The following is a 131,640-nucleotide window of genomic DNA, read 5'->3' as shown; positions in this document are numbered from 1 at the left end:
ATATATATATATATATATATATATATATATATATATATATTTATTTATTTATTTATTTATTTTTTGTGTGTGGGTGAGTATGTGTATGTGCGTGTGTGTGTGCGTGCGTGCGTGTGTGTATTCATCAGTTCACCTAAAGCCCATTAAAAAAAATCCCATACTAATAATATAATATAATAATAAATTGCCAAATGCAGAAACATCAAAGAAAGTTATCACGATATAGTGGCTCTCGCTAACAGACAGAATTAAGTAACCAGAATTAGGTTAAAAAATTCTATATACGTAGACCATGTTTCTATAAATTTTGATATTTGTTTTTTATTTGAGGCAGATATTTTTTCCATTAAAATGTGATTTATGAGGAGGTTAGACCATTGGTCGATATTCAGAGTTTGTTTATTTTTCCAGTTAACAAGAATTGTTTTTTTAGCGATAGTAAGGGCTACAAGTGTAGATTGAAATTGTTTATGTGGTAAGTCAGTTGTTGTTAGGTCACCTAGCAAACACAAGTTTGGAGATAAAGGTATACTACAGTCCAAAATAGCGGAAAGTTTTTCTAAGAGTTTAGTCCAGAAATACATAACCGGAGTACATAACCATAAAGCATGAACATAAGTGTCTGTAGTGTTTTCTAAACATTGGAGACAAATGTCGGAGTCTGAGAGTCCCATTTTCTTCATCATATATTGAGTAATGTATGTTCTATGAATAATTTTATATTTAAGCATTTTGACTGATCTTTCAAGGTCCACAGAAAATTTTGTGTTTGGACTATGGAATCACACATACTACCAAATGAAAGATTGGACTCTCATCTTTCATCAGAAAAAAAGGTTTGTTTCTACCTTATTCCGTCTTTCAGTAATCAGCAATAGAAAATTGTTAGTTTCACCCAAATGCTCTGTTTTGAAACAAAATACGGAGAAATCAAGCTTTTTGTGAAGCGATATTATTTCATGCACTCTAGTGAATTTGACACCTTTTTTTCCACTAATGATGCCACAAACACCTAAACAGTGCTTTACTTCTGTAAAACACTACCACCAACAATGAAAAAGTGTTTTTTGATAGCAAAATACATTTATTTACATTCAACAGTGTAACAACTTGACAAAACAATTTGGCAAACTATTTACAAATGTGTGCAAACGTGGTACTATTTACAATTGTGTGGATGTTTCAAATAGAGTTTTTTCTTTTTGTAACACTCCCCTGCATGCAAGGGGACGCAGCAGGATTTGCACAACAAATTAGTTTCACTGCGATTGCCCCTTCGCATGCAGATGCTACACTTTCTTGCCGGACTTTTTTTCCAGGGAATAGCAAGTATATACTGCAGTGTGTGTTTGGCCATGTTGCCATCAAGTCTATTCTCAGGATCATGATACGGTGACGTTACGGTGGTGTTACGTCTGGCTTCCTCATGTCCTTCAGTTCCTATACCAGGTGGTAAGAGATGTTCTGATTAAATCTTATCCGCTCTGTTCATGGTGGCATCGTAGTCCATAACCAGTGTCTTCTCCGTGATCAGACTGTACCCACTCTTCCGATGAATATGCATTGGACTCGGGGTACTCTTCGTCATCCGATTGAACGTCCGTGCAGAAGTGCTCGGTTGTGCTCCGCGTTTTCCGGCGTTAGCATCGCTAGCCGGTGAGGCTGTATGACGTGATCATAGCCGCCGCGTCAACGCTTCCAACTTCGGCGTCAACCTCGGAGTCACCATCATCATCATCGTCGTCATCAATGTGCTCTTTAGCATTGGTTGATGCTTTTCGTCTTTGAAAAAAATGCTCAAGCGTGAGCTGCTTGCAACCGGTCGCCATTTTCGCTTCCTCAGTCATTCTCCCCTCAACACTCTAGCTCCGCCTCATGTCTTCTACTGACGCCTACCCAATCTTGTCTAAAGAGAGTCATCGCTGCCATCTAGTGCCCAAAAATAGGCATTATACTAACTAGATCTGCTTGATACTTTCAGCCAAGGCTTTCCTCCACCCGTTTCCAAAAAAAAAAAACAAAAAAAACCATAGTGAACGTCTTTTAACGTCTTTGGCGGTCCACCGTAGGATTTTATTAAACGTTATTTAACGTTTTTGGCAGTCAAAGAGTTAATGGGTCTACCGGTTACAGTTTGGAAATCGTTTCGCTACCATTCTTTTAATGCAACATGAACTGTCATTTGTGCATACGCCGAATCTGTGTAAATATTTACTGACTGGTTTTCTGCCAATCTGAGAGCTGCTGTCAATGCCAACATTTCAGCTCTTTGTGCTGACTGAGATTTTTCTCTGAAATGTTTATCTGCTTGTGTCGGAGAAGGGTTGAAGAGAGTCTTCTGCATAGATTTAGTCATAACTGTTTTAATTTACTTATTTCCTCAGTAGAACTTTTATCTGTGGATGTGTTTTTGTAAGTGCTGTCGCAATTTCTGCTCGTGTCGTCAGGTGTATTGAATGCTGTAAAAGTCTTATCTACTTCCGGCTGTCGTCATGTGTATTGAATGCTGTAAAAGTCTTAACTCATGGCTGGGGGCTGTTTCCTGGGGGTTTGGGGGCTTTGTGATACTTCCTTTCAAGATAGTATAAGAATGCTGTGAGTCCGCTGTAACTACACACTTGCGAGAAGCTGCAGCTGTGTTCTGTAAACTCGCTTGTGTCCGGAATATTCTGTAGAAATAAAAGCTTCAAAGTGACTGTTCATCGATCTCCAGCCTGCATTCGGATAACCAACATTCTCACTACCCGAAAGAAAACAAACGCACGGAAGGAAAAATATTATTTTCTTCAACAAATGCAAAAGAAAGCATTAGCCAGGTCAATGCAAGTGAAATGAGTGTGGGTTGATGTAATTTGGGACAATGCCGAGTGAGGGTTCGGGACAGACAAAGTAGGAGTTAAGACGGAAGGATTAATCGCTCGCAGGTCATGGACCATGCGAAACTTTCCAGTATCTTTCTTCTCAACAGGTTAAATAGGCGTGTTATATTCAGAGCCGGGAATTTCACACAATACTCCTGCTTTAAGCAAACCGTCAATTGTTTCCAAAAAAGCCAATCATCCCAGCCTCTTTTACAGAGTATTGGGGAACATATATTTGTCCTGGTTTCATCTGAAACAAAACAGGTGAGACGTTACAGAGACCAACATCATTTGGATCCATGGACCACAGCGATGTGGAAAAGAAATCAAGAAGGTAACCAGCAAAATCGCTGTCGGTTGTTTCACATCCATGGTGCCTATCCAGAAGCTGGTGCTCCAAAACGGAAGTGGGTAAAAATGTGTTAGAGTCTAACGCATTTTTACCCACTCTAACAGTGGGTAAAACTCTAACTAACTCTAACTCTAACAGTTAGACTAAATCCAATAAGCATCAAGTGATGGGAAATAGAGCAATTAAGAGTGAAATATTTTTTTCCAATCAGTGGCCTTTGTGGATGCCAGGACAAACGGACCGAGATCCTTCGCTGCGTGCTGAGGCGAGACCATCAAGGAGACATGTGGGAGTTGTTCAGGTCTCAGGGACACCGAAAAGGCGACACCTGGTTTGCCTGCAAACAAATAACCCATGTTCAATTCCCACATGTTGTTTTCAATTTCCTAAAATGCCTCGCTAGAGATCTCATCCCCTGATCTGTCATAGTACAGAGTGCAATGCATACAATCAGTTACCATATCATAAGATCTGCGGTTATGAACTCAAGGTGACCAGAGAGCTCAGCTTTGAGCCAACCACTGGAGTCAATATTTACTCTTGCCCAGTAGATGTTGGCAGTGGCGCATGGCACAGGGCGTTGTTCAACAAGTGGGAACCGGGAGGTGGCACTGGAGGCAGAGGAGGCAGAGGAGGCAGAGCAGCAGTAGGTGTTATCATCCGGAAATTCTAGAATAAGTCCATCAGGTCTGCATTTGATGATACGGCATGTGGCGATGAGGAAATCTCTGCCCAAAAGATTGACTGGACAGTTAGGTGCAAACACAAAAGAATGGAAGAGTCTGTGAAAAACATTGAACAGTCACTGAGCATGTGGATTCAGGGCACCACCATTGTGGATCCTGTTGTTTTGGCACCGGCTGCGGTTGCTCTCTCTCGATTGTGGCCATGTGCAGTTTGTTGGCCTCTGCCTCTCCAACCAGACGCTTGAGGTCGCTGTCTGCAATCGCGGGCCCAATGACCAGGCCATCCACAATTGAAGCACATGTTACGGCTACCAGGGGGCGCACCTTGACCCATGAATGAACCTGCTTGATACATCATGCACTCGGAATCGACAGAGGGAGATCACAGCAAGAGTTTTTCTTCCTGCTTTTTCAAATTTTGCAACTGCAACATAGCAAGTTGTGTTTATGTACTTTTGTGTTTGTCTACCTTAGACTCTTTAGCATGTCTCCTCAAATGATGTTTAAGATGTGACAACTACCGGTCAACCTCAACATCGGGAAGATCCGGATTGGCCTCCATGGCCTGTGCCACAGACTTGGGAAAGCCCTTCAAAATGGCTGTTCGGATCACTTGTGAATGCAAGGTGGAGGCCGTAGGGGCGTGTCCTGTTTTCAGAGTATAATCAGTGAGGGCCCGATCAACAAAAGCCGCGACCTCCTCATCTGCTTTGAGAGCGAACACCAGATTTGAAATAACACACTCAGGGAGGGGAAACCAAGGTCTAAGACGACAAGGTTATGTAATTTTCTCGTGTAAGAGCCTAATTATCAGGGAGAGAAAAATAAAAAATAAAAAATTAAAAAAATTAAAAAACTACATTTTACATTAAAATATTCAACTATAAAAGCGGACATAATTGTGTAAAAAGAACACGGATATCACCTGCTATTAACATTTGCTCTCTGCACTGCTTGAAGCCAATTGGCACCACCAGATTGCATAGGCGGAAGTTTCTGCATCAAAACACACTCACATCAGCGGGAGAGAAAGGATTGTAAAACAGTGTTATCAGTGGACGGGTCAACTTTAGCTAACATGGGTGCCTGCAAGATTTGGGAATGAGTCACAGGCCGATGAGGAGGAAAAGCTGCACCTTTGGAAGATTCTTCGGGGTCTTTTAGGACTTCTGGTTCGGTCCAGGGTGGGCACCTGAAAGATTCTAGACATGACACTTTAATTCTGCTACTTAATTCTATAACTGAGCAATGTACAACCTGTTTTTCACTTCCTCATTCGAAGGGCCTGTAGCTGCGTGTTCCGCAGCGCCTCAATTCTTGCTCTCGACTCATTTCCACAACTTTCTTATCATTCTCTCTCATCCTCCCTTTTGTAGACAACCTGTTAGTTTAGTTTTTCTTTTTTTCACTTCTAATTTCAGAGCCGCCGCTGCTCCAACACAAGTTTTTTTTTCCACTTCTCTCATTAATGTCACCAAACACGCAGTTGAAGAAGGAAACCATCTATTCCTGCAACACTTCTCAGCCACTCCCTTTTTTTAAACTGTTCTCTCTCACTCCCCCCGTTCTCTCTATCACTCCCCGCACAGTCACATGCATTCCTGTATCATTCTCGATCACACACTCATTCAGAATGGTTTGGTATTTGCCGCAAATTGAACCATTCACTTTCCCTATCAAATTCTCCCTTCATTTTGTTTTATTTATTTATTTACTTATTTATTTACTTATTTATTATTATTATTTATTATTATTATTTATTATTTTATTTTTGTTACTTCATTGACGTATTTTGTGGTACCACAGTTTCACATAGGCCTTCTCTTTTTCCTTATTCAAAGACACTTGCTTGTTCCCAAACAAAAGTGTCTGAGCCTTAATTTCTCAGAAGTGGTCGAACTATTCCTCTTATTTCAAAAATGCTTGACTAGGACCAAACAAAAGCACTCGAATCTTAATTTATCAAAACCACTCGAACTTTATATTCTCTTATTCCTCTTATTTCTTATGCGCTTATTTATTCGTAACGTTACACCATATACAAGGACTTCAGTTTCTAGGATTCTAAAATAGAACGAAACCCCCTTGTATATTTAATGTCTTAGTAAAATCAAAAAACAAGGATTTCTTGTTTCTAGGGTTCCGTAATGGAACAAAACAACTTTGTGTTTTAGATTTACTCATATCTGTTCACTTAGATCTCATATACAATTTGGTCACAAATTAAATGACATGAAAACAGGTCTCAGAGTAGTCAATAAACAGAAAATCAACTAGGAGGATAAATGTCCTCTTACCTTTTAATTACTTTGGCGCCAGATGTTCTGTCTGTTGATTAACACCTCAGCCCGAAATCACGTTGGGGTCACCAATTGTTGTGGAGTAGATATTTTCCTACACGATAACATTCAAGGACACTATTCAGACACAAAACAAAAGCCCATTTGAGGAAGAGAGGAGGTTTTTCAGTCATGACTGCACCTGGCAGAAATTGCGATAACACTCACAAAGATCTGCAGAACAAAGCTCTACTGAGGAAATAAGGAAATTAAAACAGTTATGACTAAATCTGGGCAGAAGACTCATAGGGACGAGGGGGGTACTGTGTGGGCTCCAGTAGTTTCGGGAGAGGAGCGACAATACATAATTTACATTCACATAAAAAAATGTAATAAACAAAATTGTTTTAGTAGCTATTCAAACGGCTTGTATTTACGTGTAATAATTTTAAGCAATTACATCATTACCAGAGCTCAAGCCATTAAAATTACGGCTCTGGGTGATCAAATTAGTAGTTTTAAAATTCTGATAGACATAATGTTGAAGCAAGGAGCGACTCCTCCCAGTCAACAAAGACATGTGGCTCACATTTAGCATAAGTCCGACACAGGTGGCATTCAGTTGGCACTGGCATAAGGCATGTAGACCGAACATGGCCCAGGGGCACTGGCTTGACTCTGGCAAACCAGATGTTGGCCAGTTGTTGAGTGACAAATCTGGCCCAGAAATCAATTTACAAAAATTTTCCCTACACAGCCTGATTTTGCATCACAAATAAAAGAAGAATTTTATCACATCATCACACACACACATCAATATGTTTTTGGTCAAACAGTCAAAGTTTATGTGTAAATTCAGCGAATGAACTTTCATGAACATCCCAGAGAGAAGTTCTTCGAAGGTGAACATGCTTTAGCCATTTATTTGTAGCGATTCAAGAGTAAGTATTTTATTTCCCTATGTTTTACTTTTGACATTTTATGGCTTTATATTGACACAGCTACTGACTTGACAGACACTGGTGTGTGTGGTTGTCCAGATTTTCCCTATATTAGTTATTAGTTTTAATGCCATCTTATTTAGTTAGGTGCACTCACTGGTCGATCAGATTTAATCTTATTTTGTCTGACCAGTTTTGTTTCAACCTCAAACGCATAAACATTAAATATAACACTTCTCAAATCTGCAAATGGTAATTTGCAGATGATGTGGTGCTGTTGGCTTCTTCAAGCCATGATCTCCAGCTCTCACTGGAGCGGTTCGCGGCCGAGTGTGAAGCGATTGGGATGAAGATTAGCACCTCCAAATCCGAGACCATGGTCCTCAGTCGGAAAAGGTTGGAGTGCCCTCTCCGGGTCGAGGGATGAGATCCTACCCCAAGTGGAGGAGTTCAAGTATCTTGGGGTCTTGTTCACAAGCGAGGGTAGGTTAGAGCAGGAGATCGACAGGCGGATCGGTGCAGCGTCTGCAGTGATGCGGACGCTGTATCGGTCCGTTGTGGTGAAGAAGGAGCTGAGCCGAGAGGCAAAGCTCTCGATTTACTGGTCGATCTACGTTCCTGCCCTCACCTATGGTCATGAGCTGTGGGTCGTGACCGAAAGAACAAGTTCCCGGATACAAGCGGCCGAAATGAGTTTCCTCCGCAGGGTAGCCGGGCTCTCCCTTAGAGATAGGGTGAGAAGCTCGGTCATCTGGGAGAGACTCAGTGTCGAGCCGCTACTCCTCCGCGTTGAGAGGAACCAGTTGAGGTGGCTCGGGCATCTGGTTCGGATGCCTCCTGGACGCCTCCCTGGGGAGGTGTTCCGGGCATGTCCCACCGGCGGGAGGCCCCGCGGACGACCCAGGACACGCTGGAGAGACGATGTCTCTTGGCTGGCCTGGGAACGCCTTGGGATCCCGTCGGAGGAGCTGGCTGAAGTGGCTGGGGAGAATGAAGTATAGGCTTCCCTGCTAAAGCTGCTGCCCCTGCGACCTGACCCCGGATAAGCCGTAGAAGATGGATGAATGGACTTCTCAAATCAAAACAACTATGAACAGTTTCATATGAAAAAGATAATTGTTTACATTTAATGGAAATCTGATTATAAGGTAAATGTTTTAGTGGGCAATATTGTATTTTATTGAACAGATTATGCTCAAATAATAGGTACCAAATTATCACTAGTACCAAATATTATATTGTTCTGGAATAATATTAAACTTGCACTGTAAAATGTGCAGAGCTTAATTTAAATTATGTCATTTTTATAGTGTTGTGTAGCAATTTATACTCAGTATATTATGTAAAAAAAAATTGATTTCTCAAGTTATGTTATATCTATTATATATCTCATACAATTTGAATTTCATCTAGTTGATTTATGATTTTCATGATGTCTACTTTTTAAGGTACAGAATTCCTATTTAAACATGTTATTTGATCGTTGTTTCACAGCTTCACCAACGGGTGGCGGGCCATTTTACTAGCCAGACTGACACACACACGCACACGGCGTAGAAGAAGAAGAATCTCAAATTGCAGAGAGCCATGTAATGAGCGGGAATCTAAACGTGTCGGCGTTCTGTGTTTCAGGTAGGTAAAAGTTGTACTAAAATAAAAACAACGGAATGTCAAGGTGTATCACCATGTCCATTGTCAATTAGGTCGCTAAGCATATGTTGTATTTAGAGGTGGTTTGAGTGAAGAAATTAATCCTAAACATTTAAGCTAAATTGCTAATCCTAACGGCCTATTAGCAATGAGAGGTAATGCAAGCTTGTGTGCTATGTTGCTAATATGCTAGTAAGCTAACGTACTACACTGAAACGAGACAGGAGTGTTTACATGAAGAATGGATGTTATTTCAGTTGTTTTTAACAGGCTGTTTTAACAGTTGAGGATAGAACATTGAATAGCATATTTCTTAGGTTTAGTTTTTAAGTTAAGTAAATTAAGTGCAATTGTATAGAAATTAATAAGGTTTATTTGTAACTTGTTCTTCTCATTGTAACTCCTTTCATCAGGAAACCAAGCATAGAAGTGTCATGCTGCAGGATATTTATTTGGTAAGGCAAATAGAAGAGCATTTTTAACGAGTCAAATGGTGTACGGGTGGTGCCAGCGTCTTCTAAACCAAATGGCTAATTTACTACTTATTCAAACTTAAAAGGCACGGTGTACCTTGTCCAGAGCTTGGTGTACACTCCTTGGTAAGGAAACAGTCAGGTGAACAAACATCCACAAAGTATTAATTTCTAAGAATCCGAAGAGAGCTAAGGTGAACTACCTTCCGCAACATCCAAATATTAAAACAACTAGTTAGAGAGAATATAACTCGGCACAGGTTTAACGGGGAAGGAGAAGATGCAGATGTCTTACCCATAAAGAGGAAGGTGGCAAAGCGCTAATTTTAAGGTAATGTTGGTATGTTTTCAAAGCTCATAATATGAGATAACATATTAACTCTTTGACTGCCAGACGTTTTCAGAAAAGGGATGCCGTCAGTGCCAGACGATTTAAGCATTTTGACTGATCTTTCAAGGTTGTTATACATTATTAACATTTTTAATTCTTTATTTCATATATTAACCATGTTGAAAAAGAGGATAAATAATTTGCCTCTTTCAAGGTCCACAGAAAATTTTGTGTTTGGACTATGGAAACACACATACTACCAAATGAAAGATTGGACTCTCATCTTTCATCCCCCAAAAAAGTTTGTTTCGACCTTATTCCGTTTTTCAGTAATCAACAATAGAAAATGGTTAGTTTCACCCAAATGCTCTGTTTTGAAACAAAAAATGGAGAAATCAAGCTTTTTGTGAAACGATATTATTTCATGCACTCTAGTGAATTTGAGACCTTTTCTTTCCCATGAATGATGCCACAAACACCTAAACAGTGCTTTGCTTCTGTAAAACACTACCACCAACAATGAAAAAGTGTTTTTTGATAGCAAAATACGTTTATTTACATTCAACAGTGTAACAATTTGGCAAAACAATTTCGCAAACTATTTACAAATGTGTGCAACCGTGGTACTATTTACAATTGTGTGGATGTTTCAAATACAGTTTTTCTTTTTGTTACACTCCCCTGCGTGCAAGGAGACTCAGCAGGATTTGCACAACAGATTAGTTTCACTGCGATTGCAGACGCTATACTTTTTTGCTAGCAAGTATATATATATATATCTGGCTTCCTCATGTCCTTCAGTTCCTATACCGGGTGGTTGATCCATCTTATCCGCTCCATTCATGGTGGCATCGTAGTCCATAACCAATGTCTTCTCCGTGATCAGACTGTACCCACTCATATGCATTGGACACTCTTCATCGTCCGATTGAACGTCCGCCTGAGCGTGCTCGGTTGTGCTCCGCGTTTTCCGGCATTAGCATCGCTAGCCGGTGAGGCTGTATGACGTGATCATAGCTGCCGCGTCAATGCTTCCAACTTCGGTGTCAACCTTGGAGTCACCATCATCATCATCATCGTCATCAATGTGCTCTTTAGCATTGGTCGAAGCTTTTCGTCTTTGAAAAAAATGCTCAAGCGTGAGCTGCTTGCAACCGGTCGCCATTATGGCTTCCTCAGCCATTGTCCCCTCAACACTCTAGCTCCGCCTCACGTCTTCTACTGACGCCTACCCAATCTTGTCAAAGAGAGTCATTGCTGCCATCTAGGGGCCAAAAATAGGCATTATACTAACTAGATGTGCTTGATACTTTCAGCACAGCTGGCCGTGGCTTTCCTCCACCCATTTCCCACCAAAAAAAAACCAAACTTGGTGAACGTCTTTTAACGTTTTTGGTGCTCCTCCGTAGGTTTTTACTAAACGTCATTTAACGTAAAAGAGTTAATTAATAGAATATCAATTGTAATCAGGTTTCAGGCTGTGAATGTTTTTCCAAAATGTTCTGTCTACAAAATCCATTAAGAAGACGAGGAGAGGAAGACAAGTAAATGATTCTGGGCACTGTACTACTTGTAGCGATAATTGATGTCTTTTGGACGAATTAGTTATTTGATCAGCGCTTGAGGAAGTCGTAATTCCTTCAATCGGGGCACCACGTTCTGTTTACTTTCAGTTTGGAGAAACACAACGAATAAAATCCAAATTCTCATTTATTTATTCATAATCTGAAGTCGCCACATTCAATGTTCGTGGTTCTTTGTATTAGTAAAATAATTACTAATCCACTCGGACACAAGCACGATTGAGACTGAAATAGATTTTCTTTTTCTTTTTTTTAACATGCATTTATTCACTACGGTTACACATACAGACTCAAAATACTGCCTACCTAACTATCATACGGTGGAAAGAAAAGGGATAAGAATAAAACTAATAGAAAAAAGAAAGGAACAATTAAATGAGGTTGAAACATTTGAAATGGAAGTTGCACCAGCGATATGTCAAATTGGCTATGAGACGTGCAGCTTACTGGAGTGAGTTGGATCGAGCGGCGGAGGGGAGATCGGTGGAAATTGGAAGAATTGGTGAAAGTAGAGATTTTGGCTCCCCCCAAAAAACAAGGCAAAAAGAAAAATATAAAAATTGTTCCACAGTCGGACGAGGGGTGACACAGCTCGACTCAGCCGCGGTCGGGACTTCAGCCGGAGTTGTCCTCTTGGCGCGCGAGAAGATCCACGTATCAGCTGGCCAAAGTCAAGTTCTTCCAATCAAAACATGTTATCGTTACACATATCGACTAATAATGCGTTATGAGATCATTTCGTTTTTTACGGAGTAACTAAGAACTCACTTGAGGTTGAAATACATATATTCTTTTCCAAACAAAAAAAACATATATGGTGTGAAATATTTAGTTGTTCAGCGTAAGTTCACTTGTATGTGATGAATTTCTTAGGGGAAATGTTGCTTTGTTGGTCATAGGTGTTCCATGTGAGGGCAGTTCCGATTGTTCCCACTTGAAGGCGCTGTGGTCACATGTAACTTTCAAGAACGCTGGAATGTGACTGCCCTGGATTTAAACGGACCGTTTGGTTCATTGTTATTTATGACTTCACAAACAACCTCGACAGGGGAGGAGATTGAGATTTCCACTAAAATACTTTGGTGCTATAAACTCATGGTTCTGGCTGGTGAAAAGCAAACATTCACATCCTGGTGATATGGCCGGTGGTTGACTTCAAAAGTGTGGAATGCCTTTTGGCCGTCTCTGGCGGAGGTGAAAAAGGGGGAGAACTGAGACCTCTCTCCCCCACCCAAGGTTGACCTTGCGCATATTTCCAAGAGTGAAATGTTTTAGGGAAGGGGGAAAAAAATTTAAGGAGTACTTACAAGAAACAACAGAAGAAAAAAAAGTACTGCTGGCAGGAACTAGTAGACAACGGTAAAAGTACGAGAGTAACAAAATGCTGAGGCAATGGCAAGCAGCAAGGTTTGATGTTGCGGGAACCCGGGCGGTAGGTAATTGAGAAGTTGAAGCGGGTCAGGAACAGGGCCCAACGTCTTTGACGAGGATTCAGTCTTCGGGCTGCTCGGATATAGGCCAGGTTCTTGTGGTCAGTAAACACCACGAAAGGCTCAGCTGTACCCTCCAGCCAGCCTCCACTCCTGAAGTGCCAGAACAATGGCAAGCAGCTCCCCATTACCAACATATAGTTACGTTCCACAGGAATGAGGCAACGCGAGAAGAAGGCACAGGAATGAACCTTCTGGTCGACTGAGGTGCTCTGTGACAGAACTGCCCCCGCTCCTGAATCCGAGGCATCCACTTCTACAATAAAAGGTAGAGTTGGATTAGCATGAGAAAGAAGGGGTGCGTTGGTAAACAGACATTTTAATTCAAATTTTAACAAACGCAGATTCTGCTTCTGGGGTCCAACTGAAAGGTCTCTTCACTGATGTGAGCCTTGTCAAAGGTTCTGACTTACAACTATAATTGCAGATGAATCGCCTAGAGAAATTGGCGAACCCCAGGAACCTTTGCAAGTGCTTCCTTAATGTAGGGGACGACCGCCATTCGACCACAGCCTGGATTTTGGCTGGATCAGCTCTCTAACTGGCCCTTCTCCACAATGAACCCCAGAAACCGAACAGAAGGCAAGTGGAATTCACATTTCTCAGCCTTTACGTACAACCGGTTTTCAAGTAGCCGTTATAACACCAGCCAAACATGCTGCTGCTGTTCCTCGAGGGATCTGGAAAATATAAGAATATCATCCGAATAGACGAAGCAGAACTTGCCAATCATATCATGGAGAACATCGTTTATCAAATTCTAAAAAAACGCAGGTTTATTAGTAAGTCCGAAGGGCATTACCAGATATTCAAAATGCCCCATGGGAGTGTTGAATGCCGTCTTCCACTCATCTCCTTCTCTAATCCTTACCAAATGATAAGCATTGCACACGTCTAGTTTGGTAAAAATGGAGGCAGAATGTAGAGAAGTAAATGCAGAGTCTACAAGTGGCAAAGGATACTTAGTCTGTACAATTATGTCATTAAGCCCTCTGTAGTCTATGCAGGGACAGAGCGTTTTATCTTTCTTGTCTACAAAAAAGAATCCGGCTCCCACTGGAGAGGTTGATGGCCGAATAAATCCAGATGCCAGTGACGACGAAATATATTCCTTTAGGGCCTCTTGTTCAGGTTTTGACACCTGATAAAGTCTAGCGTTAGGCAATGGTGCATTGGGTACTGAAGGTAATTAAAATGATTACTATATTAAGTGTAATCTTTGCGTGTTCAAAATAATTGCATTGAGATCTCTGAAAAAGTTTTCTTTGCAAAGATTAATTTACGAGCTCTTAAAGACACAGGAGAAATGCTTACATTCAAAGGTGATGTTAAGCCTCGAGTGTGTCAAATATGAAAACACCCACTCTTTTTATCCATGAAGAAGCTTCCTCTCCCACTCACAGGCTGGACAAAGGGTTAGTATTTAAAATAAGCAGATATGTGATATACCGACATGTTTACTCCAGCTCTCCTACCAGCCCGGATATATGATGTAGACAGGTAATGATCTTGGACCTTCAGTTTTTACGACATAATGAGTAATGGCATGAGAACTTGCCTCCCTTTAAGACACACATTTTTATCTCCATGAGAACTTCTACATTCTTTCTTATCTTCATGAGAACTGGAAGGGAGTAAAAGTTCCAATATATTTCACAACAACATTATCACAGTTGATCTTTTTTAACTACACAGTTTATATGGCATCTATATACTTATAAGTAAATTCATAAACAGTAAAAATATAAATTGAAAATGTTAAATGTCTTCAGTCCCTCCATTGAACTAATATAAGTTCAAAACCAGACGTTTAATCCCTTATCAATCAGTCTCGAGAGAAAGTCCAGCGCGGATCTTGATCGTCGAAAAATTAAGCAATGTTTATGTGTGGAGTTCAGAAATAAGAACAGCAGGAGAAAGAGAGAGAGAAAGAGAGAGAGTGAGAGGGGGTAGTTTAGCAGTCATATGGCATTAAAGAACAATTTGATTCATTAAGAAATTTTCAGTGAAAGGGGCATATCATATGAAAAATAACCGTGCCATAGCTATATTCAATAAAATGTGTCACGACGCAATAGCAGATGTGTTTGTGCAGTGAAGTCATCTCCTGGTAAAGGTCCCCCCCATGGAACAGTGCCTCGGAAAGCACTTAGCATCCTCCTGGAACAGACAGCCGGGGCATCTGGGTCAGCGGCTTAGTCATCCCCCTCGGTCGGGGTCAATTGATGTGATTGATGAGCCTGGGACCACATGTGGATCACATATGGTGGACGTGGCCCCCACTGTTATGAGCAGCAAACCAGATCGACCAGTCCTTCACCAATCTGTATGCAAAATAATTTCCATTTAGTCACTTATAACATACATAGTCTTCATTGTTTATTTTGAAAAGAGCACCTGGTAATTTTTGTTAGCAAATGTTAATTGTTTAAGTTCTGTAGGTCCTGGAACGTGCTGTTGGACATGGAAAAAGTTCTTTTTGTTGTGGCATTCAAACAGAATCCGTTTAATGACATTTGCACATCCAATGACACAATAATGAAAGTCTTGTAGCCAATTGAAACTTTATGAGGCCAATTGTTTAATATTTCTATTTTTCTTTAATGTCCTTGAGATCAGAGATAATATACTAGATCAAATATGTTTTAATCTCAATGCCTTTTCTATATCTTATGAAGTTTTGTTTTTTCAAATGGGTTCGTCTGATCCAATATTCTTAGGAAACCCTTATGATAGTAGATAATGATTACTGTTGTAGATTTAGCATAAATGTGCTTTTTTTTTCCATACATCAAATTTCTGTATTTTTGACGCTGTTTTTTATTATAGCAGTGTAAATCATTTAAAAACAACATCATCTTAACCCAGAGCGCTCACGTCCGGCCGGGGCCATGAACAGTCTGAGAAGAGATTTATATATTTACTTATACCTTTAATAAACACTGCAGTCCTGCAGTTCATTTTTACAACTTGTCTAATAAAATAATGTCAACCATGTGTCTCAATGTTCCTTCCACACCTAAATGGCAAATTCCATGGGCTCTAGAAATTATACTTTTCAATTGTTTCTGAAATTGAATATACTTACCTTATTTTCACCATGAGTTGTCTTTGCCAGCACTTACTTTCCTCCCATGGTCAAAATCCGATCACCTCAATTCTCTACCTGTGAATTCATTCACTCACATACTGTAGAAGTATCACATTCAGACTAACTTATAGTCCTACATTTATTTAATTCAACATGAACTGTTTATGTGCATACTTTCTTTGTGACACACACAGACAGACCAGTAACTGACATACTCATCTGATAAAGATCAACTTTGATCATTTCAGACCTGAATGTGAAAACTGCAGCCGCTTACAAATTGCGGCTTCAAAAAGGGAAAAAACAGACACCTTGTGTCCTGTTGATAATAAAAACCAAATTTGGGCAATTTGGCCAACACCAAAACTACAGGAGCAGATCCTGCTTAGCTTGCATCAATAATTCATAAAAACAAAAGCCCTTGAGGCGCAAATTTGAATCCTGTCCAGGCAACACAGAGTGAGGAAAAAATAAAACAAAAAAAGAAACAAACCATAAAGTAAGATAAAATATCAGAATACCTACTTCAAATAAACCAAAAAGTAATCTTAAAATGCTAATTATCCTCACCTCTTCTACAGAGTAGTGGGGCTTGTAAAACACAGCAGGCAACTTTCCAGATCATGACCCAATTAAAAATCACAGTGCTGCGACCTTAATCAAAAATTAAAAATTTTAACCAGCAAATTCGCCGTAAGTGTTCCACATCTGAGTCCAAATTCACAAGCCAAAGTTATAAAAGAGAAATGGGCAAAAAATTAGAAGACCAAATTCAACAAGCATCAAATAACGGAAAATATAATAATAAAGATTGAAATAAATTTTATCCTACCCTTATTCACATAAGCCGTTCTCAATTTCCGAAACTGCGTTGCTATAGATCACATCTCCTTTTCCGACACAGTACACAGTGCAAATGTACCCAAACAGACCAAAATATGACTCAAGGAGCTGATCTCAGATGCCTCGAGAACTTTGAGTCAACAACCGGAGTTCATATTCCTTCCTGTCCAGCAGATGGCAGCAGCTATGCAGGGCAAAGTTCAAAGCAGGCCTTAGCTGTCACTGGAGACCCCTGGCAGTTTCATCAGGACGGCTGTGATGAGAGTTCGAGATGTCTGCTCAAAGAGTTGATGGACATTTTGCTTAGATAATTCATAAGAGTCATTGAACAGTCATATGGCGAGCGGATATAGTGTACCATCCTTATCGCAGTCTGTTTGGCCACTTCCCCTCCCGAAAGTGGCCTTCTGTGCACCAAGCAGAGTAGGAGAACGCTTGTCCATATTCCCAACAGCCAAGTTATTCCAGCACGTTGATTGAGTCGCCCAAGAACAACACGTCTCGTCAAAGATTGAACCCGCCTGAAACATTTATACACTCGGAACAGACAGAGGGAGATGAGATCATAGCAAGAGAATACTATCTGCTTGTTGTAATTAAAAAAAATAATAATAATTTTCTCAAAAAATATATTTTGTAGTTTTATTTAAATGTGTTCACTACACTATAGCAAGTAGTAATACAATATTTACGCATATGTCTACCATAGACTTCTTCTTCATTACATGTTACCTCAAATTATGCTTAAAATGTGACAGCTCACAGTCAGCGCCCTCATGGGGAAGTTCTCTCAGAACTGGCAAGCAAAAATGGCCGACTTCGAATTCTGAAATTGGACTCAGACAGAACAAAGGTTTAATCATTTTCACACCTACAAATGAGTCATGAGAGTTGCAGGGGGAAAAAATCAAAAATGAAAAGTCTTTTTCAATTAAAATTTGGTTTTATTACTCATTCAACTATATTAAAATTTGGTTTTATTACTCATTCAACTATAAAAAAATGTGGTTTTATTACTCATTCAACTATAAAAAACAGACCTGAATTTAAAAATAATATGGAGAGTGACCTGTAGTTAACATCTAGACCTCTATATTCTTCCGCTTATCAGGAATTCCACTGGCACCAACAGATTCAGTTAACTCCCAAGCCACCAGGATAGCCCCCACCTTTCTTATCTAGGTCTCATCCTTCCTCAACAATTGTCTCAACTTTTCAAACTTTTACTGGCACATACGCACACACACACATACCAACTAGGAAAAACTCCCATTATAATCACACAATTGACCCTAGTCATTTTATAACAAAAAACATTCCCTCCAAATCACACAATATATCTCACACAGTCTTGTCTCACGAACTGGGCCCAGCAGTCACTATTTCATTAGAAGCACTGTCTAAAAGTCCGTCTGACACGCTGAAGTCACATGACCCAGAAACATTCTCCACTGCACAAGTTAGCTTTGCCAATTTCCTATGTATATCTTCAATTTGATAGCTATTAGCAACAACAGATGCTTCTCCGGTCATTTCATGGTCCCGCTTGTCGGAACAATTCGTCACGTTCGGCCCTCAAAGCACGATTTTGTTCAATCAATTCATCCAAGCGACCTTTTCAAAACGCTCCAGAATAGTACGCCATCTAGAACGAATAGTTCAATCAAACACACCACATATTTCAACGGTGAGAACCAACCACTATCACAATTAGTGAGCATTCATTCATTTAAAAGAGTTTTCAACTTACGTCGGCGCCGTGGTGGAAATGCGTCCAGCATCATGAACGTTACAGCCTTCACTGTTCGCTTAGCGACAAATTCTGACTATGGACCGGAAGTGTATGCAAATCAAACAATCCTTAGTTACGGTCAAAATTTTTCGTCCATAATATGTATTTATTAGTCGTTTTAATATTTATAAAGTCAGTGACGTCTCACTTATGATACTACAATACAACAGATCAAAACTATTCTCATTAATCCCCCCCCAAAAAAATTATTATATTTTTTTCTTCAGAAAAAGAAAAAGAAAAAGAAAAAGAAAAAGAAAAAATGAAACAGAAATTAAATATCGTTTGCGCGACTTAATAAATATATCCAGGATCTTCACGGGCGGCTTAATTCAACACAGCCTCTCTACCGAGGAATTATATCACACGGGCGGCTTAATTCACAGCTCTCACACCGTGGAATTATATCAACACGGGCGTCTTATTACACAGCTCTCACTCCGTGGAATTATATCAACACGGGCGGCTTATTTCAACAACAAAAAATAAAAACAGCCTTTCCACCGCGGAATTAAATCATATGCCGTTTTGAACGGCGGAGCGCTCCAACTTGACGTCACTTCCGTATACAACGGGCATCACTTTCTATGCACAGTTCAATGTCGTAGTAATTTTCAAAATCGAGGACTTTCGCATCCCTCCGTAACAAATACGACTTTAAATCCACTAACTTGTTCACACAGATCTCAAATACAATTTGGTACAGACGTAATGCGACTGTATTGATTCTAAACAAACAGAATTTCCCTACGTGGATAATTGTCCACTCACCTTGTTAACATTGGCCTTAGAAATTCAGTGCCCAGGATACAGCTGTCGCAGAAAATGTCCCAATTTGTCGCCGTACGGGGTCACCATTAGAAGGTAATTAAAATGATTACTATATTAAGTGTAATCTTTGCGTGTTCAAAATAATTGCATTGAGATCTCTGAAAAAGTTTTCTTTGCAAAGATTTATTTAAGAGCTCTTAAAGACACAGGAGAAATGCTTACATTCAAAGGTGATGTTTAGCCTCGAGTGTGTCGAATATGAAAACACCCACTCTTTTTATCCATGAAGAAGCTTCCTCTCCCACTCACAGGCTGGACAAAGGGTTAGTAATTAAAATAAGCAGATATGTGATATACCAACATGTTTACTCCAGCTCTCCTACCAGCCCGGATATATGATGTAGACAGGTAATGATCTTGGACCTTCAGTTTTTACGACATAATGAGTAATGGCATGAGAACTTGCCTCCCTTTAAGACACACATTTTTATCTCCATGAGAACTTCTACATTCTTTCTTATCTTCATGAGAACTGGAAGGGAGTAAAAGTTCCAATATATTTCACAACAACATTAGCACAGTTGATCTTTTTTAACTACACAGTTTATATGGCATCTATATACTTATAAGTAAATTCATAAACAGTAAAAATATAAATTGAAAATGTTAAATGTCTTCAGTACCTGCTCAATCATATGGGCGATGTGGTGGAAGAGATTGGGCCTAGTCCTTACTAAACACAAATTTAAAGTCATGATATTCAGTGAGCACAGAAGACAAATCTATTGAAGACAATTCTTTCTTTTGTGAAATAAAACCAGTGGCATGCAAGCAATTACAATGACAGAACAAGCTCCAACTGACTATTTCGGGTATCTGCCAATTTATGTTTGGATTGTGAATCTTAAAACCAGGTTAGCCCCAGTACTACAGGTGCGGATTGCAGAGGCATAACAAAAAAAAGTCTAGACTCATGATGGATACCGGACAAAACTAACCCCAACAATTCGGTCTCGTGTGTAACCACAAAAAGCCCATTCCCGTTGAGATCGTGCACCTCTTTAGCCTTGTCTAATTTGATGAGACTGCCCCCGAGTCTCTCAATGTCCGAGAAGTCCACAAAACAGTCATCTGCACCAGAGTCAATCAATGCTGTAACCTCCATGCTGTTGCTGTTACTGGAAATAATTCCCAGTAGTTGAAGTATTTTACTAGAAGTATAGCCCTTTGTTCCTGTAGGAGCAGCATCTGCCTCGAGATACTCAGTCTGTAGACAGACGTTGGGAGGTGGATGGGTGCAGAGAATGGGCCTTTGAACCACTTTCATGAATGGAAACCAAATCCTGATGATCGTTCCTGGGGCCCTGGGATGGTCTTGCAGAACAAGTGGAAACCCGATGACCAGGTTGCCCGCAGTACAGACAGAGATGAGCCCTCATGCACCAGCTGCGTTCCCTTGAGCTCAGCAGTCCTCCCCCTAGTAGCATGATATCCACAGCAGGTGGCACTGCCATCGCTCCTGCTGGCTGGTTCTGGAACTCCATGTCACGTTCACGTCTCCTTTCACAAAGTCGATTATCAAGTCTGATAGCCAAGCTAATCAAGTCTTCCACATTAGTAGTCTCGTCTCGTACAGCCAGTTCATCTTTAATCACGGGGCTTAACCCTCTGCAAAAAATACCCCAGAGGGCTGTGTCTTCAAAACCACTCTCTGCTGCTAAAATGCGAAAAGTAATAGCGTACTCAGCAAGTGAAAGTGTGTCTTGTGAAATATCCAACAGGCAATTGCCTGCCTCTCTGCCTTTAATAGGGTGGTCGAACACTCTTTTAAATTCTTCGACAAAAGGTAGAAAAGGCAGAACGAACCTCCGAACGGCCCATGCAGCTGCCTCGTCAGTAAGCAAGCTCATAATAAATGCAAATCGCGAGCGATCAGTTGCGTAAATCTGTGGCTGTTGGTCAAACACTAATAAACATTGATGGAGGAATTGACCACATGAACCAAGTTCCCTTGTATATCATGACGGATGAGGAATGGATGGTTCGCCTAGAAAAGCTACCGGCTTGCAAGCATAAGGGTGAGCGCAAACCTTATCTAAGCGTGAGCAGAGGTTGTTAGTCCACACGTTAATGGCTGGCATGATCTCCCGGAGGGAGCGATCATGTAGATTAACAAGCTCTTGTTGGCTTGACAAAACCTGTAACACTTGAGCTGAGTTTGCTGAATCCATGTTATGGCTAAGTTATTCTGTTAGGTCAGTGTTTTTCAACCTTTTTTGGGCCAAGGAACACTATTTTCTTCGAAAAAATCTCAAGGCACACCATCAGCTGACAATGTTAAAAATTAAAACTCTGTTGCCTATATTAACAATATAAAGCCATTCTTGTCAAAGTTACCTCAATATGAATCAAATAAACAAAAAGAAAAAAGTGTTTTGTCATCTTTTTTATGTTTACTCACTCAGTGTGAAACCTGGGCCTGTTTGGATGAACACAGAGAAGATATTCTGGCAGGAATCGACGAGAGGCACACACGAAGCTCTTCCTCAACAGCTCTCAGTCTCTCTCTGTTCTTTGTTTTTATGGCAGTCAGACTTGAAAAGCTCACCTCGCACAGATATGTCGTGGAAAATGGGAGCAATGTCAAAATAGCTTTGTTTGCCAGAATGGGGTATTCCTTGGCAGTAGCCAACCAAAAACTGTCCAAAGGCAGATCAGCAAAGCTTAGCTTTAAACCACGATTTTGTCTCAGTTCAGTTAGTTGCTCATGCTCCTGTAAAGTCATGTCCTTTCCAACTGATACTGAACTGTATGGGTCCCTGACCCAGTCAAGGCTTTCAGTTGAGGTTGAAGAGAAATAAAATGACATCTTTTCCTCAAGCATTTTCAAATGTTTAACTATTATCTCACACGATGCAGCAGTGTTAAAATCTTGCAGTTTCTTGGTAAGTGGGAACATGTCGAGGTTGCCACGTTCCACATATTGTTGCCAGAGGTGCAACTTTGAACGAAATCCATTTATTTTATCTTTACTTGTAAGGAAGTTTTCATTTCGACCTTGCATTCGTGTGTTCAGATCATTCAGATGATGAAAAATATCTGCCAGGTATGCCAGCTTTGCACACCACTCATCACTTGCAAGCAGCTTTGCGTAATCGGACTTCTCATTTGTCAGAAACAATTTAAGTTCCTCTCGCAGTTCGTACACCCTGGCGAGCACCTTGCCGCGCGACAACCATCGAACCTCCGTATGAAACAGCAACGCTTTATGCGTCGCTCCCATTTCTTCACACAAAACTGCAAATATGCGACTTTTCACAGGTCGTGACTTAACAAAGTTCACCATGCGCACAGCATCATCCAACACAGGAACTAGGTCGGCTGGTAAAGTCTTGGCTACGAGGGCCTCGCGGTGTAAAAAACAGTGCGTAACAATCACATCTGGGTTCCTCTGCTTCACTCGGCTTACAAAGCCTTTGATGCGCCCGACCATGGCCGCAGCTCCATCAGTGCAGACACTTGTGCAGTCTTCCCACTTAAGTCTTCCTTTTTCAAGGTATTCTGATGTGACGCGAAAAATTTCCTCTCCTGACGTTTTTTCTGGCAATACCTTGCAAAAAAGGAAGTTTTCTCTGATCGCGTCTCCATCCACAAAACGCACATTGGCCAATAGTTGAGCATGTCCACTAATATCAGTAGACTCATCCAGTTGCAATGCAAATTTCTCACTGATCCGGATCTTTTCCAAAACCACACTTTCAATGTCTGCAGACATGTCATCAATACGTCTGGAAATTGTGTTATCTGAGAGAGGAACTTTGGCTATTTCCTTAGCCGCTTCAGGTCCGAGCATCTCATTCACAATAGCTTTGCAGGCTGGCAGTATCAATGTCTCTGCCACAGTGTGGGATTTTTTTGACTTAGCAACCAGTTCAGCGACGTGGTAGCTAGCTTTCAGGGCTTTCTCGTTTACCTTTGTGGTTTTCCTCATAAAAGTTGTCTGTTTCTCCATGTGTTCACGCAGACGAACAAAATAGCCCACATCCTTGTTTTGGAGAGAAGGGTGTTTCGTTTGGAGATGGCGTTTAAGCTTACTTGGCACCATAGCACTGTTTGATAGCCTTTCACCACACACCAGGCACAACGGTATCGGTTTCGTCTCATCCCCGGTAAAGGTAAATCCAAGTGAAAGATAGCTTTCGTTGTACTGTCGCGCGCTAGAGGCCTTGGTCGAGCTCGCCGTCTTTGCTGTCTTTTGACCACCACTCATACAAGGGCCTTCATCTGGGTCCGAATTCTGTCCAGGGTCCGGTTCGGAGTTAGCATTTTTCCTTTTCAAAAACTTTTGCATCACTGTCACCGTTTTGTTTTGCTAGGCACCTGCCGCCATCCATGCATCACTAATCCTTGTTTCAAAGTAGAGGGCAATCAACAACTAGCGACGTGCTGCCACCTACAGGCGAAGATTTATGATTACTGCCACTCTTCCACCACACTGCTCTCACAGCCGACAACAACACGTTATTGGCAGATAATAATTAATTTGTTTCTAAAAAATGTTTTTAGACCAATTAAGTGAAATTGGATAATTTCCCATGGCACACCTGACTATATCTCACGGAACACTAGTGTGCCGCGGCACAGTGGTTGAAAAACACTGTGTTAGGTGGTGCAAAAGCGCAGGTGAAAGATTCAAATGCAACTCAAATGGTGGGCAAGGTTTACAGTCTTTACTGAACAAAAGGAGCTTGACGCATAACTGAACACGTGGGCGGAGTACCACGGGAGGAAGATAGGCTATTAACTAATGTAACGAATATTGCTAGTCACCCTCAATTTTTTTGTGTTGTGTCCTCCTTTCCACAAACATTCCACTCTTGGAAATATGCGCGAGGTCAACCTGGGGTTGGGGTTGAGGGATAGCAACTACCCCCCTCTTTTTTTAACCCTCGCCAGAGACGGCTTCCACACTTTTGAAGTCAACCATCACCCATGTCACCAGGATGTTAATGTTTTCTTTTCACCCACCAGAACCACGGGTTTATGGTACCAAAGTGTTTTATCGGGAGCTCCATCCTCTCCCCTGTTGAGTTGGTGGATTAACATCACAGATAAACCCCAAACCAGATGAACCCAGGTCATCACATTCCAGCGTTCTTAAAAGTTATGTCTAACCACAGCGCCTTCAAGTGGGGACGATCGGAACTGCCCTCACATGGAACACCTATGACACAAAAAGCAATCTTACACATTTCATCTAAAAAAAAATTTTTCATCACATACAAGTGAACTTGCGCACAACTGAATTTCACACCATGTATGTTTTGTTTGTGTTTGGAAAAGAATGTCATATGCGTTTCAACCTCAAGAGAGTTCTTAGTTACTCCGCAAAGAACGAAATTACCTCGTGCCACAGTATTAGTCGATATGTGTAACGATAACATGTTTTGCTTGGAAGAACTTGGCTTGCCAGCCTAACCAAATTTTAATTATTAGTTATTAATTCTTTAAATCATTTGGAGTTTAAAAAGTCTTGGAGTTGAGTTGAGTCAAAGAGGGAGGGCTTGGTCCTCCCTTCTTGAACACGCCCCACAACTTTAAAACGGCCGGCGCGGGCTTTGTTCGCTCTCTCGTCTTCTGCTGCTGTTTCTGTTTATCTTCCACCTTTTTCCCTCTGTCTGGCCCCGAACTGACAAAAGGACTTCCCGGTGCCGTGCCACGTTCTCAACCACGTGGCACCTTAGTTCCCTGAACGACCAAGTGTCTCGGGCTTGGGGATCGCAGCGCCGCCGCCGTGCAACGAAGTCGGCATGCGCCCGCACTGTCAGACGGACACATCCTGTTTTTTTTTTCATTTTTCATATTTTCTTTTTTTGTGTGTTCATCCCACCTCGGCAACACAGTCGCAGACAAACTTTTCCGTGACCCCGTTGGGACCCAGTAATCACAGTTGAACGGACACACGCAAGTCCAGTGCGTCACTCTGCACCTGCTCTCAGTGTCCCATCGCAGCGAGAGCTGGTTTAACGGCTGATCTCCCTCAGGACGCAGACACGCAGCGGATCTCGGCCTCAGGAGCGGGTTTGGCCAGCTGATATGAGGATCTTCCCGCGCGCCGAGAGGACAACTCTGGCTGAAGTTCCGACCGCACCTGAGTCGAGCTGTGTCGCCCTCGTCCGACTTCGGAACAATTTTTTTTTTATAATTTTCATTTTTGCCTTGTTTTTTTGGAGAAGTTTTTTCTTCTTTCTTCAACCGATCTTCCCTCCGTCCGCTCGATTCAACTGACTCCTATAAGTTGCACGTTTCATAACCAATTTGACATATCGCTGGTGCAACTTCCATTTCAAACATCTCACGGATTTGGCAAGTCAAACCTTTCCTTTCTACCTCGTTAAATTGTTATTTTCTTATTTTTACTTTTATTTTTTTCCTTTCCACCATATGATAGTTTGGTAGACAGTATTGTAAATCTGTATGTGTAACCGTAGTGAATAAATGCATGTTTTAAAAAAAATCAGGTTCAGTCTCAATCGTGCTTGTGTCCGAGTGGATTAGTAATTATTTTAGTGATACAAAGAACCACAAACTTTGAATGTGGCGACTTCAGATTATGAATAAATAAACGAGAATTTGGATTTTATTTGTTGTGTTTCTCCAAACTGAAAGTAAACAGAACGTGGTGCCCCTATAGGCGATTGGGGAAATTACGACTTCCTCAAGCGCTGATCAAATTACTAATTCGTCCAAAAGACAACATCAATTATCGCTACACTAAGATTAAGAATGAAAACAAAAAGACCTACACAATGTACGTACAAATCAACAACCAGAACAATCAGAACTTACAAGAAACAACAGAAGACAAAAAGTACTGCAGGCAGGAACTAGGAGATAACCGGTAAAAGCACAAGAGTAACAAAATGCTGAGGCAATGGCAAGCAGCAAGAACAATAACTTGGCAAACTTCCTCTCGTGAGTCATGTGGCTAAATAGCCTGCTGATTAGGATTGCTGCAGGCAATCCTGCTGAGACACAGGAACTCCGCCCACCGACACTCCAGGAAAACAAAAAAAAAAAGAAGACAGGAAAGAAATGACCAGCAGAGGGCAGAACGAAACAAGACATGACAATAGGGTCTTCTGTTTGTTTTGGGCAACCCTTTTTGCAGTGCTTGGGGACCAACCGGAGGAAAGGTACTACTACTGAACTACTGTATTCATAGCTGGTAAGTTTTTCTAAGGTCACTTTTATCAAATAACCAAATCATCATAAATCTTAAAGCATTCTTTTTTGTTTTCCAATCAGCACTGTTGAACTTGAAAGGTAAGCTTGCAAACATGCACTGGAGCATCTGAAACACGGCATCAAAAAGAGGAAGACTATTTTATTTATTTGGACGTATGTGGCCATTGTTATTTATGCCGCAACGCATTCAGTGCGTATTGACGTAGAATGGCTGCTGACTCTCTGCCGAGCAATGTGAAACGCCTATCACGAAAGCAAGGTAAGTCTCCGTAGTATTCCTAAAAGGATGATCAAAACTCTTGAATGCGTCTGGTGAATGACGAGAGCATGGCGTGGGGGAGGTTGACTGTTCCGATAGCATGTTGTTTCCTAAGGAACGCTACGAGGCTTTCTGTAACGAATATTGCCCGTCACCCTCAATTTTTCCATTTTATGTGCCCTTTTAAAAAAAATTCCCCTGGGGAATGTGTGTGCGTGTCTTAACTCTGTGTTTTCAGTTCAAAAGGACTCTTTGAATTTCCCTCCAGCAGGGACTGGATTTCGTTTTTTACAACCCCCAGGAAACGCATACCACAACTCCTACAGACCGTGAAAACCTGAAGCAAGCAAACTAGAGATAACACTGCTTATCAGTCCCCAGACCATCTTTTATGGTCTGGTCTATCCACAGGAATTAGCCATGTGTTTTATTTTTTAAACAACGCCCCTGGGAAGTTATATGGTACAACAGTGCCCTCCAGCTGTCACTATCGGTTATCCTCAAGAATTCTGCCGCTCCTAATTAATCTGAAGTCTACATAATTCGGGACATACACGGACTCTATGTACTTGACTGACATCAAGTAACTCCTGTTGTTTATCTTTGTACACAACCTGTATGTCTATCTCAAATGAATGATGTGTGTAATTTCTGTAGCCACGTAAATTTAGCTAATTAGTAAGCTTAGCGGATTCAATAACTGTATGATCGCGGTATTGTTTGAAATGTGTTCAAAAATGATAATTGAAGCATCTGGCTTGTTAATTCTGATCAAAAAATTATCAAATGCTATCCCAAAAGCTTGGTCACAGTCGACCAAGTCTGCTCCATGCGCACGGAAGGGGCGAGACTACGGCCCAGCCCCCTGGGACTACGGCCGGACCCCTGTGACGCAGTTTTAAAAACCCGCGCGCGAAGGAACTTCTTCCTTTTCCTGCAACTCTCTTCCCCTTTCCTTCGCCCTATGAACTGCTCAAGGACTCTCCCGTTCATGCAACTCTTCCACCCTCTCTCCACCTCATGTCTGGCCCCATGAAATTTTCCTGATCAACACTGAGGGTGACCACGCGGCTTTTTCCTTTGAGCCACAATGCGCGCCCCAAAGCGCGCATCAAGCAAGGACTCGCAAACACCCTGCGCACGCCTGGTGCAGCATTCCAGCATTCAACCGAGAATCGACGCTCGAGTCTCTCGTTCTCTCCCATGCGACTGAACCAGTCCGTAAATTGCGCCTGCATTGCAATCTGACCATATACTACTGGTGCAACGCTTTTATTTAAACATAAAAGGATTGATAGGTCAAACGCTTCCATCTTTATCCCCCATCTACCTCAACCTTTTTTTATTTATTTATCTTAGTTAGTTAGGTTGCAAGTTTTCTTTTTATCTTTGATTCACATTTTTATTCCGTTTCATTAATTGGTTAGGCTGTGACTTAGGCTGTGTGTTTGCTAAATACATTTGTTGTCTAGAAATTCAATTTCTGCCGAATCATTTGTGTTTACTGAGTGGATTAGTAATTCTCTTATGAAAGCAAAGAACTCCATGATTAACTAAAGTAGCAACTTGAGATTATGAATACTTGATAATAGGATTTTTATAGTTTATTTTGCTCCTATAAACAAGCAAAGACAACGTGGTGCCCCAGAAGTTGCTGAGGAAATTACAACTCCCCTCAGTACCGTCTAAATTTCTCATTAAGCCATTACGGCAACCCAAATAATCGCTACTCTTATCTTGCTTTTTTTAAAATTTATATATAGGCGTTTCACATTGCTCGGCAGAGAGCCAGCCGCCATTCGACGTCACTACATACTGAATGCGATGTGACGTAAATAACAACGGAGGCGTACGTCCAAATAAAGTTTATACAAAATGTATTAAATTAAAAATGAATTTGGAAAAATGAATCTCATAGTTATGTTAGTAACAACCAAATAAATGATATAGAGCAAACTTGTCATTACAGTCGGGGTTCCTTTTAAGATAGATAACCATGGGTGGTTTTCGCTGCTTAACTCATATTTTACAAATGCATTATTAATCACAATACTGTGTTTAGACTAGTTGGGGCACACAGAACATATTATTGCAAAGAAAATGTTCGGGTTGACTTGACTTTCCCTTTAATTCAATTTTAATGTTACGCCAAATTGCCAATAATGTCGTAAATATGACATGTATTGCTTGATTTTTTTTCTGGGAGAATATATTGGAAATGCATCGTTTAGTATATACTTTGTAGTAAATCATGAGGTTGATGTAAAAGTTTACCTTATCTTTAAAGGGATACTTTACTTGGTGAGCCATTTTTGGCGTTGAAAAGTTAATATTTCGTCCAGAATTAATTTGATAACTTTATTATTTTTCATGTACAATTAATACCTTTGAAAACAAATTTTGCCCTTAGCTCAGTTTACTGACCAAACCCAGAAAACAGGTGAGCCATGATTGGTCGTTACCTACTTCCTCAGCACAAGTGATGTCATCTTGAGTCAATAGGAAGTGGAAAAATTAGTTTTTAAAGGTATTATTTGTACAGGAAAAATAATGAAGTTATCACATTAATTATACTCAAAATATTAACTTTTTACTGGTGAAAATGGTTCAATGAGTCAAGTATGCCTACAAGTAGAAATAAAATGCATGAAGTTTATGCATGCTTTTGGAATATTTTTGTGTGTGTTTAAGAGTGCGTCAAGAGACCTGATTCAAGTGTTTGTTTTTAGTGTACTTTTTTTTTAACAAAAGTCTTATTCTAAGCTGTTTTTGCTTAAATATTTTCCAGTTAAGGTAGTATTCTTATAACCAGCTGAAACTAGAAACCAAATGTTCTGTTTCAAGAAAATAAGTCCTATTGAAAAAATAAACATATTTTAATAATGCAGAAATTGTGGAGTCTTTCTAGAAAAGAAAAATTATTATTTAAATGTGATATCAGAAACCAGTTGTCTGGCCCAGTGTAGGGCAAGCTATGGTTATAGAAAGGCCCACATTCGGGATGCGGGATGTGGCCCACAGGTGGATGCCAGATGTGGCCCACTAAAGGACCATAATTCATTGCAGTATGTGGGCCAAGTGAAAGTGGGTTGTGTGGCCCACCACTGGGCCACACCAAATTTGCTAACTGGGCTGTTCTTTTTCAGTGGGTTAAAGATTTAGGCTCAGAGTTTTACATCACATCAACTGTGCGCTCCGCTGAAGTCTCCCCGCACCGGAAGTGATTTGTCCATAAAGTACCTCCTACAGTCTTGATGCCATTGGTCATTAAGCTCGTGCTTTCTTGGTGCTTGCTGTCAGCTCTTTGTTTTGGGGTCTGGTGGCCCTCATTTTCCTCTTGATAGTACTGTTTTACAAGAGGAAAACGAGGGCCAGAAAATAGTACTATCAAGAAGAAAATGAGGGCCAAAAGAAAAAAAATTAAGGTCAATATTTTTCTTTTAATTCGATGGCCCCTCCTCCTGTTCCCCATATTACTTTTTTATAAAAGTAATATTGTCGAGTTGGGTTGATTTTGCAGAATGTATTAATGAAAGCTCCGGAGCAAATCAGATAAATGAGCAAATCCAAAGTAACATTTCAAACTCAACTCACCAATGAAGAGTGCGAATACGCCGTCCGCACCTTCATGCTCAGCGTGTGACTTCGGCTCTTCAGCAGGGAAGCTTTGTGGCCAAGCATTAAGTAGAAGTAGGTGGTGTATGGAGTGAAACTTAATTCCTTTCTAATGAAAAGCAAACAAGCAACATTTGAACATGTAGATACATTAGATGTGTATCATCTAATTTCCCGCACATTTTGCGTGTAGTAACAGTTAGCATCTGCTGATTCAGCCACCATGTACCAAGTGCTCATTGGCTACGCATTGATTCCTGTTTTGTTAGCCTGGTTAATGCTCTTTCCTTTTTTTTTGTGCTTCTTCTCGTTGTGGCAGCTGGTCCACAACAGCTGTTAATCATCGTTTGCCGTTTACTCAAAGTGGCAGACACATTTTGTATGCTGCCAAAATGGCTGTGCTAACGCCCATTTTGGGACGCGTGACTCCAACGTCCGGATCTCTACGGAAACATTAACACAGAAATGTGACGCGCCTGATGGCAAGCCGACCTGCTCGATGGACGCCCTTTGCTCGAGGTAACAACACAACTTAAAATAACTTGAAAGTTGACGTGATTACTGAGGGAAATTAATAAAAACAAAGGTTCTACGGACGAGGCACAGGCGCTGTAAAGTCAAAACGCTGTAGGTTGCGTATGTCGTAACTCGGCCCAATTTACATGTTTCTGCTTGCTTACAGTTAGTGCAAAAATGTTGCTGCAAGACTTCTGATGAGGACTAGAAAATTTGATCATTTTATCCCAATAGCGACCAACTTGCATTGGTAGGATTTCAAGGTTTTGTTACTCATTCACTATAGCGCCAAGGTCCAATAAAATGCACTTCTGTGATTCAAATTTAACATTGCATTTATTATCTTCCAAATTAAGTGTATACATAACTGAATGCTTCACAATTTGACTACAAGAGAAAAAAAAATTATGTCATGGTCAGCGGCGGAGCAGCCGCCGCCGACTGCTGACATGCGTCCACAAGCTTCGGGCTGTTTGGCTGATGGTCCTCCTGCGGCGCATTCGCAGGGACTTGAAAGGTTCCCTGATACAAGACAGCAGCCACGACACACTGGCCTGCCCCAGATATTCATGGGAGACGTCGTTTATTCTCCGAAGTTGATTCCTGTAGTAGTTGCGCAGGTCGCGCAATTCCTCGGCTGCAGTTTGGGAAATAAAAGAAGCCTGCGATGGAGAGCTGGGGACTGTGCACGTTTGTGGCTCAGCAACTTTAGATGATGGAGTTGTTGCATTTGCGTGCAGAGGTTTCTTTCGTGTTCTTTGAGGGGTGTTGGATTTACGTTTCGAACAAGACTTAGCTGGTGTATTTGTTTCAACATTGACTTCAACTACATGTTGGGGCACAATGTCATCACCACCAGCACATTTGTCCGTCTCATTAGCTGGCTTGATGTTCGCTTTCCTTGCTTGAAATTGTTTCTGCTTCGATTGGGGGAGACAGCTGCTTTCCGTTACAAAGGAGTGAAAGACCTTTTCAATCATCTCCTCACAGGAAGCTGGTACATCCTGTCATAATGAAAACCAATGTCAGTGTGGAAATCGCATCAAGCAATTGTGCTTATTGCATGAAAGACATAAGAGAGCATTGAAGAGATGTTAAGACTGGTGGGTGAAACGAATCCATATATAGTGAGGAGAAAACAACACAAAACAGAGAGAGCAATTGCAATTATTTAAATGTTAGTGATATCAGGGTCTGGGATTCCATACTAGCTAGCGTAAGGTGCCAATTCGATCATTTAGCAAACAGGTCCTAGGTGAGGGACCAGACAAAGCATGGCTCAAACGACCCCAATGATGAACACAAACTTTGGATCCTCGTTTTCCTTGCCCGGGGATCACGCGATTACGCGGGTCACCGGGGCCCCCCTCTGGTGCTAGGCCTGGAGGTGGGGCTCGAAGGCGAGCGTCTGGTGGCCGGGCCTATACCCATGGGGCCCGGCCGGGCACAGCCCGAAAAGGCAACGTGGGTCCTCCTTCCCATGGGCTCACCACCGGTGGAAGGGGCCAAAGGGGTCGGGTGCGCAGTGAGTTGGGTGGCAGCCAAAGGCGGGGGCCTTGGCGGTCCGACCCCCGGTTACTGAAGCTAGCTCTGGGGACATGGAATGTCACCTCTCTGACAGGGAAGGAGCTCGAGCTGGTGTGCGAGGCTGAGAAGTTCCGACTAGATATAGTCGGACTCGCCTCCACACACGGCTTGGGTTCTGGTACCAATCCTCTCGAGAGGGGCTGGACCCTCTTCCACTCTGGAGTTGCCCACGGTGAGAGGCGCAGGGCAGGTGTGGGCATACTCATTGCCCCCCGGCTAGCCGCCTGTACGTTGGGGTTTACCCCGGTGAATGAGAGGGTAGCCTCCCTCCGCCTTCGGGTGGGAGGACGGGTCATGACTGTTGTTTGTGCTTATGCACCGAACAGCAGCTCAAAGTACCCACCCTTCCTGGAGTCCTTGGAGGGTGTGCTGGAGAGCGCACCCCCTGGGGACTCCCTCGTTCTGCTGGGGGACTTCAACGCTCACGTGGGTAATGACAGTGAGACCTGGAGGGGCGTGATTGGGAGGAATGGCCCCCCCGATCGAAACCCAAGCGGTGTTTTGTTGTTGGACTTCTGTGCTCGCCACGGACTGACCATAACGAACACCATGTTCAAGCACAAGAGTGTCCATATGTGCACTTGGCACCAGGACACCCTAGGCCGCAGTTCGATGATCGACTTTGTAGTCGTGTCATCGGATTTGCGGCCGTATGTGCTGGACACTCGGGTTAAGAGAGGGGCAGAGCTGTCAACTGATCACCACCTGGTGGTGTGTTGGCTCCGATGGCGGGATAAGATGCTGGTCCGACCAGGCAGGCCCAAACGTATTGTGAGGGTCTGCTGGGAACGTCTGTCAGAATCCCCTGTCAGAAAGAGTTTCAACGCCCATCTCCGGCAGAGCTTCTCCATTGTCCCGGGGGAGGCGGGGGACATTGAGTCCGAGTGGACCATGTTCCACGCTTCCATTGTTGAGGCGGCCAATCGGAGCTGTGGCCGTAAGGTTGGTGCCTGTCGTGGTGGCAATCCTCGAACTCTGTAAGGGTTGCCGTCAAGCTGAAGAAGGAGTCCTTTTGGGCCTTTTTGGCCTGTGGGAATCCAGAGGCTGCTCACAGGTACCGGCTGGCCAAGCGGAATGCGGCTTCGGCGGTCGCTGAGGCAAAAACTCGGACATAGGAGGAGTTCGGTGAGGCCATGGAAAACGACTTCCGGACGGCTTCGAAGAAATTCTGGTCCACCATCCAGCATCTCAGGAGAGGAAAGCAGTGCGCCGTTAACACTGTATATAGTGGAGATGGGGTGCTGTTGACCTCGACTCGGGACGTCGTGAATCGGTGGGGAGAGTACTTCGAAGACCTCCTCAATTTCACCGACATGCCTTCCTTTGAGGAAGCAGGGTCTGGGGACTCTGAGGTGGGCTCCCCTATCTCTGCGGTCGAAGTCGCCGAGGTGGTTGGAAAGCTTCTCGGTGGCAGGGCCTCGGGGGTGGATGAGATCCGCCCGGAGTTCCTAAAGGCTCTGGATGTTGTGGGGCTGTCATGGTTGACTGTCTCTGCAGCATCGCATGGACATCGGGGACAGTGCCTCTGGATTGGCAGACCGGGGTGGTGGTTCCCCTTTTTAAGAAGGGGGACCGAAGGGTGTGTTCCAACTTTAGAGGGATCACACTCCTCAGCCTCCCAGGTAAGGTCTATTCAGGGGTGCTGGAGAGGAGGGTCCGTCGGGAGGTCGAAACTCGGATTCAGGAGGAGCAGTGTGGTTTTCATCCCGGCCGTGGAACAGTGGACCAGCTCCACACCCTCAGCAGGGTCCTCGAGAGTTCGTGGGAGTTCGCCCAACCAGTCCACATGTGCTTTGTGGACTTGGAGAAGGCGTTTGACCGCGTCCCTCGGGGAGTCCTGTGGGGGGTGCTTCGGGAGTATGGGGTACCGAGCCCCCTGATACGGGCTATTCGGTCCCTGTACGACCGATGTCAGAGTTTGGTCCACATTGCCGGCAGTAAGTCGAATTTGTTTCCTGTGAGGGTTGGACTCCGCCAAGGTTGCCCTTTGTCACCGATTCTGTTCATAACTTTTATGGACAGAATTTCTAGGCGTAGCCGAGGCGTTGAGGGGGTCTGGTTTGGTGGCCTCAGCATTGCATCTCTGCTTTTTGCAGATGATGTGGTGCTGTTGGCTTCTTCAAGCCGTGATCTCCAGCTCTCACTGGAGCGGTTCGCAGCCGAGTGTGAAGCGGTTGGGATGGGGATCAGCACCTCCAAATCCGAGACCATGGTCCTCAGTCGGAAAAGGGTGGAGTGCCCTCTCCGGGTCGGGGATGAGATCCTGCCCCAAGTGGAGGAGTTCAAGTATCTTGGGGTCTTGTTCACGAGTGAGGGTAGGTTAGAGCGGGAGATCGACGCTGTATCGGTCGACGCTGTATCGGTCCGTTGTAGTGAAGAAGGAGCTGAGCCGAAAGGCAAAGCTCTCGATCTACGTTCCTGCCCTCACCTATGGTCACGAGCTGTGGGTTGTGACCGAAAGAACAAGATCCCGGATACAAGCGGCCGAAATGAGTTTCCTCCACAGGGTAGCCGGGCTCTCCCTTAGAGATAGGGTGAGAAGCTCGGTCATCCGGGAGGGACTCAGCGTCGAGCCGCTACTCCTCCGCGTTGAGAGGAGCCAGTTGAGGTGGCTCGGGCATCTGGTTCGGATGCCTCCTGTACGCCACCCTGGGGAGGTGTTCCGGGCATGTCCTACCGGCGGGAGGCCCCGGGGACGACCCAGGACACGCTGGAGAGACTATGTCTCTCGGCTGTCCTGGGAACGCCTTGAGGTCCCGTCGGAGGAGCTGGCTGAAGTGGCTGGGGAGAAGGAAGTCTGGGCTTCCCTGCTAAAGCTGCTGCCCCCTCGACCCGACCCCGGATAAGCGGAAGAAGATGGACGGACGGCCGGAAAATGAAAAATATATATTTAAAAAAAATCATAAGCAGAATAAAGTTGAAAAAAGTTGCAATGTTATGCAAATAGCTAGCATTCACGGCTGTAACAGTTGTGATTGTGATAGGAAGGCTTCAGTATGTCTGGGGGATTGTTTTGCAAATCTCTTCCTATTTACAAACTTGCGTAGCCAAAGAAATCAAGCAGCATTCAGTTTCAGACATAACACGATGGTTAGTTAAAGCATGGTCCAGAATTTGACACAGCTAATAATTGCTTCTCAGTGAATGCCGATTGAAAATGTAATCATTCCTGTTTGTTGATTGCCATGCAATGAGCAGAAAAAAAGAATGATGGACTGTACTTAGTCAGCTTCTCCTCTGGATGGGATGGGAAGGGGAACTATATGTGCGCTTTCTTGGCTTTCTTGGACACTGGAACATCTTCATCACTCTGAGCTGATTCCTTTACCACTTTGGCTTTTCTCCCATCCCTCTGTGTTTCTACCTGTTGGCCATTAACGATGACAATCAGTCAGGGTTTAAACTCCGAAAAGGGAGTGCTCAACAGGCTAAACAAAAAATGACTTGCATAAAGGATGATTGCTAAACTGAGCATTATGAATAATAAAAGCATTCCAAAACATTTGTTTAAGAGTTAAATAAAAGCAAATACATTGAATACAGCAGAGGCCCCACAATTGAACCCTGTGCAACACCATACTGCACATATTCGTCTACATACAACTTTTTATATTGTTCGACATAGTTATGAACATGACATGAAGGGATCACAATAGTAAATTAAAGTCGACTTACTGTGCGCACCAAATTCTGTGCAGCACAGATAAGTCAAGTGATGCAGTGTGTTCACCTGCAGCCAATGATGGCCAAGCAGCCCGAATCATTTGAGTCGGGTGCGTGTCTTGACCTCCGGTGAACTACTGAGACTGACTCACCGACCCCTGGGGTTCGGTCGAACCCAGGTTAAGAACCACTGTTCTAGAATCTTCAGCACAACTTAATAAAATATGATTATAAATGTTATATGATATTATAAATAGTCACCGTCTGAGTCCGTATATATTTTGTGTGGAATGTAGATTAGAAAAATTCCTACCTAACTATATTCTAATGTGTTTACCAAACTTTTTTTTTTTTTTTTTTAATTTTATATAAACTTTTAATCACAAGTGCCGCTGAATTTTTTCCAAGTCACCAACCAAGCGGTGATGAATTGACGACTGGCCTCTATTTGAAGAAATATGGTAATTTTATTGCTCACCCAACTGCTGCACATTTTGATCATATGGTGAAAGATGCATACTGTAATCTTGTTACATTGATTTATTCAATACTGCATAATTGATACGTTTGCTCAGTTTAGCAATACCTTCGCACAGTTTACCTACAGTTTGATAAATGTACTTACAATATTAATTTATTGCCAGATGGTGATTAATAATAATCTACATGAACTACAAAAGTTTTATACACGATTAATCATGTTACGAACTAAGAAAAGCAGAAGCATATTACTTACTAATGAATCGCCTACATATTAGCAAAAGTCAAAACAATGTAACATTTGATTCAGTGGTGACTTACCTGGACTTAGAAAATGTGAGAGATTATTCTAATGTGATATTGTTGAAAACACATACAAATACGTGTGAAAGTCGGAATAAAGTGGTTAGAGAAAATGAACAAAAGGTCATTAAATGTCACTAACTTGTAATCACAAACACAATAGACTAAAAAGCTTAAGAGAAGCATCAAAATCAGAGCCTGACATGAAGTGGAAAATGTTAGACCACAGATTATATTATTTAGTTTATAAAATCATAAAGTGATAAACAACTGGTCAGATAATGCAGACTGTAAGAGGAAACACATTAATACTGTTAATAAAGACATAAGATGAGGCTCTGAAGATGTGCATGTCCTGTTGTTTTCATGATTAAAAGTGGTGTGTAAAAAATGAAGTTCAGTGTACAGTACTGTCAATATTTTTCTTATATTCGAATGGCCCCACCTTTTGTTTCCCATATTACCTTTTTATAAAGTAATGTCGTTTTCTTGGGTTGATTTTGCAAAAAGTATTCAAGGAGCAAATCAGATAAATGAGCAGATAAATCGAAAGCAACATTTTGAAGTCAACTCACCAATGAAGAGTGCGAATATGCCGGACGCACCTTCATGCTCAGCGTGTGACTTTGGCTCTTCAGCAGGGGCGCTTTGCAGCCCAGCATTAAGTAGAAGTAGGTGGCGTATGGAGTGAAACTGAATTCCTCTCTAATGGAGAGCAAACATGCAAAACACAGGTTAGCAAATAATGGGGAATGAAACGCAACCTTTATTGAACTAATTTGCTCCCAAAAACGTATAAAATGTTCAATTTTAAATATTGCCATGATCCCAAAAACATATTTATATGTTTTTTTGTGTTTTACTATGCTAGGCTTTGATGCAGCCTCTGACCTGAAGGGGTCACTTAAAGCAATGGTAGTTATTACAAACACAGCAGCAGGTGGCAGCAGAGTAGAAGATATCAGCCAGGGCTATGTTGCAAAAAAACTTTTGTTTGTGAATAATGATAAAACTTATCTATATTCTAATGCCAATTGCTGCAAAACATAAAGAGATACAAATATACTTTTTTCCTGATTAAAGAAGGGACTTTAATCTTTCTTTTGGTAGGTTCCATGTTTTTATAGCAATAGAACACAATATTCTGTGGGCCTTGCAAAATCAGTCAAGATCCAGTAAAACAGCCGGGAGCTAAGGGGGCTGCTTCAGTCAAAATGGCTAAGAATCAATGAGTTAAAAGTAAGAATTTATCCGATGTGCCAGCATCTAGTCAAAATATTACGTTCATGGAATAAGAATTATTAAAAATCAATCAGAAGCTCCAAAATGGCAGCAAAGTAATCATCTCAGGTTTGATGAATCACATTGCATGTGCTAGCTTTCATTCCAGAATGTGGAAAATGTCCCAAACTGGGAGTCATTTATTGCTATGCCACACAATACAACGTAACCTGAGGTAGGCTTTGAGCAGTAGGTAGACAATCACGTCCTCAGCTTGCGGTCGGGACAGTGTGGTGGTCTCCGTTAGCTTCCTGTGCTTGGCAGGGCCCTTCCCCATCCAGGCCTCCACCAACTTGAGAGGAGTCAGCTTCTCATCCATGGATGCCGCAAGCTCCAAAATCTGCACCACTTGCCTGCCATGTTGCGTAATGTCCCAAGAGACGACATCTGAACATGTACAGATATTAGATGTTAGGGAAGTAACGATATCCAAACATCACGATGCAATATCACCATGTGAAGCTCACGATACGATAATTATCACAATATTGTGGGGTGGTTGGCGATATTAAATAAAGGTAAAAAAAAGAGCTCATACTAAAAAAATACACACACAATATTGTGCTTTTATAGATAACAGCAAAGCATATAAACCACCTACACTGAGTTCCTCTACATATTGACTCACTTCATCTGACCATTAGTTTGGATTTTAAACATAGAAGGGCCGAAACATGCCGTACGAAAATTAAACTGCCCTACAAAGCTAGCCACCAGGGGGTGCTAGAACTGCACAATTGGAAATCAACTCGAATTTTTTAACAGATGTGCTGCGTTTAATATCGTGACATGACGACGACGATATTGTGGCAGTTTTAATATCGCAATATCACAATATTGCCGTTATCGTTACATCTATATTAGATATGTGTCATGTAAGGTGACTCCAAAATTCGAAATGATTAGAGTGTAGAATAGTGAATGTTATTTTGAAGGGTTGTTTTCTGACATGTGCCTTGTAAATGACTGATGACAAAAGTCAGCTGGGATGGGCTAGAGCTCACCCACGACCCATTGTCGTCTTTTTTCCCCTCACAATATTCTTTTTTCCCCCCACATTAGCCTTAACTTGTTGAAAAATAGCAGCTAAATAAAATAGCCAACAAAAAAAAGTTTTCTAGTTTTGATTTTCCAGTATGTATTATGTTAACCCCCCCCCCCCGTGTGTTTTTCAATTAAGTTCAACATGTTTTTTGTTTTTTTTATTTATTATGCATGTTTTTTGTGGCTGTTATGTATTAGCGTGCCTGTGTAATGTCTACTACTCTCCTATTTTCAGTGTGTCATATTTTCTCCCACCTGTGAAAATATTGTACCTCAATGGGACCGTTCCTGGTGAAATAGAGGTTAAAAAAATAATACAGGTCACAGTTCGCACCAATAAAAGGTGCTACAAGCTCTCAATTTACATTTTTAAAACAAAAAAAGGCACTTTAATAGACACACTTTATTTAAATTATATATAATAAAATATTAGTCACACTAGTTGCATGATTTCCTGTGAATGTAAATATATGCATGTGTATATGTTAATATGACAAAAAAAAGTGGATTTTCTTCAACGGATGACACTCGCAGGTCTTAAGGCAAATTTGATTAGCAGCAAAGAGCATGTGGACAATCCTTTAAAAATGATGAAAGAATCCTGCCACTGAAGATAAGGCGCTTTGATAAGATTTTAGGAAGACATCGCAGTCTTAAAGAGATATGCAGCCGAATCCTTAATTATGATCATACTCCGAAAAACATAATAGGCTCTGACTGACTTATCGTATCTCACACAACACACAAACCTTTTCTATTGCGGCACGTATCACACATCTGCTTGCATTGTTTTTCATCCCACGCTTCATCAAAATGAACGGCCAACAGGGAACGACGACACCTGCCAACCATAACAAAGGAATCACGTGATCTATTAATTCAAATGTGTGGAAGGGATGGAAGGAAGGTGTTACCTGTCAACATTCTGGCAGTAAGCCACCATCTGATTCAGCTTCTGTTGACCAACATTCTCCATTACGACCATTGTGCTGATGCGGAAAATATCAGCAAATCCATAGTAGACAATGCAGTCAGCTGAAAGATCATCTCGACCTGAAGACATTTTTTTTTAATCCGTAAAAATCAGTACAGTGTTGCGATAAAGTCTTTCCTCTCTTCTCAAAATCTTATTTTTGCAGTTTTCCCACTTTAATGTTTCAGATCATCAAGCAAATGTAAATGCCAGACAAAGACAATCCAAGTAAACATAAAATACATTTTAACTTGCTTCCTCAACCTAATAGCATTTTAAAAATACATTTTAAGTAGCTGGGAAAATGGATGGATGGATGTTTACTTGGGTCATCGTTCTTGTTAATAGTGGGGAAACTGCAAAAAATTATAATTTGAGAAGAGGGAAAATACTTTTGGACGGCACTTTAAACACTGTTGGATATTTTTTTGTATTACTGCACCTGCCCGTCCACTCTCCTGGTAGTAATTTTCAACTGACTTGCTGATGGTGTGATGGATGACAAACCTGACATCAGCTTTGTCTATTCCCATGCCAAATGCCACTGTAGCTACCACCACCTAGAACCATAAACAACAAACCTTTTTATTTATTTACCTCGATTTTGACATTTTGAGTTGCAGTCTCTCAAGCCATGTTTATAAATAGAATATAACCTATAGTGTTCCCAATGCAGTGAAATAAGGATTACCAGGATAGCACATGCAGAGAAATAAAATTCTACCAGAGCAGCATTGTGCATATATAGATTTAAAAAGTATACTTTTGTAATAAAATAAAAGTAACATCAGACACCTTGACATCAACTTCATGACATCACACGTATTTACAGGTTGGGCTCAAATTGCAAATACCTGGATTTTGCCAGAGGTCCACTTCCGATGAGTGCGAGACTTATCGTCCGGGTTCAAGTTGGCGTGGTAGGGAGCAGCCACGATGTCCTTTTGTTGGAGTTCAGAAGACACAGACTCGGCGTCCTTCTGAGAGAAGACATATATGATGCCTGTGGTATAAAAGGAAAATCATCTTCTTGTCACGAGTATACTAGGACAAGCATTTAATTTAACTTTGACAAGCCTCATCAACTGCAGTACCTGACTTGTCCTTGTATCGGTTCTTGATCAGTGAGGCAATGTCGTTCATTAATGCAGCGTCAGAAACTTTAGCACGAACCTATGAGATATAAAGATGTTTGGTGGCTCATTAACAGATTAACGCAGAAAATAAAATGTGCATTTGTTGCAGAAGTAAAAAATATATATATGATCACTGTAAATTGGATATACCATATTTCCTGCCCAGAACGTTTATTTACCCATCAACAGAGGTTTATTTAACTCTCGATATTAGAGTAAGCTATGATTTGTGCAATAGCTTGTCTGACTGAGAACATACAGTGGGGGGAAAAAAAGTCTACACACCCTTGGTCTCTTTTTTTTGTTTTTAATATTCCAAAAAACTAGCTAATGAACAAGAGTGTGTAGACTTTTTATATGCATGGTACAACTACAGTATATGGATATGGCTTCTCAGCCTGTTATTGGTCAGTATGGGAATTTTGACATTCACTTACAAAAGTCATGACTATTCATGTAGCATTACAACTTTTTTGTTACAATTTACGAACTACAAAGATATGCATGAGACTTCACAAAGACAGCTTTTTAAATGTTTTAGTAAATGACAACTTGTGAATACTATCATCAACTTTAATGATTATGAAATGGAAGATGAAGTTAGCAGTTTGTGCATTTGAACAAGTGCGGCTGTCGTGGCTCTGTGGTACCTCGTAGTAGAGGTTAATGCGGTTGAACGAGGCTGTGAGTGAGATTGGCTTTTGCACACACAGGATCTTTGTACAGTCCTCCAGGATGCTGCTGGTTGCTGTTGCTGTGAGACCAATCACTGGCACCTTAGGAAACTGCCTCTTCAGGATGCCCAACAGTTTATAATCTGCAACGGTAACACACTTACGTACGTACAGGGTACAGAGCATGTGTAAAACTCAAAATGTTAGGCGGGGTTAGCGTCACATGACTTACCTGGTCTGAAATCATGTCCCCACTGGCTGCAGCAGTGTACCTCGTCGACAGCGATACGACTCAGAAGATTTGCATTGTTTGCTTTCTCCAGACGAGACATAAACATCTTGCTTTTGGCAATTTTCTCAGGGGTTACGTACAGTAACTTAAATGGGGTCGTCTTGCAAATCATACCGGCTAAAACTGTCTTGGAGTGCTCCTGTAAATACAACAAAATACAGTTGAGGATTTGAATGTGGATATTGTGTTCTGGATTATCCATTTTCATTTCTTTTTTTCAATTTTCTTTACTATTATTATGATTATTATTTTTTATTTATAAATAAAGAAAATGACTATCTATTTTCTTTTATTATTATGATTTCAATTTTTTTTTTTTTTAATATACATTAAAAAAATTATTATCCGTTTTCTGGATTTGCCAGTCTGGATTTAAGTTGCTGGTGTTAGAGTCCAATTCCAATTTAGTGCCTTTCCATTTATTTATATGTAGCTTCAACAAAGCTATAGCGGATAGCTCACCAAGATGCCTCCTATTGTATGTGAGCATCAACATTAGAAACAAGGGCATTTTTCTAACTAAACACACATTGGTGGGATTGAGTACCTCCAACAAGGTTAAGAGCCACTGCTTTAGTGTTGTCCACTGAAATGGTAAAATAGAATATTTACTAAAACACCCATGTGAGATACTTTATCGGTTTACACTATAGCAGGCATATGATTGACCGAAGATACTTTCCCTGCCACAACCAACATCCTAACTGTGCCATATGGTTAAAAAAAGGAGGTCCAAAATAGTAAATTCCAAAGTTATTACCTTGCTACTTGAAGCATTGAGCATTTCTGCTGCCACATTGATGGACTTCAGGTACATGAGTTGATCCTCCATCAGCGATACCAGGGGAGTCACAACCAGTGTAAAACCTACCACACACACAGACGCAAGCATACCTTGTTTACCTGTATGTACTATACCGTACATTATTACAGTGTTTCATCAGTTGACTTGGGTCCTAGCATACCGTCGGAACAGATCGCAGGTAGCTGATAGCAGAGGCTTTTCCCTCTGCCTGTGGGCATCACCAAAAACAGATCTTTTCCAGACAGTGTCAGATTGATGGCCCTCAGCTGCAGGGGTCTGAACTCGGAAAGGTGGAATGAATCCTTCAGGTGCTGCGTCACATCTTTGGACCATGCAAAATCTAACAAAGTGAAACATTGGGACACTGAATGAGGAAATGTAATTGACTCATGGTTGTAAACTTGATTACATTGCGTGACTGGTGTAACGAATATTGCCAGTCTTTTTTTGCTCAGTTTTTGCTCTTTTCCCTCAAACATTTCACTCTTGGAAATTGTTCTTTTTTTTTTGAGAGCAGTTTTTTTTTTCTTCAACCGATCTCCGCTCGCTCGATCCAACTCAATCCATTAAATTGCACGTCTCATAGCCAATTTGACATACCGCTGGTGCAACTTCCATTTCAAATATCTCACAGGTTTGGCAAGTCAAACCTTTCCTTTCTACCTCGTTAAATTGGTCCTTTCTTATTTCTATTAGTTTTATTCTTATCCCTTTTCTTTTCACCGTATGATAGTTAGGTAGGCAGTATTTTGATTCTGTATGTATAACCGTAGTGAATAAATGCATGTTTTTTCAAATCTAGTTCAGTCTCAATCGTGCTTGTGTCCGAGTGGATTAGGAATTATTTTAGTAATACAAAGAACCATGAACATATAATGTGGCGACTTCAGATTATGAATAAATAAATGAGAATTTGGATTTTATTCGTTGTATTTCTCCAAACTGAAAGTAAACAGAATGTGGTGCCCCTATAGGCGATTGAGGGAATTACGACTTCCTCAAGCGTTGATCAAATTACCAATTCGTCCAAAAGAATTCCTAGAGAATGGCTAGAGAATTCCTATAATGATATCAAGCATCATTGTCCCAAAAAACTGTAAAAACTTACTGTACAACTTTTTGCACATTGATATATTTGTGTAGGTCACTAAAATGACCGCCAGGTGTCACTAACGTGCGTGGTCACATATCTAAGCAGGAAATGCGCATTTGTGTACACTACAGGTGTGTACATCTTGCTGACATTTAACTTCTGTCACAGCGAAACGACACCACGCTCAGTTTTTTTTTTTTTTTAGGATTTATTGAATTTGGGGTTAGAAAATGAGGATAAAAAATGCCCGATGTTGTGTTAAAATGCTGATGAATAAATGTTTCTAAAGTGACCGGAAGTCACTAAAGAAGAGTAGTCAAGTGGAAAGTACCTGTGCCATCATAGTGCTGCATTTCCTCCGCACTCATTTCAGAGCCAGTTCTCGAAGTCTGGCTTGACGAAGATGATGCATATGCAGCCTCCTCCAGCTTGCACAGCAGCGTGTTCTTGCGCAAAGTCAAGTCTGTTTTCTTTTCAAGGAGCTCTGCTATCTGGAGCTCCACTAGCTCCAGCTCTGCCTCCACAGAGTCTAGCTCTGCCTGAACATCTGAAACATAACACAGGGGAACCAATTACAAAAAGTTACAGAAAATTTAAATATTTCAACAGTAATGATTCAATATTCTCCTGAACGTTTCAATGAAGGTATAAACAACATTTACAACAACAATGTGTACACTAACATGAAATGTTTTGGATTAAAACAAAATACTCCAAAAGTTAAAGTTCAAAACATCATGATGTTGCAAATCTCGAGCAACTTCTGCTGTGATAGCATCTCAAGGATTAATTCCAGATCTGTCTTTTTGTGTTTGATTTTGAGATGGCAAAGAAGAGCAATAGCCTGAAGACCATGTGGTTTTAAAGGTATTAATAATTGCACATTAAAAAAAAAGTGATCAAATTACTTATTGACAAAATATTAACTATTTGCTAAATGGCTAAATGATTCAGGTATCCCTTTAAGTTTACACAACAAAAGTACTGATTGAAAATGCCCTTTGTTAAACATGTATTCATCAATTCATTTATTTTGTACTTTATTGTGTCAGGGCCAGTGGCGTAACACCATGCTAAGAGGCCCTGGTGCAAAAAAGTTGGGGCCCCCCTCCCCCCAATTTTTCCTCCATTCACCGCCCACACACGAGCGCTCCGCGCACGCATGCATGCACACACACACACCATTGAAAAGAAGTGCGACTTGTCACCAAGGACTTTTGCAGGGCCTCCAATTTTAATATTGGGACATCTATATTGAACATTAAAAATCCCACAAAAATCTTCCAATACATTATATTCTGTTTTACAACTTTTAAATCTGTTTGAACATGTGCAAAAGGCTCACTATGTCACCACAAAAACAATAAAGTAATTTGCCATAGATTTGAATCCCACTAACTGCACTTCATAACACAAATAATTTACATTTACAACGCTCCTATAGGTCCAAAGTAGCATTTGTCTGGAAAAACACCTGTTTATTGTATCTGGAGAATGGTCCAGACCGCCTGAGCCAAATGCGATATAAGCTTTTTGCATTTGGCGTCAAATTCATCCCCTGAGGCTGTGTAGGCGGCGAGGACACGGGGAAGCCGCCTTTTGAGAAGCGAGACGCGGCTGGAGGGTCGCTTCTGCAATGGAGCTAGCTGTCGGCAAGCTACAGCTCGATTCCGGTGGGAGCGGGACACTAGATTTTGCAAATGGCCTGGACTGGAACCACGTCTATCACATCTCTTACAATAGCTTTAACGTCGTGATTTTTTGTCTTTTCTTTTTTGCGCTGCATTTTTGTTTTTGCAAAGCATGACGGTGACGATGGCACGCACACTAGCTACCACTTTTTTTCCCCCAACTCGCATAACGTCGAGACTCACTCATCGTGACTGACAGATGCCAAAGTCAGGTGATTAAATGACAGTTTCCGACATCGTATTTACACAATACTCTGGCCGTTTATTTCCCTGTCTTCCCCCCCCCCCCCCCATCCCATTATATCCCTTCTGTCATGGGCCCCTGCGCTGTCTCTGGGCCCCCGGCTGCACCGTCGATATTTACGCCACTGGTCAGGGCACATAAAACATTTCCAGTTATGGGCAATTCAATTATGCTTACTTGCATGCTTTCAGAATAAGCAGTCAAGTCTTGCACCTGAACATGTGTTTATCCTCCGAGGCAAAAACGTTCACGGTTTATTATGTCCCTCGTGCCACCTGGCACAAACGACAGCATGCTAAATATTTTTTGGTTGCTTTCGCCTTTCGCACACCAGACTCACCTTTTGCCTGACCACGACCATCCATTATGTGAACGAGCTGTCAAAATGAAAAATGTGAATCCTACAAGAAAGAAAGAAGAAATTCAGCAGCGTGTACGAATTTCTGCAGCACATATACACCATCACCAGTTTACCAGATGAATGATCACACTTTACCATAAGAAAAAGTAAAGAGCTTTCCACAATGTGTTGCATTTCACCTGTAATTCGATGAAACTACATTCATGAGTAGCAAGTTAGCTAAAGTAGCATCACGTTAAGGAAATTAATGTTCTCTATCGAACGCACTTAACTATACTGAAAGCAAATATTTACGGAGTATGTTCTAATAGATGTGACCATTCGAACGCTGTTTTCCTTGTTGCTGAACGCACTTGATAGTTACTACGCCTCTACACAACGAGGAGGGGGAAGCAGTTTGCGCCCTGGGTTTTGTCTCCCAGGTTACCCTTGAAACTTTGTCTAAATCGTTCAGACACACTACAACTCATTAGTTGCGCTTTCACGAACTCACCCATTTTATTTATCCAAATCTGTGTAAACATGAAATGCAGATATGTCAATATGTAAAACAAAAGTGTTGTAAATTTTTAATCCGAATTTCGAATGTGATGTGATTTGTCTGACGCAATGATGCAGTCGAGAAACACATGCACTAAAGACAGCTAAAACACTCCAAAATATCAAAACATCCCAGCAATTAAACGTCTGCATACCATAAAATATATCCAATATTGGATTTCGTATCGTACTGGCGTGGATGTATCGTATTTCCTTTCTTGTGAAGATTGCGGTACTGTATGTGTTAATAAATCTGTGCCTTGAACGCACCACATTGTTCTTCCGGAAAATGTCATTGAGTGAGGGTGTGTTTCCGGAAGACGTGGCTCTTGCTGCAGTGGCAGCTCGGAGCCTCTATGTTGGCAATTGCCAATATTTTACTTCTCTTTTACACTCACTTGTCAAGTTAGTGCCAAGATGATTTCCTTAACGGACTCGCAAAGTAAGGCTTTCTATTGATGATCATCCAAATATTTTTTTGTACAAACCCGGTTTATTCAGCCTAATAGCTAGTTGTTAGCATATGAGGCTAGCGATGCTAGCTTTCTTTTTTATTTTGCAGCCATGCGTGCCTACTACTTTAGTGACTTTGTTTCGTGCAACAGCGTTGGGAAAATGCCGAATAAAATAGAATACAAATGAAGTACAAATCACATCATCATCGTTTGCCTTACAAACAAGTGATTTGTAGGTATTCTGTTTATTTGCATAGCCCTCAGTCACAAAGGATTTTTAAAAACTATTTGTATCTTAATAATAGAGACTATAATGATGAAGGACAATTATTAGATAGCAGAGTTGTGGTTCTTATTATAAAATATGTATTCCCGTGTTTTACGGGAACACATATGATACTAGTATAACATATTAGTATAGTATGCATACATTTCTCTGATGTATTCTTTTATGGAGTATTTTTCCCCATTTCTAAAATGCTGTTGTACCAGTGGAGTAAGCTTGAGTTCCAGTTTAGCTGGTCTGAGCATGCATTTGAGCCTTTATTTTATGTAAGATAGCTGTATTTAAACTGCAGTCTGAAATGAATTGCATGCAAATGCTGAGAAACACAATGCAAATACGCTCTATGTAATGTTAGTATAAAACTGAGTGTTTTTATCTCCTTGCAAAAAATAACGAAAACAAGTCAAGTATTAATAAAGTCATAAAAAGGCCTTCAAGTGTTTGGGCAAATCTAAATAATTGTTCACCTTCAGGCCATTTAATTTGTATTGTATCAATTATTATATATTATATATTATAAAATTTAACAACAGTTTGTAATTGATTTCCAACTTGTAATTCTCCAAAATATGTCCCAGAAATGAAATAATGTAAAGTAAATTCATTTGTTCCTGGCTCAATGTATTGTCATTATAAAACCTTTATAAACTCTGTATATAATGTTTAAAGACAATAATATACAATATTGTATCAGAAGTCATTCAGCGTATGGTATAATTAAACAAAACTAAAAGTAAAGTAATACTTACTACTTGGTACTCACCTTTTTAAAGGAACCTGACAGACGTGACAAAGAGGGAACACTTCTTTGCCATCACTAGTGCTTTTAAACAAATACTGTAAACAACACGCTCACATCCAAAATAGCCAAAGATAAAGCAATGCACATGTAGAGTTAATCCTTTCAATGCAAGTCTTGTGTAACAACACACGTAGTGATGTTTTGGACTCCAAAATGTTTGATTTGTGAGGCACCAAAATGTAGTCTTTTGGGTACGTTCAATTTTGGAGCTTCCACTGCATATATTATGAGTTAACATATAAAGAAATATTATTCAATATTGCTTTAGGGTCTTCTTAGTCATTTATCTCTCTGAAATGTGACTGTATTTATGCAGCAGCCCTTCCTTGTTCAATTTGTTACATTGTAAACATCATCTCAGACAAGCCCCTGTGAGCAAGTCAGCTGTCACAGTTACGAGGTAGTGATAGGGTATGTGCAACAGCATTTGTTGTTTTTTTCTCTCTGTCAAGAAAACTGTTGATGGGACGTGTGTGTGCCCAACAGAAATCGGAATGGGGTTAACAGGCTTCGGCGTGTTTTTCCTCTTCTTTGGGATGATCCTGTTCTTTGACAAAGCACTCCTGGCAATTGGGAACGTGAGTGTGTATCTTCCTTTGCATGAGTGTACTCAATGTCTTTTGCCATTTTACATTCATTTATTTATATGCTGTGGACTCATAAATTGTCTAACCAGGCACCCAGACGTTTCATTCTTGAAATGTTCTATTTGCTTTCATCTTCTAATACTGCACCATGTGTTTGTTTTTTTGTCCACTAGATCCTGTTTGTTGCTGGACTCGCCTTTGTTATTGGCCTGGAGAGGACTTTCCGATTCTTTTTCCAAAAGCACAAAATGAAAGCCACCAGTTTCTTCCTAGGAGGTGTGTTTGTGGTGCTAATTGGCTGGCCCATAATTGGCGTTGTGCTGGAGGTATATGGATTTTTCCTCTTGTTCAGGTAAGAGGACAGTGAAACAGTGAAAGTTGTACTTTGAACACACAAAAAGTGGCACAATTTAGACTTCCAAAACCAAAAGTTTGTGATCAAAACATGCCATGCATGACAACAGCAAATATTTTGCAAAACCATACAGATATTTGGATGTGTATGGATTTGACAGGTTTTCACACGACATTTCTTACAATAGTGAATAATGAACACCGAAGTGTCTGTTTTCATCTTTCCATTTCGGTCACTGTTGCAGGGGCTTCTTCCCTGTTGTAATAGGCTTCATCAGAAGGATACCTGTCCTTGGATCCATCTTAAACTTGCCCTTCATCAGTGCAGTAAGTATTTTCCAAATGCATCAATCTTGTTTTGGTTGCCTTTGAGTTGATCAGCCTGTTCAAACACCTCAAGCACTACACTGTACCCCAGTCCTTCTCAAATAAGAGGGCATGTGTGACCCCAGAGAGCATTTTTTTGTAGCCATACTAGAATGAATTTAAATTGCTCATCCGCTACAGTAGGTGGTGGTAGCGCTCTCATTGTCAGAGATTGTGCAAGAAGTATTAGCTCCTCTGCAGAGGTTTACGTACAGCAATTTTATAGATATATCATGCTAAATATGATTATCGCAAAATATTTTTCCCAGGACTAGCAAAAAATTATTGAGAAGCACTGCATTAACCACACTGAAAACGGAGGAGTGTGTTAAAAAGGGCATTAAAGAACACCTGTGTAAATGTGTGCTTTAGTCTGTGGTCATTAAGATGCCTTATTCGCTGTGTAATTTCAGCAGATGCAATAAGTATCGGTAACTCAATTTCATGACGATGCCCCAGGACTAGTGTGTATGGGGGGGAAATCCATTTGGGATGACTGTTTCTGTCCTTTTGTGTTTCAAAGCCTTCGTAGGACAATCAGCAGTCGTGGTCAGTTACTGCCGATTTTGCTTGCTTGCATGTAATGCAAAAATCAGAAGTTGATGCAAAACATACCCTTGTTAAAATGTCAGTGAAATGTTATCAATCATTTATTTCAGGAATCTTTCCATCTATAATGGAAAAATGCTGAACTTTATTTGAGATTAATCAGAGTCACTTTAGAGTGGAGACCTCAAATCCAAAATGTTCTTTGCAATAATATGTTGTTTTCAACTCAACTTTATTTATAAAGCACTTTAAAACAGCCATCGCTACATACAAAGTGAAAAGTCAGTTTTATGTTCCCCCACTAGTCTAAACATGGTATTATGCTGAATAGGGGTTGGCAATTTATCGCGATATTACAGTGCGCAATTCTCGCAACGATTCAATATGTTTAAACATCCATTACATTTTCTGTGGACCTTGAAAGATCAGTCAAAATCGGCTGGCACTGGCGACATCCCGTTTCTGAAAACGTCTGGCAGTCAAAGAGTTAATTGAACATTAAGCCTTAATATTTTATTTCAGTGCTGTTAAATACAGTGGCTAGGTTATAAGCCTGAAGTTTCAGATAAATAAATACATACAAATACAAATAAATACATTTTCATACAATCTTACAGTGTACATGTACAAGTTTACCGATTAGTATTTTCTAAATTTGAGGGGTAAAAAAATCTGCAATAATCGATTTATATATTTGTATTAGGATTAATTTGCATTGAATCGAACCGTGACCTATGAATGAATCGAATCGCCAGGTACTACGCAATTCACGCCCCTAATGCTGAATGTTGGGTTGGAATAAGAATCAAGCAGATAAATCCATCCATTTTCAAGTTGTAGACTTACATTATACACCAGGGTAGTGATTGTGCATTTATGAATGTGGAGCAGTTGACCAGTAATAAGGCAAATTAAATTGGGTATTTTTAAGGCATTTTATTCTTTCACGTTACAGGTTAAAAACAAAAACAAATCTTGTGATGAATGTAGCTTGTGATGAATCTGCAGACACGAAACGCATTATATACTGCAATATTGTTGCCCTACAGGCCACATCTTAAATTGGAAGCCAGTTGAAACGTATCGTGGCTTTGGTGGCAGCCTTCACATCACGCTAAATACATATTCATGTATTGTGTCGTTCGCTCGTTCGGTGCCTGGCTCCCACGAGGCCGCTCCTTCGGCCTCGTTTGCCGCTCCTTCGGCCTCGTTTGCCGCAGGCGCTTGCTCTCTCCGGTAATGATCCTTCTGCAGGTTCATCTACAGAAACCTTGTTCGTCGTCGTCGCCATTTCTGTTCGCCCCTTCGATTTGTCTTTAATTGCTTCATTACCACTGCTTCAATCAAATAAGTAACATCCGCTTCTTCTTCCTTCCCTTGCGTTGGTGCCGTAAGTGGCTAAATTAAAAGTAGCCGTGCATCGGCTACGCTAAAGCCTTAAATAAACGAGTACTCGAGGCAGGAAAAAGCCCTCAGATTTTTCGTACTCGATGTACCTGTGACGGTCAATAAATGCAAAATAACGATTTCAGCCTTTAGTTAAAAACCCCCGAAAAACGGCCACAAGAGCAGGGACCGATACCAGGAAATATGTCTGGTATTGCCCGATACAGATACCTGGTATCGGTACTCGCCCAACCCTAGTTGTTATGTATATATACTGTCTCTACAGTATAGTTAAAATGCACACACCACAGGGCATACAGACAACAGAATATATTCCAATGTCTAAAATGGTGGCCTTTTCTTTAAGTGACCAGAGACTGAAAGACAAACATTCACCTGCTAAAAATATGTAAGGTGGAACGCAATCCATACTGGAAAGCTCGTTGATAACGATTTCACAAAATGTTTCCCAGAGGAAATAATCCCAAATAAACTGTATTCGTTACTAATCCCTTTAACTTCAGTAGCAAATTTTCAGTAACATACAAGTGTAAGGAGATAATAATGTAAAAACAATAAACCACTGTAAAGCAACAGATCATTTGTGCATTAACGGTGACAGCAAGATACGACACGTATCATGATGCGGGGAAGTCTTAGTGTTTTAAAATACCCCGTTTTGAGGCTAGTCTTTCTTTCATAATAACTATGGCACACAAAAAAAGTACAGATTTAATCAAATAAATGTCCATTCTGATTGTTCTGTTCCCCTCTGGCGTGTCCCCTGAATCTTTTTTGGTACTTACATGTTCTGCTGTGGGTTAAAAAAAACTGAAAGTTTACACGTTTGTGTTCTTTCTCTTTTCAGTATGTGGACAAAGCGAGCGAGAGCAACAACATGGTGTAACCCATCGTGACATCTTGTTTGCAAACAAGTCATCATTTGAGTTGAGCAGGTTGAACAAAGCAACGCAATCTGCCAATGGAAAAGATTTGAAGTTGCTCAGGTTATCCATTCAGCAACATCACCCACCTGCAGGCGGGAGAAGAAAGAGAAAGACTGCTTCTGTTGTGCCTGTCATCACTGCCCATCAATAGGTCGTCCCAATTGTTTAGTCTCACATGAAAGTGGAGAATTGAAGGCATCCCAAAGGCATTACAGGATATGTGATGACCTTCTACAAGAACCAATAGTGGACAGTTTTTGCCATATTGTCCTTTTTGTGCCTCTGCTTTAAGTTCTACAAAGGTGCAGCATTTTATTTGAGCTGTTAGTCTGGGGCACTGTTTGTTTTTGTCCCGCAGCTATTAGCACAGCTAACCCCTATGATATCAAACATCACCAGGCTTGTCAATTATACTTTAGGGATTTGTATTTACCAGTTAAGCAATCATGAGGAGATCTGTAAAGTAAGGCAAGTTGCATGCATCTTGACATGTGATATCTTATACATTGCAGTAGGAGAGGATGTTTCATTCAATTTTGAAACAAGTTCTGTCATTTTGCATATTTAAACACATCCGCAAAAGATATCATAAGGAGGTCACTTTTGTCTTGCTCCACTGTTTAGTTGTTCAAGTTACCTGTAAAGTAAACCATATAGCCTATAACATATATGCTATGCACATATAGTCAACAACCAGAGAAGAAAAGGCTTTATCGTCAAATACCAACTCTTGTAAATTTTTCGTCCTTTCTGTTCATGTTTGGCAAGGTTGATTCCTTCATATCAGTGGCTGATATTTACCACGAACTTTCCCCATTAATGAACTGTACAAATTGTGTCTACAGTATTTTGTATAAATATTTGTCACTAAAGAAGGAAAATTGTCTGGAATCATGATTTCTTAAGTAAAACAACCTAATAATTTGACTTGCTGGACTTTTGTGGAACACAATCACTTTTGATGCTATTTTACTTTTTGTTATATTTTCAATTTGAATTAATTTGTTTCAAACTCAAACGTTATCATCTTTTATTACCTGTGCAGGGATTTTTTTTTAATTATCATTAAATATTTCTTTGCCAAACAAGTTTAATAAGTTAACCAAACTGGACTTAATTATCCGTAATTGGAACTTCTACCTTCTTAAAAATGTCACACATACAAAATACAATATTGCTGTATGTGAAAATATAATTAGTATTGAAAATTCAGTATTTTCATTCATTGATTCTTACATTTAATCTAAGTGACCAGCTTGTTAAAGGTGTGTAATTACTTGCAAATACCATGTAGGACAGTAAAATAGAATTAAAATAAATTACAGCGCTCACATTTTGAATGCATGCTACTGCAGGGTCTTACTGTCATCTAGTGAAACATTTGGGTGCTGCTAATGTAAAATTTTGGGCCCATTCAATGCCACAAAAAACTTGGATCTATTCCTAGAAATATAAACAGCTACTGACAGATTTTAATCAAAAAATATTTCCCTGCTGTTTACAACAGCAAATTCTAAGCATTGGCATTTGTAAGGCTGTTTTGCAATGCCAATTTGCGGAAATATCTGAAATACCCGCATGTTCGAAATTGTCAATCGATCATTTTAAGAGACAAGTACAGTGGTTATCGTGAGGGATTAGGCCAGGTCGGTCCACGAATAGTGAATTTCTGCATAATTGGCAACTGAAACCACCTTAAAAAGGGATATGCTGCCAATAAGCACTTTACACGAAAAACGCCTCTCCTCTTATTTATTTTTTTACAATCAGAAAGCACACACGCCACTAGTTGCACTAGGGCCAATCACATATTACAGTCTAAAGTCACGCCCTGACGGCCTCATTTCAGCAAGTGGGAGCGGCTTCCTCACACTTTTTGCCAGCGGGCCTTGCTTCCGTTTGCACAGTCCGCGAGTCACAAGCTACATCCTGGAAGAAGCCGCAACTTCCAAGTCCTTTTTCTTACCCTGTGACGCATTGTGCATAGTTGATCAGCTAGAGCGAAGATTCTGCTGTGCGGAATCATTCCAGTAAGAGGCGCCAGTTAGCTGCTCTATTCGCAGTTTACCACCAACCGCTCCTGTTGTGTTTTGTTTTTTTCTTCCCCTCCCTAGCCAGTTCGCGTCGGTTGCTGGAACCCTTTTCCCTGTCTTCGCACGCAGACATGCCGGAATACATGGACGACCCGTCGCAGCTCACCAAGGACAAGCTGAAAAGCGAGTTGTTGGCGCACAACGTGGAGCTCCCGAGCGGCAACCACAATAAAGACGTGTACGTTAAGCTTTATCTAGATAATTTGACCGCGCAAAACAAGAAGCATGACGCCGCCACCACGACGACATTGGACGCCTTCTCGAGTGACGAGGAGCTGCCCCCGCCTGTGGTCTCCAGCAGAAGCCGCTCCTCCGGCAAAGTAAGTACTTTAGCTCAAGTTCGAGCCAAGAAAGCTCATTGAAATATAATAATGCTGCATCTTAAATTGTGCATTATGTTGAAGATGCGGGAAAAGGGAATTCACATTTGGAACAGAATCCAAAGTTAGCTTGAGAAAACGAAAGGAGAACGTTTCCGCTGTTTTAATGTTATCCCTTCAATTAATGAAATTGGAAAGACACAAGCTGTACCACCATATGGAGCAAGTATGACGTGAATGCTTGTGTCCAAATTTGGGTTAAACATTTGACGTTTGGTAATTTTGTGCTATGAAAATTCACTCTAGTCTAAATGTCACATTTGTTGATGGGCTTAAATTTCATGCCAGCTGTCATGACCCTCTGGATGCTTCCATGAGCTTCCCCCACAGTTTTAAACACGGTACTAAACAGCTGATTAGAGGCAACACAATACATCTGCTAAAGATTCTTCCTTCTCCAAGTTTATCAGCGGGCATGGCTGCAGATGGTACTGGGGAGGGGACACGGGATACAAGCCCCCCTATAAAATCTTTGGTACCTACAATATTCTGTTTCCATTAGGTCGTGTATTGCGCCTGCATGGCATATGTTATGCTATAACTAATCATACATGGAAGTTACAGAAGAATGTTGGAATTTTTAGTTCAGTCAGGACGCAACGAACAATCTGCAAAACGTATCCGTCGACGGGGAGTGCTACACTTACAACAAACGGGACATCTACCGGCTGACATCCAATTACTATTTGTCGTTTGTCAACGAGGAAATGACTGTCCGCCGGTAGCCGGACGTCACGTGACTATTCATGAATACACTGCCACATTGGCAGGATAGTAGCAGTGTCACACCAAGGACTTAACAATGGAGAGCAGCAAAAAAGTAGCATTTACAACATTCTGTCCATTGTCCAAGTAAATTCACATCTCACACCGACGTAATGAGATGCACAAGATTGACAGGCTGGATATTACTGATCCCTATGAAGCAGCAGGAGTGCTTTTCCCCCCTCAATCGGAAGATTGGAAGCGTATTCCAGATCTGCAATGTATTTCAATCTCACAAAGGCTTGGAAGGTTCTAACTTCCGAGTGATGATGTTTTGAAAGATACTTTATTGATCCGTGAGGGAAACCCGTTTCTTCAAAAAAAGTGATACAAATTTACATTACCCAATGTGGAAAAACAGTAAACACTAGTATGGACACAATCACTACTGCTTGATATATTTGGAGTTGGTAAAATGCACTGAGTGGTTTTGTGCTGGGCGCTAATTGGCAACATTCCTCTCAAATAATCCCCGGTCAAACAACCGCCTTCATTCTTCAGCTGGAAGCAGCGGCTGGCGTGACTTCTAAATCCAACTGAGCAGACTTTTGCAAACTGGATGTGCTGTCCAGAGATCACATCTAGGTGTCTGCCGCCTTTCTGCAGCCTGATTTATTGGAAACAAACTTATGTTGATGAAGTGCAAGTTTAGTTGTTGTTTTTTTAGGTGACTTTCCTTGCCACATGAATCAAATCCTAATATAATTGTAAATAACACTGTTGGTACTCCGTCCGTCCCTCGCAGATGTGTCTTGTCTTGTTTGGGGAGCCACTTGACATGATGATTGAATGAACTATGAGTGTGAAATTACATGTTATACTACATGTGTTATTTTGGCTGCCTGTGTGGGGTTGCTTGTTCTTTTCACAGCGTGGTTAATGTTTGGAAAGAAATCTGTGTGTACAGGTGGTAAACCATGTGTGTGTGTGTGTGTGTGTGTGTGTGTGTGTGTGTGTGTATGTGTATATATGTATATGTGTATATGTATATGTGTATATATATGTATATGTGTGTGTATATATATATATATATATATATATATATATATATATATATGTATGTGTATATGTATGTGTATGTGTATATGTATATGTATATGTGTATATGTATATATATGTGTATGTGTGTGTGTATATATACATATATATATATACACATGTGTGTATATGTATGTGTACGCGGCCTGTTTAAAAGGGTTCACGGACAAAAGGAGGAAGTAAGTGGCAACCGGTATTTACTTTTTGGAACATACTTGCTGAAGGACCGATTTATCTTTAACAAAGAAAAAGTTTCAGATGAGAGTCGATCCTACGCTGAGCTTCTTGCTAGCTGCCGCTACAACATAATGTGAGTTACATCCTACGAACAAATATCCCTCCCACATCCTACAAACTAACTATATGTTTGTATATATATATGTGTATGTATGTATGTATATGTATGTATATATGTGTATGTATGCATGTATGTATGTATGTATGTATGTTTCAATATAAAAATTATATTAAACTTTTTACAGTGAATATCGACGCAACGAGTCATGTTGTTCTTGTTGCAAAGATATTTTAGATGACGACATAAACATGCTTGTGTGTTTGCTCTCGTTTTCACCTATGTTGTTTTATGGAGGAAATGCTTTAGGCTAAGTGTAGCACCTAGATTGCAGCCCATATGGACCATAAAGTATGGACGGCACTTCTCCATAACTAAGCCCTTTGCTGCTGCGTTATCCATCATGTCTATGTTGACATGTGTGTTTGAGTGATTATAGGAGCCTGCCGGTATCTGAGGAGCTTGAGGTGTAAATGCTGTGTACAAAAATTCATTCCTTGCATTCTTCACATAGTAATGAAACCTGCACAGATTGTCATGCGTGAATGCCTTTTCCCGCTCATAAGGGCACCCGTGGAAGACAAGTGGTTTGTTATGTTTGAAGTCAATAGCTAAATCTAATTTCTTTATTTGCAAACTCCTTGTTCCTCTGTCACGAAATATGAAAATGAAATGAAGAATTTTCCACTTTTTGCTTCATGTTACCTCATCCAGGCTGTAATGTGCTATTGTCAAGGAAAATCTGATGGCGTTTGCGTAAACTTTACTCCATAGAGTTTGCGGGCTCAAGTCCAGCTATGCCCTAATGCTTAAGTTATGTTTTTGAAAGCGAGGGCGTGGTCTGCCAGGGGAGGGAACATGGGATAGTTCTGCGTTTCTCTTTTCCCGCTCTACTCAGCCAGATGGTTGTGATTGCAAAACACTTGGCTGGAGAGCAAATCAAGCTGTGCCCGCCCCCAGTAAATGCCAGAATACAGGTGCTCGTAAAAAAATTAGAATATCCTCAAAAAGTACAATCAGTCAAACTTTCATAGATTAGAGATACACGGCCCACAATTTAAGTGATTTCAATTAGTATTTATTTGCTTATTTTTACATTATTTGGGCTTCCAGCTCATAAAACCCACAAAAATAGGATGTCCATCCATCTTTTTTTTTCATGCAAAAGACTGGGAAGTATGTATGCATGGTGATTTCTTCGCATTATTAAAAAAAATTGACGACATGTTTTCATGGGTTTTATGAGCTGGAAGCCCAAATAATGTAAAAATAAACAAATAAATACTTGAAGTTACTTAAATTGTGGACCCTGAATCTATAATCTATACAATTTTGAATGGAATTACAGAAATTATTCAACTTTTTGAAGATATTCAAATTTTTTGACGAGCACCTGTATTGGGGGAAAAAAAACTCCTGAGGTTTGCCTCTCACATTCATTACATAATGTCGAGTGCTGCAGGTATTAAACCGACAAATTGAACGCAAGTTGCTGGGATTCTTCAGATGGTTTACTGACTTGCAGTTGAATGACGACAAAAAAATGAATACAATTTAGGCCATCCACAGTTATTCTGTTTTAAAGTCGACCATAAACATTTCTTGACAATAATATATTATATGTAGGCTTGGGGAGTAATGGAATATATGTACCGCTGTTATGTAATTAGATTTTTTTTTTTTTTTTAACGTAACTATTCCGTTACAGTACAGGAAAAAAACATGTACAGTAATGGACTATAAGCCGCTACTTTTTTCACTTGCATTCGACCCTGCGGCCAATACAAAGTAGGGCTGGGCGATATGGCCCAAAAAATAAAATCTTGATTTTCGCAGTCATTTGGGACAATTATGATTTTACTCGCTTTTAATCTAATAAACCCAACAAACATTTATTTAAAGATTTCATTTATTAAAAAATAATTCCTGTGCAAAATGTTCAGACACAATAATGTATACTGATTCTAGATCAGTATTAACATGGATTTAACATTCATAGTTTGTGCTTAAATGCCACAATTAAGTAGTTGGTAGCTATTGTACTAGACATGCTTTGTAAACCACCCACCAGCATTCTGCCATTTATGCAAAATTTCAACTCACAAAAGCATCTGGATCTAACAGAACATAAGAACAACAGCTTTAAATAATCCAGAACAAAATTTTATTTCACGATTTAGCTGATTGTCAACGATTGTATTTTCAATGTATGTATTTCAACAATGTATCGAATTAATTCGATTTATTACCCAGCCCTAATACAAAGGTGCGGCTTATCCATCAGATCTCAATGGGGCGCACTATGAAAGAAGCGCAAGAGCATCAGGCAGAGCAAAACAAACCAAGTGAGGCCAAATACAGTAGGAGAGACGGAACAAGAGCGAGACAATTTGCGCCATCATTATTGGAAAAGTAGTGGGAACCCGGTGCAGTAACATTAAAACATCTGTGGCTTACAGTCGGGTGCGGCTTATATGTGTAACAAACTTGAGTACTCCCCAAGTTTAGCTAGCGCATCTTCTAGTCAGGTGCGCCTTATAGTCCAGAAATTACTGTAATCAGATTACAAATACATTTATTGGACATGTTGGCGTCGTGACGGGCACGTGGCCTGTTTAAAAGGGTTCACGGACAAAAGGAGGAAGTGAAGTAAGTGGCAACCGGTATTTACTTTTTGGAACATACTTGCTGAAGGACCGATTTATCTTTAACAAAGAAAAAGTTTCAGATGAGAGTCGATCCTACGCTGAGCTTTTTGTTAGCTGCCGCTACAACATAATGTGAGTTACATACTACGAACAAATATCCCTCCCACCAATTCACCATACACAATATGGCTAAACTTGTGACTGGGATAAAAGTTCATTTGCAGTTAACATCACGCATGGTCATCCTCATAGCATTATTAGTGCATGCGTGCATGTGGTGAAATTAGCTACCATGGAATGTGCTTTTAAAAGCATAATTTGTCCCTTTTCCTCTCTATTCATTGGATCTGTCTATTTATAAGGTGCTTTTCAGTGACAGTGAGTTTGAAAACAGCATATGGCCTTCAATCAATCAATCAACCTATCTATAGCTTACATGCTTTTTAATGGATGTCAATTACACAATGATTTTTTCTATTGGTAGGCTTTTAGCAGGTAACTGTAACGGAATGCACTTTAAAAGTAACCCTCCCAACCCTGGTTATATGAGACCTCACTAGTATAAACATGACATGACAAATGCCCGCCCCATAGATGGTTAAAAACAGTTGGATTTTGCTGTTTAATTGATTATCCACAAATGCAATATTAGCGGAAATTATGTTGTGTTTACTTTACTGGGTGGGGGCGCTGGGTGTATTTGAGATTAATGTAGGCTCGACGTTTCCTTCCAGCGAGTAAAGTAAAGTTTAACACCCGAGACACACTGCAGTTGTAATCTGATACATCTGATTAATGGAACAGCTGTGTGAATGTGCACCTCTGAAGGGACACGACAATGCTGGCTTCTCGTGTTAACCCTCTGCACTGATTTCTCGTGAAGGTTGTTTGAACGCAGTTTGTCTGTTTTTTAACATAGAGTACTTCACAACCGCATCTACGCAGAGAAGTAACGAGAGAATGGGGAGAGGTAGAAGAGTGTAGCTCGATGGAAACGTGAGGCCAACATTCTTAAGGAAATGAAGTGCAAACTTAACATTCTGCAGCTGGTTTATAAACTCAAACCCCTCTTGGTGTGTTATCGGTTGACCATGTGCTGAAGATTTTTGGCGCTTGAAAACATGTCTCAGAGAGTGAACTTTTGAAAAATGCTTTAGTGCGGTGAGCAATTCCATTCTTTGAGGGCCAGAGCCCTGCAGGATTTAGACGTTTCGCTTCTCCAAGAAGGATCAGCTCATCAGAAAGTTGTGCAGAAGCCTGATTTTGATCATTTGAATCAGGTGTGTTGGAGGAGGGAACAATCTAAAACTTGGAGTATGCCTACACTTTCTAAACGATTTGTGGACAGAAGAAGCAGTTCATCTAATTTTGTTCCTGCCGTTTTAAAATTTACATTTCAATGCCACAAGGAAGACAAATGGAACTGTCCTATGCTTAACATCGACATGGTGACAGGAAGAACCAAGTTGCTTCTCGCTTGAATGCTAAACCACACTCACGTTTTCTTCACAGAAAGCACCCAGAAAAACGGACAAGATTTGGCCAGACGAGTTGGACGTGACCACCCTGACTGATGACTACCTAAGGGACGAGCTGCTCAAACATGGAATCGATGCTGGCCCAATTGTGGGTGAGTCCACATTTCACCAATGGCGAGCTCCCCCCAAATGGCATCACACACTGCAACGATTGTGTGACTTACTGTACTTAGCAGTTAGAAAGCAGTTTTGTTTTTGTATTATAATATAAGTTTGAGTATTAATAATAATTCTTAACATTTAAGAACATTCAACATTATGAATTGCGTTGATCAATTTTTTTATCGTTTTTCTTGTCATCCCGCTTTACCTTTGCAGCATCAACGCGTAAAGTGTATGAAAAGAAGCTGCAGAAGCTACTTGATGACGGCCCTGCACAGGCCACCATAACAAAGATCGTGGTCACAGAGATCCAAGTTAACCACAATGGCAACTCTGAATCGGATCTCTACAGCGACAAGGAGGACGGTAAGCACAAGCACAAGCACACCACACGATGACAGCAGTGTGTGACCTTACCGTCACTGGCTATGACCAAAAGTGTAAATTCAAAGGGGATTTATAGATTAATGGCCTAGTAGATATATTGATTGGCAGGGCATCTGCCGCATGCAGTTGGCTGTTGAGAGAGAGGACATGCTTACATTTGTTCTTTTTTTCTACATTTAGAACAAACACGAATTGCACAGCCAAGTGAACAAACATTGTTCGCTCCCAACTCTGAAGTCCATTGCCCGGTTGACATTTGGTGATTGCAACGATGTGTTTTCTTCATTAGTTGATGATGTAGCAACAATTGACCCATGCTGACATTTGCACACCAGGTTCAGTACTTTTTCTCAACCGTTCTGACTGGCCATGGCTGTTTTTGTACCTGTGCTGATTTGTTCTTTATTGGTCATTGTGCCAACCGCTACGGTGAACGGTGAGCTGCTTTATCTCAAGCATGCTAAGAATAATGAGATAAAAATTAAGTCACATCACGAGCCTGTTAATGTCACAAAAGTGTTTGTCATCATTGCTGTCATTAAGAAAGCAATCCTGCTGGGAATTAAAGCAGTTTTTTCTTTTCACAAAAAAAAATGAACATAAATCCAGTACATGTGCATATACGCAATGCAAATATCAATCAAAAGTAATTTGAATCACGACTTGTGTCATGGGACAAATTAAACTCTCATCTCAAGGCACCACTATTTCCAAAGACTCCTCCCAAAGGCGTAAAATGATGGCACCGTTGAGTTTTGCAAAGCGATTTGTAGACGCATTCCTCAACTGTCAGAGAGAGAGAGAGATTGATTGAAATGGTGGCTGTTTTGCATTGTGCTAAGAGCTTCGTTTCATATACTGACTCTCGACCGAGGTGAAGTTTTGTATCCAAATAGACTGTGTGTCTGTTTTTGGATGTCACAGCAGAACTGGAGCCTGAGCCCATTCCAGTGGTGGAGAGGCCAGTTCGGAGCAGAGGGAAGCCGCCAGTCACTACTCGCACTCACAGCGGCCAGCACAAGACTGTAAGTAGTTTACTGGTTATTTCTTTACCTGATTGATGGATTTCTGTCAAAGCTGCTCTCATTTCAGGCCGCATTGGTTTCCTGTCATACTTGCAAATGTATATTGTTACTGTCTAATTTTCCGAGCTTTTGCTTTCATTGTTCTACAGGCTCTGATGGGGTAGTTTTACTGTTAGCGTTGGTTTTCATTCTTGATGGGAGAAGCTTCAAAACAATTAAGACTCTTAGAGATGCTAAATACGAACCGCTTGATATTTACGCATGCTTTATTTACAAACAGTAAATGGTTACAGACCTAATTCAGGGGTGGTTTGGCGGCCTTTGGCTCTCGTCTGTCTTTTGCGGATGACCCGCATGCCGATACCATGCATGCCTTCATTTATTTTGACCATCAGTATTTGCTGGCTGAAGCTTACCAAACTTACCAGCTCAGTAGCCTAGTGTTGGAGTGTCCACCCTGAGACTGGGAGGTTATGGGTTCAATCCCTGGCCGGGTCATATACCAAAGACTATAAAAATGGGACCCATTTGCCTCTCTGCTTGACAATCAGTATTAAGGGTTGGAATTGGGGGGTTAGATCACCAAAATGATTCCCGAGCGCGGCCCCTGCTGCTGCTCACCGCTCCCTCTGGGGATGGGTCAAATGCGTAGAATGAATTTCGCCCCACTTAGGTGGGTGTGACAATCAGTGGTACTTTCACTTTTAACTCTAACTTTACAATCAGCACCTCCAAAAATCCGTTGACATGGGTCTGGTGGAACATTTGTGCATTTGAGCACTTTGTATTGAGACTTGTATAATGAAGTATATTATAGTATAATACAAACAGTGTCAAAGTTTTCTCCAAAAGGAATCTTTGCTTTACCCTCTGAGAAATGGGTCGAAATCTTGCTCGTCCAGACAGGACTTGGTAGAGACGCTGCTCCTCATCATCACATGTGTAGATATCCGCATTATGCTCAGTCTGGCAACTCCTTCAGTCTTCTGATAGACAATTAAATTAGAATAAAAGATAAAGAGGGACTTATCACCTTGAATTGTTGATTCATATTTTCTGTGGTTTAGTTTAGGGCTGGGCAATACATCGATATAAAAATTATGTCGATATATTTTTAAACGGGATATGGAATTAGACAATTTTGTCTATATCGATATAGTTCAAAGTACCTCTCTACATCAAACATTCTTGTGGAACAATTGCCATAAGTGCATATTCCTTAAAGATGGAAAAAGTGATGACACTGCAGCAGTGTGTAACAGTAGCTTCGTTGTTTGTTGTATGTTACATTGCTTTGTTATTTAACAGTTTTTTTTAATCTTGTAGTTTAGTAGTAGTAGTAGTACCACTTGAATGTCAACATGTGTACTGGACCAGTACCCAGCCGGCGAACCTACACATGCGAGTAGTTGTTAGGCTTCTGTAGCTCAGGGAAGCTAATTGGCTACAAACATGATGTCCCCGCGGAGCTCAAAAGAGGGAGAAGAGGATGCCGCTCGGAGGTAAAGTGCCGGAACAAGAAAAGACGCTTTAAGCCCACTTTTCACCACTCATCACTGGTAATGTAAGATCCATCTTTAACGAGACAAACAAGCTAACGGCGCTACCACGACATCAAAGTAGCGGGAATGTAGCTTGATGCTCTACTGTGAGACGTGGCTAACGGAGCTAACTGTGGACTTCAATGTGGGGCTGGACAGCTTCCAACTTTTAAGAGCGGACAGGATGCAAGACAGCGGTAAGAAGAAGGGAGGGGGGCTTGCTGTGTTTGTGAATAAGTGGTGCAACCCTGGCCATATTAATATGAAGAACACTCTCTGCAGTAGGGACATTGAACTGCTGGCCGTTAGTATGCGGACATACTATCTGCCGAGGGAACTCTCGCATGTCATCGCGATCGTAGTGTATGTTCCCCCTTCTGCAAATACTAACACGGCCAGCGCGGCTCTCTACTGTGCTGTGAGCAGCCTGCAAACACAGCTTCCACAAGCCCGCCTCCTGATAGCGGGTGACTTTAACCAACCAACCAACCAGCCTCTCCCTCCTCTACATTGGCAACTTTCAGCCAGTATGTCACCTGCCACACCAAATAAAATAAGACCCTTGATCTCTTTTATGCCAAAATCAAGGAGGCATACACATCCTCACCCCTTCCTTCTCTGGGGAGATCCGACCATGATCTTGTGTATGTTCTCCCTGTGTACAAGCCTTTAGTACACAGACAACCAGCCACGACCTACACAAGGAAGATGTGGTCCGAGGAGGCTGTGGAGACATCGAAAGACTGTTTTGAGTCCACGATGTGGGATGTGATGACCACGGGGAGGACATTGACAGTCTAACCAGCTGTGCGACGGACTACATTAGCTATTGTGTTGACGCTACCATTCCTGTTAAGACTGTAAGACAGTTTTTGAACAACAAACCGTAGATCACTCCTGCTATAAAAATTATCCCTTTTTTTATTTTTATTTTTTATTTAATTTATTTAATTTATTTATTTATTTTTCAGGAGAGCTCAGTATTGTTCATTCGATTTGACATCATCATTGCTCTCCTTTTTAAAAAAATAAAATAAAATAAAATAAAACGTTTTTTTTTCTTTCTCTTTTTTTTTAAATATATATACATATATATATATATATTTTGTATGTGGGTGAGCATGTGCGTGCGTGTGTATGTGTGTATTCATCAGTTCACCTAAAGCCCATTTAAAAAAAAAAAAATCCCATACTAATAATATAATATAATAATAAATTGCCAAATGCAGAAACATCAATGTAAGTTATCACGATGTAGTGGCTCTCGCTAACAGACAGAATTAAGTAACCAGAATTAGGTTAAAAAATTCTATATACGTAGACCATGTTTCTATAAATTTTGATATTTGTTTTTTATTTGAGGCAGATATTTTTTCCATTAAAATGTGATTTATGAGGAGGTTAGACCATTGGTCGATATTCAGAGTTTGTTTATTTTTCCAGTTAACAAGAATAGTTTTTTTAGTGATAGTAAGGGCTACAAGTGTAGATTGAAATTGTTTATGTGGTAAGTCAGTTGTTGTTAGGTCACCTAGCAAACACAAGTTTGGAGATAAAGGTATCCTACAGTCCAAAATAGCGGAAAGTTTTTCTAAGACTTTAGTCCAGAAATACATAACCGGAGTACATAACCATAAAGCATGAACATAAGTGTCTGTAGTGTTTTGTAAATATTGGAGACAAATGTCGGAGTCTGAGAGTCCCATTTTCTTAATCATATATTGAGTAATGTATGTTCTGTGAATAATTTTATATTGGATAAGTTGTAAATTTGTGTGTTTTGTCATTTTAAATGCGTTTTCACAAACTTGAATCCAAAAGTCAGATTCCGGTGCTATAAACAAGTCTGTCTCCCATTTCGAGATGGGTAAAGACATTTTATCAGTACAGACGCTACCCAACTTACGAACGAGTTACGTTCCGAGCGATCGTTCGTAAGGTGAATTTGTTCGTAAGTTGCTTCAGTGCTATATTTTGTATTATAATTTATGTTTAAAGAGAATACGTACAGTACTGTACTACGTATGTTAGAGAGAGAGAGCGAGAGACACACAGTATGTACATGTACGTAATAAGATAAATAAAATGAAGTTTAACTTACTTTTGGAAGATGTACTCGATGCTTAAGGATTTGATGGAGGAGGAGGAAGAGGAGGATTTTATATCATGAGAGGTTCTTCGTCGTCGCTGGAATGGGCTTCAAAAGTTACTTCCTCCTCCGTAACTTCAATGTAGGAAGAAGTTGAGGGTCGCAGAGAAGAAGATGAGGGTTGATGAGTATCTTCCTTGGAGGATTTACTAGAAACTGGCCGAAAGAAGCGATCTAACTACGATTGCACAGTTTTCTTCTTTTTTCATCATGATGCGGTAGCACTGTATGCAACCTTTGTGCAACGTTCAATAGTTGGGTCTTGCTGCTCGAAGAGTGCGATGGATTTATCTATGAGCGACAGGCGTTTCTTCTTCTTCCTCCTCCTCGACACGTTGCTGAGCCTCCAATGCTGGGTGAGCTCTCACAGCGCCAAGCGTCGGTATAAGCGGCGGAAAGAAGCACTACAGTACTCGGAAAAAGGTGCGCAATAAAAAATCTAACTTACAGCATCTCTTTCCGAACATTTTTTGACATGCGGGCATGCGCGCAGACATGTTCGTATGTACCGTTGTTCGTAACTTGAATGTTCGTAAGTAGGGGAGCGTCTGTATATGAAAGTAACTTATATATTTTTGAAAGTTTTTTTGTTGTTGTCGGAGAAAGCTTGTGAATATCTTTAGCTAAAACAGGCGGTTGGAGCGTACCCCAAAGTGTTGGAATTTTTTTCTTTATCATATTTTTAACTTGTAGATAATGTAAAAAAATTCCGTTTTTTTATATTGTATTTTTGGAGCAAGGATGTATATGATATAAACATATTATCTGAGAAGAGTTGGTGGAGATGTGTAATTCCTTTCTGCTCCCACACACCTAAATAAAACGGTAATAAAAAATTATCCTAAAAAAAAGAGATCTGCTTTTAAACTGAGGGACAAGGGAGCAGATGAGGATGGTGCAGAGGCAACTGAGGAGGAAGATCAGAGCGGGGAAGAGTAGCTACAGGAGAAGGATGGAAGAACAACTACAGCACAATGTCAGCAGCATCTGGAGGAGTTTGAAAACAATATCTGGTCACAGTAACCTCAGACCAGTGCGGGACAAGGATCAGGAGTGGGTGAATGACTTGAATAGATTTTTTAATCGGTTTGACCAACCATCAAACACCCTCCCGACCCAACCAACCAACTCTGCTGCAGCTTCTTCCCCCACCTAGTCAGAGGACCCTCTTTGTATCCAGCGTGGCTTGCTCTACAGCACAGGTTGAGAAAGAATTGTCAAGGCTCAAGGTCAAGAAGGCTACTGGTCCGGATGGCTTAAGCTCAAGGCTTTTCAAGTCCTGCGCAAGGCAACTGTGTGGGATTGTGGAGCATATTTTCAACATGAGCTTGAAGCTGAAAAATGTGCCACTGCTGTGGAAGACATCTTGCGTGGTACCGGTGCCCACGTCATCTCGGCCTAGTGACTTCAACCACTAACAACCAGTAGCCGTGACATCCCACCTGGCAAAGACCCTGGAGAGACTGGTCCTCCACCACCTGCGCCCCCTAGTGAGTACATTGGCAGCCCCACGGCAATTTGCCTTCCAGCAGGGAATTGGAGTTGAGGACGCCGTCATCTTTCTTGTCCAGAGATCCCTTTCTCATCTGGAGAGGCCCGGAAGTACTGTGAAAATCATGTCTAGGATTTCTCCAATGCTAGATCTCCTAAGGGACAAACAGGAGCTCAAGGGGTTTTGCCACCAGCTAACAATATGGGTTCTGGACTTTCTCACCAATAGGCCGCATTATGTGAAGACGAGCGGCTGTTTGTCTAATACAGTGGTCTGCAGTACGGGGGCGCCTCAAGGGACTTTTCTAGCGCCTCTACTGTTAACCATTTACACAGCCGACTTCTCACATCACACGACGAACTGTCACCTGCAAAAGTTCTCGGACAACTCCGCCATCGTTGGTCTCATCAACAATGGAGATGAGACAGAGTACCGAGAACTGAACAAGAACTTTCTGGCCTGGTGTAGGGAAAATCGCCTCCAGATTAATGCATGAAAAACTAAGGACCTGGTGGTGGATTTTCACCTGACTAAAGGTAATTATAACCCACCCCCTTCCGGTGAACATCGAGGGAATAGACATTGAGATCTACTGAGATCTAGAAGTACTTGGGTGTTCACCTTAATAGGAACCTGGACTGAACTGACAACACTCAGGCTCCGTACTAAAAGGGACTGAGTAGACTACACCTGCTATGTAGACTGAGGTCCTTTGGTGTGCGGGAAGGACTTAAGAACCTTCTATGACTCTGTGGTGGCCTCAGTCTTTTTTTATGGTGTGGTCTGCTGGAGCAGCATAATCTCAACTGCGGAGAGGAAGAGACTGAACAAATTGGTGAAGAAGGCGGGCTCTATTCTGGGCTCCAGTCTCGAGACGGTAGAGGTGGTAGGCAACAAGAGAATGGTGACAAAGCTGTCATCTATCCGGGGTAACGCCTCCCACACACCCTCTGCGGGACTATCACCATTACTGCTAGGCTTCTTCACCCACGCTGTAACAAGGAAAGGTACCAAAGGTCCTTCGTACCCGCTGCTGTTAGATTTCATAATCAGCTGTACTCTCGGTAGACCATTGATATGATGTGATGTTTTAATTTCAAATTCAACAAATGTGATGACGATGCCATCTATTTGCGCTACTGTGTTTCTCTGTTTTTATTTAACTATAGGCTACATAAGTATTTTTTGTGATACATATTATTAATATATATGTGATGATGTGTATTGCTGCTGGTAACGCTGTGAATTGATCCACTGTGTGATAAATAAATGTGCATCTTATCTTATAACATTCAAAAAACGAAAGATATAGTAGTAAATAATATTTTGTCTGTATTGTGGTGTGGCTGGAGAACATACCATAAATGACACAGCTGGGTTATATTAGAATTTATCCTCACACTGCAAAATAATTGTTTGTTTGTTTTATGCTGAGTACAGTGTGGACACTCCCAGACAGTGTAGAGTGAGCCACCGGGTTCTTTCTCAAATCTCTTTTAGCAAGCAACATGCTGTATGTCAGACAGAAAGCACATGATGTGGATTAGCTGTTTCCACGGCATACCAGAGTCTTTTCACAGCTGACTTTTCCTTATGACTCTGTCTGCTCTCGATGTCTTATTTTTCAGGGGTTGGCCACGTTTCATTATGCAGAAAGGCCCTTTTTTTTTTCATTCTTCTGATTTTGTCTGAGCAACTTCTGCTCATACATGTTTGTTTGTTTGTTTGTTTTATTCAAACAAAAATTGGAATGTTGGATGAAACATATTTAGGCTTTTGTTTTTCTTTCTTCATTCTGAACCAGACGTTTTCATTATACCATGTTGGGCTAAATCATTCTGTGCTTTTGAGAAAAAGTGACTTCAAAGCGCCAGAGCATTGCCTGCTAACCTGAAACTGTGATGGCTGACAGATAGTGGAGAGAGAAACTTGTTGTAGCCTTTTACCATCAGCATTTGCTGGCTGAAGCTACCAAGCTTACAATCAGCACCTCCAAATCAGTTGACTTGGTCTGCCTTTTACACCGTACGCAACTTAAAGGGGAAGTCAACCCCCAAAAAAGTTGTTTTTGACAATATGTTCTATGCAGCCCCACTGGTCTAAATATGGTATTCTGATTAATATTGTGTTAATGGAATATGAGTTAAGCAGCAAAATCCATCCGATTTTATCCATCTCAGGGAGTGGCCATTTTGCCACTTGCTGTGGACTAAAGATGGTATCAATGTTGCTCAGGTCTCAGGTAACAACCAATCACAGCACAGCTTCAGAAAACTGGTTAGCCGTGATTGGTTGTTGAGCCCTGAGCATCTTTGATGTCATCTTCAGTCGACAGCAAGTGGCAAAATGGCCACCCCCTGAGATGGATAAAAAAAATGGCTGGATTTTGCTTCATAACTCATATTCCACTAATGTAAAATTCATCAGAATGTCATGTTTAGACTAGAGAGGTCACAGATAACATATTATTGTCAAGAAATGTTTAAGGTTGACTTCCACTTTAAATCTCATGACCGTCCCTCCTCACTGCACTTGTACCTGCCTGTCCTTGACATCTGTATTTTTTCGAAGAGTAAAAATAGTCAGGACAGCGTGTTAAAAATGTTCTGCTGGAGCTTGTCTGCTTGCGTCTTCTGCTTGCTCTCGAACCAGCAGGTTTGAAAGCCAACGTTGATCTTTGATCCAAGTTGAATTTGTCCACTAAGTGCCCTATTTCAAGCCTCTTCACATCTACATTTTGCTTCTGTGAAAATTTCACTATACAATATTTGGAATCTGAAATAAGTTTTTTGCCACAGACATTTGTGCATTCACAAGACTGTCACGCCATCATTTGGCTGTGCTGGAACTAATGAATATGCATGATTCATAACATTCTTATCATGAATTTGCACCCTCACGTTGGGGAAAAGACCTCAACATGCCTGCCCCCATGAGCTATAATAATTACGCCATTGGTTCTTAATCTTGTTGGAGGTACTGGACCCAACCACTTTCATTTGTATGTGTAAAAAATGTTGTCGAACCACCTTGTGTTTGAAACCCATTTAGTTCCAACATAAACAAGTGGAAACCAAGGATCTTCTCAACACAGCTCTGCTTGAGGTCAGCTTTGTTTTTCTACAAGAACGTATTTAAGCTCATTTTAACATTCAATGTGATCACTGCACAAAGTCCAATTTGCCGACACAGTGCACCCCACAACCAGTTTTTAATGCCCTCCCAATTTCTGATGGTGTTATACAGTAGGTTCCTGAGCCAAAAAGAAAGGGTTTCACATCTTTGACACCAGCAGTTAGGGTGTGTTGAACTCCCATTTGACTGTTTGTGCTTCCATCTTCTTATCTAACATGGTGGTACGATCTGCTTTCTTCAAGCAGAAGAGCCGGCCTGAGGAACAAATCCCTCTGCCAGCTGCCAATCAATCCAAGCCTTTCTCCCCTCGGGTTTGCCAAACAAAAACGGATCCTGTTACTTTTTGACTTTTTGGCCTGCCTGCGATATTCCGCCGATTAGGAATGAGGAGTCCCATTGGTCTGAGTGGTTTGAATCCAAGGTTGGCGGTGGGACTGCAGGGGAACATTTAAACTTTGACAACTGTGATGGCACCATTACTTTCCTCTGCATTACATTTTCACCTAACGTGACACGTAAAGCTAAGAGGGTCTGTTTGGGGGTGGTGAAGGTACTCGCACATGGTTACTTATGGTGAATATATGAAATGGTGTTTGTTCACACACAGCTGTTGGTTGGCTGTCGGGACAGTTGTCTGGCAGCTGGGTGGTTCAACCTGACAAACGTTTTTCAGCAGGAGTGTGGGTCTCCAGATGGCCTGCAGAGTAAAAGGAGACAGCAGAAAATCACAAGCTTCCTTTCCAAAGGCAGCCCCGTAAAGAAGCACAGTAACGCGTCCTCGTTGCTCAAGGATATAGCAGTGACACAGGTGTGCAGTCCCATACTGGCATCTCGAGAGTAGAGCTGGTTTTACTAGGTTGTGGAAGCCACATCCAATTCAACTTTAAGCACAAAGCTGAACATGGTGGTTGGAGCAGGTTGTTTTGGAAAAAAAAAAAATATATATATATTTTATTTTTTTTATTTTTGTAGTGGACACCCGGTGATGTATCCAAATATTTATATATATACATTTATACATATATATACATTTGTTAGTTCAGCCATGCACTCGCTGTGATTTGTGACTTTAGTGTGGAAATTATGCTTAAAGTTCATCAGGTCGCTGACCACTGTTCACCAACATAAATGAATGGGACATTGTCTCTTTAGGTGGAGAAGATAGCAGCCAGTGACCAAACTCCCAAAGTGAACAACAACGATGTTCTTAAAGAGCTGTTTGCCAATGATGACAGTCCCACAAGAATCATGTAAGTACAAAGTAGTTAGAAATAGATTCAAAATGCCATGGAAACCACATAAGATTTTTAGCTTGCCTAGTTGTCAGAAAAGTAAACTACACGGTAATTATAACTCATCATGTCAACATCACACGAAGTTGCCTTTAAGACTTCCCCATTTTACTAAATCAAATCTCAGATTTTCCACTGAACTTACATTGAAATAGATAATATGCTGTTTGAAATTCATATTGGTCAAGCTCCCACATTTTTTTAAATAATTTAACTCCACTCTAAATGTTGCTGTGCATATGGTCTGTTATCGGTATTTTAGATGAGAAGGAAAAAAAAAGGTCAAGTTTAATTATTTGAACGTGCATGGTACTTCTTGTGGATGGTCTTCACTATTTTTCATTCATGTGGCACAGTTGAAGACTGTTAGGCAACATGTATTTCTTTGGCATACATTAGCAAAATAATACAGACGTTTATTTCTACACTTTTGTTCAATAATAAAAAATAGAAACAAAATCAGTTTTGGTGGTTTTAAAAAGGATATCAATTTGATATGCAGTTAAGCAGATTTGCCACATCTGGTCATTTTAAAACTTAAGTTTCATACCTTTTCACATCAATACTCAAAATGATGATTTAATGTGATTCGACATAAATTAATCCTTTAGTGTCCAAACACGCCCCAGCTCACACGCTCGCTCCTGTTTTTGACTATTAACCACAGAGGATAGAGCATGCACAGAAAGCCAGCTCTCCAGTGTCCGTTGGATGAAAGTTTGTTTGTTTGTTTTTTTGCCCTGTGCTGCATCTGTTTTGCTTTGTTTTGAATGTTTGTTTATGCATTTTGTTTTTGGGGAGGACTTGTTTTTAAACTAATTAAAGCACTTTGAGTTGCATTTTTTTGTATTAAAAGTGCTATACAAATAATGATTGATTGATTGAAAGTTAGTAGTGCATGCAGATAACTTTGGTTCTCAATCAGTTTGGCGTCTGACTTCTAAAAGGTTACGGCCAGATTTAGATGTAAGCATTCATTTGAAAAGTTTGGTTTCAATCCATTTATTATTAGTATTTTTTCTGCTTGGAACTGTGGCTGTCTTATCACAATATTTGATTGCATTTAATTTAAAGCATTTGTGTCTGTTTAGTAATAGCTGCAAGTTGTCATCAACAGACATGAACCAGAAGTCTTTTGTTTTTTTTTAGGGCCACTTGTAGACGACCAATCCGAGGTGCCGCCGGGCGGCCAGTCCTCTCCAGCGATCTCTGGAATGTTGAAAGCTCTCCTCAATTCTCTACCAAAACTATCAGCAGCTCCAGCTCTACTTCCTACACAGAGAGCCGCCTTATCAACAGAGGCAACAGCTTGCCAAACTCCTCCTCCTCCAAAGCCTTGTCCAGCACAAGCACATCCATGCTTCTGTCTGCACCTCCCCCTACTGGCCCAACCACTGTAGTGTGCCCAGGCTTGGCTTTGTGGAAAAAGGTGATCGGGCTGGCACTCGTGGCTGTTTTCGTATTCCTAATTTACCAAGCCATGGAATCCAATGGCCACAACCCATTCGCACCAGTTTACTCCGAGGAGGCCAGTGGCAGCAAAGCATAGTTTGTGGTGAATGTAGTGAGGGAGGATTGTTTTGATCATAACATTTATCTGTGAATTACCATTAGTCTTTTTTTTCCCATAGGTGGTCTGAAACCATCATTGTCCACATTGTTTCCTCTCTTTTTTCCTCAGACAAAAACCTCAAATACCATAACTGATGTTGACTCACTAATACTGTATTTTATTTTTTACTTGCATTGTGTGATTGAATGTACTGTGGATGAGAGATTCCTTCTTATGCTTGCCTTTTGAGTGCAAGTCTTAGTAGTTGTAGCCTTGAAGATAAGTGAGGTTTTGTACTTGAGCCAGCTTTTTAGGCTTATTATCCAAATGTAGTTTAAGCCTTATAAATATTTTTCTTAAATGTTCCCTTTAATAAATGTGTTATTGCATTCTGCCAAAGTGTGCATTCATGTCACAATTATTGAAATACAGTGTTGAATGTACTCAAAATGAACAATGCCTAAACGTGACATAGTTGTCATCTTTGGTAGCTCCTCCATACTGCTGTCTTTGGTGTGCATTTTATAGATGTAGCTTTGGAATGTGGGAGGAAACCGGAGTGCCCAGAGAAAACCAAAGCAAGCCCGAAGATAACATCGCCCACCTTAGTTCTTGTTTTTAATTATTATTATTATTATCAAGAAAATTGCAATATATAATAGTCTACAATAGATTGTTGTCTTTTAATGATTCACAGAGGGGATATTTACTTTATTTAGCACAAAGCAGATGGTTTAACAAAAACAAAACAAAAAACTAATTTAAAAGCTCGAAGTGGTGTAATTCTTTCTTGTACCGGTGGGTGGACTCGAGCATATATTCAGCCTGCAGTGTAGAAGAAGTCAATCATCCCTCCCACAGGTCGGCCTGTGACGCCACGAAAGGACAAATCTCTACCGGGAGGTCGTTCTCGCTCTCTCGGAGCCGCCGGTTTGCAGCTAAGTGGAGACGCCATCTTAAGAACGCACGTCAGTAAGTTAAATTAGTCGCTTAAAAAGCATGTATATTAAATATCCGTCAAGCGTATAATGTTTGATTGACATGTTATGACATGCCACCGCCATAAAACCGTTTGTCACCGTTTTTTGTTTCCGTCTGTGACACGGCAACCATTCCACCTTGTAGCGGTCAAGTTAGCATTAGAGCTAGGACAGCATGGATGTAGGGGCTAGATTTCATTTGATGACGTTAACGCCTGGCTCAATGGTTCCGTTTGTGCGGGACCTCATTGATTAACTTAATTAAACAGCTTTATGATCCATTCATCCTTTCGAGTTTATTAGTGCATGCTGATCAGTGGGGTGGGTCGTTTTTTCCACTCTCTCTCTTGCTAAAGCTAACTTGTTGCTCATTGCAGCACAGCTCCGCGGACAGGCACGACCACCAGCATGTATCCCTCGACTTTGACGCAACTGGCCCGGGCTAATCCATTCAGTGCCCCCCTGTTCACTCTCCAGAAAGTGGACGGACCGCAGCAGAGCGGACAGAGGACACGCCGACTGGCAGCAGCTTCCACGGCAGACGGTAACGAATCCGAACAATCCTCCTCTTGTCCCGCAGGCCGACTTCGGGACTCGCGTTAGCATCGCTCGCTTGACCAACCGGTTTTATCGCATTGTTCCATCATCGTGCGTCTATAGAAGTTTTCAGTTTTGCATGCTAGTATGTAAAGTGCGATGCATCTCAACAAGTGTAGTCAGTGCAACGTAAAAAAGTACTCGGGCCTTTGCTAAAGCTAAGCCGCTAACGGAGGACAATGAAGGACACACCGATGTCTACCTTTTTATGATGCGTTAAACCGAATTGGGCATGGGACCGGTATTTATAATGCCAGTGTACAACCGTTATCTACGAATTGTGATCACAGAACAAATTGTCCTGGCCTTTTGATAAAAGTGGCATCCCATTTTTTGGGAGGAGGATTAGAGCAACTATTATATTACTTTGGTTAAGCGCCTTAATATCCTTATCAGTACTAATAGTTATTTCTGATCAAATGTAACTGGTAAACCTGTTAGTTTGGTGAAATGAGCTTGACGTTGCCTTTTCCTGACAACACTGTTGCCCTTTGCATTGGCAGGTCTATTTTAAATGCCAAGCTAGTAAGTTTGTAACTGATTAATGATTTAGGGAGGTTTCGGACCAACAGTGTTTTTTTTTTTAATAATGAATTTATTTATTTATTTTTTAAAAATTTTTTTATAAATGTAACCTGTTTTCTCAGAGGGGGACAGTTGTGCGTTTGGCTCTCAGAAGTATTTCGTCCTGTGTGGCTTTGGGGGGATTCTGAGCTGTGGCACCACACACACAGCAGTCGTTCCCCTCGATCTGGTCAAATGCAGAATGCAGGTCTGTCTTTTCGGCTCAGTGTCAGATTTTGTACTACACCCCCCCCCCCCTTTTTTTTTTTTAAATTTGCATGTAGAAACGTATACAATCCACTTGTGAAGTCCTTGCCCCCCGGCATGCATATGGGAGTGATCACTACATGGCTGCATGCCTCCGAACTCATTGATTCTCGACGCACGCGCGTGATGTCATTTGAACCATTTTCCTTTTAGGCTAACTAGCTAGCTAGGTCAAGGAGACTAGATTGTGAGGGATTATTCCCCAACACTGATTTGGCAGTCCCTTCACATCCCCCACCCCGCCAGCTCAATTTGAATGTGAAATTTGGATGACATTTATACTCATTCCTGGGACGTAGTCTCTGACCTGTCAGGTAAGACCGATTTTAAAAGTCAGTATTCCAGCTGCTGAATAAAATTTTTATGTTTTGCATCATTATAATTCAAGAAATTGTTCAAATGTGAAATTGATTATTGTTATGGACTACACTGATGGTTTGCACATAATCACACTCTGTGGGTGTTTTTATTGTTTTTGTTTGTTTGCTTGCACACTGACTACTTGCAGTCTGCTTGGCATTAATTAGGTCTGAAACTGTTCATGTTTTGAGCTGTCATTGTACACTTGTAGACTTCCAAAACATCACTGTGGTCCATTAAAGGCAAAACTAAAATCACTTACTTGTGAGATTTTTGGTGGTCCAACAAATGATGGCATGTTTGAGACGGCTATATAATGGAAGAGTCATTTTAAAAAAATTAATTCAAATTTGCCTTTTCTACTGCCTGGTACCTACTTGACTCAACTCAACTCTGTTGAAGCATTTTTATTGTCACAGGTATAGTCAGTGGTGCCTGGACTTATTTTTTTTGTCAAACATTTGAGCTGCCAGTTTTATTGAATACGACAGTCACACACATAAATGGTAAAAATGAAAACACTTGCAGGTAGAATGTAGCAGACGCCAAGTCAATCCGACTGACTAAAATTTGTGTCGTTCCTCACTAAGCAAAACAGACTCCATGCAAAGCTAAGCCCCTACCATGCAGTGGAAAATTGCCAATTAAATTGGTGGGATGTCCTCAAAGATTTTGTGACTCTTCCACTGTGGCTTTGAATTGGTGTCAATTTACTTTTTTGTTCTCGTGTGTTGCATGTGACCCTTGCATGTTGCATGTATGTTGTCCCCTTCTACCACAGAGGAAATTAGCTGCGAGTTTGGCTCCTCAAAGTACTATGCCCTGTGCGGCTTTGGGGGTATCCTGAGCTGCGGCCTCACACACACAGCGGTAGTACCCCTCGACCTTGTCAAGTGTCGTCTGCAGGTTTGTATGAAAATCTAAAATTACAATTGGCATCAAAGCATTAAGCAGAAGGTCCTCCACAAACTCGTGGCTCTGCGATGCATCATATTCAAGGGCACTCGTGTCCCTGCCACTGCTGCCAAATTTCAAAATTGTCCTTTTACCAATTCACTCCTAACCCAGAAGCTAGAGACAAATTTGAAACGTAAGTCCTATTACATTCACATGTTTAAGTCACTACTGATAAATTTAACATTCCCTTCTAAATTACCAGTCCTATTAAAAATAGTTGGAAGTACTTGGCCAAATTGTAGAAGGGGGGGAAGTTTGTCAGAAAATACAATGTCATGGTCCTTACTGTGGTATTTGTGTTTTTTGCAGGTGAACCCCGACAAGTACAAGAGCATTGGCAACGGCTTTTCCGTGACAGTGAGGGAGGACGGCGTCCGAGGCTTGGCCAAGGGCTGGGCGCCCACCTTCATCGGCTACTCCATGCAGGGACTCTGCAAGTTTGGCTTCTATGAAGTGTTTAAGATCTTTTACAGTGACATGCTTGGAGAGGTTTGTGCAACGTTTTCAAGTCACATTTTCTTTCTTACAATTTCACGTCTGGTGCACATCTTTAGATTGCTCCGTTTGGTATATTTTGAATGGTTATAGTGCTATTTTTAAGAGTTTTTCTTTCTTTCTTTTTTTCAAACAGTCCTGAATTTGTGACAAAATGACTTGCTTAACAAATTGGTAGTTTGTACTCCTTTTTTCCCCTGCACTCTAATTGTTTCCCGTTGTTTTCTGCAACAGGAGAACACCTACATGTGGAGAACATCACTGTACCTTGCTGCCTCAGCTAGCGCAGAGTTCTTTGCCGACATCGCTCTGGCTCCTATGGAGGCTGTCAAAGTGCGTATCCAGACCCAGCCAGGCTACGCCAACACCCTTAGACAGTGCGTCCCCAAGATGTACGCTGAGGAGGGTATCTGGGCGTAAGTGTCGCATCTTTTTCTTACCATTTGGTTTGGAGAATTGTCACATTGGTGACTAGCTAGCTGCTAGGGTTGGGCAATATGCCCAAAAAATTAATTCTCGTTTTTTTTAAATAATTTTTTTTATTTGCAGTAATTCAGTACAATTACAATTTTAATCTAATAAACCCAACAAACCTTTATTTAAAAGTTTAATTTATTCAAAAAATAATTCCTGTGCAAAATGTTCAGACACCATAAAGTATACTGATTCTAGATCAGTATTAACATAAACTTAACATTCATAGTTTGTGCTTAAATGCCACAATTAAGTAGTCGGTAGCTATTCTACTAGACATGTCTTGTAAACCACCCATCCAGCATTCTGCCACAAAATTTTAACTCACAAAAACATCTGGATCTAACAGAACATAACAGCTTTAAAATAATCCGGAACAAAATTTGATTTCACGATTTAGCTGATTGTCAACGATTCGATTTTTAAAATGGCGATGTATCGAATTATTTCGATTTATTGCCCAACCCGACTAGCTGCACGTTAGAATTGTTTTCAGTCAACACGTTCCTTAGATCCACCTCTGGAGGGTGCTCTGCTCTGAGCAGAGGCTCTCAGCAGCTTTCTGGCTGTACAATTGGAGGTGCTTGAGTCATTGGCGTGTGAGAACAATCTACCCGTTTTCCAGCTTACCTGCATCACTGGCAAGCCTGTTCTCAACAAACAGGAGATCACCCACCAGTGTTGCGAGCCAGGGGAACGGACATTTGTAATTGCTTGACATTGCGTTAGTCTCATGTCTTGATCTATTCTTTAACTTTGTAGTTTCTACAAGGGCGTGGTACCTCTGTGGATGAGGCAGATCCCTTACACCATGATGAAATTTGCCTGCTTTGAGCGCACGGTGGAAATGATCTACAAGTACGTCGTTCCCAAGCCCCGCAGCGAGTGCAGCAAATCTGAGCAACTGGTGGTCACCTTTGTGGCTGGTTACATCGGTAAGCAAGCCAAAAATTTGCATTGGCAAACACAAATGAGCTACAGTGGGATCCTGCTCTCGGCCCTGGGATATAGGGACTGGCGGCAAGTTCTTTCTTTTTTTCTACTATGGTTACTGTTTTGCTCTGCCACTTGGGTTTACTGCCTTGGAAGGCATGCAATGTTAACATTTGGCCTTGAAATCAAGACCTCCAACGATGTCTATTAATCTCACAATTATTAAGTAACAAAACAGTTACTGTTGAGCACAACCTTGAAACATGGATGCTGTCATATTTGTGATTGGATGAGTGAGTTGGGTGTGGGAGGGTCTATGTGGCCAGAGCTTCCACCTAGCTTGCTGCGCAACTTTGTTTTATTGGACGCCGTTAGCGCCAACAATTATTGTTAATTTTCTCAATTAATGACAATGGAAAAAAATAATGTTATGACTGTTTGAAAATAGAAGAGGTAGAACAAAGACTGTTCATTTGGAGTCATTTAAGTAATTTTATTTTTTTGTGTCCAGCTGGTGTGTTTTGCGCCATTGTGTCGCACCCTGCTGATTCTGTGGTGTCCGTGCTGAACAAGGAGAAGGGAAGCACCGCTGTCCAGGTCCTTAAGAAGCTAGGACCCAAAGGTCAGTATCAAGGGTTGAAGCATTTATTTTTATCTACACTAGGGGTGTCAAACTCATAAGCTCAAGGGCCACATGGAGGAAAATATATTACCAACCAGTGATCGGTAAAATCATGGTATATAACTTAAAAACAATTGCCATCAATTATACGCAGATTTTCGCTATTTGTGGGTTAGCGCTACATCACGGGGCTCATATTGTTCCAAAAAATAATTTGAATGCTAATGGACGCAGCAACACTTTGCCTGTATGAGTTCCGGACGTGTTAAATCCTACCCGTTTTACATATATATTGTTCCCAGAATGCATTGTGTGGCACAGTTAATGAAGTTATAAGGATGTTAATCCTTGTCATATGTGTTTTATGTTACCAGTAATAAAACTGGTGTCGTATTTAACAAGTTTATGTTGCTCTATGGTTATATTTATTTATTTTAAACAAACCGTAACTTTAAAAGTGGTGTGTAAAATGACATCAGGCCAATTCCATGTAAAAGTTGCATTGCTCGTCTGAGGATTGCTTGTGAAATTCTGAATTTATATGTTTTGGTTGTGGCCATCTGATTACTTGGTCAGACTACAAATTTTTTTTTTTACTTTACAAAATAATTTTGCGGGCCAGATTAAAACCCTTTTGTGGGCCTGATCTGGCCTGCGGGCTGTATTTTTGACACCACTAATCTACACGCTCCTTAGAGCCGCCTCTAGAGGGTGCTGTACTCTTGAGTTCAGCCCCTCAGCAGCCTTCTGGCTGTACTGTTGGAGGTGCTTGAGTCATTGGCGTGTAAGAGCATTCTACCTGTTCCCCGGCTTCACCGCACCACTGGCAAGCCTGTCCTCTACGGACAGGGGATCAGCCTGTGTTGCTAGCCAGGTGGACGGACAACTAGTCAGGACATTGGTTGGTTAAACAAAGTCAATGTCACTGCTCCCTTACTTCAACAGAACAGAAATGTATCCACATGATTTGTTTTTGTCGTGCACAGGTGTGTGGAAGGGTTTGATTGCCCGTATTATCATGATCGGTACCCTGACGGCACTGCAGTGGTTCATCTATGACTCTGTCAAAGTCTACTTCCGTCTGCCCCGTCCCCCTCCCCCCGAGATGCCCGAATCCCTAAAGAAGAAGCTTGGAGTTGAGTAATAAGCCCTGCCCACCACTCCCTCTCAAACTCCTGGGTGGCAATCAACAGATGACAACTCAGTTTCCTAACTTACATTCAGTGTGCAAAGCAGTTTTCTATGTTTATGCTCTCAGTCCAGCCGTTTCAATGAATGGGGCTGCAACTATCATATATATTTCACGTACAAAACTAATAAAGACGCTGGTGTTGTCCACCCTTGCTCACCAAGAGATGGACAAAGAATATTCCCTTGCTGTGCAGCACTTGTCTGATTTTATTCCACTCCTGTGATTTGAAAATGCAAATTAAAAACACTTAAATGGGAAAGTTTTTTTTTTTTTAGTTTTTTTTTTTTAAATCTAACGTATGTGCAAACTATTACACAAAGTTAGGCCCATATCAAACGGGTCATGATAATGTGCCCCGGTACCGCTGCTGGAATGTGTAGCTTGTGATTTGATTTATTTATTCAAACCCAGAACACAACACAAACACTGGCTATTTAAAAAAAATAAATATTATTTTAATTGTATAGCATGCCATGGTACTTAAAATTTAGCAGCAGTTTTAAGAGTTGGTGAATTTGAAATAAAAAATGCTTTACAAAGTGAACTGTGCAACTGCTATGGATTTTATTATATGAGGGCAATGCATTTTCAACAAATGATTTATGAAATTAAAGGGTACATTATGATGGGACTTTCTGTACTTTTTTTTTTTTGCCTTAACTTTAAAGCACTTTTAATTTAGGCTTGCAAGCACATTGCTAAATGAGGGCAACGCATTTTCAACAAATGATTTATGAAATTAAAGGGTACATTGTGATGGGACTTTCTGTACTTTTTTTTTGCCTTAACTTTAAAGCACTTTTAATTTAGGCTTGCAAGCACATTGCTATACCTAGAAATGTTATGGGTATTAAAGGATCTTTGTGCAGTTTGTCACTTTTTTTACTCACGACTGCTACCTCTGGCCGTAACTGCAACATCTGTCAGGCTCATTCATGGTGCGCGTGTGAGTACGTGCATCTTAAAGCGACAGCCACACTTGACAAACGAAGACATCACTTTAAATGAGGTAAGAAAAAACTCTGCCCCTCCCCAAAGAAACTGGAGTGTGAGGGTACGCACACGCTACTGTAAAGGGAAGATAAAAGCTGACAGGTGCAGTCAGGGCTCTTCATACTCATCTGGGCATTGGTGGAACATGCATGATGTAGAAAAATAACTTTAATATTACCTTTTTAAACGGCACAATGCACCTTTAACTTGTATTTGCTACAGTAAAAAAAAAAATCTGTATTTGACTGCATATTTACATTAACCACATCAATCACAGTTGACAGTTTGGGCAATTTAACGATCAAATGTTTTGATGCTGAGATCCTGGGGGGGGGGACTAATATATAATATATACACACACATACATATATACATATACACACACACACACACATATATACATGTGTGTATACACATATATACACACACGTATATATACACACACGTATATATACATACACACGTATATATATATATATATATATACACATATGTATGTATGTGTATATATATATGTATGTGTATATATATATGTATATACACGTGTATATATATACACACACATGTATATATATATATATATATACACACAAATGTGTATATATACACGCATATATACACATGTATATATATATATATATATACACGTATATATATATATATATATATATACACACATATATATACACACACACGTGTATGTATATGTATATATATATATATACACACATATATATATATATATATACTAATTCATCTAAAAAGTTAATAAAATGTTGAGGTACTGTTAAAGTTAAATGGATTGGAATATTAATATTGTCACCCTAATACCTGTGGGAAGACAACTCGTTTTCACACAGTAAACGTCCACATTAACATACTTTTTGTTTTTCTTGGAGTAATCCAGCCTCTAAAAATGGATTTTGGACTAACGTGAACAATGTGTACAATGCCTGTTTTTAAATTCAGTTAGTTAACAAGGCAACATAACTAAATGACTTCATGGCTTACCTGTTTTCTTGATTTGGTCACATGATGTTTGCAAGATGAGCTCATGGCCACTTCGGCGTCAATTTCAGTCAACAGCAGGTGGCAGTACAGGACTACAGGACACCCTCAGGGTGGAGAAAAAAGGGCATATCTAATTCATGTTCATTAAACACAATATTAACTTGTTGATGTACATAGAACACATCATTCACATTGAATAATATTTTATTGTTTAAAGAAGATATTTTTCAAATAAATATGTATCTACATAGGCCCACTATACAAATTTGAATAATTTACTTTACCCCACATCGTTTTTCCCTGACCAGTGGGGGGCAGCATATGGAATGACACACTAGCCTCTATGCATGCGTACAAATATCAATCTTGGGATATTTCCAAAAAATATCAAGCACCCCTTGGCCCCATTTACGCCTAATGTGTGACATGTGGACAGATGCCTGCACAACAGCGGCATCTGCATCATCTAATGGGAGCATGCCTGCCCTGGGTCATAGCAACACACACACGACCATCATTAGAATCCATTTGCTCCTCATTTGTATGCTGCCGCTGCGGGAAAGAATATGCGCCCAACCGGGCCTGCCAGCGAGGGGGTCACGGGAAATGGAGCCCATTTGCGTGGCGTGGCGTCACCGATATGCTGGTGAAGAAAATATCAAAGCTCCAAAATGATTTCCACATATTTTGCACTGCTTTTAGCTGTCAAATTGTGATTACAAAAACTACAAGCCTATAACGTTGATTCGTAGAGGAGACATTAAGGATACTTTTGTGGCAGTCTGGACTTAACACTCCAATTCTGATTTAATGCTTTTATCCATTTTATTTATATACATATTTTAAGTGACACATAGCTCTGGCACACTTAGAATGCTTCTTTTTCTCCCTTTCTTTTTTTGAGGAACACAATCGATGAGTATTTTGGTTGCGATTGTTCTTAAGTCAAATAAATTATAACTATCTTGCCATACTCTGTCATATTTTATAAAGGTAACGCATTGCATTTGTAGACAATCCTGAGTATGGATCCACAAAACGTCACAAGAATTACTTAAATCCTAATATCTTAAATTCCTTGAGCACACTGAATAAAGTTTGGCAGATAGTGAACATTCCCGCAAAAAGAGTCCAATGTTGCTTGTTTCAAGCTGTTTGTAACTTTCCAGTTGAATGTAAAACTAAACTTATAAAAACTCAGATATCGCAAACTCTGTTTGCTCTCATTACCCCCAACATAGCTAGCTTGAAACTAATACACAATGGAAAACCCCATTGACTCGCTAGCGAAAATTAGCACGTTACTCGCGGCACTTCAAACGTTGCAGAAAGATAAACAGACAAACACCTCAACGGTACTCACACATATTTGTTCTTCCCACGCAGCACAAAAACAAATTTATTAGTAAAACTTCATCACTACTTTCTTCTTCTACTCTTTATGTAGGTGAATCTCGGTGTAAGGACCCACACTGCCCCTACGTGGTAGGGTGGCCACTTCCATAAGGTCAAAAGGGCATATTTTAAAAAAAAAAATTAATAAGTGTTCCCTCGCTATAACGCGGTTCACTTTTCACGGCCTCGTTGTTTCGCTGATTTTATTAGTGCAATTTTGAGTGCATTTTTTTTTTTTACAGTAATGTGCCTATTTTATAAAAATTATGAAGGTTTGAACATTGAGAATGTTTAAGAGAGAAATGTTAGAAAATGTAAATGCCTCGATGAGAAAAGTGTATAAACTGTGTGGTGAGGGGTATTACAGCCTTAAAACATTTATAATAAATGTAAAACAAAGCTATAACTACTTCGCGGATTTCATGTATTGCGAGTATTTTTTGGAACCTAACAACAGCGAAAAACGAGGGAACACTGTAAATCAGACTCGCAGTGTATTTTCATCAACAATAAAGTTTAGCATGATGTATACAGCATGTTTGTGCACTAAATGGTAAAAAATATCAATAAAAAGGCAAACTTCTTTTTGAATATTTATTTCGTTTACAGTACCATGTTTTTGACCCATACTTCTACTGTTAAAGCCGGGACGCGGGTCACCGGGGCCCTCCTCTCGAGCCAGGCTTGAAGGCGAGCATCTGGTGGCCGGGCCTATACCCAAGAGGCCCGGGCGGGCACAGTCCGAAAAGCAACTTGGGTCCCCCTTCTCACCTGAGGGGCCAAAGGGGTCTGGTGCGCATGACCTGGGTGGCAGTCAAAGGTGGGGACCTTGGCGGTCCAACCCCTACTGAAGCTAGCTCTGGGGACGTGGAATGTCACCTCACTGGCAGGGAAGGAGCCCGAACTGGTGTGCGAGGCCGAGAAGTTCTGACTAGATATAGTCGGACTCGCCTCCACACACAGCTTGGGTTCTGGTACCAATCCTCCGAGAGGGGCTGGACTCTCCTCTACTCTGAACAGGTGTGGGCATACTTATTGCCCCCCGGCTAGGCGCCTCTACATTGGGATTTACCCCAGTGGACGAGAGGGTAGCCTCCCTCCGCCTTCGGGTGGGGGGACGGGTCCTGACTGTTGTTTGTGCTTATGCAGGGTGTGCTGGAGAGCACTCCATCTGGGGACTCCCTGGTTCTGCTGGGGGACTTCAACGCTCACGTGGGCAATGACAGTGAGACCTGGAGGGGCGTGATTGGTAGGAACATGCCCCACCCCCAATCAGAACCCGAGTGGTGTTTTGTTACTGGACTTCTGTGCTCATCACGGATAACGAACACCATGTTCAAAGACTTGGGTGTCTATATGTGCACTTGGCACCAGGACACCCTAGGCCACAATTCGATGATCGTCTTTATAGTCGTGTCATCGGATTTGCGGCCACATGTGTTAGACACTCAGGTGAAAAGAGGGGCAGAGCTGTCAACTGATCACCACCTGGTGGTGTGTTGACTCCGATGGCGGGGTAAGATGCTGGTCCGACCTGGCAGACCCAAACGTATTGTGAGGGTCTGCTGGGTACGTCTGGCACAATCCCCTGTCAGGAAGAGTTTCAATACCCACCTCCGGCAGAACTTCCCCCTTGTCCCGGAGGAGGCGGGAGACATTGCGTCTGAGTGGACCATGTTCCGCGCCTCCATTGTTGATCGGAGCTGTGGCCGTAAGGTGGTTGGTGCCTGTCGTGGCGGCAATCCTCGAACCCGCTTGTGGACACCAGCGGTAAGGGATGCCGTCAAGCTGAAGGAGTCCTATCGGGCCTTTTTGGCTTGTAGGACTCCGGAGGCAGCTGACAGGTACCGGCTGGCCAAACGGAATGCAGCTTCGGCGATCACTGTGGCAAAAACTGGGCTCCCCTATCTCTGGGGTCTAAGTCACTGAGATGGTTGGAAAGCTCCTCTGTGGCAAAGCTCCTCGGGTGGATGAGATCCGCCCGAAGTTCCTAAAGGCTCTGGATGTTGTGAGGATGATGTCGTGGTTGACACGCCTCTACAACATCGCGTGAACATCGGTTACAGTGCCTCTGGATTGGCAGACCAGGGTGGTGGTCCAACCTTTTTAACTATAGAGGGATCACACTCCTCAGCCTCCCTGGTAAGGTGTACTCAGGGGTGCTGGAGAGGAGGGTCCGTCGGGAAGTCGAATCTCAGATTCAGGAGGAGCAGTGCAGTTTTCTTCCCGGCCGTGGAAGAGTGGACCAGCTCTACACCCTCAGCAGGTTCCTCGAGGGTGAATGGGAGTTCGCCCAACCAGTTTACATGTGCTTTGTGGACTTGGAGAAGGCGTTTGACCATGTCCCTCGGGGAATCCTCTGGGGGGTTCGGAGCCCCCTGATATGGGCTGTTTGGTCCCTGTACGATCGATATCAGAGTTTGGTCTGCATTGCCGGCAGTAAGTCTAATTCGTTTCCAGTAAGGGTTGCCCTTTGTTACCGACTCTTATGGACAGAATTTCTAGGCGCAGTTCAGGACTTCCGGTTTGGTGGCCACAACATTGCATCTGTGCTTTTTCCAGATGATGTGGTGCTGTTGGCTTCTTCAAGCCGTGATCTTTAACTCTCACTGGAGCGGTTCGCAGCCGAGTGCAAAGCAGTTGGGATGAAAATCAGGCTTTGAAGACATGACGATGTACAATCATTAAGTTATTGATCTGTAATTACAACCCAAAAAACAACCCAAAAATTCTGAAAAATGCAGGAAGGGTATTTTGCGGAAAAAAAAAAAGAGTTGTAGTATAAGCAGGAGGTCCCCATCCATGTGTGATGTGAGTTTGAAGACATGACGATGTGCAAATCTGTTTTTGCTTTCAAGGCAAATTAGTGGCTTGGTGACCCAAGCATGCCTGCCTTACAATTCAGCAGTCCAGGGTTCAAATCTAATCTCCAGCCTTCCCGTGTGGCGCTTCCATGTTCTACGGGTCCCTGCGTGGACATTCTCCAGGTACTAAAATTTGCTCCCACAAAACATCTATGGTTGCTTAATTGAACACTAAATTGTCCCTTGATGTGGTTGTGTATGTTTGTTCATCTATGTGTCCCCTACAATGGTCTGGCAATCAGCTCAAGTTGTACCCCGCAAATTTTGTTCATTATTGAATCAGAAATTCGATTTGGGGTAAAGTAATAAAATTTACTTTAATTAGTTTATTCCAACGTAAAAAGTTAATTGGATGTAACCTTTTTATTTGGCTTGAGAAAATTAAATTAGCTATTTGATTTATACTAAATTGAAAATGATGCTTTGAAATATTATTTGAAACAAACTCACTTCTAAAATTTCAAGTTGCCCCAAACCGAGGGGGGCGGGGGGGGGTGTATTTAATGTAACCAGGTGGACATCTTCTATTTGTGTAATTATTGTAAAAACACAACGGTGAACAATGATGACGTTATGGATTTTTAATGGCATTTTTTCTTTTCAGTAGCTTCTATTTGTTGATGGTCCCTGGACCCGAGTCTCAGCGCAGCCTGTTGAAAAAAGCACGACAATACATGAACTGCTCAGACCACTAATTGTGTTACTGAAATTTAAATTGTAGCACATTGGCAACCTCACACAGATGCGAATAAGCCATTGTTTATGTTGCAATGACGTTTCATTTTGGATTTATTGGACCGACAACACCAAATCTGCCAATCTCTTGCTAACTTTGCCGGACTCTTGGAGTCACGCAGGACGCTGGACACATTACTGAAAGTAGGACTGTCCGGCCCAATTCCAAACGTCTGGCCACCCTACTACGTGGCCAAGTCATGTACAGCATGAACAGTGCTCAATTCAATTCAATTTAATTTATTTCATTAATTTGTAAAATAAAAAAGAAAATATAAAGCAATATTGAAATTCAAAGTAAAGTAAAAGAAATTAAAGGGGACAAAGAAGTAAAACTTGTTTTGTCTGCCTCTGATCAACATAAAAAGACGCTTTCAGTATAAAAATTCTACAAAATAATTCAAAAATAATTCAACTATGTGTCTTGTGCTATATATGTTTTTGCAATAACTTGGCTTTTATACATTTAAAAAAAAATACAAATAGACTGAGAAGATTTTGATTTACAATCCAAATTATTCCACAGACTGACACTTTGAGTTGAAATAGTCGTTCTTTTCTTTTTTTTTCTATGTTTGGGTTTGGAAAAAATGTCTGTTCTTCTTAATTTGTACTCCTTTTCCATTTTTTTTTTTTTTTTATAAATTTGGTTTGTATATTAACTGGTAAAATTTCATGATGGGCTTTATACAATATTTTAAGGCGGTTAAACTCCATCAGTTCATTACATTTTAAAGTTTTTAGTTGTATAAATAATGGATCAGTGTGGTCTCTGTATCCACAACTGCAAACAACTAAAATAGCACGTTTCTGTAAAAAAAAAAAAGAGATGGATTCAGTGTAGGTTTTGGCTGCACAATAACAAAGAATTCTTGTTCAATGATTCTTTAACCTTGTGTAACATGGCCACGGTTTGTAAAACCTTAGATTTGATATATTCATATCCCCTCCATGTTAAATGTTCATCAATAATGATACTGTTAGCATTGAACCACTTCATAATATTCTTGAACTCATTCTCTATTACTTGTAATACATTATATATTTTTTCCCCCGGCATAAAACAAAGTGGAATCTCTCTGCAAACAAATTACATTTGAACAATTTAGAAATGGTTGTAATATCATTCACATAAAGAAGAAAAAGTACTGGCCCCAGAATTGATCCCTGGGGCACCCCACAATTTACATAACTGTGTTTTGATTGTCTATTATTGAATTCAACATATTCTTTTCTGTTTTTTTTAAATAACTGGCAACCCATTGATGTGTGACACCTCTTTTACCATATTTAAACAATACATGCAATAATGTATGCACTCCCAATAAATGTGCGCGCCACACACACAAGGGCAATACAAAATGACTATATATTTACAGATACAAGGTTATGGTATAGATTTATGAGTAATAAATAATGAGACCGGTAAAAACAATATGATTACTATAGCCGATTATTTTAGATGAGGGTTAAAGGGTTTAGGGATTCAAATTTTAGATTAATCGGCCCTAATTTTATACATCCTAATGAGCCCATGACACTAAACTGTACATGTGTAAAGTTTTGGTGATAGTGTGAGACTGTGTGAGGCTGTTGGCATCTGTCTCTGACAAAGGAAAGAGTTAGCAAGAACGAAGTAGCTGAAACAGCACAGTGGCACATGCATTCATGCGTCCATTCATTGACTTGAAAGCCTCGGAGGCTTTCGAGCGTACGGATATTGCTCCTGGTCACATGAACATGGGACCTTCCCGTGTGTGTGTGTGTGTGTGTGTATGTGTGTGTGTGTGTGTGTGTGTGTGTGTTTGCCTTTGTGTATTATGAGGACATTTCACCTGAATACATGCCGTGCTGCGAGGACATTTTGAATTATGAGGACACAGCCCATGTCCTCATAATTATTTCAATGCAGAAGTGCTTCTAGGGCTGTAGAAGGCTTAAATCCAAAGTTTTAGCCAATGTCCTTGTAAAGCACAATTACGTGAATTTGTGTATTTTTGTGTATTTGATGGCGCCCCCTGTAGGAAGGTCCTTGTAATGCACCACTTCATGAATAATTCACACCAGTGTATATTTCACAGCATTTGATTGGCTGACCATCACCTGTCCCCACAATTACGCACGTCTCCATAATTCAGTTTTTTCTCAAAATGCTGTGTATTGTGAATGTTTGTCTGTAGACACAGAGCCTTATTTTTTTTGCAGCCACCAATTCCTAAGTAAATAATTAAATAATGAAATACCCTATGACATTTAATTATATATTTCAGTATTTAATTATTTCAGTGGTTGTTTATTTAAAAATGTACAATGGTTAACAGCAGAGACAGAGAAACTGTCAGTGCAGTACATTGATTCATCATTTAACATCCCACCCTACCTTTACAGTATAACATCTTTCTGTACACCAGTGGCCAAATGTTTTGAGAATTACATTGATTTTCTAAAAATCTGCAGTGCTGACTTATTATTGTTTTTTTATGATGGCAATTTGCATGTACATGTACTCCAGAATGTTATAGTGATTAGATGAATTGCAAAGTCCCTATTTGCCATGAAAATTAAAGTAATTTCCTTTAGTGACCTTACAAACTTTAAGTGAAGAAGGCTTCAGGGCACCCAAGAAAATCCAGCAAATGCCAGGACTATCTCCCAAAGTTGATTCAGCTGCGGGGATAAGGACATCACCACCAGTGTAGAGCTTGCTCAGGAATGGCAGTAAGCAGGTATGAGTCCATCTACACCCATGGTGAGGGAGTAAGACTTTTGGAGGATGGCCTGGTGTGACCAGTGAAAAAGGGATTCCATAAACACAGACCAAAATAAGGAAAAAAGAGTTAAAGTTATTTTCTCTGATTAACCCCCTTTCCAACTGTTTGGGGCATCCGGAAAAATGCTTGTCTGGAGAAGAAAAGGTGAGCGCTACCATCAGTCCTGCTTCATGCCAACAGTAAAGCATCATGTGACCATTCATTTGCAGGGTTAATTCTAAGCCAAGTTACTGGGCTCGCTCACAATTTTGCCAAAAAACACATGCATCCATTACTAAAGTATAGTACCAAAACATCCTCGGACAGCAACTGTGTGACAGCAGCAAGGTTATTTTATTTACTAAAGCAAAAAAACATTTTCGTTAATGAAAAAAATAATAATAACTTTTTAAAAAAACAAACTGAAATCACATTAAACGATTACAAAATTATCTATAATTCTAGCAATAATATCCTTTGTTTTCGTCTGTGGTAATTAATTTAGTATATGAGCCTTTCGGGTTAATTTTAAATGTGATCTATTTTTTTTTAATTGACACTGTAAATCATAGAACAATAGCCACTCTTATCAACAAAGTTCATAATCCAACACTGAACCAATTTGTTGATTTAAATGTGATTTATTATATTGCCCGGAGTACGGAAGTGACGTCATCTAGCAGCCCCGATAGAGAACCGCCCCGGCTCTAATTACTTCACGAGACGTGATGGCAGTGTAGCTGTGCTAATGAGGTAGGTTTGAAGCTTGAATTTTTCCTCCAGAAACTTGTTTATTTTAATGTTGGTCGCTTGTGTACATTGCTGAAAATGATTTATAATGCAAGTCCAGTGTAAGTGCAGCTAAGCTAACGTTAGCATACCTAACCATCTGTTGATTATGATGGTTGCAGCAAATTATTTATAATTGCTACGCTTTTGTTAGTGACGGTTAGCTCAGTTAGCATAGCAGAGCTAACCGTCTGTTGAGTAAGATAAATGCTAATTGAAATTTTTAAGAGGAAAGCAATAACAGGCTGGTTTGATAGGCTGGTTTATGATGTGAAAATATACAATGGTTTAGTATTACCAGTACAGTATAAATGAAGTATTGGTAAATTGCTGCATTTGTGTTTACTTAAATTTGTTCTTTAAATAGAAATATTTAAGTAAAGTCTGTTAGTGTTCATTACATTTAATTTATGCAAATATTTAGCAGAGCTGTGCTATCCACTGTATTTTATTTTCGTTGGCACATTTACTGCACACTGCACAGGATATTATGGTCCACAGAAAGTCAACTTCAAAACATCTGCACCAAGTTACCTATCAAACTGATTGAAACTAATTTTTTTCTATAGCTTTAGATCATTATCTTCAGTGAGATATGTCAGTCATGAGGCCACAGAGGGCAAAAGTTAAACCCAAAGAAGAGGTAGCATATTTTTCATCCTTAGGTAAAGACAAGGATGGCTTCACCATAAAATATATTAATTCATTCAAAGGTGAGTATTGGTAAAAGATTCTTTAGTATGGGCCTAGTTTTCATTACTGTTATAATGAAATATTTCCGTTGTATCCCTTTTTCTTTGTAAGGTTGAGGAGTGTTCAGTTCCTGCTCCTTTCAGAAGGGAGTCTTTCCTACTGAATATCGAGGAGTAGTTATGTGAAAACAGGCTGAGAGTGTATCATGATGCCCAGAAGGTTTTCATGTTTGAATTTCACTACAATGGAAAAACACTATGGTATGTTTATATGGTGTGTTGTCACACTTAATTTTGTTTTTTTTGGGGGTGGGGGGGTTATCGTGCAAGGTTTGACAAAACATAAAAGATTAATTATAACTCAAAAGCAAAAGTACATTCTTTTCTCAATATAATTTTTTTTGTTTTTATTTCATTTTTTTTACAATATTGTGACTTATTTTTTTATTTTACTTTTACAGTTATCGTGAGTATCGCTAACCTCACAATATCATGTTGATTATCATATCGTGATTGCTTATCATGACATTTGGATATTGCTTCATACATGTGACATACTAGAATTACTGGTCGCACATTCATGATTACATGAAATTACAGTTTAGCAGTCTAGTCTTAGTAAGAATTTAATTGTATTGGTATTTTTCTATTCATCTACCCCAGGTTTCCACTGAAGCACAACCTGATGAAGACACCGCTATCACAGACTGCGCCAAAGTTGACCAGGTGACTAGATTTCTTTTTGAATGTTGTTGAAATCAGTTTTCAGAAGCAAGACATTAGTGGAGGGTGGAGATACTAGGGCTGCACAATATGTGGAAAATATCTTGGCGCACGAATGGCTCATGCAATATGTGTATTGCAAAGACGTGCAACAAATGAATATTGGATTGTTTGTATACTTTAGTCTGAGGCTAAGCGATATGGCCAAAAAATAAAATAAAAAGTCTTTTAAACCAACCATCCAGCATTCTGCCACCACTTGTGCAAAATTACAACTCACAATAACATCTGGATGTAACAGAACATTATAACAGCTTTTAATAATCCAGAAGACAAAATACATTTCACGATTTAGCAAATTTTCAACGATTCAATTTGAATTTAATTTATTCAATTAATTTGATTTATTGCCAGGCCCTACTTGAGTCTGATTTTGACCAATCAGAGACAACCTTAATTGCGCATCGCCATACAAGAGAATTGTATCGAGGAGCATTACTAACAAAAAAAAAACTTATTTGGATAAGACTAGATCAAAATGAGCATGATTATTTTTCCGCACGTACGTGTATTTCTTTAATTAGATTATGAAGATATATATATTCGGTCCATGTTTAATGTCAAAATAATCTCCATCACTGTATAAAACACCCATGTCACATGTTTTGTCAATACTGTGCAGCCCTCGCAAGATACACAGTCCTCACAATGTCGTAGTTGTGAATAACTGACACTCTGAGGACAGTGTATTTATACACTGTGAGTTTAAAATACGTTTTGAGGGCTTGGAGTTACACATACAGTCCTCACAATTCATACTCTGGTCAGGTATGGACACTCTGAGGACTGTGTATTTTCTTATTTATGTGTCATTGTGAAAAATAGACGTCAGCAATTTACACAAACCTGTAGTGCAGACAGATTTATTTATTCATTTTTGTAATGGCAAATAAAATGAGTTTGCATTCACATTACTTTAACCTATTCATTGTTCTGTATGTACTGTAACTGTGTAAATGCACAGGTACAGTCATGTTACTAAGAATTGAATTTTATATGTATTTTTCTCTTCATGTGTACCAGGTTTCAACTGACGCACAACCTGAAGACATAGCTGTCACAGACCAAGTTGACCAGGTGACTAGATTTCTTTTTGAATGTTGATGTTGAAATACGTTTTTCAGAAGCAAGACGTTGCACAGTATATAAAAAAAAGATCTTGTCGCACGAATGGCTCATGCAATATGTCTGTTGCAAAGACATGCAACAAATGAATATTGTATTGTATACTTTAGTCTGACTTTGACCAATCAGAGACTACCTTAATTGCGCATCGCCATACAAGAGAACCGTATCGAGGGGCATTACTAAAAAAAACTAACTTATTTGTATAAGACTAGATCACAATAAGCATGATTATTTTTCCGCATTAACGTGTATTTCTTTCTTTGGATTATAAAGATCTCTCTATCTTTATCTTTATGTCTATATATCTATATATCTGTCTCTCTATCTATATATATATGTATATTTGTGTATATATATATATATATATATATATATATATATATATATATATATTTGTGTGTGTGTATATATATATATATATACATATATATATATATATATATATATATATATATATATATATATATATATATATATATATATTTGTGTATATATATATATACTGTATATATAGAGTATGTATGTATACAGTATATGTATAGATCTTTTTTTTAGGTCCGTGTTAAATGTTTAATCTCCATCACAGTATAAAACACCCATGTCGCATGTCAATACTGTGTAGCCCTCGCAGATACACAGTCCTCACAATGTCGTAGTTGTGAATAACTGACACTCTGAGGACAGTGTATTTATACACTGCGAATGTAAAATAAGTTTTCAGGGGTTTGGAGTTACAGATACAGTCCTCACAATTCATACTCTGGTCAGGTATGGACACTTTGAGGACTGTGTATTTTCTATTAATTGTTTCATTGTGAAAAATAGACGTCACCAATTTACACAAACCACTAGTGCTGACGGATTATTTATTTTTGTAATGGCAAATAAAATGTGTTTGCATTCACAATACTTTAACCTATTCATTGTTCTTTATGTACTGTAACTGTGTAAATGCACAGGTACAGTCGTGTTACTAAGAATTGAATTTTATATGTATTTTTCTCTTCATGTGTACCAGGTTTCAACTGACGCACAACCTGAAGACATAGCTGTCACAGACCAAGTTGACCAGGTGACTAGATTTGTTTTTGAATGTTGATGTTGAAATACATTTTTCAGAAGCAAGACGTTGGCACAATATATAAAAAAATATCTTGTCGCACGAATGGCTCATGCAATATGTGTATTGCAAAGACAAGCAACAAATGAATATTGCATTGTATACTTTAGTCTGACTTTGACCAATCAGAGACTACCTGAATTGCGCATCGCCATACGAGAGAACCGTATCGAGGGGCATTACTAACAAAAAATAACTTAATTGGATAAGATTAGATCACAATGAGCATGCTTATTTTTCCGCATTAACATGCATTTCTTTCTTTGGATTATAAAGATCTCTTTATCTTTATCTCTATCTTTATTTTCTATATCTATCTGTCTTGCTCAGTCCATCTCGCTATGTCTGTCTGTCCGTCTCGCTATGTATACAGTATATATATCTATATGTATGTGTATATATATATGTATATGGATAGATCTTTTTTTTTAGGTATGTGTTAAATGTTTAAATAATCTCCATCACTGTATAAAACACCCATGTCGCATGTTTTGTCAATACTGAGCAGCCCTCGCAGATACATTGTCCTCACAATGTCGTAGTTGTGAATAACTGACACTCTGAGGACAGTGTATTTATACACTGTGAGTGTAAAATAAGTTTTCAGGGCTTGGAGTTACACATACAGTCCTCACAATTCATACTCTGGTCAGGTATGGATTCTCTGAGGACTGTGTATTTTCTTGTTTTTGTTTCATTGTGAAAAATAGACGTCACCAATGTACACAAACCTGTAGTGCAGAAGGATTTATTTATTTATTTTTGTAATGGCAAATAAAATGAGTTTGCATTCACAATACTTTAACCTATTCATTGTTCTGTATGTACTGTAACTGTGTACATGCACAGGTACAGTCTTGTGTGTTACTAAGAATTGAATTTTATATGTATTTTTCTCTTCATGTGTACCAGGTTTGAACTGACGCACAACCTGAAGACATAGCTGAAGACGTAGCTGTCACAGACAAAGTTGACCAGGTGACGAGATTTCTTTTTGAATATTGATGTTGAAATCAGTTTTCAGAAGCAAGACGTTAGGAGTGAAGAGTGTAGAGTAGATGCTAGGGCTAAACTATATAACTAACAAATATAATCACAACAATTGTTTATGCAATGTGTATTGCCAAGACGTTAAAAATACTGTATCCAACAATACGCTTGTATGGGACTAAAATTTCTACAAGTCAACATTAAAAATATCTCAAATTCAAGATTTGTTGGCAGTTTGGTGATTTAGATTATGCACTGTAGTGATCTTTTTTTCCCATTAATTTATTTATGGTGGATTTTAGAGGTGAACTCGCTATAATTTTTTTATTTTTTTTTTAAACAGAAGTGTAAACATCAGGTAGTTTATTCACTTGTATCAAGCTTGGATAAATGTGCTTTATGTTTTGGACCTTTCGCTGCACTAGAATGGACTGGCATGATGGGTATTTTATCTTGTGTGTTATTTGTATCTGCAATGGATCTTTGTTTCACGCAACCAGGATTAATAGTGCAGGCATTTTCATTGAATGAATATAATTTAGTCAAGAGGATAAATTATGACCCATGTTTATACCGCTGTCTTTAGTTGCAAGCAGCAAAATGTTGAGCAATTGTCTCAATCTTAACGACTGTCTGACTCGGTAAAATAGAAAACGTCTACTGTAACTGAAGGACTGTATCACACAAGACCCGTTTTAGGGGCAATGCCATAGATTAAGCATATTAACTATCCCTCTTGTTAAATGCTTCATCTCATCTTTCGAATAAATGTGGTGACTAGATTTATAATAATCTTTAGTATATGCACAAACTTTAGGTTCTAAATGCTTTTCTAGTTTGCTCCAGCATCTGGCACATATCCCGTTGATTGCAAAAAAAAAAAAAAATGCAAAACTGCTTGATGATGAAGACCACCTATCTTTGGTAAATGAACTTTAGCACATTAGCCCATCAATGGCGGGAGCTACTTCTTCCGCGAGCGCTCAACACTTGTCTCAAGCTTCTACTTCGAGTGCATCACTAAGTAGCAGCGAAGTAAAGCTAGTAAATATTTATGACCACCCGCCAAAAGGAACTTTAACCCGCATCCGGCAGGTGTCAATTTTAGAGCCGCTGTATATATGCACATGTATGTGTGCGTCTACTGTATATATGGATATCATTGCTGTCCTGTGAAAAACATGTTTCCATTTTTAGGTCGCGGGCTGCTCTCCGGTAGCGATCCTTCTTGGCGGCACGGCTTGTATCACGGTGCGCTTTATAGTCTGGAAAATATGGTGGAAGTGTTTTTCACAGGACAGCGACAATATGTATGTCTGTATGTATGTAATAATTGTTTTTGTTTAAAAAATTAGGTTGCTGATGTATCCAGTTCAAGTGAGGATTCATCAGCAGAGGAATATGTTCCAGATTCTCACAGTACTTCAGACACTTCCTACATTGAACCTGTTTTTCAGAAATTCTGAAATCCGAAGGTATTCCAGTAATGAGCTATTAGAAAACTGCTCATCTTTAAGATGAGAGGTAGTCATGTTTTAAAGAATAAAATGTTCAATGTTCACTCTTTTGCATCTGGTTTCATGTCTAGCTTATCCATTACAAAGATGTGCTTGACCTAGATAACCTGGTCACATAAGAAGCATTGTTTTATTAACATACCAGTTTCAGTCTGTCCTAAAGTTGTAACATGGTGCTCAAGGATCAGGTATGACTTTGCATTTCACAGTATTGTTATGCACAACAATGCGACCTTATATCAGGTAAGTCATTACACATCAATGTCATTTCAGTTTGTGTAACGTCAGAATGCCAGAACTTTCAAGTCACTTCAGTGACATGGTTGCTGTGTGTTGTGTAAACTTTGTCCTTGTAATGTGAGTTGGTCCTCATAATTACCATTTTTGCCATGGGCGTGGCTTATTTAGCTCATTATCTATGTCCTCATAATTACTGTTTTTTCAGGTTTTTCTTTTTTTTGTGCGTTGAGTTTTTTAAAGTTTTGAAGTGAAATTTCCCTGGATGACCCCCAAAAAATTTTTGGGGTGCAAGTCCCATCTCTCTGGCATTAGCGGAAAGGGGTGTCCCCGTAATACACAATTAAACAGGTTTGGAAAAAATGTCCTCATAATACACAGAGGCAAACCTGCGTGTGTGTGTGTGTGTGCGTGTGTGTGTGTGTGTGTGTGTGTGTGTGTGTGTGTGTGTGTGATTGAAGGCCAAGAGCGATAGGGAGGGACTAGAAAAGTATGTTGGGATTAAAAAAACAAAAGAAAACAAAAACAGGCAAATCACCACAAAGACAAACTTTTAGATGCAATGTAGACTCGTCATAGCATCCTATTATGATATACAGTGGTACTGTTTTTTGTTTCGTTTATTTGGTCATATGATACTGCACAAATCTGTCTCCATGCTTTCCTTGCCAAGTGAGCAAGCTATTTTTAAGGAATAAAATGACCAAAATGAAACAAAAATGACATTTCATTTAGCAGAGGGATGCCAACAATTGTGTCCAGTGTGTGAAAATAAAGGACAGTTAGAAGCTGGAGGATGAAATAATCGCGTGAGGCCTTCCATGACGGGTCTTCGTGTTGTTATGTAATAGCACGACAGCCCCGCCTCCTTCCAAGTCTAATCCCTCCCAACCAGCCCTCTCGCTCTCACTCTCTTCATGGCTCAAATGCAACGGTCCTCAAACATCCACACAAAAGCTCCTGATGCAGCCGACTGGTGCCTTTGAGAGATGAGCTCCCTCTAATCCCATTGGACGGGGAGCGAACCACGACCTCGGCATCCAATTGGTTACCGCTGCCACCATCATGCTGCGACGTGTGCAGCATCAGTAGGGGATGCAAGGTACAACATGTTCACATGCATGTATGAAACCATTAATGCAATATACATTGGCGGCTCTAGTTAACACCATCACGTGAAACCCATTCATTTTCTTAACCGCTTTACCTTACAAGGGTCGCGGGGGGCACTGGAGCCTATTCCAGCTGGCTTCGGGCAGTAGGCGGGGTACACCCTGAACTGGTTGCCTGCCAATCGCAGGGCACAGAAAGACGAACAACCATCCACACACACAATCACACCTATGGACAACTTAGAGAGTTCAATTAACCTGACATGAGAAAACCCACACAAGCACGGGGAGAACATGCAAACTCCACCCAGGAAAGTCGAAGCCCGGACTCGATCTCACGTCCTCTGCACTGGGAGGTGGACGTGCTAACCAGTCATCCACTGTGCCGCCCATCACCGTGAAACCTTTGCTATGAAATTTCCAACATGTATGACATACACTTGTACAAATAAGTCTGAGAGAAGCGCTACATGTACATTTCATTGCTAAGAAAAAGCCTTTAAATTGTTCTTATAAGTTATATCTCCAGGTGCTGCACAAAGATTTGTCTGTATCATGCTGTCAGAACCATTAACAATCAAGTGAACGTAAAGCCCATAAGGAAAAATAATGCTGAGAAATACAAACCTAACCTCTGTGAATCACAGTTCACAATACTGAGATAATATACTCAGTGAACAGTGAAACTCGCTCTTTTTGAGCCTCTGATGACTCCAGACAGGGATTCTATAGTAAAACATGCACTAATAGTATTTTCAGCTAAAATGTTTTAACAGAAGTTGTCAGTAAACGTGGTTAATGTAAGATGGCTGCCCTCTGGCTTCCGGCACTATAGGGTCTTATTGACAGTCTAGTCATATAAAATGCTGCATTCGAGGATGGTCGGAAATCTGACTTTTCCGAGTTCAAACCAGGAAGTGTGTACGGGAACGCCCCCTTGAATTTTTTTTTTTAATTGACAGAATACAAATGAACAATTCTGTAACAAATTTTGTCAATATAACAACAAATAAAAACGACAAATATGTATATATATAGAAACACTCAGACATTCCAGTTCAATGTCGCATCATAACTGCAATTACAAATTTATATAATAACCCTAAAATAAAAAAATATATATATAATAAAAAAAAATATATATAAATATATAATGACTATATATCAAGTAAAAATACCGGATTAAATTTGAGAAATTTGGCTTTGTGAATATGAAATTTCCCTAATAAAATAAAAAGACCAACAATATTACAAATATCTGTATCTTTGTATGTAAACCAAGTAATAATACTTTCCTCCTCAATCTTGATAGCGTGACCAGTCTTTTGAAAAATACATTTCTCTATATCATTCCAGAACCTGATACTAAAAGGATAATCTTTAAAAAAGATGAATTACACTTTCTTGAGCAGTTTTACAAAATGTGCATCTATCATCTAAAATTCTATATTAACAAATCTTGACACATGTACATTTGTAGGACATATGTTGTGTAATATTTTTATATGTATTTCCCTTACTTTGTTTGTTATAAAATATTTAAAAGGAACAAGCCACCTTCAACGGCAATTTTATATTTGCAAATTGAGAGATCCAGAAGAATTTCCTACGAGGAATTGCTTTCCTGTGGTTATAGAAACATTTTGCGTCCCTTCAAAGATGGCGGCTGTAAACGACGAGTTGTGACGTAATCGGAATGGTACCAGCGATAGGTACGTGACAATGAGCCAGCTGTTGTAATGCATTTTGGGACATGTAGTACCAACGGCGCGTGCCTAAAAACTCAGTTAATAGTTATTCAAAATATTTCAGGGGTGATAAAATGTTTTAAATCCGGCAATGGACTAATCCCTGCAAGTGACAATGCGACCTTGTTTAGGATATTGTGCCAACTATTTAGCTAAAGAGACAATGGAACCCTGTCTGCCGTGGACAAAAAAAGAGGTTGAATTCCGTCACGTATGACTCCTCATGCTCACGATTCCTCATATCACCCCCCCCCCCACACACACACACACACACACGCACACACAAACACACACCCTCCTCCTCCTCGTCCTCCCCCTCCGCTCACACCAGTTCTCCGCCAGCCTCCTCTCAGACTCGCCACCTGTCCGTGACAAGGTCCGAATAACGGATTTCTCAACCGTACGTAAACGTAAGTCGCCTGATTATTACATAGCAGAATGTTGGTTGCGGTGGTCTATCGTGGGTGGGTGGTGTTTAGGGGATGCGATGCGTGCTCGACGCCGCACCAGCAATGGATGCTTTGAGTTGAAACGTGTTGCTAAATTACACTCGTCAGATTATTTGGGCACATACGGGGGTGGGGGTGGCGTTTTTTGTGGCGCCCTGCAAGCCACAAACGCGTGAGCGGTGTAGTCGAATTTCTATGTATTTATTTTGATGCTTGCGCTTGTGGGGATTCTGACAGTTTGAACTAAAATCATTCATGCATCGCATATGAACTATTTTGTCATTAGGTGTACATTGTTACACCGAATGACAAAACAGAAGAATGTACATTTACTGTTCGAATTCCACATAATGGCTGCTCTCTTATATAAACTCAATGGTAGATAAATAATCAAAAACATAATAGTAAAATTAAAATCTCCAATATTTACTTACTATGTATAGGCCTACATATAGTAGGCTATATGGTTGCTGAAATAGCTGTTTGACTGATTTTGGGAAGCTAAAATGAGGCATTGTGCTTCTCTGCAGCACATGCTGTCCCTGTGCCCCTGCTAGGTATTTTAATCCAAACTACCTTTAATTCAGGGTAGCCTATACAATGAAGCACATATTACAGCATCGTGGATGCTTTATCTGCAAATAACTAGGACGCACAGATGCGACAGTCCGTTTATCTGTGCTCTGTGTCCCCATTTTGTGACCAACACAAGTGTTTGACCTTGATATCGTAGTTGGACTGTAATTTACTGACACAAACAGAACATTTGCATGATTCAGTTGATGGATGATTTCAAAACCCCTTCGGACATTGCCCTTAACGTGATGCCTGGTGGTGTCGTCCACCTTTCGCCTGAAGTCAGCTGCATTGTCATGTTCAGCCCTACTGTGATTAATTCAGTCCACATATCCTATTGTTCAGACATAGATCAAATAGTTCACTGCTTAGGCCATTAAAAGCACTGGTAGTGATGCTGTTGCTAACCAAAACAGCAGCACTGGCAGATTGTAGACGTGATTCATCATCATCGGTGCCACTGACTGTGATTGCATTCCCCCAGGCTCGTTTGTGCACTGAAAAAAGTGTTTCATTCGACTAAACTAAAAAAAAAGAATGAAAGAATTTGTCACAGCTAATTTTTGTTTTGTTTTTCTCATTATATTCATGATTTGATTGAAAGCCTCATTTTCAATGTAATATAAATCAAATATTTACTTTATAAATAAAAAAGTTACATCCAAATAACTTTTTATTTTGGAATAAACTAATTAAAGCCAATTTAACCCCGAATCGAATTTCTGAATCAGTATGAACAAAATTTGTGGGCTCAACCTGAATTGGTTAACAGACAATTGTAGGGCACACATAGATGAACAAACTTACACATCAAGGGACAATTTAGTGTTTAACTAACCAACCATGCATGTTTTTGAGATGTGGGCACAAACTAGAGTACCTGGAAAATGTCCACGCACGGACCCGCAGAACATGGAAGCCCACGCGGGAAGGCTGGAGACAAGGGTGGCGGCCGTGGTGTGGCATAGAGACGGTCGTTCAGTAACCAGAAGGTCGGCTGTTTGATCCCCGCTCTCCCCAAGTCATGTGTCATTGTGTCCTTGGGCAAGGCACTTCACACACATTTCCTCCAGTGCTAAACACACTGGTGTTTCTAAGGTGCAAATGTTTGGTGGTGGTTGGAGTAGGCGCACACTGGCAGCCATGCTTCCGTCAGCCTGCCCCAGGGCTGCTGTGGCTACTTAAGTAGTTTACAGCCACCACAGTGTAAATGTGTGAGTGCATGAATAATGTATCCATTCCTCTATAAAGTGTCTAGAAAAGTGCTATATAAATCCGATGCATTATTATTATTATTAGGTTTGAACCCTGGACTGCTGTGTAAGGCCACCGCTCAGCTAAATTTGTGTTTAAAGCAAAAACATATTTGCAATCAAATAACAAAATGCCTGTTAAAACAGGAAAACTGTTCCTAAACGATCTTGTTTTATTGTGAGCATTTAGCAAATTTGTGCAATCTTTTGTAGAATTACATGAGTCTTAACTTACAATCCTAGGTTGTTGTTTTTTGTATAGCAAGGGCACATACAACACATTTTTTTTTCGGATTAGTAAACGTTTTTCATTTAGTTCCTCTATGTATAAAATAAATATAAAATTTGACATTTTCAACTAATACATATGAGAATTCATTACAGGAGAAAATATCAAGAACAAAACTCATACATTTTAATAGTTCTAGCTTTTCCCCCCCAATTAAAAAAAAAACTTTTTTTTAGTTAGTTTAAAAAATATATATATTTTTTTATAGGGACAGTTTTCTGTTTTTAATGGCACTTTGTTATTTGACTGTAAATATGTTTTTGTTTTATTTCAATTAGCGTAGCAGGCTTGGTGGTCCACTGCTAAGCACATCTGCCACCCAATTCAGTAGTCCAGGGTTCAAATACAGCCTCCAGCCTTCCTGTGTGGAGCTTCCATGTTCTCCCTGTACCTAGTGCATACGTTAATTGAACACTATAATGTCTCTTGATGTGGGTGGGAATGTTTGTTCATATGTGTGTCCTACAATTGTCTGGCAAACAGCTCAGGTTGTACCCCGGAAATTTTGTTCATACTGAATCAGAAATTCGATTTGGGATAAAGTAATAACATTTACTTTAATTAGTTTATTCCAGTAAAAAGTTATTTGGATGTAGTTTTTTTATTTGGCTTGGGAAAAAATAATTAGCTATTTGATTTATATTAAATTGAAAATGATGCTTTCAACCAAATCATGAATATTACGAGAAAAACTAAAAAAAAAAAATAGCTGTAACAAATTACATAATTTTTTTAGTTTAGTCCAACAAAACACTTTTTTCAGTGTGTGCCTAATGTGAAAATGACTTTGCTCGTGTAGTTGATTTTTTAACAGGATGTAACATGGTCAGCCCCTTTTTGAAAAAATTGCCACAAGAGACAGAAAAAGTTAGCAACACTTGACTAATTTCCGTGCCTTTCCTGCAGCTCCATCATGTCATCGGTTCTTCAGAAACTCATCAGCCCTCTGCCTGGTAGCTCTTCAGAGCCCCCCAGGAACAAAGTGACAGTCGTTGGGGTGGGCCAAGTGGGCATGGCTTGCGCCATTAGTATCCTCTTGCGGGTAAGACACCCAGCATCAAAGTATTTTTGACAGTATGCCGCCTGTAGTGCGAGTCACGCACGAAAGTCTCAACATGGTCGAAGCACATCTGGGAGGTACTGTATGAGGTGTGATTCTGGTGCTCACTTTGCAAGGATCTGTGTGATGAGCTGGCGCTGGTGGATGTGATGGAGGATCGCCTGAAGGGAGAGGCCATGGACCTGCAGCATGGCAGCCTTTTCCTCAAGACCTCCAAGATTGTTGCGGACAAAGGTCGGAATATGCTGCTCTCACAGTCTACGATTATCACAGTGTCTTACTCATCACACGTCATTACAAAGGCTCTCATTCTCCACTTCCAGACTATGCAGTGACTGCCAACTCTCGCTTGGTCGTAGTGACTGCCGGAGTCCGCCAGCAGGAGGGCGAGAGCCGCCTCAACTTGGTACAGAGGAACGTAAACGTCTTCAAGTCCATCATCCCTCAGATCATGAAGCACAGTCCACAGTGCACACTCATCGTTGTCTCCAACCCTGGTAAGTACAACACAGCTGCACGTCGTTCAGTTCTTGCAATACTTCCGTTTATGCTAGAAGCATTCACACATGTTCTACAGTACACCATTTAACTTTTTCAATTCCATTCCCAATTTTTTGACATACTTCTACTTAAACATTTCTTGACCGATTCTCACCATTCTTACTAAACCTAACCCTCAACATACTCAAATAATCTAACACCCCCCTGTATAAGAATCTAAACTCCCATGTATCGTATATTTGTTGTCTTATTGAATCCCTTTAAAGTTGGAATTTCATTTGAAACAAGTGTTGAAATAGGCTGCAAGAAAAAGACAATAAGCAAAGGTTGTCTTTGAACTGCAGTCTAGAAATATGTTGAGGTCTACTGTAATGGCGGAAATGAAGGCAGTTGAAACTTCAGAGGCATTTTTGTTCATGCCGATTTGTGTCATCTCTGCGGCATTCTACTGCACAGGTATCAGAGTCCGGTCCTCGAGGACCTGAATCTTGCATGTTTTCAAGGTTTCTCTACTCCAACTCACCTGATTCAATGATCAGGATTATTATCAGGGTCCTGAAGAGCTTGCTGATGAGCTGTGTTGTACGTGGGAAACCTCTAAAGCAGGGGTGTCAAACATACGGTCCATGGGCCGGATTAGGCCCGCAAAGGGGTTTAATCCGGCCCGTGAGATGATTTAGTAAAGTAAATAAAAAATAGCAGTCGGACCAATTAATCAGATGGCCACAACCAAAACATATACATTGGTAATTTCACAAGCAATCCTAAAATGAGCAATCCAACTTGTACATGGAAATGCCCTGGATGTCATTATTTTACACACCACCTAAAGTTAGGGTTTGTTTAAAAATAAATAAATAAAATCATAGACCGACATAAACGTGTTAAATGTGACACAAATTCAATTACTGGTAACATAAACACATATGACAAGGATTAACATCCATATAACTTCATTAACTGTGCCACACAATGCATTCTGGGAACAATATATATGCAAAACGGGTAGGATTTAACACGTTCGGAACTCATACAGACAAAGTGTTGCTGCGTTCCATTAGCATTCAAATTATTTTTGGGAACAATATAATTACAGTTGAGCCCCGTGATGTAGGGCTAACCCACAAATAGCGAAAATCTGCGTATAATTGACGCCTATTGTTTTTAAGTTATATACCATGAGTTTACCGATCACTGGTTGGTAATATATTTTAAAATATTTTCCTCCATGTGGCCCTTGAGCTAATATGAGTTTGACACCCTTGCTCTAAAGCATGCAGGACTCAGGCCCTCGAGGACCAGCCTTTGACACCACTGTTCTACTGTAATGTGGTTACATACTATCTGTGTTGTGGTTATTTGATGATAACACCCATTCACAGTGGACATACTCACCTATGTGACCTGGAAGCTCAGCGGCCTGCCCAAACACCGCGTCATCGGCAGTGGCACCAACCTGGACTCGGCCCGCTTTCGCTTCATGATGGCCGAACGACTCGGCATCCATGCTAGTTCCTTTAATGGCTGGGTGCTGGGCGAGCATGGAGATACCAGTGGTGGGTATGAACAAGCTCAACTGTTGATGATGATCTAGCATGACTTGATCCATGGCCCTTGGCCACGACATCCATGATTTCCAAAAGCAATCTGAAATGTGGACTTATCAGATCACATCATACTTTTCCAATTTGCGTTAGTCCATCTAGGACAGTGGTGTCCAAACTCGGTCCTCGGGGGCCGGTAGTCCTGCAGGTTTTGGAGGTTTCCCTGCTCCAACACACCTGTTTCAATCAACAGGATTGTTATCAGGCTTAGTAGAGCTTGCTGATGAGCTTCAGCTGTGTTGGAGGAGAGAAATATCCAAAACCTGCGGGACTACCGGCCCCCGAGGACCGAGTTTGGACACCACTGATCTAGGATGAGCGTGGGTCCAGAGAAGTACTGTGATTTTTCTATTGCAGTGCCTGTGTGGAGTGGCGCAAATGTAGCTGGGGTCAACTTGCAGAAGCTGAATCCCGACATTGGCAGTGACGGTGATAAAGAACAGTGGAAGGCCACACATAAAGCTGTCGTGGACAGGTACGCCGTATGAAAATGAATGTCCATCCATTCAGGGCAAAGCTGAAATTCCAAAGCAGTATGTTAAGTCATTTGCTCCCAAAAACATATAAATACATTCTATTTGAGATATTATCATGCTCCCAAAGACGTATTTATATGTTTTTTTAATGCTAGAGCATACAGAAGGCTTTGAAGCAATTGTAGTTATTACAAAAACGGCCAGCAGGTGACAGCAGAGTATAAGAGATCAACCAGGGCCATGTTGCAAAAAGCTGTTTCACCCACTGTATTAAACAGATTTGTGAATAATGATGAAATTTAGCTATATACTCATGCTAATTGCTGCAAAACGGAAACAGAAATATACTTTTTTTGCTGATGAAAGAAGAGACTCTAATCTTTCTTTTGGTAGGTTCCATGTTTTTATAGCAATAAAACACAATATTCTGTGGGCCTTGCAAAATCAGTCAAAATCCAGTAAAACACCTGGGAGCAAAGGTGGTATGTTGCTTCAGTGAAAATGGCTGGGAGCGAATGAGTTAAGTATGAATATGCTAAGAGGGTACAAGGAAATGCCATACAACAAAATGCTTATGAAACAAATGACATAATATCTGTATTTTTATGATATAATGATGCTCTTATTATATGTTTAAGATTTTGTGCGACAGTCACAAATTCATATTTTTTTTACTCTCGCTTGCCACCTGGTAGTGTATGTCAACAACAGGCAAAATTCTTCCTCTTACAGTCGAAGTGGCCGATTATTACAAACAATGTACTTGATTAGCTCTGCACTCAGCTCTCCATACCACATCAAGAATTTTCTCCTAGCTTTCTACCACTGAGTTATATTTCAACCAGTTTCAGACTGAAAACAGAATTTAGTGAATAGTGTAACTTTGACCATGAGAACAAAATGCTCATTGCCTGCCTCACTGTGCTTAGAGCGCATGTAGCAGCCAGTGAATCATCATCTGTTGTTTCAGGACAGTCATACATGCATAAATTGATTGTATTTGATGCTACTGCCTCGGTGGGAAAACCTGAGAGCCTCTGATATTTGTGGCCAAACAGTGACGACAGGCTTTTACGACAAATGGTCCCATGGGATTGTTAGATTGGCCAACTACAACATTGGTAGGTTTAATGCGGTCTGTCGGGCAGTGCTCAGGCTGCTGGCTAATTAGAGCTGTGCATTCAACACACACTTTTTGCAAGTAATAGTGGCAGTAATAGTTTTCTAATAATTCACTTATTTTTCATTAATAGTCACACGATTGTGATTTATATTTAAATCAATCTTCTAAATTGCTACTCAAAGATTAAAGAGGGGGCAAGTCTGCTGTTTTCTGCTTTCATTTTGATGAATGACGTCAGCATGACATGAACAAAGTGCTGCATTGTGTGCCAGTGCCTATGAGGTGATTAAGCTGAAGGGTTACACCAACTGGGCCATCGGCTTGAGCGTGGCTGACCTGACAGAGACTATTGTCAAGAACATGAGCCGCGTCCACCCAGTTTCCACCATGGTCAAGGTCAGACACGTGCACACACACTCACACAGGGTCTTTTGCAATTTTTGGGATCTCTTTCCTTTTTTCTTTCTTTCCCTGAGACAGCTCAGTATTATTCATTCGGCAATCTTACCGATTCGATGTCATCATCATTGCTCTCTCGTATTTTTTTCTTTTTTTGCTATTTTTCTTTGTATGTGCGTGAGTATGTGCATGTGCGGGTGTGTGTGCATATGTGCGCGTGTGAGTGTGTACTCATTAATTCACCTTAAACCTATTAAAAATACCATACCGTTCACCTCAACCGAATACTTCAGAATCCAGCTAGAGTCGTGAGGTTGTCAGGAGACCCGAGGAAGGATCAAAGAAAAGAAAGGAAAGTGAAATCCAGCACCGACCAGACATCACCTACTACCCACCAGGTTACCAACCAGAATCTTTCACCAACCCCAGAAACATCTAAATTCTAACAAATTAGGGAGACCTTAAGAGACCAAAAGTAAGACTGAGGAAAGGAAGGAAGGATAGATGAAGTAGAGTGAGATCCACAGACATCAGCCTCCACTGATTCAACGACCAGAGGAAGCAGCACATTGTGTTTGAATTTCGATAGATGCTAGTGTGGTGTATTTGGTATGCATGAAAACCTCCACCAAAGAGGGGAGGGCCGCGTGGTGGGGTGGAACACTGGGGGCGGAAGGGGAGATGGGAGCACTGGGAGACGGGCGGCACCCCCGAACCCCAGGCCCAGCGGGGAAAGGCCCCGGTCGTCACGCCAGCGTACCTGACCCTGTTACTAAGTTCGTAGATGTCACCCCACCCACGGTATATCCAAGTGTGTGTGTGTGTGTGTGTGTGTGTGTGTGTGTGCTGCATTAAAATTGGGAGCAGGTGAGATGGAGCAGAGGGAAGTGATATCAACCCCGCTCCGATCCACCTACTTCCCAGACATGTCAGTGAGTGTATGTCGTGCATTGAAAAAAAATAGGGGGGGGGGGGGCGCAGCGGGGATACAGATGGGGGACTGCAGTACTGCTTAATACTGCAGTCTGCTCCAACCAATGGCTCCCCACCCCAACACACCTGCCCCACCCAGGTGTGGGGTGCATTAAAATTGGAGGGAAGTTGTAGGGCGAAGACGGTGTCTCCAACTGTCCCCCCCAAAAGTGTGTGTTATGTGCCCTATGTGTCCATTAACAAAGTGTATTTTGTAAAACTAGTGCAGTGAGTTAAGAAGAGCGACCAGCGGGGCCTCTCCCAACCGGGCGGGGGCAGGAGGCGCACCCGCGCACCACACCCCCAAGCACTCCACCCAACCCCCCACCGGGACCCCGGCGGGCATATGGGAACAGCCCAAGGTGCTAGGAGGCTTACTGGAGCGGGGCAGGCACAACACCCCCACCCGCCCGGCCCCCGGAGCCCCTAGATCCAGGCCATGGATGGAGCCCCCGGCCCAGGGGAGGGGGAGGAAGGCGGACAGGGGAGGGGGATGGGACGGAGGAAGGAGACGACAAGAAGGGCAAGGGGCAGCGGCAGGGCCGCAGAGAGAGGGGGAGAGGAGGAGGAAGGGTGACGAGGGAGAAGGGACAGGGAGGCGGAGGAGGGAGAGGCAGCAAGGGGGAGGAAGGGGGAGGGGAGAGGGAACCACGGGGCACCCGCGCCCCAAACCGCGTCGCCGGGCACGGAGCGATGGACCGCGTTGGGGCAGCGCCACCCCGGATACCAGGAAGAGCACCGCAACGCAGCACCCCCCAAGAGACCCAGGGAACGGCCAAGACGCAGCTGCCACCCAGCAGCCCACAGAGGGGCAGAGCCGCCCACGCTCAGCCAAATATTAATTTAGTGCCCATTGGAAGTGAATCTTGAGGAGTTGGTGACTGTATGGTATTATTTGATGTAGTCTGCTCAATCCTGCTGGCAGCAACTAGGTTCCTGACTATAAAAACACAACCATTAGTTACAAATGGCCAAATACAGAAACAGCAATATAAGTTATCGCGATATGGTGGCTCTCGCTAACAGGCAGAATTAAGTAACCAGATTTAGATTAAAAGATTCTATATACATAGACCATGTTTGTATAAATTTTGATATTTGGTTTTTATTCTAGGCAGATATTTTTTCCATTAAAATGTGATTTATTGGGAGGTTAGACCATTGGTCTATATTCAGAGTTTGTTTATTTTTCCAGTTGACAAAAGTTGTTTTTTTTAGCGATAGTAAGGGCTACAAGTGTAGATTAAAATTGTTTACGTGGTAATTCAGTTGTTAGGTCACCTAGCAAACACGTTTGGAGATAAAGGTATCCTACAGTCCAACATAGCGGAAAGTTTTTCTAAGACTTTAGTCCAGAAATACATAACCGTAGTGCATAACCATAAAGCATGAAAATAAGTGTCTGCAGTGTTTTGTAAACTGGAGACAAATGCTGGAGTCTGAAAGTCCCATTTCCTTCATCATATATTGAGTAATATATGTTCTATGAATAATTTTATATTGGATAAGTTGTAAATTTGTGTCTTTTGTTATTTTAAATACGTTTTCACAAACTTGAATCCAAAAGTCAGATTCTGGAGCTATAGACAAGTCTGTCTTCCATTACAAGATGGGTAAATACATTTTTATCAGTATACGAAAGTAACTTATATATTTTTGAGAGTTTTTTTGTTGTTGTCGGAGAAAGCTTTGTAATATCTTTAGCTAAAACAGGCGATTGGAGCGTACCCCGAAGTGTTGGAATTTGTTTCTTTATCATGTTTTTAACTTGCAGATAATGTTAAAAATTTCCATTTTTTATTTTGCATTTTTGGAGCAAGGATGTATATAATATAAACATATTATCTAAGAAAAGATGGTGGAGATGTGTAATTCCTTTCTGCTCCCACACACCTAAATAAAACGATTTGTTGTTAAGTTAAAAGTCCAATTGGGCTATTGTAATTTCTAGTGCCTTCCACCAGGCGGTCAGGGTGGCGGAAATCATTGTTTTTTTTTTTAAACAATTGTGTCGCTTAATCGATGTTGCAATAAAGAGTCAATCTAAAAGTCTGAGGTTATTACAATCCTTCTGTTCTAGCTCCAGCCAACAGTTAGTATCTCTGTTGGGTTGTGTCCATAGAATGATATATTGTAGCTGGTTAGCTATATAGTAGTGCATAAAATTTGGTGGTTCTAGACCTCCTTTGGATTTACTTTTCTGAAGAGTAGACAATCTTTGCTTATTTTTTGAAACGGCCGAATCCAACGACTGGAACCAGTTAGACGTAGGTTTAAATGGAATCATTGTGAAAGAATAATTTATTTTGGGTAAAACTTTCATTTTAATGGTGGCTATTCGTCCTATTAGAGAAATGGGAAGATTATTCCAGCGCTCCAAGTCACTATAAATGCTATCCAGAAGTGGAGTCAAGTTTAAATGAATTAAATCAGTTCATTTAGGTGAAATGTTTATGGCTAGTATTAAGTAGTAGTAGTAGTAAGTATTTTAAACTACCTATAGGAAATTAGTAATGTGGGTGGGTCCTGGCTTGCAGGGTTCCATGAATTTTCTGTAATAGATATTAGTGTTGATTTTGTCCAGTTAATAGAATAATCTGATAAATGTGAGAATTTAGTTATTAAGTTAAATACTTTCCCTAACGAAATAGCAGGTTTTTCTAAATAAGTAAATAAGTAAAATATCATCGGCAAAGAGTGAATTCCTTGAATCCTTCTTTCTTGGCGTATAGCTAATGCAAGCGGCTCAATAAATATTTCAAATAATCAAGGGGACAGTGGGCATCCCTGTCTTGTGCCTCTCTGTAGAGCAAAACTCTGAGATATAATCCCATTAGTAGTAACTGTAGCTTTAGGAGAATCATATAATACTGACACTTAGTGAATAAATGACATACCAAAGCCAAATTTATTTAAAACAGCAAAGAGGAAGGACCAGTTAACTTTATCGAAGGCTTTTTCTGCATCCAACGATATAATAACTGCCTTTTTATCATGCTGCTGTGACATGCTGATAAGGTTAAAGAGCCTCCTAATATTATTAGTAGAGTGACGACCTTTCCCTAACGAAATAGCAGGTTTTTCTAAATAAGTAAATAAGTAAAATATCATCGGCAAAGAGTGAATTCTTTGAATCCTTCTTTCTTGGCGTATAGCTAATGCAAGCGGCTCAATAAATATTTCAAATAATCAAGGGGACAGTGGGCATCCCTGTCTTGTGCCTCTCTGTAGAGCAAAACTCTGAGATATAATCCCATTAGTAGTAACTGTAGCTTTAGGAGAATCATATAATACTGACACTTAGTGAATAAATGACATACCAAAGCCAAATTTATTTAAAACAGCAAAGAGGAAGGACCAGTTAACTTTATCGAAGGCTTTTTCTGCATCCAACGATATAATAACTGCCTTTTTATCATGCTGCTGTGACATGCTGATAAGGTTAAAGAGCCTCCTAATATTATTGGTAGAGTGACGACCTTTAATAAAGCCTGTTTGGTCGCTATGAATGATTGTTGAGATTTCTAGTCTAGATGCGAAAGCCTTAGCGCTAATTTTTAATATCAGTGTTAATTAGTGAAATCGGATGGTAGCTTGATGGAAGTGTGGGGTCTTTTTCTGGCTTTAATAAAAGCTTAATTGCTGCTGTATTCATGTGTGGACGTATGTAACCATTAGTTTTAATTTCTGTTACTACTCTTAAGAATAATGGAGTAAGCATTAACCAAAAGTGCTTAAAAAATATAGCCAGATAACCATCCGGGCCAGGTGCTCTGCCATTAGGCATACTATCTAGAGCATTGTACAACTCGTTTATAGTAAGTGGCACATCTAACATATCTTTATATTCAATAGTTAACTCAGGTATATTTAAAGGTACTGAGGAATGCCTCAAAATGCTCAGTGTTAGGAAAATTAGTTTCAGAGTATAGGTTGCGATAATAGTTATACAAAAATGTGATTAATTTATTCATGTGATTGTAGGCATTCACAAGTTGTCCCTTTAATAGAGAGATTTTTCCCAGGCGTTTGCAAGAAGTTGACCTGATTTGTTATTATATTCAAAGTGGTTGTATCTCAATTGTTGTATTATAAACTCTGTCTTTTTAGATAACATATCGTCTATACTGTAGAAATAAATCAATTCTTGATGCACAGCGGAAAAGAAGGTAAATTCTTTCTTAGTTGGATTTTTAAGTCTCCAGCTGTCGACGAGGCCAAAATAATCCATATATTACCTATTACTACTAGTAGATTGTAATCGCCTTATACATATTGTATTATTAGAACGATCTATTAATGGATTTAAGACTGTGTTAAAGTCACCTCCAATAATAATAGTAGAATTCGCTGCTAAATCAAACAGCTGAGAGAAAAATTCATGGAAAAAGGCCGGATCCTCCTTATTAGGGGCATATAAATTACCAAATGTATATATTTTATTAAATATAGTCACTTAAATAATAATGTATCGGCCCTCTGGGTCGTTTATTGTATTATTTAGAGTAGGGAATAAATTCTTATGTATGAGTATACAGACTCCTCTTTGTCTACTGTTATAAGGGGCAGAGTACACTTGACTAAAATTCTTGTCAATAAGAATTTTTTCTTCAGATTTTTGTAGGTGGGTTTCTTGCAGGAGACAAATATCTGCTTTTAATTTTAAGAGATGGTCTAAGAATTTTATTCTTTTTGCCTGTGAGCGAGCGCCACAAACATTCCAGGAGACCAGAACTAATTTATGCATACAAACAATATAGGCTCAGTCCTGTGTATATATCTGTATAGGCTACTTGTTAATATTGGCATGTTATAGGATGGAATCAAAGTAGTTATGTGGTTTATGTAATTTGCGTGAAATAAGAGGTAACGTGTAAGTAAATATAACAGTGAAAAAACGGGGAGGGAGGTGGAAGTGAAGGAAATTGGCGGGGGATTAAACATGTAACAATACACCAGTGAATAGTAACCTGCACTCGTCTGCAAAATTACTAACATCGGGTCCAACCCGCCTGCGCAGATATATGCAACGCGCCGTGCAGTATTTATGCCAAAATGTTTCATTTGGGAATTGATTAAAAACTCAGCAATTAATTAAATCTTAAAACCTAAAAACCTTTTTCTACTTTGTCTTGACAAGGGAATGAAACACACCACTATGCTTAATTTTGTATGAGTCAAGTCTTTTGATCCATTGAGAATGGATGTTCAGTACTCCGCAAAAAGTGGGCTGCTAAACAGCCTATTTCCGATTTTTGAGAAACCTTGTAATTAATGCTACAAGACACCACTATTATTTCATTTCAAATGTGGTGGTGTTAAAAAAAGAAAAAGAAAAAATAAGGAAAAATGACTAGTCCAAATCAATGACAAAAACAAAAACTAAGAAAATAACTAAAACCAATAGCCTACTAAAATCATTAACTAAAACCAAAGTCAAAACGAAATAAAAACAAACTCTAATGAAAGGTGCAAAACTATTATAACTGATGCTAACTCTCTGTTTGTCTACTTAGGGCATGTACGGTATCGGAGAAGAGGTCTTCCTGTCCCTGCCGTGCGTTCTGAATAGCAGTGGTGTGGGCAGCGTGGTCAACATGACTCTGACAGACGGCGAAGTGGCTCAGCTGAAAAAGAGCGCTGACACTCTCTGGGGCATCCAGAGGGACCTCCAGGATGTTTGAGCGCCAGTGTGGTCCAGAGAAGCCTGACATCATGCACAATTACATTCCTCTCCATCACACCTTAGCATTCTTTGAAAGCACAACGTCAGTCTTTTTGGGTGGTGTCATGTAAGCTGAAGTATTGGCTGGCTGGTGCTTTCCTTTCAAAAAATACACAAGCACATTTTCTCCTTAACTACTTGTAAATTGTTGTGTTTTATCAGGAGTTGTAGATCCAAGTAGCCCGTGTCGGTGTACTTAAAGCACAACCTAACTGGGTCACTTTCCCACAGTCAAAGAAACATGTGTGTGATGTGTAGATCAGAACCCAAAACTCCACATGTGCAGTTTTCCCTGTCTTTGTACTGTAAGCCTATTGAGCAGAAATTCAAGAGAACATTTAAGTAAGTACAAAAGACAGCAAAAATACTGTCATAGAACCCGAAACACATTGTCTTTAAAAAAAAACAATTGCTAGTATCTTATTCTTTGATCAAATCCCTTAATAAATGCATTTAACCCATGGACAATGAGTGCGTACTGTTCTATTATTTTTGTGACAATTTTATCAAATGTAACATTATATATATATATATATATATATATATATATATATATATATATATATATATATATATATATATATATATATATATATATATATATATATATATATATATATACATACATACAGTGCTGCTCAAAAGTTTGTGAACCCTGCAGGCATGATGGTCAGACTTTTTGTATAAAATATTAAAATAACCTTATTAAATCTTTAGTCATACCCAAATCTACAATGCTGACATTGAAAAGAATGGATTTGAACAAAAATAATGATAATAATGTCATTCATTCTTGAACAAAAGTTGTTGATTTAAGAAAAACTTTCATAGCAATTTAAGTAAGTTGTAGTAATTTTCAGTGTTCACAGTGGAATGGTTTTATATATATATATATATATATATATATATATATATATATATTAGGGGTGCGTAGTGCCTAGTACCTGGCGATTCAATTCATATCACGATTCGATACAATAGCGTTTAATCTCGATATGAATCTATAAATTGATTGAGATTTTTGTTAATTTATTTATTTTACTCAAATTTTGAAAATACTAATCAGTAAACTTGTAAATGTACACTGTAAGATTTGTATGAAAATGTATTTATTTATCTGAAAATTCAGGCTTATAACTGAGCCACTGCATTTAACAAACAGTCTGAAATAAAATATTAAGGCTTAATGTTCCATTAATATTACATTCTTCCATGCTTAATGTGTGAATCCTAACCGCTTTGACGTTTTGTTGAATATTCCCATAAAAAAAATTGATGTTTAAAAATCGATTCGGCCGCATATTGAATCAATTCGAGAATTGCGCGCTGTAATATCACGATATATTCCCGAATTGATTTTTTGTAACACCCCAAATATATATACATATACACACACACAGTATATATAAATATATACACACAATATATATATATATATATATATATATATATATATATATATATATATATTGTAACGAATATTGCCCGTCACCCTTCATTTTTATTGTATTTGCTTTTTTAAACATTTCCACCTGGGGAATGTGTGTGCGTGCCTTAAACCTGTGTTTTCTCAAACCAACCAGAGACAGTTCAAAAATGAAAACTCTTTGAATTTCCCTCCAGCAGGGACTGGATTTCGTTTTCACAACCCACAGGACACACGTACCTCAGCGCCTTCCAAGATCTAAAAGCCTGTTTAGCAAGCAGACTAGCGATAAAACTGCTTTTCAGTACCCAGACCACTTTTATGGTCTGGTCTTTCTACAGGAATCAGCCATATGTTTTTGGAAACAACGCCTCTTGGAAGTTAAACGGTACAACAGTGCCCTCCAGCGGCCACTATTGATATTATCCTCAAGAATCCTGCCGTTCGTAATTAATCTGAAATCTACATAATTTGGGACATAAACGGACTCTATGTGCTTTACTGACATCAAGTGTCTTCTGTTGTTTGTCTTTGTACACAACCAGTATGTCTCAAATGAATGATGTGTGTAACTTCTGCAGCCATCTAGGTTTAACTAATTAGTAAGCTTAGCGGTTTCAATAACTTTGTGAACGCGGTAATGTTTGAAATGTGTTCAGAATGATAAATGAAGCATCTGACTTGTCAATACTACTAAAAAAAAACAATCAAATGCTATCCCAAAAGCTTGGTCTCAGTCGAACAAGTCTGCTTCAAGCGCACGGAAGAGGTGGGACTACTACTCCGACTCCCTGGGACACAAGTTTTAAAGCCAGCGCACGAAGGAACTTCCCCCTCTTCAGATTATGATTACGAATACTTGATAATAGGATTTTTATCATTTTTTTGAGAAGAGTCCCAGTAGTCTTCATCTTTGTCAACATGGGCCCTGGCAAACTCTAGGCGCACTTTTTTGTGCCTGTGGGCTTTAGGAGAGGATTCCTCCGTGGACGGCACCCATGCATGCCATTCCTCTGCAGTTTACGCCGTATTGTGTCACGGGAAATAGTCACCCCAGTTCGGCTTTTTATTTCCTTAGGTAACTGCAGTGAATTTACATGTCGGCTTTCTTCCACCCTTCTCATCAGAAGACGCTGCTGTCGAGTTGTTAACATCCGTGGGCAACCTGGACATCTCTATGAAATGGTTGCAGTACCATCTTTTTTAAAATGTTTGTACCACTTTTGCTACAATATTCTGACTGATGAGTAAAGCTTTGCTGATTCTCTTGTAGCTATCACCTTTGTTGTGCAAATAAATTATTTTCTTTCTCAGGTCCTGTGACATTTCTCTTCCGTGTGGTGCCATTGCTAACAGCATGAAATCCTAAAGTGTTTACTTTAAGTTACACCCATTTATAGTCAACAGTCTGCTTGACACCTGTGTAATGAATAATGTATATTATTAACCTTACTTTCATGTTATAAGTTAAACAGATGTTATACAAATTTAGTCTTGTCAATATTTAGAAAATTGTTTTTGATTTCATTGACAAATTGTTTAAAGCGTTATTTTTCGTAGGGGGTGTACGCACATCCGCCTCCCAGTGCGGAGGACGTGAGATCGAGTCTGGGCTTCGGCCTTCCTGGGTGGAGTTTGCATGTTCTCCCCATGCTTGCGTGGGTTTTCTCTGGGTACTCCAGTTTCCTCCCACATTCCAAAGACATGCAAGGTTAATTGAACACTCCAAATTGTCCATAGGTGTGATTGTGGGTGGTTGTTCGTCTCTGTGTGCCCTGCGATTGGCTGGCAACCAGTTCAGGACCTACTGCCCGAAGCCAGCTGGGATAGGCTCCACCGCCCCCCGCGACCCTTGTGAGGACAAGCGGTTCAGAAAATGGATGGATGGATATATATAGTAATGACCAAAAGTTTTGAAAATGACACAAAGTATTGGTTTTCACAAACGTTGCTGCTTCAGTGTTTTTAGATCTTTTTGTTAGATGTTACTATGCTAAACTGAAATATAATTACAATAATTTCACAAGTGTCAAAGGCTTTTATTGACAATTAAATGAAATTCATGCAAAGTGTCAATATTTACAGTGTCGACCCTTTTTTCCCAAGACCTTCCTACTTCCAATTAACTTCTGGGCCACATACTGACTGATGGCAGCCCATTCTTGCATAATCAATGCTTTGAGTTTGTCAGAATTTGTCAGTTTTTGTTTGTCCACCAGCCTCTTGAGTATTGACCACAAGTTCTCAATGGGATTAAGGTTTGGGGAGTTTCCTGGCCATGGACCCAAAAATGTTGATGTTTGTTCTCTCTGACCCATGTTGTTACCACTTTTGCCTAAAGGCAAGGTGCTCCATCATGCTGGAAAAGGAATTGTCCGTCACCAAACTGTTTATGGATGGTTGAAGAAGTTGCTCTCGGAGGATGTTTTGGTACCATTCTTTATTCATGGCTGTGTTTTTAGGCAACGTTTTGAGTGATCCCAGTCCCTTGCCTGAGAAGCAACCCAACACATGAATGGTCTCAGGATGCTCTACTGTTGGCATGACACAGGACGGGTGGTAGCGCTCGCCTTTTCTTCTTCAGATGAGCTTTTTTCCAGATGCCCCAACACATCGGAAAGGGGATTCATCAGATAAAATGACTTTACCCCAGTCCTTAGCAGACCAACCCCTGTATTTTTTGCAGAATATCAGTCTGTCCCTGATGTTTTTCTTGGAGAGAAGTGGCTTCTTTGCTGTCCTTCTTGACACCAGGCCATCCACCAAAAGTCTTTGCCTCACTGTGCGTGCAGATGCACTCACACCTGCCTGCTGCCATTCCTGAGCAAGCTCCACCACACTGGTGGTGGCCTGAACCCGCAATTGAATCCACTTTAGGAAAAAGTCCTGCCCTTTGCTGGACTTTCTTGGGCACCCTGAAGCCTTCTTCACAGCAATTGAACCTCTCTCCTTAAAGTTCTTGATGATCCGATAAATGTCAAATATGGACTTAGCAAATAATTTCAATTCATCTAATCACTGTGCATAACATTCTGTAGTACATTCAAATTGCCATAGTCAAAAAATAGGCAGTAGATTTTGTGATTGTATAATTATATATTTATAAATGTATATTTGTTTTCAATTCTCAAAACGTTTGGCCATGATATATATATATATATATATATGCCAATTGGTTTAGAGAAGTCACACGGTTGTAATGTAACACAGTAAGAGGTGTTTTAGTCAATTCCGTTAATTGCCTGACATTGTTGTTTGTGTCCTTGCTGTACAAGCAGGAAACAAGTAGGAAAAAAGTCACGATGAATAAATTAATAAAGGTGAAACAATTTATTTAACTGCCCCTTATTTAACATTTGAAATATGACCTTCAATCATTCCATTGAACCTATTTATAATGTGAATTGTAAATGATGACAGCAAGATAAAAGGCAAACACAGTATGCCTCAACAAACCAAAAATCACAGTTCACTGAACACAAAACAGAGAATATTGTATAAGATGAAATAAACTTCAGTGTCTTTTCTGTTTGGTGTGTCCAATCCATTCTGGACAACAATAAGGCTACAGTTAAAAAATAAACAGTGGAAAAAAGGGGATAACTGTGAAAGGCATTTTACTGCCGCCCTGTGTCAAATGTAGTCACTACAGAAAATATAGTAAAGCTTTTAAATGATTTTACATCACTCTCACTTGAGTGGTCAATAACTACTGACACTACATTTTACATTATTTGTAGTCCTACATGGGACACACAGGTTCAAATCTGCTTCAGGTTAGCGCCTCCAGCTGTCGCGGAAAGAGCATTGGTGGTGAAAATCTGCTTGTCCTGGCCTTTTTAACAGCTCTCCTGTAGATGGAATCCTGATTGTAGCGCTTGCCAAAGCGAAGGCCAAACGGGTTGATGTTGAATTTGTTCCTGCGGTCATTGCACAGGAGCTGCTGCTCATGCTGTTGCTGGGTGTCGTTTTCTCGAAAGGAGAAACACAGGTTGGGATCTTCCAAAAAGTCTCCCACCGTGCTTCTTCTGGAATGGGCTTGATCTAATGGAATAGCAGCAGGATCGGGCTCAGAAATGTAAAAAGTTCTTGTGAATGATAACACATTCATTGGATTCAATTCATTTGTGTGAATTATTGAAATGTAACTAACACAGTATGACAATTTGGGAATATTTGGCTGTACCAAATGAATAAAAATGAGTTCACCAACAAATTCTATGCTTATTAAATTGAGGTTGTGTACACATCTTACCCATTGGCTGCGATTCCTTCTCTGGTAGAAATCTTGGCAGAGAAGCTCCTCGGCACCTTGCGTCGTCACCAACAATCAGCCCACACATCATAACCACAACTGCAAACTTCATCTTGGGAGAAGAAGACCCGATCGATCTTCCTCCCTTGTGTCCAAAAAGCTTCAAAGTATGATTTCCCTCATCCATTGCCGCTTGTTTTATATCCCACTCGAATGGGTGACCTTGTGCCCTGCTTGCTCACAGCCAATCGCATTCATCCGCGTTTCACAGGTTCTAAATTGCCGAGCAGAAATGCATCATTCGTTTTTCTCGGAAATGTTGAGAGCCTTGTTTGGAGTTTGGTTCATCCTTTTCAACAAGTGAAAGGAACGGTCATGCAAAGGCGCTATCATGTCATCGCCGGGTTTGGTTTCAACATTGACGTATGTAAAGAAACCTGATTTGAAATTCAATTTATTGGAACACATAACAGGCAAGAATTTTTTTTAATCATGGTTAGGTTTATTCACAGGATAGTGTGACAACTACACAGCTAATTGCTAAGAACTATTACTTCTTTTCTTTGGAGACCCAACTGTTGGGTGTAAAAATACATTTTCCAAAATACTTCCACTTTGACAGAACGGGTGCAGTCAACTGACTCTCCAGAAGTTCCCTGAAGATTTCTGAATGGTTCATATTAACACAGGGGGGAATATTTTCGCACATCCTACTTTTCATTTTTTTAATTGTAAAATATCATGAATTTTGTTCACTTCACAATTGTGTTTCACTTGGTTTTGATTCTTCATAACAAATCTAATTTTAGATCTTCATGTTTTAAACCTGAAATGTGGCTAAAGGTAAAAAAAGTTCAAGAGGGGCTAATACTTTTGCAAGGTACCGTAAAGAGGGAGGCTGGTCATTCCTCTGTGTAATATTTCACAATCAGCTACATATATGACGTCACTAAAGCGAATGTTGCTGTCACGTGGTGTGTGTCTGTTTGTGTGTATACATGTGGGCTAAAGGTTGGTGGCCGAAGCAGGGTGGAAGTTCTTTACCCACATTAGACCATATCTATCTTGTCCTGGGATCTCCTGACGGTCCAACACTGAGTCCTGGACCAGCAGTTGCAGTCCTATTTAGTTTGCTGTAATTTGATGCAAAACTGTGCTTTGTTTATTTTTTTCAAATTGAAGATGCCACTGTCACGATCTTTGTCCATGACATCTTTAAGTGGCGTACTGCCAGCTTGGGAGGACGATGAGTTGCCTGTGGAAGACCTGCTGCTCTTCGAGGTAGCATGGGAAGTCACCAATAAAGGTTAGATGTTGAATTTTTGTTTCTGTCTTCCAAAATATTCCATACGTTTTAATAAGGGGACGAATTTTGCCTATAATAATGTCATTATATTCCGAGATTTGTTTTCTTTTAGATGGGTTATTGAAAAATAAATGCATAATTCAACTCAAATGTTTTCTGGGTGTCTCAAATATTTTGTGACGGTGCTCCAGACAGAGTAAATATTGAAAGTCAGCGAAAGTGGAGAGTCCAAAGCCTTTGAAAAGTTACACATTAAGCTAGATAAATGCTACCCACCAATCCTATAGTTGGACTTCAGTTTTCACTATAATGTATACATTTCCAATAACGTGTAATGATGAGCATATCACTTGCAAATTTTCAGAGAAAAACTAAATCTAATTTAAAATCCTTTCATGATTGTGTTATAAAATTGTAATGCACAAATAAGGTTACATTTGGTCAGAAACAGCACTTTTGTATTATTAATATTAATATTATTACATTACATATATACATTTTCAGTCTCAGTTTGTTATGCATGAGTTTTTATTTTCTCTCTTTATTTTTTTTACCCCACTGGTCACGTTGTCCAGTTCAGAGGCCATTCAGGTGTTTCATGCTGTTCTCCGTCATGGCCTCATTTCAATGTCATTGTGGACTCAGAGGGCAGATCAGTATTTTCTTTGCCAAGTCAGACACAGGAGGAGAAAAAAAAAACCACTTCCACATGTTTGAACTGTTACACAATGCAACACCACTAAAGATACATGACAGTTTAACAATAGCAGTGCATAAAACATACAATATCTTTATTAATAGTTTGTGTATAATGTAATAATCAGTTTTGGTTTGGTTGGTTCAGTCGGAGGAATCTACACCGTGATCCAAACCAAGGCCAAGATCACTGTGGACGAATGGGGGGAGAACTACTTCATGTTGGGGCCGTACTTTGAACATAACTTTAAGACACAGGTGGAAGCCTGTGAGCCGCCTTTTCCTCCAATCAGGAAGGCCATGGATGCTCTGATCCAAAATGGCTGTCAGGTGAGAGACATTATGTGGACAGACATGAATGTGCTTCAATTTTTTTTGCATAATATTTCCTTCTTCAGCCACTGATACATTTAACCACTAGATGGCAATTGTACACCATGGACAACCCTTATTGTAGGTATACAGCAGTCTGGTATGGCCAGAGGTGACGACTATGAGATTGACTTAAAAATACAGTATATAAAGTAGTATTTATCTGATTTAAGTCATCAACTAAGACTTAATGGTTGGATATTACTATAAAAGATGAAACAGAAATTGTGAAGTTTATGCCACAACTGCCCTAAATTAAGAGCATTGGTCATAACTAACATCATTCTACATTTCTGTCAAGATTAATACATCAACACTTTTATGTCGAAGCTCTGAAATGATAACTTTAATACTTCAAACGATTTTTGGTTGTCCTTCGTTACAGGCTTACTTTGGCCGCTGGCTAATTGAGGGCAGTCCCTATGTGATTCTTTTTGACATTGGTTCTGCTGCTTGGAACCTGGACCGCTGGAAGGGAGACCTGTGGGAGACCTGCAACATTGGCTTGCCATACCAAGACCGGGAAGCAAACGACGCTCTCATCCTAGGCTCCTTGATTGCCTGGTTCTTCAAAGAGGTCATTATTTTCTCACAAAATTATTCATACTTTTTTCAGTAACCAAAAAAACAAAAAAAACTTAAATGTAGGAACACAACAAATTAACATCTTTAAATAAATATATTACCAGCTCTGTAAAAAGTATTTTGGCCACTGTGAAATCATGAAGGAACTGCAACTAATCACATTTTATTGGAACACCGAGTTCATTAGCCTGATTAACTCCAGGCATGTTCAATCACAAAAACATTGAAATAGAACCTACACGACAAAATCAAATTAGCCAAAACACCTCAAGTAATAAGGTGAAACAAAATCCAAATAGATTCACGAACAGATGAGAATTAAAACAATTGACCATTCCTAAAGCTTTTAGGGCCCCAGCAAACCACAATGAGAGCCATTATCCACAAGAAAAGAAAACATGGAATAGTGGTGAACAGCGGGCCTACAAAATTACCCCAAGAGTACATCAACGACTCATCTAGGAGGTCACAAAGGAAAAACATTCAGTTCATACAGTAAAACTGGAGGCCTCAGTTAAGGTCACTTTTCATGACTCAACAATTTAGGAAGAGACGGGGCCAAAATGACATCCGTGGCAGAGTTCCAGGACATAAACCACTGCTGACCAAAAAGAACATGGTTCAAAAACAACAGCTTGGAGTATTTGGTCTTCTTGGGAGTCTCTTAGAGGTGTACTGGGGGGCTTTCTTCCTTGGGAAGCTACTATTCCATTGGTGGATTCAGTGCTTATGTTCTTTGGTGGGAAACTGCAAGAATATGGGGCCCAGATCAAGATCCATCATCGGTTACGGTCATTCAGTCTTTACACATTTGGAGCTGGGTTTGGAAAATACTAATGGCAGAGGTTAGTCAGTGTCCCCTCTTCCCTGGTTTTGTTCATTGTCTTCATGGAATGAAGCATCTTAGCTATTAACTGGTGCTGTGGTACAGATAATTTCATCTAGCTATGGCTTGGCAGCTGGGATGAGAAGCAGCAGCTCCAAATGTGAAGCCTCTCTTGGTACCGGGTTGACTGGGATCACTAGCTTCAGAGAGGGGAGTTGCCTCATGTAGAGGCATTAAGGGTCTGGTTAAAAGTTGGGGAAGAATGGAGCGAGGCAATGAGATTGGTGGGGCGCTTTTATCAGTCTGTTATGATCAGAAGAGAGTCAAGATAAAAGGCAATGCTCTAGTTTTAGGTTCCCGCTCTCAATTTTGGTAGTGAAGGAAAGAACGTAGTGAAAAAGTGGTGAAAAATGAGTCTTCCACAGAATGTGTGGGTGTTTCCTCAGAACAGTGTGAGTCATCCTGGGGTAGCTTCCAGTACATGCTGAGAGGAGCTAGCATCTGCAAGTTTGCAACAAATGGCTCCTGGTCATCTCAACTTCCAGATCTTGAATACGGCACAGGGGACGACTGCGGCCCTGCTAAAAGTTTCCCCTTTTATGCTTTTTAATCACTGGCTTCCTTTCCAGTCTGTTCACAAATTGTCGGATGTCAGAAAGACATTTTGCATTTGGTCAACTGAAGTGATTCCACCCAGTGTCGAAAAGTAATGATGCACTTTTGTTTCCAGTTAACAGACCATCTTGGAGACAAGCCCAATGTCATCGTTCATTTCCATGAGTGGCAGGCAGGTCCGGGGCTCATTCTCTGTCGCTCTCGGAAGGTTCCCATGGCAACCGTTTTCACCACTCACGCGACTTTGCTGGGACGATACCTCTGCGCAGGGAATGTTGACTTCTACAACAACTTAGATAAGGTAACGATTCAAAAAGAAGAGAACTTTTCCAATGTTAATCACATTATTGTTAACATAAACACATCTGTAAATGCAGTTCCATAATTAATAGAATATAGTCAATAGTAGTGTTCTGAAAACAACTAACCACAGATGATGGACTTGCACAAACGCACGAGTATTATTAAAGATGTTGAAATGTGGGTAAAGAGTGGGATTTTGTAATTGGCCCACTCTAAAGGTCAACATGGAGCTAAAGGCCACTCACCGGCTCAGTGGATGATTGACAACAAACTTACTCTGTTCGAGCTGAACATTAAATCCATATTTTGTTCATCAGTATTAATTTTTTGACCATTGCGTCATAGTTGTGTTTTTATTCCTCCATGCAACATTGCAGTCCACAGTTTTGAGTTTTAACACGTTTTGCATGTTGTTACTGTGTTTACATCGATTCAACTTTTAGATACTGTAACCTGCCACTTTACACAGAACATGGAAGTGCCCATAGATGGTCCTCATCACACTAGTCCTCTTTCCCTCATTTCTATAGATGCTCCCACAGAAGGTGTGGCGGAATCACAAAAAATCCGAAAAGCCAAAGAAATAGGACTAATCCCTTCGATGTTCAGTGAACTTAAGTCTGGCGAGATTTCCTAAAGACAACATGCATGATGATGGTTTTAAGCCATCTTTCCAAAAATGATGCACTTTGTAGGTTCCACTGAGAGGGATTCCTAAACAGAAAATCTGTGTAATGAGATCATTTTTTAATAACTAAAAAAGGTTTAAGTATTTTCCTTGAAGAAAAATAGGGAGATTGCTTGTCTAAGACCTTGACCTAATGTGTTTAACTCTCACCTTTTGTGTGTGTGTGTGAGTGTGCGTACGTACATGGGGAGAGAATTGTCTAAAAAATATTCACACAAATAAATTTGTGATTTTTACATGTGTTTTTCAGATCTAAAAATGTTTCCGCGATTTTCACGTCTTTTTTAATTTTGTGTGTGCATTTCCATGAGTTTTGGTTGCGAGTTGCCGAAAGTGCGTTTGTGGATCGTTGCGCACGCACATACAAAAAAAAATTATATTACAAAATTCAACAAAATTTTGGCATTAAACACATATCAAAATTTATTTTTGAGACAAACATCACGCTGTTTCGAGATATTCACAAACACACAAGATCTCAGATATTCACATGTGTCTAAGGCCCGTTCCTCTGCCGTCCACGGGGAAGCAGTGTTACTGTCTCCATTGAACGGGAACAAACCTTTTCTATTTCTTGTTTAAAATTGGACATTGAAAAACAGAAATCAAGTCTTTATTTGACCTTCCTTTAGTGTTTATTTTGCTCAAGTCGGGAAACAAAATGCGACCTTACTTTGTTTAATTTGAGCTTGTTTTGCTTTAACTTGAAAGACACTCTTCTTCTGCTGTTAAATTGTCTTCTTCTATGTCAATAAAGCATCAGCGGCCCGAAAATGCACACACAAAATTAAAAAAGAAAATCCCATTTGTGGATCTCAAAAACACGTGAAAATCAAAATTTATGTGTGAATATTTTTTAGACAAATCTCTCTCCCCATATGTGTGTGTGTGTGTGTGTGTGTGCGCGTGTGTGTGTGTGTGTGCACTACAAACTGAACTGTAGTTCAACATTGACAAGGAGGCTGGTGAACGTCAAATCTACCATCGCTACTGCTTGGAGAGAGCAGCCGTCCACTGCTCTCATGTCTTCACGACAGTCTCACAGATCACTGCTGTGGAAGCCAATCATATGCTGCACAGGAAGCCAGGTAGACATTTAGCTCAATTTTGAAAGCCAGTGTCTAAGAAAGAATAATTCAGGCTTGCTATTTTTCCTCCTTGAAATGTGTTAATGCAGATGTGGTGACTCCGAATGGACTGAATGTAAAAAAGTTCTCAGCCATGCATGAGTTTCAGAACCTACATTCTATCAACAAGGCTCTCATTCAGGAGTTTGTAAGAGGACATTTCTATGGGTAAGTGACTCCTATTGATAAAATCTAAAAAATGAAAAAGACACTCCTTACATCATTAATTGCATCATTCAAGACAGCACACACACACATACATTGAAGCAACACGTATAAAGACAAGACAACTATATTCACAGCGATATATTCTTTTTCCTCTGTGAAGAATGACTAGTATCATTGCCGTACTGAAGATCTGAGATGAGTTGAGACATCTCAATGAACAGTATAGCCATATATCTGTCTTAAACTGCGCCCATGTGGCCAAGACGGGCACGCCAGAAAGAGCAGGACAATGGCCATTCAACTGATGCAGTGTGACATAAACAGTTGAATTCTTTTTAATTGTATTTGATTGAATTGTCACAAAATTAATTGATTGCTGAACAAGTCCATTCATTTTAACAGACATCTGGACTTCAATCTCGATAAAACACTATTCTTCTTCATTGCCGGTCGCTATGAGTTCTCCAACAAGGGAGCGGATCTTTTCCTTGAGTCCCTATCCAGGCTGAACTACCTCCTTCGAGTGAGTCCTCAATTCAAGAGCAAATTTTGTGTTTTGACCAGTCTGCTATTAGCGTAAAGCATTCTTTTTGTGCACAGGTGCACCGAAATGATGTGACAGTGGTCGTTTTCTTTATAATGCCGGCTAAAACCAACAACTTCAATGTGGAATCCCTGAAGGGGCAAGCTATACGCAAACAGCTGTGGTATGTCATGCTTTTGTTAAATTTCATGACAGTAATAAGTCAGTTGTCATGCATAGTGGATGGAGATGAGTTTAATTACAGTATACAGAATAGTACGGCTCAACACACCATTAATCTTGTTTTTTAATATTTTCAATTGACATTGCAAGGGTGATGCAATACTTACATATTGACTGGGCATTATCAATCATTTGCAATTTGTTTTAAAACGTTATTACTCTGAAAAGGGGAAATGACAATTTTTGGACATTGTCAGTTCACTGACCTTTAATAGCAGACCAAAACCTAATGCACCATGTCTCTGTAGAACATTTGGTTAGCATGTTTGGCTATTAACTGAAAGTTTGGTGGTTCAAGACCACCCAGAGACGTCTCTGCCTTCTGGTAGCAGTACTTAATTTGTTGTGTTCATGGCCACCCGGCACAAAACGAGCTGTGCCAAACTGCTTCCATTTGTAAAAACACCAAAACCCAGTAGCCTATTGGCATTGCTCGCCCTCATGCATATCTAGACTGCACCAAGCACCAGACTTGCACTGGGCTTGAAAATAGAGTGCATAGTATCATAGTTAAAATAATGACAATATTCTTGTAAATTACATACTGTTTCTGTTTCGAAAAACAATTTTATGAAAAGTTACAAAAGTTCAAATGGAAAAAAAAAATAGAATTCTATTCTACAAACAGTTTTTTTTCTTGTAACATTAAAACTGAATTCTTAAAAAATTAGGACATAATTCTAATATCATAAACTTGATATAAAAGTAATATTACTTTTATTTCAGAGTGACCTGAATGCTGCTTTATCAGAGGACACAATTTAATAGACATAACAGAGCGGTTATACAAAAAGTCACAAGCAGACAAAATGGTGACTTTTATAGTCTAACTACTTGTTTGTGTGGTTTTGTATTCCATAGGGATACTGCCCACACTGTGAAAGAGAAGTTTGGGAAACGGCTGTATGATGCGCTGTTAATGTAAGTAAAGCTTTTGTGTCAAATGTCCCTTTAATTTCTAATATGGGTCTAAATAACTGGTTTTGTAATCAGAGGCAAGATCCCTGATATGGACTCCATTCTAGACCGAGATGACTTCACTATGATGAAGAGAGCCATCTACGCCACTCAGGTACTGTTCAGTTTTATGTGCCATCGTTTTTTGTGTTTCTAAGTTTATCGGTGCATTTGTTTGTTTGTTTGTTTTTGCTGCACCTCATCTTCACTGCTGTCTTGCTACAGCATATGTGAGCATAAGCAACCAACTGTGTAACAACAGGCAGCATTTTATCATATTGATATCACCATATTGAACTGATACAATTGTTCCACTTCAAAATGTGCCATGCTTGAATTATATTGTATCACACATTTATGCATGCTATTGGTCTGTCCCCAAATGCATATATTATTTATTTATACTATATTTTGCTCAACGTAAAGTAAGTTATAATGGAATGTTATGGTTTAAACTTGTTGAGCTGTTTTTCTCTCTTTGGTTTCCTGACAGTTTGGTTTCCTGACAAGTTACTGTTTTGGGGATGTGCATTTGTCTATTGTGGCATGTTACTAAATTAAATTACACTATTATAGGTCTATGCATTTTGTTGTCATGTTGGATGGTGGCATGCTAACTTCTATGATTAGAATTGGGGCGGGAAGTCAAATTTCTCTCTCTTTCCTATCTATAGCCATCTGAACTTCCTAATCTGTGTGAGGTGGAGAGTTCCAAATTGGAAATATAAATCTCTAAGATAATGGAGTTCTATCTATTTTTCTGAATGGATAAGGCATTTCCCAAGTATTGATCAATGAAAGTGATGGCACCCACTGCTACTGAATTACTGAAAGGGGCTCAATCCTTGCGTGTGGTAAACCATGAATGAAAGTGCAATAACTAAGCTCAGACTTAATTACATTCTCCTATCCCAGACTGTGGTTTAATAGACTGGTTGTGTCAGTGTGATGTATGTTATAAAAGACAGTTAAAATCCAAATGACTATTAAAAGGTCTTTCTCAATTAAATGAATTTATGTTAATGTCAATATTTCTGAGGTTCGAAATTGAGTGCAAATGGGACTGACTACAAATGTCTGCTGGGAAGATGGACTGAATGTCATCATCCGTACCTCAAGAATGCATTGTTAGGATTTGTAGCTTTTCATCTTGTGCCCCCCTCCCCCATTTTTTTCACACCCACTCTTTGCAATAACCCCCTTGTTTATTTCACAAACTTTTACAATTACAGTACTGTCAGGAATGTGTCATGCTGCAGTCCAGGCAGGTATTACAGTTTTAAAGGCAAAGTCAACCTAACAAAAATGTTCTTGATGTTTTATGCAGCCTCACTAGTCTAAATGCGATACTTTGGTTAATATAGTGTTAGTGAAATATGAGTTCAGCAGCAAAATCCAACAGTTTTTGTCAGTATCAGAAGGCGGCCATTTTGCCACTTGCTGTCGAGTGAAATGACATCAATGTTGCTCAGGTACCAACCAATCACAGCTCATCTTCAGAAAACAGGTGAGCTGTGATTGGTTGTTGCCTGAGCCCTGAGTGACAAAATGGCCGCCACCTGAGACGGATAAAATAGGCTGGATTTTGCTTCATATTCATAACTCATAATTCCACAAAGGTAATATTAATCAGAATGTCATGTTTCGAATAGTGAGGTCCCAAATAAAATATCGTAGTTGTCCTGTGCCAATTATTATTATTATTT

General features: G+C 40.2%; 7 protein-coding genes, 1 long non-coding RNA gene and 2 other non-coding genes across 26 annotated transcripts in view; 8 read left to right on the top strand and 2 right to left on the bottom strand.

The window, feature by feature from the left end:
• Positions 1-31,098: 31,098 nt before the first annotated feature.
• On the bottom strand, positions 31,099-47,214 carry recql (RecQ helicase-like). Of its 5 annotated transcripts, none has more exons than XM_077544856.1 (16): positions 47,104-47,214; positions 46,388-46,448; positions 44,444-44,659; positions 43,180-43,359; positions 42,975-43,081; positions 42,155-42,353; positions 41,899-42,065; positions 41,207-41,285; positions 40,967-41,115; positions 40,555-40,672; positions 40,054-40,192; positions 39,889-39,980; positions 38,266-38,482; positions 37,390-37,519; positions 35,590-35,732; positions 31,636-31,785 (listed from the first exon to the last, which is right to left on the bottom strand). In XM_077544856.1, the coding sequence occupies exons 2-15, from the start codon at positions 46,410-46,412 to the stop codon at positions 35,628-35,630; spliced, it is 1,923 nt and encodes a 640-aa protein (XP_077400982.1). In that variant the 5' UTR covers positions 46,413-46,448; positions 47,104-47,214; the 3' UTR covers positions 31,636-31,785; positions 35,590-35,627. The 5 variants fall into 5 exon arrangements, with proteins under 5 accessions (XP_077400984.1, XP_077400982.1, XP_077400980.1 ...); XM_077544854.1 differs by lacking the exon at positions 47,104-47,214 and adding an exon at positions 46,544-46,767; XM_077544857.1 differs by lacking the exon at positions 47,104-47,214 and adding an exon at positions 46,544-46,767 and having other exon boundaries at positions 37,420-37,519.
• An 11-nt stretch (positions 47,215-47,225) lies between these two features.
• golt1ba (golgi transport 1Ba) lies at positions 47,226-53,607 on the top strand. Its single transcript, XM_077544860.1, has 5 exons — positions 47,226-47,390; positions 48,978-49,069; positions 49,252-49,430; positions 49,678-49,759; positions 52,602-53,607. The coding sequence occupies exons 1-5, from the start codon at positions 47,366-47,368 to the stop codon at positions 52,638-52,640; spliced, it is 417 nt and encodes a 138-aa protein (XP_077400986.1). The 5' UTR covers positions 47,226-47,365; the 3' UTR covers positions 52,641-53,607.
• Positions 53,608-54,529: 922 nt separating this feature from the next.
• Positions 54,530-74,511, top strand: tmpoa (thymopoietin a). Of its 5 annotated transcripts, XM_077545268.1 has the most exons (8): positions 54,530-54,710; positions 54,795-55,093; positions 61,412-61,529; positions 61,756-61,905; positions 62,851-62,951; positions 71,942-72,076; positions 72,421-72,518; positions 73,710-74,511. In XM_077545268.1, exons 2-8 carry the CDS (start codon positions 54,845-54,847, stop codon positions 74,107-74,109), a joined length of 1,251 nt encoding a protein of 416 aa, XP_077401394.1. In that variant the 5' UTR covers positions 54,530-54,710; positions 54,795-54,844; the 3' UTR covers positions 74,110-74,511. The 5 variants fall into 5 exon arrangements, with proteins under 5 accessions (XP_077401394.1, XP_077401395.1, XP_077401393.1 ...); XM_077545269.1 differs by having other exon boundaries at positions 54,530-55,093; positions 62,854-62,951; XM_077545267.1 differs by having other exon boundaries at positions 54,530-55,093.
• A 413-nt stretch (positions 74,512-74,924) lies between these two features.
• slc25a3a (solute carrier family 25 member 3a) lies at positions 74,925-82,097 on the top strand. Of its 4 annotated transcripts, none has more exons than XM_077544542.1 (8): positions 74,925-75,084; positions 75,470-75,636; positions 77,662-77,786; positions 78,147-78,326; positions 78,567-78,748; positions 79,569-79,741; positions 80,251-80,361; positions 81,348-82,097. In XM_077544542.1, exons 2-8 carry the CDS (start codon positions 75,501-75,503, stop codon positions 81,503-81,505), a joined length of 1,065 nt encoding a protein of 354 aa, XP_077400668.1. In that variant the 5' UTR covers positions 74,925-75,084; positions 75,470-75,500; the 3' UTR covers positions 81,506-82,097. The 4 variants fall into 4 exon arrangements, with proteins under 4 accessions (XP_077400668.1, XP_077400669.1, XP_077400670.1 ...); XM_077544543.1 differs by lacking the exon at positions 77,662-77,786 and adding an exon at positions 76,337-76,461; XM_077544544.1 differs by having other exon boundaries at positions 74,939-75,080.
• Positions 79,305-79,511, top strand: LOC144035740 (small nucleolar RNA SNORA53). Its single transcript, XR_013288497.1, has one exon. It is a non-coding gene; the product is annotated as a small nucleolar RNA SNORA53 (small nucleolar RNA).
• Positions 81,044-81,248, top strand: LOC144035741 (small nucleolar RNA SNORA53). Its single transcript, XR_013288498.1, has one exon. It is a non-coding gene; the product is annotated as a small nucleolar RNA SNORA53 (small nucleolar RNA).
• An 8,239-nt stretch (positions 82,098-90,336) lies between the features above and the next one.
• LOC144035459 (uncharacterized) lies at positions 90,337-98,364 on the top strand. 3 transcript variants are annotated; one of them, XR_013288443.1, is made up of 8 exons: positions 90,337-92,054; positions 92,660-92,803; positions 92,895-93,043; positions 93,446-93,508; positions 94,589-94,642; positions 95,712-95,765; positions 96,726-96,791; positions 98,159-98,364. It is a non-coding gene; the product is annotated as an uncharacterized LOC144035459 (long non-coding RNA). The 3 variants fall into 3 exon arrangements; XR_013288442.1 differs by adding an exon at positions 98,001-98,054 and having other exon boundaries at positions 90,337-92,803; XR_013288441.1 differs by having other exon boundaries at positions 90,337-92,803.
• Positions 98,365-101,659: 3,295 nt separating this feature from the next.
• On the top strand, positions 101,660-116,312 carry ldhba (lactate dehydrogenase Ba). Of its 2 annotated transcripts, none has more exons than XM_077544286.1 (8): positions 101,660-101,827; positions 104,891-105,026; positions 105,161-105,278; positions 105,368-105,541; positions 106,928-107,101; positions 107,507-107,624; positions 109,021-109,144; positions 115,636-116,312. In XM_077544286.1, the coding sequence occupies exons 2-8, from the start codon at positions 104,898-104,900 to the stop codon at positions 115,801-115,803; spliced, it is 1,005 nt and encodes a 334-aa protein (XP_077400412.1). In that variant the 5' UTR covers positions 101,660-101,827; positions 104,891-104,897; the 3' UTR covers positions 115,804-116,312. The 2 variants fall into 2 exon arrangements, with proteins under 2 accessions (XP_077400412.1, XP_077400413.1); XM_077544287.1 differs by having other exon boundaries at positions 101,674-101,817.
• A 4,468-nt stretch (positions 116,313-120,780) lies between these two features.
• Positions 120,781-121,670, bottom strand: kiss2 (kisspeptin 2). The gene is made up of 2 exons (XM_077544844.1): positions 121,526-121,670; positions 120,781-121,314 (listed from the first exon to the last, which is right to left on the bottom strand). The coding sequence occupies exons 1-2, from the start codon at positions 121,635-121,637 to the stop codon at positions 121,043-121,045; spliced, it is 384 nt and encodes a 127-aa protein (XP_077400970.1). The 5' UTR covers positions 121,638-121,670; the 3' UTR covers positions 120,781-121,042.
• An 872-nt stretch (positions 121,671-122,542) lies between these two features.
• The window catches only part of gys2 (glycogen synthase 2), a 15,409-nt gene continuing 6,311 nt past the window's right edge, over positions 122,543-131,640 (top strand). For all 3 annotated transcript variants that reach the window (XR_013288327.1, XM_077544161.1, XM_077544160.1), the window contains exons 1-10: positions 122,543-122,831; positions 123,676-123,857; positions 124,285-124,476; positions 126,041-126,226; positions 127,860-128,004; positions 128,094-128,211; positions 128,614-128,734; positions 128,812-128,918; positions 129,839-129,898; positions 129,971-130,049. Coding sequence is in view for 2 of the 3 variants with exons in the window: in XM_077544161.1 (XP_077400287.1) it covers positions 122,669-122,831; positions 123,676-123,857; positions 124,285-124,476; positions 126,041-126,226; positions 127,860-128,004; positions 128,094-128,211; positions 128,614-128,734; positions 128,812-128,918; positions 129,839-129,898; positions 129,971-130,049 (1,353 nt within the window). In the remaining variant the exon portion in view is untranslated. The remainder of the gene's footprint in view (positions 122,832-123,675; positions 123,858-124,284; positions 124,477-126,040; positions 126,227-127,859; positions 128,005-128,093; positions 128,212-128,613; positions 128,735-128,811; positions 128,919-129,838; positions 129,899-129,970; positions 130,050-131,640) is intronic.

Source organism: Vanacampus margaritifer, chromosome 15, assembly GCF_051991255.1.
Source record: "Vanacampus margaritifer isolate UIUO_Vmar chromosome 15, RoL_Vmar_1.0, whole genome shotgun sequence".
Taxonomy (NCBI): Eukaryota; Metazoa; Chordata; class Actinopteri; order Syngnathiformes; family Syngnathidae; genus Vanacampus; species Vanacampus margaritifer.
This window is presented reverse-complemented; position numbering and strand designations above follow the sequence as displayed.

Excerpts from the sequence above, each read along its gene's own strand:
- recql (XM_077544858.1), bottom strand. The coding sequence starts at position 46,412 with ATGGATGGTCGTGGTCAGGCAAAAG. Across the intron at positions 43,082-43,179 it reads ACCTGCGATCTGTTCCGACG|GTTTTACACTGGTTGTGACT; the intron begins GTATGCTAGGAC and ends TGTGTGTGGTAG. Across the intron at positions 42,066-42,154 it reads GGGACATGATTTCAGACCAG|ATTATAAACTGTTGGGCATC; the intron begins GTAAGTCATGTG and ends TTACCGTTGCAG.
- golt1ba (XM_077544860.1), top strand. The coding sequence starts at position 47,366 with ATGATTTCCTTAACGGACTCGCAAA. Across the intron at positions 47,391-48,977 it reads TTCCTTAACGGACTCGCAAA|AAATCGGAATGGGGTTAACA; the intron begins GTAAGGCTTTCT and ends TGTGCCCAACAG. Across the intron at positions 49,431-49,677 it reads GGATTTTTCCTCTTGTTCAG|GGGCTTCTTCCCTGTTGTAA; the intron begins GTAAGAGGACAG and ends TCACTGTTGCAG.
- tmpoa (XM_077545268.1), top strand. The coding sequence starts at position 54,845 with ATGCCGGAATACATGGACGACCCGTCGCAGCTCACCAAGGACAAGCTG. Across the intron at positions 61,530-61,755 it reads CGATGCTGGCCCAATTGTGG|CATCAACGCGTAAAGTGTAT; the intron begins GTGAGTCCACAT and ends TTACCTTTGCAG. Across the intron at positions 72,519-73,709 it reads GACAGTCCCACAAGAATCAT|GGCCACTTGTAGACGACCAA; the intron begins GTAAGTACAAAG and ends GTTTTTTTTTAG.
- slc25a3a (XM_077544542.1), top strand. The coding sequence starts at position 75,501 with ATGTATCCCTCGACTTTGACGCAACTGGCCCGGGCTAATCCATTCAGT. Across the intron at positions 75,637-77,661 it reads AGCAGCTTCCACGGCAGACG|AGGAAATTAGCTGCGAGTTT; the intron begins GTAACGAATCCG and ends CTTCTACCACAG. Across the intron at positions 80,362-81,347 it reads TAAGAAGCTAGGACCCAAAG|GTGTGTGGAAGGGTTTGATT; the intron begins GTCAGTATCAAG and ends TGTCGTGCACAG.
- ldhba (XM_077544286.1), top strand. The coding sequence starts at position 104,898 with ATGTCATCGGTTCTTCAGAAACTCATCAGCCCTCTGCCTGGTAGCTCT. Across the intron at positions 105,027-105,160 it reads CCATTAGTATCCTCTTGCGG|GATCTGTGTGATGAGCTGGC; the intron begins GTAAGACACCCA and ends TCACTTTGCAAG. Across the intron at positions 105,542-106,927 it reads CATCGTTGTCTCCAACCCTG|TGGACATACTCACCTATGTG; the intron begins GTAAGTACAACA and ends ACCCATTCACAG.
- kiss2 (XM_077544844.1), bottom strand. The coding sequence starts at position 121,637 with ATGAAGTTTGCAGTTGTGGTTATGATGTGTGGGCTGATTGTTGGTGAC. Across the intron at positions 121,315-121,525 it reads GAAGGAATCGCAGCCAATGG|ATCAAGCCCATTCCAGAAGA; the intron begins GTAAGATGTGTA and ends CTATTCCATTAG.